The 141,281-nt window shown below is 51.3% G+C and overlaps 4 protein-coding genes across 9 annotated transcripts; 2 read left to right on the top strand and 2 right to left on the bottom strand.

Annotated features, from left to right (window-relative positions):
- Window positions 1–29,550: 29,550 nt before the first annotated feature.
- On the bottom strand, window positions 29,551–45,823 carry CRLF2 (cytokine receptor like factor 2). Its single transcript, XM_060137385.1, has 8 exons — window positions 45,742–45,823; window positions 40,626–40,725; window positions 38,511–38,674; window positions 37,451–37,584; window positions 35,385–35,547; window positions 34,507–34,612; window positions 32,111–32,195; window positions 29,551–29,817 (listed from the first exon to the last, which is right to left on the bottom strand). The coding sequence occupies exons 1-8, from the start codon at window positions 45,821–45,823 to the stop codon at window positions 29,551–29,553; spliced, it is 1,101 nt and encodes a 366-aa protein (XP_059993368.1).
- Window positions 45,824–68,658: 22,835 nt separating this feature from the next.
- On the top strand, window positions 68,659–90,178 carry CSF2RA (colony stimulating factor 2 receptor subunit alpha). Of its 3 annotated transcripts, XM_060137501.1 has the most exons (13): window positions 68,659–68,718; window positions 75,059–75,166; window positions 75,634–75,776; window positions 76,764–76,887; window positions 80,147–80,276; window positions 80,369–80,541; window positions 82,806–82,939; window positions 83,445–83,474; window positions 84,176–84,311; window positions 86,057–86,153; window positions 87,950–88,031; window positions 88,758–88,863; window positions 89,257–90,178. In XM_060137501.1, the coding sequence occupies exons 1-12, from the start codon at window positions 68,682–68,684 to the stop codon at window positions 88,854–88,856; spliced, it is 1,293 nt and encodes a 430-aa protein (XP_059993484.1). In that variant the 5' UTR covers window positions 68,659–68,681; the 3' UTR covers window positions 88,857–88,863; window positions 89,257–90,178. The 3 variants fall into 3 exon arrangements, with proteins under 3 accessions (XP_059993484.1, XP_059993485.1, XP_059993483.1); XM_060137502.1 differs by having other exon boundaries at window positions 88,761–90,178; XM_060137500.1 differs by having other exon boundaries at window positions 88,758–90,178.
- An 18,632-nt stretch (window positions 90,179–108,810) lies between these two features.
- On the top strand, window positions 108,811–133,312 carry IL3RA (interleukin 3 receptor subunit alpha). Of its 4 annotated transcripts, none has more exons than XM_060138577.1 (12): window positions 108,811–109,081; window positions 111,578–111,676; window positions 119,814–119,956; window positions 122,212–122,326; window positions 123,860–123,992; window positions 124,080–124,258; window positions 126,343–126,461; window positions 128,896–128,922; window positions 130,653–130,773; window positions 131,405–131,501; window positions 132,708–132,826; window positions 133,074–133,312. In XM_060138577.1, the coding sequence occupies exons 2-12, from the start codon at window positions 111,613–111,615 to the stop codon at window positions 133,256–133,258; spliced, it is 1,302 nt and encodes a 433-aa protein (XP_059994560.1). In that variant the 5' UTR covers window positions 108,811–109,081; window positions 111,578–111,612; the 3' UTR covers window positions 133,259–133,312. The 4 variants fall into 4 exon arrangements, with proteins under 4 accessions (XP_059994560.1, XP_059994562.1, XP_059994561.1 ...); XM_060138578.1 differs by having other exon boundaries at window positions 108,814–109,081; window positions 132,708–132,789; XM_060138579.1 differs by lacking the exons at window positions 119,814–119,956; window positions 122,212–122,326 and having other exon boundaries at window positions 108,812–109,081.
- Window positions 133,313–135,091: 1,779 nt separating this feature from the next.
- On the bottom strand, window positions 135,092–138,191 carry SLC25A6 (solute carrier family 25 member 6). The gene is made up of 4 exons (XM_060138582.1): window positions 137,973–138,191; window positions 136,866–137,352; window positions 136,066–136,206; window positions 135,092–135,638 (listed from the first exon to the last, which is right to left on the bottom strand). The coding sequence occupies exons 1-4, from the start codon at window positions 138,081–138,083 to the stop codon at window positions 135,481–135,483; spliced, it is 897 nt and encodes a 298-aa protein (XP_059994565.1). The 5' UTR covers window positions 138,084–138,191; the 3' UTR covers window positions 135,092–135,480.
- Window positions 138,192–141,281: the final 3,090 nt, after the last annotated feature.

The following is a 141,281-nucleotide window of genomic DNA, read 5'->3' as shown; positions in this document are numbered from 1 at the left end:
GGACGTCATGGACGTGCATCTGAGATGTGAGGGCTATGCTTTACCAAGTTCTCTGTTTAGGATTTCCCAGTAGTTTGTGTCCAGTGATATCCATCAGGGCACAGTTCTGATCTCGCTCTGTGTGTTGATTTAATAAATCGTGTGACCCTTCCTGTTTCATACAATAAGGAAAGCTTTTATTCCCTCTCACTCTCCATAGAGTTGGGACAACTAAATGAGACTCAATGAAAGTAAGTGAATTACATGGGTGTCCATTGTTTTAGTCTATTGTAATTTATTTTACACAATTCCACACATTTCGTCTGTGGAAACACACACACACGCACACGCGCGCGCGCACACACACACACACACACACAGAGTCTCACAGCTCTTATCAAGACCCCTGATAATGCCTTGGGACTGTGGAGAAGGATGTCGCCTGCCATATTAGTAAACAAAGGATGTTGCAGCCACCAAGCCCTCAGCCACTGCAGCCTCCCCCAGCTGTGCCCCCTGAGGGGACTCAGGATGGAGAAAAACAGGAAACTGGCCCCAGGTAGCTGAGGTGCAGATCAAAGGAGTGATTTCAATGACCCCAGACGCTTGCATCTTCCCATACATAGAAAGCACTAAAATCATTTACTTGAGATGCCTGGTTTTCTTTAATTAACAGTCATGTTTTGATGTTCAGACTACCTGGTGTTTGTTGCAAAAACCCCTAGATATTTTGGCCCCTCCCTTACCTCTTTGGAGCTGTCCTTCAGAGCCTTCTGGGTGGCTGTCTCCAGGACTTGAGTCCTCAGAAGTTCTGCCCAATAAAACAAAATTCTTCCGCGGAGCAACTAAGCCCACGTGCCACAACTACTGAACCTGCGCTCTAGATCCCGCGAGCCACAACTGCTGAGCCCACGAGCCACAGCTACTGAAGCCCACGCGCCTAGAGCCCGTGCTCCACAACAAGAGAAGCCACCGCAATGAGAAACCCGTGCACCGCAACAAAGAGCAGCCCCCGCTGGCCACAACTAGAGAGAAAGCCCGCACGTAGCAACGAAGACCCAACGCGGCTGAAAATAAATAAATAAAATAAGTAAGTTTAAATAAAAGTAAAATTTTTTTTAAAAATTCTTAACTTTTAGGTTGTGCTTTTTTTCAGTCACCAGGACAATTCCTTCCTGGACCCAGCAGCAAAGTGGACCCTTGGCTTCCAGAAACCTCCCACCCAACTCTGTTTACATCTTCCTCCTATCCCTCTGCCTGCACCTGCTCTCTCTTTTGGAATATTCTTACCCAGGAATCCGGCCACTTTCCAACTCACCCCTTTTCCCAGAGGCCCCCCTATTTCACGAGCAAACAGCTTACACACACACCCCGTCCTTCGAACCGTATTTCCATAGCCCTTACACCGGTTTTAACACACCGTATAATTTCCTTATTTGTTATGGAGGGTGCCTATCGCCCCTACAACGGTATCAGTTTCACGAGAAGGAGGGTCTTTGTTCTGTTGACTGCAAGCCGCCGGGCCCACGATGAGGACCCAACGCCCGTGGATGGAACTGAGTGAGTGGGGAAGTGAGTGGATCCTTCCACGCTGCGGGGCACCCTCCTTTGAGCTCTTCGGAGCTGACGACCTCACCCATCTTTGGTGGGGCATGGCCAGCCTCCCGCTATAAACCTGCTTTCCCAGACCGCTTTTGTTTTCGACGAAGGTGATATATTAGCCCAGTCCTACGCTTTGCCTCTTTCAACCTATTCAACTGCATTTGTTCCTAATGGGAGACAGAGAGGTCCCCAGACGACCGGGCCCGCTGCGCGCTTGTTAGCATCTGTTGGCAGATCGAGGCCTGATGAGGTGCTAATCGGATACAGTGCAGGCAAAAGAGGCCTCCGACATTTCTGGGTCACATCTGTGTAATGTACAGCCCTGATCTGTGGGACTTTCATGTGGCGCTCTGGAATGCGTGTCACCCCGCCGGCCCCTGCCCCAACCCTGGACGGACCCTTGGAACGTCTGAGGCTGATTGCCTCAATACGGAACACCTTGGGGCTCTGCCCACACTCCCTGCCCGGGAGGGGAAAGCCGCTGGGCTGTGTGTGTTTGAAGTGCTTCGTCGTCTGCGTTCCTGATTGCCTAGCCCTTTCTCCCACGTTTGCATGGAAAGAGAAGCTACAGAAAGTTTCTGGGAAGCTCGGGTGCCCGTGTGTGCCCACGTCCAGGCCAGGCACCCCACCCATCCCTCGTGGGGAGGGGACCAGAAAACAGTGCTCTTTGCAGGATGGTGGGACCACCTGCTTCTTCCAGATTATCCCGTAAGTGGGAAGGGAAGAAGGGTTGGGCTCAAGATCGGAAGGCCGGGCGCCATGTCCGCGTCCCGTTTGTTCATGCGTGAGCTCCTGTGGGGTTTCCTCTGTGCCCCTGGAAGTTAACGGTCGTGGAAGCCGACGGGCAGGACAGATGGGAACGGCCCCCTTGGAAACCGATTTTACTCCCCCAAGGCTGTCAAACCCTCTGTGCATGAATTATCAGGTTGCTCAAGGGTGAAATGGGTGTAGAAGTATCCAACCTGCTCCTGCAGTAGGTGCGCTCCGGGATGTTCAATTTTAATAAAATTGGGTTTTTTTCAAGTGCACTTCTTTTTGTAAAATGGTGGGGAAATAGTTATAGCATCGATTTTACCATCTTTGCTGTGTTTAAGTGCACAGCTCCGTGGCGTGAAGTACAACCTGTTGTACAACCGTCCGAGTCATCCAGCCCTATAGCTTCCATCTGCTGAGACGCTGTCCCCATTAAACACGCACTTCCCGTCCACCTCCCCAGTCCCTGGCCCCCACCTTCTACTTTCTGTCTTTATGAATCTGACTATTCCAGGGCCCTCCTACGAGTGGAATTATACAGTGTTTCTCCTTCTGTGTCTGCCTCTCTCACTGAGCATCGTGTGTTCGAGGTCCGTCCACATTGTAACCTCTGTCAGAGCTTCACTCCTTTTCACGGCTGAGTCATATTCCACTATATGGGTGGACCCCGTGCTGTTTATCCACCCATCCTTCCATCCATCCATCCACCCATGGACACTTGGGTTGCTTCCCCATTTTAGCTATTGTGAATAACACTGCTATAAACACAGGTGTACGGATATCTGCTTCAAAGTGTCTCTTTCGGATTCTTTCGAATATAAAAAAAGAGGAAGTGGTGAAGCATAGGGTCATTCTGTTTAATTCTTTTGCAGGAATTACCATACTCTTTTCCACAGCACTTTCTGGCCTGACTGTGTTTTATTAGATTTCTTCCTTGGCACCCCTAATATCAAACACTTGGATGAAACAAAGCAGAGACACCAGGGGGTCGGGGCACGACAAACATTACAGGACATTCTCACATTTACAAAACAGAAAACCAGAGGCAGGGACTCCGCCAAATTGGCAAAGAGGATTATGGTCATTGGTTTAAAGATCAAAAGGGGAAGAAAGATAAGTAGAAGAATTCAGTCTGAGAAGAATTCAGGCAGTCCAGTGGTTAAGACTCGGTGTTTTCACTGCCGAAGGACCGGGTTTGATCCCTGGTCGGGGAACTAAGATCCCACAAGCCACGAGGTGTGGCCGGAAAACACAGACACACACACACACACACACACACACACACACAAGAATTCAGTCTGAGAATAAAATTGCATATCCATCCCTTCGTGGTTATCTTTTGAGAAGAAAGGGTTTCAGATGTGGCATTTTTACGTAACTCCATCATTCAGGGACAGATGGAGCTCTGGGGAAGGCAGGGCTATGGGGCTTAGTACCTGAGTGAGACTCTTTTCTCTGAGGCAAAAAGGAGTCAGGGAATTGACCACCCAACTCAAGCCATTCTCCCGTTGTCATGCCAAGAACACTCAGAGCGTGTGCTGGCCTTCACACACAGGGGGCCTGCCCATGAGAGTGAGATGGACCCCAAGGAGAAAGCAACATTCTCTAATAAACGTTTACCATCTCTGGACACCAAGGAGAATCAGTGTTTGCAGAAAAGCTCGGAGAATTTAGCCAGGAACACAGGCGGCAGTGATGTTTGTCAGCTGGTTAGTGGCCTATACTGTTTTCAAGGGGGTCCTTGGCCAAATTCCATGCTGTGTCTGAACTGGTAGAATCAGTCTCTGAGGAACGGCCTGTGGCTGCATCTTCCTGGGGCGGCCACGGCAAACGGCCACAAACTGGGGCTTAAATCCAAAGACATCCACCCTCCCCCATCCTGGAGACAAGACGTCTGAGGTGAAGGTGTCCCAGGGCTGAGCTCCCTTTGGAGGCCCCAGGGGAGGGTCCTTCCCGCCCCTTCCAGCTCCTGGGGGCTCCAGGCGTCCCTGGGCTTGTGGCCGCCTCCCTCCCGTCTCTGCCTCTGTCTTCACGGGGCTTCTCCTCTGTGTCTGTGTCTCTCCTCTTCTGTCTCTTAGAAGGACCCTGTCATTTAGGACTGTTAGAGATAAATACATAAATAATACATAGATGATAGATGAGATAGATAGATAGATAGACAAATGGATGGATGAATGGCTAGATGAATAGATAGATAAATACATAGATGATTGTTACAGATATATACATAAAGAGATACTAGATAGACAAATGGATGGATGGATGGCTAGATGAATAGATAAATAGACAGATGATTGTTACAGATATATACATAACTAGATGATAGATAGATAGATAGGGTAGATAGATAGATAGAAATAGTACGAAAGAGACTCTCTTGTGAATTGGCCAGAGGTTCTCAGCCTCACACTGCTGACATCTGGGGCTGGGTGACCCTCTGATGTGGGGCGTCCTGGGCCCTGTGGGCTGTGGAGAAGCTTCCCTGTTCTCCACCCACCACGTGCCAGGAGCACCCCCTCCACCAGTCATGACAGCTGAAAATGTCTTCAGACTTTGCTAGGTTTCCCCAGGAGGTGAGTATTTCCCCATTCGAGAACCCCTGTTGTAGAGAATTGTCTGTTGTGGGTGTGTGGAAGGCACTCCACCCCTGGTGCCTCCTTGGTGCCGCAAAATGCTTGACTAGTGGGTCACAATTGCAGCTCCGAATACCCTGTAGCATTTAGAGCCCAAGAAAGGGAAGAGCTCGGCTCTTTCTCCCTGCTTCTGGGTCCAAAATTAAATTTTTGCACCGAGAAAACACGACAGGGTGGCTGGCCTCTTAACCACAGTGAGACTCGGTCCATCTTTGCCTCCCGATGTCCATCTGGGAAATAATTCTTCTCTCCCCAACACGATCCACATGCCCAGGGCGAATTTCCCACTTAACAGATCACCGTCTATCAGGATTGGTAGGAAAGTCAAGTCTGACCAAAGCTTCGTGAAAGAAAGCTTCCCTTTCATTAATAGTCTCCAACTTTGGCTTTTTTTAAGGGGGAGAAAAAAGCCAACCACAGAACGTTTCCTTTATTTATTTTCTTCCCCAAACAATAAACTATTTAGCAATGCCATCCCGGGCTTCTCCCCTTGGTGGTCAACTCATGAATTATGAAGCCTGGCTGGCTGCTAAGAGTCTCTGCTGGCCACTCCTTCTCGGGATGCAGAGCGCGGTAACAGTGGCGGTTTGTCTGCCCTGGGGGAGGGCAGGGGGCCCTAAAAGGGCTACTGTGTCTGCAAGGACAGGGACGGAGGACAGGCAGCCAGCCGTGCACGACTGTGCTCTCTTTCTGCGCCACTGCAGCAGGGAGCTGGTGGGGCTCAAGGAAGGCATGGATTTTCTGCAGACTCATGCTGAACGGAATCAGTGCCCCACCAGGACTTTTCACCGGTACAGGACTTGGAGCTCCATGGGCTGCAGCAGGAGGGTCCTGCCTTCCGGAGTGACGCCTGCCCCTAGTTCCCCACCAGAGCCGGCCAATAACTATACAACGAAAATCAGGGACTAGGAATTACAGCCCCACAGGCACCTTGGCCTCCCTCCCACCCAGCCGCACGTTTTGAATCTCTCTGGGTGATTCTCACCTACAGCCTGGATTCAGAGCCTCCTCCAGCTGAGGTGTCAAGGTTTCTCCTTTCTCCCCCATCTCTGTTCCCTTCCCCCTGCTCCCCGCCCCCCCCCAAGGACCTTCCATCCTGCAAAATAGAGCTGAGCCCTGGTCACACTCCACCCCTAGGAGATGGCCATGGAGAAGCACACTGCATGCCTCTCCTGGCCCACAACATGGGATGCCCGCAGCTCCCTGGAGAAAGAGGGGGCACTGCCTTTCTTGGGGGGATCAGCTCACACTCAATGGCTCAGCGATGCCTTTGGTCCTAAGGAACAAGGGACACAGGTTCCAAGAGGCACATGAAATAGCATCATCGTCGTCCTGGGTGAGCCCAGCAGACACGCCGGGTACATGACAAAACATGGCGGGAGGCCGTTCTTCAGGGTGAAGTTAAGATTCTGAGTGTCCATCACTGGCCAGTTTGTAGGCTGTGAACTTTTTTCTTCTCTGCCCCCTCCCACAGTTAAGTGTCCACCCTGACTTCCAAGACTTACAAGTCACATATCACCTTCAGCCACTCCCACACCTACCCAAGCATTTGCTGTTTTCATCTTGACATCATGCATGGCTGACTCTCTACCCATGAGAATCTAAAAGCCCCTTTAGCTGCTTTATAGAGATGATTTACAGTATCCAAGGGAACAGAATGTGAGTGTTTTTATTAGAAAGCTAAATAGAAAGCGAATTCTATTGACCTGAGTTTATTCTTCATGGTGAGGTATTTAGTTCACTGAAAGCTCTAATCTCACCCTGAATGCTTCTTACCCATGAAGGCTGCATTCCTCCAAGAATCTTTCATGACTATATGTTGGACATATTTTAAACTCCACCAGCCACTAAGATCTCATGGAAATTTTTCCTTCCTGGATACGGTTCTTCATGATTAAAAAAAATAAAAAGATCAAAAAAAAGTGTTAATGGGGACAGAGTTTCAGTTTGGGTGACGAAAATGTTCTGAGATGATTGTGGTGACGGTTGCACAGCAGAGTAAAGGTCTGTAATGCCACAGAACCGTGCACTTAACAGTGATTAAGATGGTAAACTTTACGCTACATATATTTCACCACAACAAAAGAAGACTGTTACATTCAAAACTTCATTTGGGGCTTCCCTGGTGGCACAGTGGTTGAGAGTCTGCCTGCCAATGCAGGGGACACAGGTTTGAGCCCTGGTCCAGGAAGATCCCACATGCACCGGAGCAACTAAGCCCGTGCGCCACAACTACTGAAGCCCACGCGCCTAGAGCCCATGCTCCGCAACAAGAGAAGCCACGGCAATGAGAAGCCCGCGCACCACAACCAAGAGTAGCCCCGCTTGCCGCGGTTAGAGAAAGCCCGCGTGCAGCAACGAAGACACAACGCAGCCAAAAATAAATAAATAATTTTTAAAAAAATCATTTGCGGCTTCCCTGGTGGCGCAGTGGTTGAGAGTCCGCCTGCCGATGCAGGGGACACGGGTTCGTGCCCCAGTCCGGGAAGATCCCACATGCCGCGGAGCGGCTGGGCCCATGAGCCGTGGCCGCTGAGCCTGTGCGTCCGGAGCCTGTTGCTCCGCAACGGGAGAGGCCACAACAGTGAGAGGCCCGCGTACCGCAAAAAAAAAAAAAAAAAAATTCATTTGATTCTTTTATTTTTCATTGACTTTCATTGTATATCCTTGGCTATAAAATGAACAAACACTTAAATACGTGTTGCCCTCAGGATGTAATAAAATTCCACTTAAGAATAATATAAACCATCTTTTTTCCTGTGAGAATTTGGCCTTGTGAAGATTTAGGCTGGAGTCGTCAACTCAAGCACTGTTTTGATTGAAAACCTTGACGTCTGCAGCTAACCTTTAGGAATTCAGCCTGTTCTGGTTTGAATCTTCACAAAGCCCTATTATCTAGAGAAAAAAAAAGTCCTGACTTCGGCCCTGGCATCACCGCGACCCAAGCACCCAGCTAGATCCTGCCGCGGCATCACACCTGCTCCGCACATCCCCTCTGTATGTCCTGGCCATGTCTGGGCTGGCTCAGACGCTGCTTCTTCCTATGCCAAGAAAACAGGACATGTTCAGAAATAAGCAGGCTAAAATGGAAACTAGTAGATATTAGAAATGTAATCACATCATTTCCACCAGACCCATCAACTCAAAAATACCAGGAGAAAATCTGCAACATTTTAACTGGAAATAGTTTGGACGTTAAGAAATTATATAATCGTAAGTCCCACCTGCAGAGTCAGCATAGGGACAGCCCCTGCTTGAGCGTCTCACGTGTGGCCTCCTACGGGCTCCGGATCCAGGTAAGGACAGCTGTCAATTTGGGGTTTTGCTTCAGCCTGGAAGAAAAACATCGGGGATGGCCCCTGAGGGTCAGGGATCTGGACAAACACCCTGGTGAAGGTTCTGGACACTCGGTGGCTTTTTTCGCCCCTGAGCTGACCGTGGTCCCAAACAAAGGTGCCCAGTTTGAATCATGCTAACAAAACCGTTTACACCCTAATGCATGCCTAGAGCCAGCTGGACACACTGACCAGTAAAATCAAACCTCTCCTAATTGCAGCGCCCACCTGCCCATCAGAGGTGGTGGTGCCTTTGCCCCAGAAGCTCTCCTGGCCAAGGGCACTTGGAGGGGAAGGGGGAGAGGTCACCAGGGCACAGGTCAGAATTAGAAAGTGTCCATCTGCCCAGGTGCACGTGGCTGCCCTCCATGCTCTGGAGCTGTCTGCAGTATTGGGGACCCTACATGTCCTGGGGCTGTCTGCTGGACAGGGGCCCCTCCATGCCCTGGGTCTGTCTGTAAGATTGGGGGACCCTCCATGCCCTGTATCTATCTGCTGGATAGGGGCCTCTCCATGCCCTGGGTCTGTCTGCAGTACTGGGGACCCTCCATGTCCTGGGGCTGTCGGCAGGATGGGGGGACCCTCCAGGCCCTGGGTCTGTCTGCAGGATGGGGGGATCCTCCATGCTCTGGGGCTGTCTGGGGCTTGGGGAACAAAATAACATGCCTCCACCTCTTATAGCTTCATCTTCCTGAAAACAAGCTGACTCCAATGCTGTACCCGTTGAGACCTGGATAAGCCATCACCCGAGCAAACCCGGGTGGGGGAACAGCAAACGCTCTCCCAACTGTGAAGGGTCCCCAACCCCCGTCCCTTTTTCTTCTCCAGATGCGGCCCTCCTTATCCCACAATGATTTCTAAACTACTTATTTAGACAGAAACAGGAAGGTCCCTGGCTCTCTGCTTCTCTTCAACCCCACTTTTAACCTGACGCTGCGCTGTTCCAAGTGTTCCAGGACATCTTTGGAGCCGATTGCCAAATGCCAGCTACCTGAGAGCCACGGACAAACCACCGGTTTCCCTTCGATGACATTGAGCTGAACCAGGAACGCCCAGTTTAGACATCTTTGCCCCGGTCCGGTGTCCCTGGGCTGTCGACTGCTACAACGGTCCCATCCAAATGGGGTCGATTTCGAGGAAGAGATTGGGTTCGTTTGGGATGACTTGGTTACCTATGGGGTGGGGGGAGGGTCCATCTTTCACACCCGCCGTGGAGTTTGGGGGCGTGAGATGTGTACAGTGGGCTCTCAGCGGAGCTTGCATTTTTCTTAGTTTTTTTTACCCGCATAAGGCTGTTTTGAGAAGCCGCGGACATCTGCTGCCCCCCAGTGGCGGTTTGGGAGTGTGGTCCAAGGATTGGGTCTGAGAAGAAACACCTCCCACCTCCATCTTGCCTGTGGAGTCGACCCTGAAACTCAAGGAAGAACGGGAGGTATTTCCAGAGGGGTCCAGGTGGGTATTCCAGACAAATACAAGGAAACTCCCAGAGTTTCTGCAGTTTTGCATATTCTCCCCGTGTCTTGGTCTCCGGCAGAGGGCTGAGCATCTTTTGTAGACCCTTAGTTTGGAGCTTTCTCTGTCAGAGACGAAAAGGAAGTGATTCATTCATCTCCCCAGCCCAGCTTTCGGGGATAAAGAGCCTTGGCAACAGGAAGTTGAATTTCCCCGACATCCGGAGGAAGAGGTGCTCGTCCGCAGGGACAGAACTGTGTTGACGGCCACCCATGAGTGTCCCTCTTCGTGAGAAGGCAAAGGGGACCTCGTGCCCCTCAGAGGGAATGCTTACAAATACTGGTCCTCAGTGACCCGTCCCCCGTGGGCTCATCACCGTCTTCGGAGATGCAGCCACCTCAGCCCTCATCCTTCATAACGTGGATCAAATCTGTGAGCAGCCCTCACCTGCCCAGACCGTAGGGTGCTAAAGGCACCAGGTCGCATTCATGTCTGGGATACGGCCATGTGGGAAACTGAGGCCACAAGCTGGATTTTTTTCTTTCTTTCTTTCTTTCTTTTTTTTTTTTTTTACATATACATGTATCTAAGTGTTTTCCATGTATTAACTTACTTTTTTAATTTTTATTTTATATTGGAGTAGAGTTGATCTACAATGTTGTGCTAGTTTCAGGTGTACAGCAAAGTGATTCAGTTCTACGTATACATGTATCTATTCTTTTTTCACATTCTTTTCCCATTTAGGTTGTTACAGAATATTGAGCAGAGTTCCCTGTGCTCGACAGTAGGTCCTTGTTGGTTATCCATTTTAAATATAACAGTGTGTACCTTTCAATCCCAAACTCCTAATTTATCCCTCCCCCACCCACCTCCCCCACCACCCCATAACCATAAGTTCAAGTTCTCGAAAGTCCATGAGTCTGTTTCTGTTTTGTTAATAAGTTCATTTGTATCCGTTTTTTTTTAGATTCCACATAGAAGTGATATCATATGATGTTTGTCTATCTCTGTCTGACTTACTTCACTTAGCATGATAATTTCTAGGTCCATCCATGTTGCTGCAAATGACATTATTTCATTCTTTTTCCTGGCTGAGTAATATTCCATTGTATATATGTACCACACCTCCTTTATCTATTCATCTGTCCTTGGACACTTAGGTTGCTTCCATGTCTTGGCTATTGTGAATACTGCTGCCATGAACATAGGGGTATATGCATCCCTCTCACTCTTTAGATTCCACATGTAAGTGATATCATATGATGTTTGTCTTTCTCTGTCTGACTTACTTCACTTAGTATAATCATTTCCAGGTCCTGGAAAAACTGGACTCTCTCTTAGCATCCCTCCCTTTCCAGGAAGGAGGTGGGGAAATGCATTATCCTGTAAAGGTAGCCGGCACCTAGCTCTGCCTCCGCCACAAGAAGCAGGCACTGCCTCCACGACTTCCGGTGAGAGTGGAAAAGGATGGGTACCGAGCCCGTGGGAGCCACTCAGAAACGGTTTCCGTTTTTCACCGGATTTTAAGTTTGACGCCACCACCTGAGCATCCTGCATTTTACGCATCGTTGGATCACCACACCCCAGTTTAAAGTATCCTTCAAACTAAGTCTCTGAAGTCGTATCCACGGTTCCATGGACGTGACCCATGGTTAAAACCTCATACAAATCATTGTCCTGAGTTTATGAATCTTGGCAGGGGTGTTTTGTAAGACCTGCAATGGCCGGGCAGAGGCATGAGAAGACACACAGTTCTTTTCATTTTTGTGTGTGTGCAATTTTTCTTAGGACGCTTCCTTAATCCCACACCATCATATGTATGTGTGCTGCCCTGTGGTGAATGGTCCCAGGGAACCAGAAAACGGTCCCCTCTAGTAGAAGACTTGCCTTTGTTCTGCAACCAGACCCAGGGTGATTTAGGGCCAGATGCGGCCATTGGCCCCCTGTCGCTTCCCAAAGAGCAGGCAGGTGGCTGCAGGAATGTCTCACACGTCCCCAGACTTAAAAGACCCTCACAAATGCCACTGTAGTCCTTCAGGGTTGCCCTGGAATAGGCATCATTTCTCCAAGCCTGGGGAGGATGCCAAGTCCCAGTGCATTCAACCTGTTTACTCTTTAGATGAATTTAATTACCAGTCGGGACCCTGTGCGCGCAGGTCTGGAAACACCACCTGATGAAGCCGAATCTTGAGTCCTTGTGAGAGCTCTTCCAGGCCTCCTTCCAGGAAGAGCCGTTTTTCGTTAAAAGCGAGAACACTATGTTACCTGTCACAGGGATGTCTCACGCACCCTGTATGTCTTCTTTCATAAGCGAAACAGGGGTGATTTCCTTTGTCCCTGTTTCTCCAGAAACGAGGGAATCCTGCCATCTGGCTCTGCTCTTGGAGCTGGACGTTCCTTAAGGCCGGTGAGAGTTCAGCTTGCTTACGAAGGGCTGGGCACAGAATTATGGGTAATGCTGCTGTGATCAGTGGAACTTCCCACACCTCCCGTTTCCCAGAAGCAGAAAAGTGCTTTTCTTTTTTAAGAAAAATTTATTTTAAAGACAGAGGGGACAGCTGGAATCATATCCATAAAACACCAGCAAAAAAATATATTACTCAGCCATAAAAAAGAATGCAATCACGCCATTTGCAGCAACATGGATGGACCTAGAGATTATCATACTAAGTGAAGTAAGTCAGACAGAGAAAGACAAATACCGCATGATATCACTTCTATGTGGAATCTAAAATTATGACACAAACGAACTTATTTACAAAATAAAAACAGACTCACAGACATAGAGAACGAACTTACGGTTACCAAAGGGGAAAAGTTGGTGGGGGGGATACACTGGGAGTTTGGGATTAGCAGATACACACTGCTATATATATATAATAGATAAGGACCTACTGTAGAGCACAGGGAACTCTACTCAATATTCTGTGATAACCTATATGGGAAAGGAATCTGAAAAAGAATAGATATATGTGTATATATAACTGAATCACTTTGCTGTACACCTGAAACTAGAACAACATTGTAAATCAACTGTACTTCAATTAAAAAAAATATCAGTGCATGTCTGTTCTAGGAGGGGCCATAATACTTGTGAATGGGTTTGTTTTGATTTTGCACGGAGTGAAGCAGCAGATATGGTCTTATTCTTGGTAGCAAAGACTGTGTCATCGGAAGGTAATGTTTTTCTATTTGGGGGCCAGTTTACCTGCTGGAGGCTGCTTTAGGAGAGCACATGCATTTGTTCGGAAGGCAGGTCTCATTAGACATAGAATTAAGTGCGTGGGTGAACTCAGGACCCAGTGTAGGATCACAGAGGGGGGTTCTGCAGAGAAATGGCTCACACTCTCCCAAGTGTGGGTCTGCAGACAGAGGGGAAGGCAAGGACCAGTGCCCTTTTTACTATGTGATCAGAGCTCAGCCACCCAAACTGAGCTTGTGAGCATCTGAGGTCGTGCCTCAGGCATCGCTCTGCCACCTCAAGGCCCACGACATCGGCAAGACACATTGGTACCAACAAGGCCTACTTCCGGGGGCTGTGCTAGCCGGGCAGAAGTGACCCGATGACAATTTTGCACCAGACGCTTCACAGCAGCCTTTTGCAGCATTACGGACATAACTGTAGAAATAGAAAGTACAACAGGCTGTATGGAACCTTATGCATTTAGGCAGAAAGAAATAGCAGAATAAACAATATCAAATTTTAGGCATTTAGGCAGAAATAGATGATAGAATAAACTATATCTAATCTTATGCATTTGGGCAGAAATAAATAGAATAAACTGTATGGAAACTTATACATTTAGGCAGAAATAAATAGCAGAATAAACAATATCAAATTTTAGGCATTTAGGCAGAAATAGATGATAGAATAAACTATATCTAATCTTATGCATTTGGGCAGAAATAAATAGAATAAACTGTATGGAAACGTATACATTTAGGCAGAAATAAATAGCAGAATAAATAATATCTAATTTTATGCATTTAGGCAGAAATGGATAGTAGAATAAACTATCTAACCTTATGCATTTAGGTAGAAATAAATAGTAGAATAAACTCTATGTAACCTTATGCATCTAGACAGAAATGGTGTAATAAACGATATATAATCTTGTGTATTTAGGCAAAAATGAATTGTAGAGTTAAAACTATCTAATTCTATGCATTCAGGTAGAAATGAAGAATGGACAAAATATATCTAATCTTATGGGTTTGGGGGTTTTTTTTTTTTTTTTTTTGGTTTTTTTGCCTAAATAAATACCGGGTGAATGGCCCGGTTTCGAAGAGGAGGTCTTTTGTGTAAACGAATGATAATCAGAAAAACGAAGGCTTTACATCACATCTGACACCATCCTTCTCACCCCCAGAAGCAGGCTCCCTAACAAACGAGGCTATTGGCTCTCTATAACCAGGCGTCTCAAACCTCGGCTGCCGTCTTTGGGTGTCCTGTCCACACTTCCCACCTCGGGAATGCTGGGAAATTCAGCATTTGAGATGCTGTGCAGGGCACCAGGGTCTGCGGGGGGGAGGGGAGCGTGTGTGTTCAGATCACAAAACATCGGTTTGCAAATTCCCCTTCATCATTTCTGAAAACGGACAGAAAAATAAAAGGGGGGCGGGGTGGCGCCCTCAACAGCGTATTTTCCATCATGAAGTCACGTGATTCTCATCAAGCAGCTCAGAGGAAGCAACACGTCAGGATGGAACTTGGGGAGATGCTGACCTTCTGGGGAGATAAGCAGGAAGTGAAGGCAGGTACATGCCAGGAAGTGAAGAGCCAGGTGCATTCCTTTCAGAAAAGGGATTTATTCACACTATTTACGACGCCCAGGGAACACAAGGCAGGAGCACAGCAGTCAGGGATATTCGCCCCTGGCCCTGGAAGGAACTTTGAAAGCAAAGCAGTGCCCAGATGCTGCAAGGAGGGGCTGGATTTGCAGCTACAACCAAAAGCCAGCTTCCGGCGAGGAATCCGGCAGAATGGAGAAAATGAGCATTGGCGACGGTTGGGGACAGCAAAAAAAAGATGCTTTGCACATGTGGCGACCCGCCCCTGGGGACAGAGGGCAAAGGAAACAAGGGCTGTGCTCCCAGGCGCCCACAGGATCAGGGCTCACCGTGGAAGGCTGGTACCCAGAGCCACAGCTGGAACCAGGATGGAAACGGTCTCTCCCCTCCAAGGGGAGAGGGCTGCAGGTGGAGAGTGGGACGGGCTCCGGGTCCGGAAGCAAGGAAACGTGCCCCCCAGGAGAATGAATTAGAAAAGGTTAGGATGCACTGGGCATGGCTTCACCCAATGGACCATCACCTGTCCCGCTGGGTCACCAGACCTTGGAATCTAACACAGGTGTGATCTCATGTGCAAATTCTGCACAGATTCGGTGAGCATTTGTGGTAATGCCAAACGTTCCCTTTTCCCCTTCATCCTCAGGGAAAGAGGACGTCCCTCTAGTGTGGAGCTGGTTGGTGACCGTACACCACGCTAGTTCAGTGCTGTGCAGACACATCCCTTCCCGGGGAGGGCAACCGTGTAGATGAGGGTGAGAATGTCCAAGGTGAGCTGTTAGAACCTTCTTTTGAAAGCTGTGGGCTGCAGGTAGAATCGAACAATTGATGTGAATATTCATGTGATGAAAATGCATTGATTAATACATAGTGGGGGTTACTGTGCTGATCGGGAAGGGTCCAGAATTAGCCACTGTGGCATAAAATTATTTTGAGCCGAAGGCATTTGAGCTCCTGAAATTCTTTATCTGTCTGAACGCAGAGCCTCTGCCAACAGCCAGTTGTCATAAACCCACTCTGTGGAAGCAACTGTAATCTTGTTTCCTCGGCGATGAGGTTGGTACCACACCCACACAGACATTGTTACACAAATATTGTATCTCCCATCTGTTCTCCTAAGGGCACATTTATCTTCCCAAAGAGTCCTTTGTTTTTCCATAAGTGCCCCTTCTCTCCCCATTTCCAAGAAGCCATTTGTTCCCCCAGAAACACTCTCTTTTTCTCCTCATTCCCTATTAATAGGGTATAGAAAGTCTGAAGTTCTAACCACCTCCATGAGTCAGATTTCTCTGTGAACTCCTGTGCATATATGCATCATGTAATGTTTTATTCTCTTGCTAATCTGTCTTTTGTCGGTTTAATTTGCAAACGCCAAGGACCAAACGTAAGAGGGTAGAGGAAAAGTTTTTCCTCCCTGACAGTATTAATAGAGGGAAAGATGATACAGAGAGGCTGGATCCAACATTCCCTCACTTTCTCTCCTCTCCCATATTCATCTTGGCTCTTTTTTCCTTCCTTTTTCCCCTCTTCAAATTTCTGCCTCCACAAATACAAAGGAAAGCTAAGCTTTGAGCTTCCTTGAAATCGCTGCTCTTGGGAGCCTGAAGTTGGCCCACAGTGAAGGGCTCCCCTTTGCGTGTATCTAGGAAAGGAGCCCTGGGATGCCGGTGGCAGGCGGCACTGCAGGAAGGGACTCCAGCGGTGAGAATCCAGGTGGCCCTAACAGGTAAGTTGAGAAGCCGTATACAGACCCTTGAACAAGGACCTCTCAGATCCTTAAATCTTAGTGCCAAACTTCTCAGATGCCTTTGGTTATCATTTGGGCTTCTCTGTTGCCCAGCGTGTGGAGGGTGAAGACTCTTCCATGCCAGAGGCTGAGCTACTGTCTCTGTAAACCAGTAGATGACCACAAGGGCCTCTGCTTCAAGTCTATGTGAGTTGAGCTAATGTGAGTCGGGCCTTAAGAGAACAGGCTGGCTTTGGGAATTCTGGTGCAATCATATTTCTGAGTCTGTAAGGTTTGAGGGGGCAGTTCCACTACTGGGGTAAATCCAGCTAAGGAAACCCACCCTTTAGGTCCTGGGCTGCCATCCAGAGGACTTTTTTTTTTTTTTCTGCACCACATGGCGTACAGGATCTTAGTTCCCTGACCAGGGATGGAACCTGTGCCCCCTGCAGTGGAAGCACAGAGTCTTAACCACTGGACCACCAGGGAAGTCCCCTAGAGGACTTTAGTTATAAAGACCTGGCCACCCTGCACAAGGACCTTCTACCCTTCCTGGTTTCCAGGGCAGCCACGTCCAGCAGTTGAGAAGTACCCGCACTGCAGTCAATCAGAACCACCTCTGTCATCTTGAGATCAACGAGAAACCCTGGCGTCCTGTCCTGACCTGCCGATGAAGCAGGTTTTCCCAGGTCTGCAGCCCTGCGATCGGTTTGCAGACCAGGAAATGAGGCTGTTACCTTCATCTCTATTAAGTTCTCGCTTGTCCTCTGCCAGTGGCTTCAGGCTGGCCAGGGGCTGTCCCTGAAGCCTTTAGCTGACCCTCCCTGACCTGGCCACCTACATTCATGACCCACCACAGCATCCAGGTCAAGACCTCCTGGGGCTGAAAACCGGGGACCTTTTGTGTTGGCCGTTGTCTTAAGAACTCCCAGCACCTTTAGAATGTACATTCTCTTCCAGGACACGGAAGAATGTATGACGATTGACCATGAAGGAGGTTAGGACACATGGCCCAAAAATGTGTCACTCTGGTACATTGATTATTTTGAGTGGACATCACTAGAAAACCAGCAGATGCCGGGAGGGTCTTTCTCTGAACGTAGATACTTAATGTTCTTCCAAAAGGAACCCGGTTGTCATCAATCCCCTCCAGGGAGTGTCATCAATCAGGAATATTGACTCTTGTCCCGGGAAAGGAGGTTCCATGTCAGCTCCACATCCAGAGGGACATTGTCACAAATGGTCATACCTGCCATCTGTTCTTTTTTTTAATTAATTTTTATTAGAGTATAGTTGATTTACAACGTTGTCTTAGTTTCTGCTGTACAGCAAAGTGAACCAGTTACATATATACACATATATCCATGCTTTTTTAGATTCTTTCCCCATTTAGGTCACTACAGAGCACTGAGTAGAGTTCCCTGTGCTCTACAGCAGGTTCTTACTAGTTATCTATTTTACATGCCGTAGTGTATATATGTCAATCCCAGTCTCCCAATCTATCCCGCCCCCCCCATCCCCTGGTAACCGTAAGTTTGTTTTCTACATCTGTGAGTCTATTTGTTTTGTAAATAGCTTCATTTGCACCCTTATTTTAGGTTCCACATATAAGCAATATCATATGGTATTTGTCTTTCCCTGTCTGACTTACTTCACTCAGTATGATCATCTCTAGGTCCATCCATGTAGCTGCAAATGGCATGATTTCATTCCTTTTTATGGCTGAGTAATATTCCATTGTATACATGTACCACACCTTCTTTATCCATTCATCTGTCGATGGACACTTAGGTTGCTTCCATGTCCTGGCTGTTGTAAATAGAGCTGCAATGAACATTGTGGTGCATGACTCTTTTTGAATTATGGTTTTTTCTGGGTATATGCCCAGTAGTGGGATTGCTGGGTCATATAATAATTCTATTTTTACTTTTTTAAGGACCCTCCATACTGTTCTCCATAGTGACTGTATCAATTTACATTCCCACCAACAGCGCAAGAGGGTTCCCTTTTCTCCACACCCTCTCCAGCATTTATTGTTTGTAGATTTTTCGATGATAGCCATTCGGACCGTCCGTTCTCCTAAGGGCTGAGCCATCTTTCCTAAGAACGTTTTAGCCTGCCTGAGAGGCCCACACCCCCTCCCTTCCCCTATTAAGATGGTCTGTAACGTCTCAAACGTCTCGGCTTCTCACCTCTCCTCCTGTGAGGCCCTCGTGCGCGTAATGTAATGTTAAACCTTAATAGGTCTGTGTACCTTTCCTCCCGCTACTCCGCCTGTTGTCAGTTTATTTCGCAGGCCCAGCTGTGGCACTTAGGAGGGCAGAGGTAAAGGCTTTCTTCTCTGACAACCCATACACCAAGTCATAAAGTGACTCTCAAGAAGGCTTATAAAAGCTAAAACCCAAAAAAGTGTATTCTCTGAAAACAATAAAATTGCACTAGAGACCAATGACAAAAAGATAGCACAGGAGTTAGAAGGGAAAAACGCAGTAAAATAAATTCAAAGAAAGTATTGGAAAGGAAATTATAAAGATTTTTTAAATACGGGGGGAGGGCTTCCCTGGTGGCGCAGTGGTTAAGAATCTGCCTGGCAGGGCAGGGGACACGGGTTTGAGCCCTGATCCGGGAAGATCCCACATGCCGCAGAGCAACAGAGCCCGTGCGCCACAACTACTGAGCCTGTGCTCTAGAGCCCACGAGCCACAACGACTGAGCTCGTGTGCCACAGCTACTGAAGCCCGCGCATTTAGAGCCCATGGTCCACAACAAGAGTAGCCCCCGCTCGCCACAACTAGAGAAAGCCCGTGAGCAGCAACGAAGACCCAACACAGCCAATAAATAAATAAACAAATAATAAAATAATAAAAATAGGGGGGAAATACAACCAAAGCGAAAACGTGGTTTTACAACAAAACTGACAAAGTTGATAAACCCCCGGTGAGGCCAACAGAGAGAAAGAATGAACAAACAGCAGATTGCAGAAACATAACCAGGAGAGGAAATAGAAACCGTGGTGTCAGCATTAGAACAGAAGAAATAGGGAATTCCCTGGCTGTCCAGTTGTTAGGACTCTGCGCTTCCACTGCACGGAACAAGGGTTCAATCCCTGGTTAGGGAAAAAAGATCCCACAAGCTGCAGGAGTGCCCCCCCCCGAAAAAAAAAGAAAGAAAGAAGAAATAAAATAATTATCTGCAGCTAAATAATTATGACCTAGAAAATTCAAAATAATCTAAAGATGAATGAATGCCTAGAAGAGTTTATCTGGCAAGAGCCCAACACAATATCAATATACAAAAATCACTTGTTTCTACCTAGTAGCAAAAAAAAATTTTTTTTAACATTAAAGGAAAGATGTCATTTAGGAGAGCATAAAATCTAGGAGCTTAGAAAAAATTCCAACCAAAGATGTAAAACTCCTCTGATCGGAAAAATTTCCAAAACGTTACTGCAAATGGAATCGGGTGATATACTTAGGTTACCAACCAGGGCTCTTGGCCTCCTCAATCAACAGAAATTGATCAGAGGACAGACAAAAAATTCAGGCCAGGTTTTATTTGGGCCCCTGATGCAGCAGGGCGAGCACGAGGGCGGTGAGCTGGATCCTTACACGGGGTGAGGGTACGGGTGGGTCCAGGGGTCGGGCAGGAGGAGAGGCTTAGGTGGTCTGCCCACCCCTTAGGTGGTGTTGAGTGCAGGGGGCATCCTCAGGACCCTGCTTTCGCTCCACGCTCTTCAAAAGCGGCAACTGGGTTTTTTGGTCTCTTTGTATCTTTTAGGTCCAGGATTTGTCCCGACTGCGCATGCACGCAGTTATTTTTGGTCCCATAGAGTTTCTTTGTATTTTGTTGCGTCCAGATGCAAGCATCGCCGCCCTGCAGCAAAGAGTCCCAGGTCCCAGCAGAGGGTCCCAGGTCCCAGCCTGTCTCCCTTACAGGTTCAGACGCTCTGTATTTTCAAGAGATTGATTGTCTTCCCATCATCATCTGGAGATCCCACCCAAGTCCAATTAGAATTTCAACAAGTTTTTTTTTTTCCCGTTGTTATTGACAAGCTGTTTATAAAGGTTGTGTGGGAATTCGAAAGGGCTCAGATTCTCCAAACAGAGGGGATGGAGGGGGGCAGACGGAGAGAAAAGAAACACAGTGTATCAGACAGCCAGATGCCACGTTTATTAATAGAGCTGCAAAATCAAGTCAACCGGCCACGGGGCAGGGTCTGGAATGAACCCCGCAGACCCCAAGAGAGTCCAGGACGGGGTCCTGGGTTACAGACCTTATGTGACAGCAGGGGGCGCTGTAGACACGTCAGGACCGGCTGCCTCGGAATAGCTAAAAAGGCGTCCCTCGCTCCCACCTGACTCAGGATCTCCATCCAGGTGGATCATATAAACCTCTGTGTGACTATTAAACCGTAGAGCGCTCAGAAACTCAGATAGGAGGACTGAGGCACCACCTCGGGGAAGGGGGATTTGTTTATACGAAAGTGTGAAAAGGACAAAATAAGCAAGAAAAGACTCCTCAGATCGAGTTCCGCCAGCCAGAGGGCTCCAGGCACCCCAGGGACGTAGGGCGAAAACTCACTTCCTGCTGGGATTTTCCCCAAGGCCCTTCCAGACGTCTCCATTGTGTTTCTAACGTATGTCTTGCTTATGCCGTGAACTGCACCCTCCTAGAATTCTCCAGGTGTGTGCGTGTTTATTATTTTTTTTAATGCTATCCTGTCACTGTAGTATTGACAGAATTACTTTTACTGTATTTGGGGGATTTTTTGGCATGGTGTCAGGACACATGCCCCTTTGTGCCTGTCACAGAAATGTGCTGATTTACAGCATTATCCCGGTTCACCAACCCCCCTCGCCCCAGGCGCCATCAGTCTAGCGACCCTGCCTTGCTGCGCAGGAGAAAACAGGGTTCCACAGGAAGGTCCGTTGGTTTTCACATCTGTGTGGCCGGACCCATTAAGCATAAAGATACCTAAACACGTCTTTTGCTGAATCGTTGGCTTGAGTTTCTCGCCTCTTTTTTGTGTCCTTTCACTCCGTGGGGACTCCGAGTTGGCCTGAAAAATAGTTTAAGCTGACGACATTTGAGATTCAACAGATGCTGGGAAGAAAAAACAACTTTCTAGAGCTTCCCTTCTCTGACCCAAAGGGGCAACTGCTAGGAAATAAGGCTCCATAAATTCCTCATCAAGGTGGATGTACTCCCAGAATTCAGAGCACCAGAAAACCTCCCCTTCCCCCCAAAAAAACTAAAAATTAAAAGCCTCCCCCCAAATCCCTTCTCCAGGGGAGTTTTTGTCCCCAGAAGGAGATGGAAACATCACTCATACCCATACAGACATCATCACAAACTTTCTCATCTCCTGTTTGTGCTCGGAAAACCCACTTCTCTTTCCAAAAAGTTGCTTGTTTTCCCCTCCGTGCTTTTCTGGCCAGCTTCCCTTTCACCTCGAAGCCCCAAAATTCTAACAATCCTTTCCGGTTACTCAGAACACGCCACCCCCAAGTATGCCGCTTTGGCCTGTGGAGGTCCCTAAAAGCCACACAGAGCCAGTCGACTCCAGATAAGTAAGGAGATTTCCACGTATAAAGGAAATGCTCATTTGTAAAGATGTATCTGTCTCCCATACCTGGAAGAAGAGGCCGCTTAAGAACTCTTATCGCTACAGAAGGATCCACTGAATCTACGTAACAAGCCCCGATAAATACCCTCTTTCACCATAGTTTCCTAGTCAGCTCCCCATAATTTGCCTTCTCCCCCCAGAACCCTCAAATCTGTTCTCCTTTGTTTAGCTTAAAAAAAGGTATATATAACCACCCCTTGGAATTACTTGCCTCTGGGTACCCCCAAGTGGAACCGAGACGCTCTGCTAATAAACTTCAGTTTTTCTCCTGATAATCTGTCTGCGGTCCATCTCAGTTATAAGGTCCCACCCAGAGAACCTAAGTTCTGGGTCTTGCAGCCCTGGGAAGGTCAACAGTCACACAGGGGGGACTCACTCGCTGGCCTGTTATAAAATTTAACTATTTGCAAGAATGCCTGCGCTATGATCTGGGGGTTTTAGAACGTGAATATGTGAGCATGTGTGTCTTAAATTGGTTTTGCATCGACGAACTCGGTAAAAAATGTGATTTTGACTGAAGACTGGGAGCCTCTGCATTCATGAAGCTCAACACCTCTTAAATTCATGGGTTTTCGTGGCAGGCAGGCAGAGCCTTCAAATATGCCTCTTAGGGGATTTGTTTAATTGAAGAAAATGTGAAAATATAGTAAGCGGTGATGTTAACAAAACATAGACATTTTTACGATGTCTTTTTCCATAATAACCAGAGGCCCCTTGCTAGTCCTGGCAGATGTCTGGAATTTTTGTTTTTGTTTTTTTCTATGAAAAACCAAATTATTTGCCGTGTATCACAGAACCACCCACACACAGCCTCTGACACTCACAGCTTCATGGGTGATAGGATACAAGAGATTCCGCTTCCAAATGCAGACAGAACGTTTCATTAAAATGAGGACTGATGTGTCCTGTGGGATTTCTGGGCGTGTGTTTTCACGGGTAAGTTCTGAACACACATAAGACAACGATAATCCAAGCGTGGGGTGTGTACTTCGTGAACTTGCTTTCTGGGATTCTGGGCTTAAGCTAAGGAATGGATCCAATGAGGGTGATGGGAATCTTGTTTCTTGCTGTCAGAGAATGGATTCACGCACACGGTGAGGTGGGACTGGGAATGAATGCAGGGGTGTTCTCAGTGGGTGAGTCTCCTGGGGCCGCTGTAACAAAGTACCCCAGACGGGGCGGGGGGGGGCTTCAACCAGGAAGTGCATCCTCCCCCAGCCCTGGGGACCAGACGTCTGAGGTCAAGGTGGCCCAGGACCGCGCTCCCTCCAGAGGCTCCAGGGGAGGGTCCTTCCCACCTCTTCCAGCTTCTGGGGGCTCCAGGCGTCCCTGGGCTTGTGGCCGCGTCCCTCCCGTCTCTGCCTCTGTCTTCCCGGGGCTTCTCCTCTGTGTCCTCCTGTGGTCTTCCGTCCGTGTGTATCTATGTCCTAGTGGAAGATACGGGCCTTCTGCATGGAAAGAGGCAGGTAACCGTTGTGGAGAAAGAATGTCGCCTGCCATTTCAGTAAACAAACGACCTTTCGGCTGCCAAGCCCTCAGCTACTGCAGCTGCCCCCGACGGTGCCCCCGAGGGGACTCAGGATGGAGAAAATCAGGATCCTGGCCCTAGAGAGTTAAGATACCTACCAGAGGAATGATTTCCGTGAGCCCAGACTCCTGCATCTTCCCGTACATAGAAAAGCGCTACACTCATTTACTTGAGATGTCTGGTTTTCTTTAATTAGGACTAATCCTTTGATGTTCGGCCACCTGTGGGGGGTGGTTTGTTTGTTTTTTGTAAAACTCCTATATATCCAGGCTGCTCCCTGACCTCTTTGAAACAGCCCTTCAGAGCCATCTGGAAAGCTGTATCCCAGGCTTGAGTCCTCAGGAATGCCCCGACTGAAACATAACTCTCAACTTTTAGGTTGTGTTTTTTTCTCACGGACAGAGTCATTCGCAACTTCCTCCCACGAGCTTAGGGGTTTGTGTCCCTGAGGCTCATCATGACCACCGGTGGGCTGGCATCGGCTGGCACCTCTGTCTGGGGGAGCTGAGAGTTCTTCGCTGTGACCTCTGGGAGCCCACAGTCCTGAGGTTCCCCACCCCTCTGTGGGGTGCAGCAGGCAGGAGTCTCTCCAGATGGCCAGTGGGTACACAGAGCCCAAAGCGGCCTCCGCGGTGGCCCAGAAGCACCGGGGAAAGTGGACACTGTTCCTTCATCCACGGGGGGGCGCAGACCCCAGCTGAGGGACGTGGATCCCCAGCGCATGACGCAGGGCGGGGCTCTGCCGCAGCGCCAGGAGTGCCCAGCGGCCAGAGACAGGACTGCAGCACGGCCACAGCCGCAGGTGTCCCCATGGAAGGGCAGCCACAGGCAGGACCAGGTGCCACCTTGGACAAGCCCACGGAAGCCAGTGTGGAAACCCGCAGGAGAGCACACTCCTCTCTGCCGGACCAGGAGGCCCCGAAACCCCAGCCAGGGAGCTTTGTCACCTGCCCTGTGCAAAGGCGCAAGAAACGAAGACCCGTGGGATCTCCCCAGATGAACCCCCAAAACTGTACCTACTCAGAACTGCATAGGACACGCTATTTTTTAAAACTGAACCATAGTTGATTTACAATGTGTTAGGTTCAGGGGTACAGCATAGTGATTCAGTGACATTTTGTCCAGATTCTTTTCCATTATACGTGATTACAAGATACTGAGCATATTTCGCTGTGCTATACAGTAGGACCTTGTTTTGTGTCTATTTTAAATAGAGTAGTACCTATCTGTTATTCCCAAACTCCTAATTTATCCCTTCCCCCCTTCCCCCTTTGGTAAGCCTAAATTTGTTTTCTATGTCTGTGGGTGGGTCTATTTCTGTTCTTTAAAAAAATGATACAAAATGACACACTGTTGTATTCCTGCCCTCCTGGGAAAGGCAATGCCTGGGATACATTTGTGCCGTAGAGAAGGAAACGTCTCACAATTTGCTCAGAGTGTGGGCGGAGGTTCCCCGTGCCCTGGAAGTGGAGGATGGAGGTACCATTCTCTGAGACTCCCCCAGAGAAAGCACTTGTTTCTGTGCTCACAGCGCTTCTCACGCCAGGGGGGCGTGTCTTCCTCACGGAGAGCTTCTCCGATTCATTGTGGACAGCAGGCGGTGTCCCAGCATCCTTGGTGACCCTGAGTTCCCCGGTGTTAGCGCAGACCCCTCAGGGTAAGGGACAGCCCCACCAGACTGGCCACACTTCAGCCAAATGTTAGGGACCCACGTGGTAAGTTATGAGGTGTTGGTTCCCCTGGCAACCAGCCCCCATCCTGAAGGCCTCCAGGGGCCCCTGTTGGGTTGAAAAGGACTTATTATGAATAACAAAAGAAGTGCTTCGCCCACCCCCCACCCCCCCATCCCTCAGGACATCCCGAGGGTTTTAGGAGCTCTGTGACTGGAACCAAGGCAGAGAACATATATTTCTTTTCTTTTTCTTCCAGGCGTTTCACACACCTCTCACTCCCTGCCTCTGGCAACCATCAATCTGTTCTCTGTATCTGTGAACTTGTTGGGGTTTTTTTGTTTGTTTTAGGTTACACATGTAAGTGATAACATAGAGTATTTGTCTTTCTCTGTCTGACTTAATTCACTGAGCATCATATGCTCTCCAAGTACATCCATGTTGCTGCAAATGGCATTATTTCCTTCTTTTTGTGGCTAATATTCCATTATTTATACATATATATAGAGAGAGAGAGAGAGAGAGAGAGAGATGATATAGATAGATATAGATGATAAATGATAGATAGATGTTACGTAGGTAGGTAGACAGATAGATGATAGATACAGATGATAAATGATAGGTAGATAGATGATAGGTAGGTAGATAGATGATAGATGATAGATGATAGTATAGATAGATAGATATAGATGATAAAAGATAGGTAGGTAGATAGATGATAGATGATAGTATAGATAGATACAGATGATAAAAGATAGGTAGGTAGATAGATGATATAGATGATAAATAAAAGATAGGTAGACAGATAGATAGATAGCTAGATAGATGGATAGATATCACATTCTCTTTACCCCTTCCTCTGTCAATGGACACTTAGGTTGTTTATGTATCTCGGCTATTGTAAATAGAGCTGCTATAAACATGGAGATGCAGATGTCACTTCGAGATCCTGACTATTTATTCTTTACGTAAAAGCCCAGAAGAGTGGACTTGCTGGATGGACCGTCCAGTATATTACATATTTTATCACCACGTAACATCATTTTCTAGATTCTTTCCGTCATTACTGCCCAAGCCCCGCTTATCCCACCTCGACTGTTAAAGCCACACTGTCATCCAGTGGAAACTGGCATTCTTTCATCCAAATCCAAGGTTGTTTTCGATCAGCAAAATCAAGAGGGGAAAATGTCAACAGGGATAGCAGAACATTCGAAGGTAAGAGAAAAGAAGGTTTTTAAAAAACACCCACCTCGAGTGTACGTATAATATGTTGATCTTGGTACGAGCCTTTCCAGCTCCCAAGCCTCTGCTGGAGCATCTCAGGGCCTTTCTGGAAAAGGGATTCCTGGGTGACTGGACAGATATGACTTCTTGAATGTGGAGACAAGAGAAGTGGGGTTTTCCTCTGGTTTTCCAGTGGTTGCAATGAAATCCCACCTAGACCTTGGTGCTGAGCTGTACCGTCCCCTCTCAGGAGACCAGGCAGCGTCTAGCCTGAAGGGCCTGGCTGTCTGTCCCTCTCAAGGCTCCACTGCTTGCCCAGAGGGAGGAGTGAAGCATATTGGCCTGAATTCTTGCCATATCAGGTAGACAGAGAGGCTTTCCTGGGCCAGTGGGGTCAGGCCAAGGATGAGGGCAGGTAGGTGGGCCACAGGCTGACCTGGTTAGATAGTTCCAGCCTGCATTGTGTCTCCCCCCAGATTCCTATGTTGAAGCCCTAAACCCCAGGACTTCAGAATTGGCTGTATTCAGAGATAAGGTCTTTAAAGAAGTGATGAAGGGAAAATGAGGTCACTAGGGTGGGTCCTGATCCCATAACACTGGTGTCCTTATAAGAGGAGGAGATAAGGGCACTGACACACACAGAGGGATGCCCGCGCCTGGATCTCACATTCTAGCCTCCAGGACTGGGAGAGGCAAATGTCCGTTGTCTAAGCCCCGCCCCCGCCCGGTCTGGGTCGCTTGTCACAGCCGCCCTAGCTGATGAATGCAACATCTGTCCACCTCAGTGATGATTCTGAAGCCAACTTGTTTCCTGCATCACAAATAAAATCCACATGGAGGCAACTCTCAGGAAAATCGAATGCTTACCCCGCTGATGGGACTAGATTCTGGAAACCTCCACGCACTTCCCCAGAAAAGCCTGGTCTGAAGCAGAGGGCCTCGTGCCCACCTGGGACGTATAGGCAGGGGATTCCACATGACCACACATCTCGGCTCTGTGACCCCAGGGGAGGGTCACCTGTAGCCTCAGGTCCCCGGGAGACGGAGGGCTGCTTCCCTGGTCAGTGCCGGCCCCTTGCTCCCGAGAAGGGGGCTTCAGCGTCCAAGCAGCACAGACTAGCCCTCCTCTGTCTTCAAGGATTCAGTCGGCATCTTGCTGTACACCCTCCTCAGAGTGTGGTGCACACACCGGCCATGTCATCTCCCCTCCAACCACTCCTGGGGAGGCTTGTAGAAGCACAGCTGCTCTGACTGCAGAGGCACCTGCTGAATCAGAACCTCTGGGCAGGGGGACACAAGCCTTCCGGGGGGCTCCAGTGTGTGAGACCCCCTCTTTTCACCCCAATGAGTGAGGAGAAGAGAAACACTGCATGATTCCCAACTCGAGGACTCTGGAGCAAAGAAACATGGACCAGGACACGAAAGATTCAATGGTGGAGACACAATTAAAGCCCCAGGGTGGGGCTTCCCTGGTGGTGCAGTGGTTGGGAATCCGCCTGCCAATGCAGGGGACACGGGTTTGAGCCCTGGTCCGGGAAGATCCCACATGCCCTGGAGCAACTAAGCCCGTGCGCCACAACAACTGAGCCTGTGCTCTAGAGCCCGCGGGCCACAACTACTAAGCCCATGTGCCACACCTACTGAAGCCAGTGCGCCTAGAGCCCGTGCTCCGCAACAAAAGAAGCCACCACAATGAGAAGCCCGCACACCGCAATGAAGAGTAGCCCCCGCTCACCGCACCTAGAGAAAGCCTGCGCGCAGCAACAAAGACCCAATGCGGCCAAACATAAATAAATTAATTAATTACTTTAAAAAATAAATAAAAGCCTCTCACAGCCCAGAAACAAGGTCCCAGGTCCAGGCGTGCAGCCCACCATGAAATCTTCCTCGGGGAAAGGTGACTTCTGGGGTTCCTGGGGCTCTCCCACTTCCAACCCTGCACCACAGCTCTGACCCAGGAATGACCTTCCCAAACGGGAACAATCACATAAGGCCCACCTCCCAGCTTCCAGGGAAGAGAGTGGCCTTACTGCAGCTGGAAACCTGGCCCCAAATTGCAACACCTACATCCTACAGAGAGGAGACAATTAGCAATGTTGTCTTGAGAATGGGAACGGGTTGCTGAGCTCAGAAACAGGGTGAGCGTCCTTCTATGTTTGCAAACCGTTAGCGGGCTGCCTGGTTTGGTGTTTGTTCACTAATAAAAGTGTTTTCTTTCCATTTCTATCTTTGTGGAGGAATTTTCTGGGGTGGGGAGAGATTTTGTTAAATTATAAATCCCCAACACCACACACACACACACACACACACACACACACACACACACAGAGAGACTCCAGGTATATCTGATCAAGTTTATTTACTGCACCCTGCAGAGAGAGACAAGATAAACTCAGTGCCAGCCTGAAAAAAAAAACAAAGAAAAAAACAACTAGATCTCAATAATCTAGAAATCTAGACACATCCTGTACGTGAAGCTTGAGGGCATCAAACTAACATTGTCCACTATCTCCACACATATCAGCGAGATGTTTACATCTCACCGTAGTTCTCATGCCAACACTTTTTTTTCTTTTTATTTCAATATAAAAAATAATAATAATAATGCACACTCAGCGGGGAATGTCTCAAATGCTCATGCAGGGTTTTTACATCCAAATATCTCTTAAGAGTGATGTCCTGAGTGTGGACTCAGGAATTAAAACAGTCCGCTTAGTAAAATGCCTCAATGCTTGCAAAGAGGGTTTTTCCCTTTCGGATCAAGAGCTGGGTGGCTGGTTGTTGTTGGTAACGCAGAGTTCCTTTTGTACCTGGGGGTGCCATGCCTCACCTGCTGGGTACAGGTGCCGCATAGCAAAAGATCTGAGGAGCCACTCGGGTGCGAGCAGTAATGGCGAAAGGGCAGGACTGGGTGGGCACGTGAGAAGGAAGGTGGGCTCAGGCCGCGGGCTGTCCTTCCTTAGGATTTAAGTGAACCGTGACAACATGCCAGGTGACAGCAAGGACAAGCCCAACCAACGGTCTGCCGCCTATAGGGAATCCGCCTTCAAGCCCTTGGATATCGACATGGATGGGATGCATTGGTTGGATGGGTGGGATGTTGGGTGACCCCAGACACCAGCATCCTCGGTTCTGGGGAGTTCCCTTCACAGCGCGTTTTAGCCCCTGAGATGCTGTCCTGGGTCCTACAATGTCAACGTAGATTTTGATGTTGGCTTTTGAGTTTGCGCCCCCTCAGAACATCACGTATGAATTGTCACTCATCACAAACGTAACATCCCCGAGAGACACCACCTCGCCGCCCTGGGGGGGCTGGCGAGGGAGCTGGCCGGGCTCCCCGGTGGCCTCTTCCTCCGCTGTCTGCCGGTACACAGGGCTCGTCACCACTGTCTTGGGCATCTCGGCCAGCTGGACCACCACGGCCTCTTCCGGGAGAGACTCCCACTCCCCGTCTTCCATCTTATTCACATGAGCCACGTTCTGCGTGTCCTTGATCCACTCCTGCCAGGATGAAACACTGACTCTGGCTCCGTGTGGCAAACCCCTCCCCTCGGGGCCCGTGCATCCCCGGGACCCTGGCAGCCTCCCTCCGGAGGTGATGCCACCCCCAGCAGAACAAAAAAGCTCTCATGTTTAGTATCTTGGCATAGAGCTTGTGGTTTCAGACCCGCCTTTTTTTTTTTTTTTTTTTTTTTTTGCGGTACGCGGGCTTCTCACTGCTGCGGCCTCTCCCGTTGCGGAGCACAGGCTCTGGACGCGCAGGCTCAGCGGCCATGGCTCACGGGCCCAGCCGCTCCGCGGCATGTGGGATCTTCCCGGACCGGGGCACGAACCCGTGTCCCCTCCATCGGCAGGCGGACTCTCAACCACTGGGCCACCAGGGAAGCCCCAGACCTGCCTTTTGTCATCAGCCTCAAAGCGGCTGGCCTGTGGTCACTCCTCACACATGAGGACCGCCTGAGGGGCTTTTCCGGAACCCAAAACAGGAAACACAGATTCCTCCCCGCGCCCCCACCCCGCAGGTATGTTCTCTGAGATGGGAGTGACTTTTCAGAAGGAGGGTTGTCACTCAGCAGGTCCAGGGGGCCCAGATGCTGAATCCTAACAGGTGCCCTGGGATTTCCTGATGCTGGCTGGGAGCACATCTGGAATAGGGTGCTCCAGGGGACTGTATTCCACCGGGTGACTCCTCTGTTCCCTATAACATCTCCCTTCCCCCGCCCAGCCTCCCCCATCTCCTTCTTCTAGCCCCAAGTATTGAAAAGCTTCAGATTTCCTGTCCTAAACTCTGCTATAACCCCCTCTCTTCTCCCTTGAAAGGAACTGGGACACCCCTAAATATGCCGCTTTGGCACAAGGATTATTTTCAGCTGCAGGCAATGGAGAATGCACCGCTGCAGAGAGCATTCTCTGCTCTCCGTTTATCCTCCCTAGAAGCAGGGCATAAATGTACCTTTTGGCAAGGAAATGTACATTTGTAAATGGTCACCCTGACCCTTCCAACTCCAGAGACAACACTTAGCACCTGGGAGAACTTGAGTCCGCATAAAATCTTACTAAAGAACCCTTATTTCTCATGCATTTCCTAGTCACCTTCTCATATCTTGCCTGCCACCCCCAAGTCCCCAACCCCTTTTCTTTTACTTGGTGTCTCCTCCACACTCTATCACCCTTTGTTTTCACTTGTTTTCATGTGCATACAAAATAAGCCTTTTCTCTTCTTAATCTTTTTTTTTTTTTGGTCCATTTAATTTGCAGGTATCAGGGACAGAACTTAACAGGATAGAGGCATGTTTTTGTGGGTTTTCTTTCCATTTCTTTCCCTCTCCTACATCTATAAGTAGTTTTAAAATTCACCTTTTTGCTCCTCTGGAAGGTTAAATAGTGCATCCCTTCCAAAATAAAGATATGCCCCAGTGCTAACCCTCAGAACCTGGGAATGGGACTTTATTTGGAAATAGGGTCCTTGCAGATGTGATGAAGTGAAGGGTCTGAGACGAGGTCCTCCTGGAGGAGGGTGGCCCTACATCCAATGACAGGGTCCTTCTAAGAGACAGAAGAGGAGAGACACAGACACAGAGGAGAAGCCCCATGAAGACAGAGGCAGAGACGGGAGGGAGGCAGCCACAAGCCCAGGGACGCCTGGAGCCCCCAGGAGCTGGAAGGGGCAGGAAGGACCCTCCCCTGGAGCCTCTGGAGGGAGCGCGGCCTTGGGACACCTTGACCTCACACGTCTGGTCTCCAGGATGGGGGAGGATGAATGGGTGATGTTTTGAACCCCGCCGTTTGTGGCAGCCGCAGGGAACTGGCATAACTCTGATCCCATGGTCCCGTAAAGTCTACGCCTGGGTGTCCACTGCTGGCAATCTCCTGGGGACGAGGTGCTGATTCCCTCCGTCTCATTCCTCCCAACTCCTTAAGCATTTGTCATGTGAATGAAACAACAACCATAAAGTTTGAAAAAGGAAGTGTAGGTTTTGTTGTCAGCTCTGCAGAGGGAACAGATTAAGAACACAACTTCCTGATAAGATCAGAAAGTGATTAGGCTGGAAAATCCCGTCGTGGGGGCCACTGATCTCCGGGGCTGATTTCAAGAGAAGCCACCCTCGGAGGCCCTTGGATCTGCTCTCTCTGACCCAAAGAGAAAAGAACGTGCTGCTGCTTTCAAATGCAAAAGGCTCCCAGGCATTTAAAGAGGCTGCTGGAATAGAAGCGGGGTTTACATGGTGCACAGGGGGGTAGCAGGACGGCACAAAGCAAGCCTGTTTCTCAGGCCCAAGGACATGACGCTTACCTGGAAGTTACCTTGGTGAGACTCAAAGAGCCCCGAGAAGGTGAATCTGGGATCCGGCACGCTGGGCATGAGAACCTTCTTAACCCTGAAATGGACATGGAGAGTCTGGTCGGACAGGCTGGCGCCCCTGAGCAGGGCTGTGCACGTCCAGGCGGACAGACCCCACCCACCGCCCCACCATGAGGGGCCCGGGATGGCTGCAGACTGTGACCCCAGAGGCTGCACACCTTGGCGGAACTGCGTCCCCAATTTCAAAACATGTGCCCCGCTCCTACCCTCGCAGGTACCCTGCTCCCAGCATCCACGAGAAGCCCTCACCAGGAATGTGATATTAGGGGCGTGGAGCCCGTCTCTGCCAAAGAACAATTCTTATTACCCAGGAATCACTATTTCTGTTGACATTGTGGACTGAATTGTGTCCCCACCTCCCCAAATTCATAACTTGAAACCCTAACCCCTCAACCTGACCGTATCTGGAGGTTGTACTTCTTAGGAGGTAATTAAGGTGAAATGAGATCATAGACATGGGGTATGAATGTGAACAGGATACACCACCCCAAAATATGCCACTTGGGGATATTGTGTATCTGGAGGTGAAGGCACTTGAGAAACAGCAGAGGTAGGAGAAGCCCTCTGCCCTCCCCCACCCACCTAAAAGCAGACCACAAATTTCCCTCTTTACAAAAAAAAAAAATTCCATTTGTAAATGTGCCCCCCCCCTTTACCTGGAAATGGACGAGTCACTGAGAGGCGCCAAGATGCTTCCACACAGACAACCGTTATCTGCCTGTAGTTTCCCCCACACATTTCTTAGTCACCCTCCCACTAGTTACCCACATCCAAACTCCCTTTTCATTTGTCTTCCTTTTCCACTTCTCCACAAATTATCACCTTTTGTTAAAATGGTACAGAAGCCCCCGAATTAACTGCCTTGTTAGGTGTTCACTTCCTTTCTACGAATCTCCATGCGCTTAAAAACATTACATCGGTAAAGAAACATGCATTTTCTTACGTTACTCTGTCTTTGGTCAGTTTAATTCGCAGGCCCCCAGATTCAGAACCTAAGAGGTTTTCATCTAATAAGATGCTAACCCTGTGTGACTGGTGTCCTTAAAAGAAGAGGAGATTAGTACACAGATGCACACAGAGGGACGACCGTGTGAGGACACAGGGAGGAGAGGGCCTTCTACACACCCAGGAGAGAAGCCTCAGGAGGAACCAGCCCTGCCCGCACCTGGACCTCAGATTCAAGCCTCCAGTACTGGGAGAAAAACGTCTGTTGTTTGAGCCCCCCCCCCAGTCTGGGGTGCTTTGTTATGGCAACCCCAGGAAAATAATACAGTTGATTTCACCACTCGTCGTGAACAGGGACTTCCTTGAAGTCAGGACAAGTGTTAGTTTTTTCCAAGAAGTGTACCCCTCAGATTCCCTCAGGGATGATTTCAGTTTTGTATTAAAAAGATCAGACATGTCACCTGTCAACACGCTTATCTGATTGCTTCATCTACTCCCTTGCAGAGAACCATATTGCAGGCATCTGTCTGAGCTGGTCAAAGAGAGAAGAGCAGACTGAAGAAAAAATGGGGCGATTTGCAAGAATCAAGAGAAGCTACTCCATGCTGTATCCAGCCATGACGGGACGTCCTTGAAATTGTCTAACTTAGCCTAGCTCAGACCCAGCCTGAGTTGTCCAGAATGGCGGTCCATGTTTCTCTATGCATCACTCCAGTCGTTGCTATGGAAACCTCATCCTAAGAAACAAAGATGGCACCCACGGCCCTGGGCATCAGTGCCTTCAAACATCATCAAGAAGTAAAAGGCCCGGGCGCAAGTACGTTTAAAGAAAGATGGAAATAGCGGTTGTTAAATTATTGCACGGAAGGTTAATGGGGAGAAATATTTAATATCATATTTTTGAAATGCTTTCTATGGTCTCAAAGAATATTGTTTTGCTGTATCTGTAAATGGATTTACAAACCAGACAAGCTTTCTTCTTGTCCAGTTCTTCTCACCTCACTCACCAAATTGTCTCATTTAATAAATCTCAATAAAAATTAAAAGTGTTTTAAGTACCTGTCCTTGTAACATGACAGGAGGACACAGCTCAATGGGGCGTGTGTTTGAAGCAAGGTAACGCTCTCATAGGAATGAGCATTCTTATATCCTACTGTCTCCAAGAGAATATTTGTCAATGAATTCTGCAGATATCTCTGCACCTTTGGCATTATTTCCCTCTCAATTTTCTTGTCATATACCACTGGCAAAGTGTGTATTATAGAGAAAGTGATATTCAGCTAAATAATCATATCAGACAATTCTTTCCCCCCCCCCCCAGTTCAGGGACATATTGGAACCAAAGCCCATGTGTCTGAGGATTCTGTCAGGGTCATCCTTACCTCCGTAGTTTCCATAAAGGCAGAAGGAGAAGGGAGGCTACCAGGAAGGTGACCATGCCAGCAATTAAAATAAAATTTGGGAAAAGGCTGTTTTCCTGGCACAAATCTAAAGCAAAACAGAATGAGGGCTGTAAGTTATCAAGATAATTTCAACATAATCCTAGATCACACTCCAAACCCTGCCACCCACATTGTTGTTTCCTCTATAAATGCCAGGGTCAGCAAATCTTGATTTTGGTGTGAAATATCCTGGAAAGAGAGATGGTGACACTGGACAGGCAAACATCAGGAAGGAGGGAGTGTAGATTTAACTCACTGCCAGGGGTATTTGAGGATATCAGGGCTTTCTTTGGTCTATCCTTATCTATCATCTATCTATCTATCTATCATCTATCTACCTCTCTGTCTATCATCTATCTATCTATCATCTATCATCTATCTATTTACCTACCTACCTATCTACTTATCTATCTACGATATATATCTGTCTACTTACCTATCCATCTATCTAGCTATCTATCACCTATCATCCATCTATGTCTACCTATCTATATATGTCATCTATCTATCATCTATTTATATCTGTCATCTATCTATCATCATCTATCATCTATCCATCTATCACCTATTTATCTATAGATCTCGCTATGCATCTGTACCTATATCCATGGAACCACATTCATAAATGACACATTATTCTTGCTATGAAATAAAAATGAAAATTAGTCCAATAATGATGGAATCTAGAAGAGGAATTGCTTCCACCGTGACCTCTGGAGCAGGACTTGGGGTCATCCGTGTTTTCAGGTGCCCCATTCCACCCTCCCCCCAACGTAGGGTGCCGGACCATGTTGTGCAGCGATGCTGCGTGACATTACCTGTTAGCTTGCCCCTCTGCTGGCGTATCACCTCTGACCAGTCACTTGGGTATGTGTCAGAGCCGTAGCTGGACTCCAGCGTTTTCACTCTGGCCCGAAAGAAATAACACTTCTCATCATCCAAACTGTCGAGCGTGACATTGCAGGTTTTTGCCTCCTTGGACTAGAGGGAAAAACAGACACGATGACCCATGATTGACCCAGACTTTTTCATCTTCTACCAGGGATTCACACAAGATTCCTCCTTGCAGGATTTCCCTCTCTTGTTTCACTTCCTCTCTCTGCCCAGATATTTATCCTCCAAACAGCAGCAAAAACAAATGTGGCAGCACCTCTACACCTCCCTCCAAAAAGGAAAAGAAATTCGTTATGACAAACATGATGACAGACACTTTTGAAGAATTACTAAGTTCTTTCTTTTAAAAAAAAGTAATTTTTAAAAATAGAAGTATAGTTGCTGTACAGTATTATATGTTACGGGTGTACAATATAGTGGTTCACAATTTTTAAGGGTTATACTTCATTTACAGTTATTATAAAATATTGGCTATATTTCCCAAGTAACTTTTTTTATGAATATAAAAGTAATGTATGCTGTGGCTTCCCTGGTGGCACAGTGGTTAAGAATCCGCCTGCCAATGCAGGGGACATGGGTTCGAGCCCTGGTCTGGGAAGATCCCACATGCCACGGAGCAACTAAGCCCGTGCGCCACAGCTACTGAGCCTGCGCTCTAGAGACCGCAAGCCACAACTACTGAGCCTGCGTGCCACAACTACTGAAACCCGTGCGCCTAGAGCCCGTGCTCCGCAACAAGAGAAGCCACCGCAATGAGAAGCCCGTGCACCGCAACAAAGAGTAGCCTCCGCTCGCCGCAACTAGAGAAACCCCGCACGCAGCAACAAAGACCCAACACAGCCCCAAAATTAATTAATTAATTAATTTAAAAAGAAAGAAAAGTAATGCATGCTTACATTTGAGACTTTAGAAAACACACACACACACACACACACACACACACACACACAAAGGCAAAATAAGACACTTAAAACCCGTCTTTATTCTAGCTCCAAAATACAATCACCATTAACAAATTGATATCATTTCTCTCCTTCCGGGGGTACGGTATTCATTGAACACAATATTTAATGTACGCATTGCTTCTTACCACTAAATATTCTTCAAAATACCTTTTGATGGCTCTTAAATATTTTATTATAAATGCACCATAATTTGTTTGACTATTCTCCTGCTGTATGCCACATAGGTGGTCCCTAAGTCCATGTATTTATTGTAGATAATGCTTCGATAGACGTCTTCGTGCATACAGCCTCAGCCACATTTTGAATTATTCCCTGAGGATTGATTTCTGCAAAGGGAATTAATTGATCACAACAAGGACGGAGGTCTTAAAGTTTCCTGGTGTTCAACATCATTAAAAATGATCACATTTTATGATCAGCTATTTAGAAGAACTCCAGTATCCCTCTATTTTTTTAAAAATTTTAATTTATTTATATTATTTATTTTTGGCTGTGTTGGGTCTTCGTTGCTACGCACGGGCTTTCTCTAGTTGCGGTGAGTGGGGGCTACTCTTTGTTGCGGTGGGCGGGCTTCTCATTGCGGTGGCTTCTCTTGTTGCGGAGCATGGGCTCTAGGCACGTGGGCTTCAGTAGATGCAGCATGTGGGCTCAGTAGTTGTGGCTCCCGGGCTTAGTTGCTCCATGGCACGTGGGATCTTCCCTGACCTGGGCTCGTGTCCCTTGCATTGGCAGGCAGATTCTTAACCACTGCACCACCAGGGAAGCCAAGTATCCCTCTATTTTAATGTGTATTTCTTTGATGAGCAGTGATTCTATTCTACTGATTCCAGCCATTTGTCCATCTTCTCCCTTTTTGGTTGAGTGCCCCCTGCTTCTGTCACATACACCGGGCTCCACAATCACATGATCAAGTCCTTAAAATAAATCTCAATATCTTTGTCTCTGTGTCTCTCCATCTTTCTCCACCGTTCGCATCTTGGGGATACTTACGTACACCAGGCCTGAGAAGACGTCCCTGCCCTCACCTGCCACTCGGTGTCAAAGGTGCTCTTGTGCTGGATTTCATACACGAGACCTTTGTACCACAGGTCAGAGCAAGTCACTGTCACTGCTCCCTGATGCCACTGGAAGCTCAGATCACTCAGGGATCTGGGTTTCACTAAGAAGGAGAAATAGCACAATGACTAACACCTCTACCAAGATAAACATTCCACATCTCTGAAATTACAGTGGTAACTGGGCTTGGATTCACTTTCCTCTGACTGTTCCAATCCTTCCTCTAATACCTTATGAGATGTGGGGTTTCCTTGTCTTTAGTACATTGACAATAGAACTTTTAGCCAGCTCTCCAAGGACCCTTAGGTGTCTCGTGGAAAGAGCGCTCTGAAATTGCTTGAAAAACTTTTCTGTATCTGTTATGGGATGAATTGTGTCCCACCAGAAAAAGACACTTTGAAGTCCTGGACCCTAGCACCTCAGAATCTTTGGAAAGAGGGTCATTACAGGTGTAATTGTTTAAGATAAGATGAGGTCATCCTGGAGTAGCGTGAGCCCGAATCCAGTATGACTGGCATCCTTATCAGAAGAGAAGAGACACAGACACAGAGGAGAAGCCACGTGAAGACGGATGCAGAGACGGGAGGAGGCGGCCCCCAGCCCAGGGACGCCCAAGGTTACGAGCAGCTCCCAAGAACTGAGGGAGAGGCTTGGAGCAGACTCTCCCTCAGAACTTCCAGAAGGAACCAACCCCACCCACATCTCGACTGTAGAATTTCTGGTGTCCAGAACTGGAAGATAATGTTTATTTTAAGCAACCCAATTTCTGATCATTTTTTATGGCAGCCCGAGGAGACTTATACAATGTCAATGAGGGATTGTTTTCAGTAGGGGGTCCATAGCTCTCATGGGATTCTGAGATGGACCTGTGACACCCCATCCCTCAAAACGGGGGTGGGGGGGAAGAAACTCTGCCTCACAGAAATCCAGACCAAAACATGAATCTTTGGAGAGAGGGTTTCACTACCTTTGTATGATGTGTCCTAATCCAAAATGGACAGTCAACCCTCAAGGTACTAAAGCACGTACGGTAACAGCTGATCCACAGACTCTTGCTGAGAAGAGGGTGTGTTCCATTCCTGATGGAAATATATAGAACTTCATCTTTCTCTACTTCCAAGAGGCACCCGGCAGTGTAACCTTGTTGAAGGGTGTACTGGGAGCACGGTCTGTAGGCCTCATTGCTGCTTAACCTGTGATTTAAAAAGAGAAAAACTCAGCTATGTAGCATCTTAAAAATAACAACTTAAGGGCCGTTCCTGTGCTCCATGACTCTGTCACTGACTCAGATTGGGTACCACGTCACTCGCTTCAATGACCCCCTCCCCTTACAAAACTACAGCAAGACCTGTCGAAACAGAAAAGTACCCCTCTCTCCAATGTTTACCCCCCTTGAATGGATCTTGTAGGGCTCGAATTGTGGCCCTCCAAATGGCATGCCTACGTATCTATACTAACCCCGGAACCTGGGAACAGGACCTCATTAGGAAATAGGATCTTTGCAGATGTGATGAAGTGAGGGGTCTGAGATGAGGTCCTCCTGGAGGAGGGTGGCCCTACATCCCATGACAGGGTCCTTCTAAGAGACAGAAGACGAGAGACACAGACACAGAGGAGAAGCCCTGGGAAGACAGAGGCAGAGACGGGAGGGACACGGCCACAAGCCCAGGGACGCCTGGAGCCCCCAGAAGCTGGAAGAGGCGGGAAGGACCCTCCCCTGGAGCCTCAGGAGGGAGCGCGGTCCTGGGACACCTTGACCTCAGACATCTGGTCTCCAGGATGGGGGAGGATGAATTTTCCTTGTTTTAAGCTGCCCAGTTTTGGGTACTTTGTTGCGGCCGCCCTAGGAAAGTAATTGACCTGCAGAGTAACCCAGCCCTTGACTCAAAGAGGCATTTTTATTTTCTATTGGAGTAGAGCTGATTAACAGCGTTGTGATAGCTTCAGGGGCACAGCAAAGTGAATCAGCCATGCATATACATGTATCCAGTCTCCCCTCCCATCCAGGCTGCCACATAACATTGAGCAGAGTTCCCTGTATTATACAGTAGGTCCTTGTTGGTTATCCTTTTTTTTTAAATAAAATTTATTTATTTATTTTTGGCTGCATTGGGTCTTTGTTGCTGCGCGTGGGCTTTTCTCTAGTTGCGGTGAGCGGGGGCTACTCTTCATTGCAGTGCGCGGGCTTCTTATTGCAGTGGCTTCTCTTGTTGTGGAGCACGGGCTCTAGGCACGTGGGCTTCAGTAGTTGCGGCTCACAGGCTTAGTTGCTCCGGGGCATGTGGGATCTTCCTGGACCAGGGCTCAAACCCGTGTCCCCTGCATTGGCAGGCGGATTCTTAACCACTGCGCCACCAGGGAAGTCCCTGGTTATCCTTTTTAAATGTAGCAAACTCCCTACCTATCCCTTCCAGGAGACACTTTTAATAGGGATGTCCCAAGATTGGGTGTATCTTTGAGGCTTCCCTGCAATATTAAGAAGAAGCCTATAGGACCAAGTGTGAGACCAGCTTATACTCCATCCTTAAGATCTCAAACCCAAGCAGTGACGAGACGAAGAATTATCTCCTTTATGATTAAAGAAATGGATGCGGGACTTCCCTTGTGGTTAAGAATCTGCCTACCAATGCAGGGGACACGGGTTCGAGCCCTGGTCTGGGAAGATCCCACATGCCCCGGAGCAACTAAGCCCGTGCGCCACAACTACTGAGCCTGCGCTCTCGAGCCCGCGAACCACAACTACTGAAGCCCACATGCCTAGAGCCCGTGCTCCGCAACAAGAGAAGCCACCACAATGAGAAGCCCGCGCACCGCAACAAAGAGTAGCCCCTGCTCGCTGCAACTAGAGAAAGCCTGTGCGCAGCAAGGAAGACCCAACGCAGCCAAAAATAAATTAATTCATTCATTAAAAAAAAGAAAAAAGATATAATCAAATATCTACTTAAAAAAAAAAGAATCTAGGTGGTTTCGAGCATGAGTCAGTCATCACTGCGTTAGAAGGTCTGGGAGCTGTGGGCACACACATGCACGCTTGCACCTTCTGACCCTTCACACGCTCGCGTCCTGGGCCTCCCAGCTGTTGACATCTTAGAAGAGGAACTATTTTAGCCATGGGCATGGTTTTCCCTTCCTCAGGGCACTTACTTTTGGAGGAATGTCAAATTAGTCCCGGGGTATTCACTTGCGTTCCATGTAACCTTCACAGTTTCAAAATTAAAGTTGATGATTTGAAGCTGCAAAGTTTCTCCTGGGTAAAAAGACACACATAGAGTAGACTTCGAGGCGATGCTGGAAAGAGCTTGAAATTTGTAAAATGATGTCAGCACTCATGTTATAAGAAGATATAGTGCTTTTTAAAAAAATCTGATGATATATTTTATTTAACCTATATATCCAGAATATTATCATTTCAACATGATATTTATATCTATCTATCCATCTATCTATCTACCTCTATTATCTATCTCTATTATCTATCTATGTATCTATCTATCATCAGCATCATCTAGCTATTATTTATCTACTATCTATTTATGTATCTATCATCTATATCGTCTATCTACCTATCTATCATCTATCTTGTCATCATCTATCTGTTACCTATGTCATCTATCTGTAATTATCAACAAGATATTTTATATTCTTACTATGTGTCCAGAGTCTGTTATGTGTTTCATACCTATAATACAAGAATGATAGAGTGCTTTAAAGGGACAGAGAAAACCAAGATTCTCACAAACAAACTGCTCATGACTTATGTCAGTAAGAACTGCAGGATCTATGAAGGTCGGTGAGAAAACTCAATCACTTTGAGAGACAACAGTCAGTGCAAGATTACAGCTGACTTTCTTCTCTCGTTGGCAAGAGGTAATGATTATCGGTTAGTGTGAAGAGTAAAAGGTGAGTGCCGACTGTGTGTCCAGTGGCACCATGTTTTGTGGGCACACAGAGAGGAACTGGACACTGTCCCCCATCCACCAAAGTCACTGTCTTACTCAGAACACCACACATGACGAGTCGAGGAAAAGCTCAAGGTCAGGTGAGTCCTTCAATGTTTGCTTCAGACGCTACTTAGGCTCCACACCTGTCAGAATGGCCATCATCAAAAAGACCACAAATAATAAATGTTGGCGAGGGTGTGGAGAAAAGGGAGCCCTGGTACACTGTTGGTAGGGATGCAAATTGGTGCAGCCACTGTGGAAAACACTACGGCAGTTTCTCTAAAAGATAAAAATAGAGCTGTCATGGAATCCAGCGATTCCACTCCTGGGCATTTATCGCAAAAAAACAAAAACTCTAATTTGAAAAGACACATGCACGCCGATGTTCATAGCAGCACTACTTGCAATAGCCAAAACATGGAAGCAACTTAAATGTCCATCAACAGAGGAATGGATAAAGAAGATGTGGTACCTGTGTACAATGGAATACCACTCAGCCATCAAAAAGAATGGAATAATGCCATTGGCAGCAACATGGATGGACCTAGAGATGATCGGACTGAGTGAAGTAAGTCAGAGAAAGACAAATATCACATGATATCACTTACATGTGGGATCTAAAATGTGACACAAACTAGTGAAAGTAACAAAACAGAAGCAGAGTCACAGATACAAAAACAAACTAGCGGTTACAAGTGGGGAGAGGGAAGGGGGCGAGTGTCAAGACAGGGGTAGAGGATTAAGAGGTACAAACTATTACGTATAAAATAAATAAGCTACAAGGATATATTGTATAACACAGGGGATATAGCCAATATTTCATAGTAACTCTACATGGAGTATAATCTTTAAAAAATTGTGAATCCCTATGTTGTATACCTGAAACATATATAATATTATAAATCAACTATATCTCAATTTTAAAACTCATAATATATATTTTTTATAAATTTATTTATTTATTTGTTTTATTTATTTATTTATTTATTGGCTGCGTTGGGTCGTCATAACTGCACGCGGGCTTTCTCTAGTTGTGGCGAGTGGCGGCTACACTTGAAGCCAATACACGGGCTTCTCATTGTGGTGACTTCTCTTGCTGCGGAGCACGGGCTCTAGGGACACAGGCTTCAGTAGTTGTGGCACATGGGCTTAGTTGCTCCGCGGCATGTGGGATCTTCCTGGACCAGGGCTCGAATCCGTGTTCCCTGCACTGGCAGGTGGGTTCTTAACCACTGCGCCACCAGGGCAGTCCCAAAACTCATTTTATATATATATATATATATATATATATTTTTTTTTTTTTTTTTTTTTTTTTTTTTTTTTGCGGTACGCGGGCCTCTCACTGTTGTGGCCTCTCCCGTTGCGGAGCACAGGCTCCGGACGTGCAGGCTCAGCGGCCGTGGCTCACGGGCCCAGCCGCTCCGCGGCCTGTGGGATCTTCCCGGACCGGGGCACGAACCCGTGTCCCCTGCATCGGCAGGCGGACTCTCAACCACTGCGTCACCAGGGAAGCCCTCATAATATACTAAACATAAATAAATAAATAAAATGTGTAAGTTTTTTCTTCATCCCTTTGAAATATAGGTAGAGACTTTTCGAAGTTAGTGAGCTTTAGCCAGATTTGGGACCTAGGCATAACTTTCTCAAGGGAGCCAACTCTTTGAAGAGCAAACATGAACGGTGTGGAGCCCCATTTCTGTGAGGGGCTAAGAGTCTGGCTCCAGGTCGTCAAAGCACCTTCAGTCAGAAAGACAGGAGTTAATTTTTCCCTTGGAGAAAGCCAATGATCTGACCCAGGTGGTCCCTCCACCTGGAAGGTGAGTTTAGGAAGAATTATGGTTACAAATGGTGCTGGGACGTCCTCCCGTTTGAGAACGCCGGTGCAGTGGCTGGTGTCCACCTTGCTCTAGAAGAGGGTTTGTGTCTTGTCAACCTCTTTCTCAAAAGGCATGTGCATCAGAGCGCAGTCTTGTTCAATGCTTGTTCAGTCATGAAATCGTGTCTCTCTTATCTCTACCTTGGTGGAGAAGAATTCTGGGTTGGCGAGAAATGCCAGTTTTGATTCTATTTCTCCGGTACCATCAGAAACACCTCCATCTCTCCAGAAATTACCGCCAACCTGGGCCATCGGTGGTTAACCATCCTGGTGGCACCATTGCCCCTGAGAGATACCATCTCATTCCTGTGATTTCACTGTTCCCACCTGAATGTCGGCTCCCGAATGGAAAGAGCTCAGGGCCAGCAGGACCCATTGTTGCTTAGAAAGTGTGTGCTGATTTTATGGGATATTATGAACTTATTCGGAAATTTTAAGAGATGAAGGTGCAAATGGCAAAGTGTACCAGGACAGCCCTGGTGACAAAGGTTGTCTGCACCAAGGCAAGGGTGGGGGTGGGGGGGTGTCTCTGGGTGTCGATTTCCTCATGCTTCTTTTGACGCTGGTTCACAAGCGTTCACGAGGGTTAGGCGCGTTCGGGGCAAAGGCGCATTAGCAATAGCCCCAACAGAAACACCGTAGCCTTATGTGGAAATATGATCTGAATCCCCAATGGAGTCGTGAAGTCTGAATCTGTTGGTTCAAAATGGATCGACGGGGTGGAAATGGCCCCGGAGGGACCTCCCTGCGCAGCTCCGGGACCTCGGGTGGGATGGGGGGAGGCTTTCCTAAGACTGTGCCCAGTGGGACCGCAGGTGTTCACACACCTGTGATGACCTCGGGCAAAAGAAAAGCAGGCAAACCACAAAGGCCTTTCGTAAAGCAAGTTCTGCATTTTCCAGGAAGTTCCTACAAAGGTTCTGAGTGAGCCGGGCTCCACAGAGGGATGAGAAGCGCCTCGGGTGGGACCCTCTGTGCATCCACGACCTTAACCCCTACTTCTGCCCACGGATGTGCTTCAAGTGGGTCAGAATCTAGAACTGGTCTAAAGGGCTCTTTCTTCACTCAAACGCCATGAGCGCGGTGGTGGCAGGTAGAGGGGGGCTGTCAGAAGGAAGCTATGGGTCTCAAGGAATCTGTGGCCGCAGGGAGCTCCGATCGCAGCCAACTCTCTCCTCCCTCTGCCTTCTGTCGCTGGCAGATGGAGTCCCCGATTCGGCCACGTGAAAACAGAGCACTGGGCATTGCACAGAGCTAGGGAATCATGTGGGTGCCAGCCCTGGGGACACCCCACATCCAGGCTCCCTCACCCTCCTCACTGTGTCCACTGGATACCCAGTCTGCAACCCCAGGGCTGCAGCAAAGAAGGCCCCTAGGGACCCTTCCAAACCAGGTAGGCGAGAGGCCAGCTCGGACGTGGACGGTCAAGCATGGGGTGATGCCTGGGGACAGTTCAGAAGCTACATGTCACGAACGTGCCACCACCTGCTCCCATCCGGGCCTCCCTTGAGCTGGAAAGCAAATCGAAGCTGTCTAGTGCAAGAGGGGACCAGATACCTCCCGTCCGCCCCCTCCTGTTGCTGCCTTTTGACAAAGCTTGTAAGGTGATCATGCAGCCTGGAAACAATTCTCTGGAAAAGCCCCAGGAACCAGGCTCTGAGGACAGAGAGCAAAGGTGACGCTGATCATCGTTCTCAGAAGGCGCGGCCAGCCGTGGGATGGGATTCAAGGGTGACCGCGGACAACGGGTGACTGGGGAGGCTCTTGTCTTTCTCGGGGGCACTGTGGCGGCATGATCTCACCACGGGAAGGGAAATATTAATTCAAACAAAAGCCTTTCACCTCTTTGGAGGCAGACAGAACAGCAAAGCAGCCCAGATTCTCAGTTCTGCAGACAAGAGCTCTTCTATTGATTCTTTTCCATTCAGACCTAATCCTGAGCTCAGTCAAGAGTGGGTCCTGGGGCTTCCCTGGTGGCGCAGTGGTTGAGATTCCGCCTGCCGATGCAGGGGACACGGGTTCGAGCCCTGGTCTGGGAGGATCCCACATGCCGCGGAGCAACTGGGCCCGTGAGCCACAGCTACTGAGCCTGTGCTCCGCAACAAGAGGGGCCGCGATAGTGAGAGGCCCACGCACCGCGATGAAGAGTGGCCCCCGCTTGCCGCAACTAGAGAAAGCCCTCGCACAGAAACGAAGACCCAACATAGCCATAAATAAATTAATTAATTAATTTTAAAAAATAATTTAAAAAAAAAAAGAGTGGGTCCTTTGCAACAGGCAAATGGAGCTTTGCCCGAGACTCAGGAACCTGTGTAAGCCCTTGTCACTTTGACAAAGAACACACTGCAGTTGCAAAAGACACCATAAAAAGAAGAGAGCAGAGATGTTCAAAGAAAGGGCATTTCAGGCAGACAAATGGCTACGTTCGCCAGCGTTGACTTACTCAGCTCCGTTTCTTCTGAAGCCATCAGAAGTCCCAGCAGGAAGAGAGCTGAGGCTGCCCAGGGCAGAAGGATACGCCTCATGCTTGAAGGAGGAGAAAGCAGTGAGCAGAAGGTCAGCGCCTCAGCTCATCGTACAGAGGTCACCCCGTCTTTAAAATGTGGAAAAGAAACTCGGGAAATGACTACAGGAAACAGCCATGCTTTATTTTAAAAGATGACTCTTGTCAAAAAAAAAAAAAAGTGCAGGATCATTTTTTCAGCCCCGCCGAGCACTTTTGCAGCCCTGCCGGATACATCTCACTTGAAACGGTATCAGATATGATCTGCACCCAGGATTCTCACCCTCTGCTGGGTTGTGAGAATCCTGCGTTTGGAGGTCGAGGTCCAAGCGCGGTCCTGCAGCCCTCGTCTTGCTGAGGCTTCCTGGCTGCTCACCCAGAAGCAGGGACGCTTGGTCCCCCTCCCAATGGCCTCAAGCAAGCAGGGGACAGCATGGTATCCATAAAGGACAAAGTTTGGGGACGTGCAGAATCCCAAGGAGAATCGTTTCCCAGATGTTACCAGGGAGATTTGTAGGTGGGCTTTTTCCCACAGAAGCAAGCCTGGATTGATCCCCAGTGGCCAGTTTATGGCCCCCATGTCTGCCTCCAAATGTGCCCCCGGGAGTGGGTGACTCTAATGCAACATAACGCCCACCGTGATAACCGTGCTTGTAAAATCATGTCAAAACTACAAAGCCGCTTCACAGATATGCACTGACAGAATCTGTGGGCAGCGGGAGATGGGCAGAGTAAACACCAATTGCTCCATTGTAGAGTTAAGAACTCAGTTTCCCAGAAGCAGACAGCGGCCGATTGACTTCCAGTGGCGTATTGCAGGGCAGGCTGAGACTCGGGTCTTCCTGGCGCCAGATCAGGGGTGCTTCCACCGTGGGCATCCTTCTGGAGGTCAGAGGTCCAACACTGCTGCCCCTGGGCTGAAATCCAGGTGTGGGCAGGGCTGGCTCCTTCCGGAGGCTCCGGGGAGAATCCGTCTTCTTGCCTTTCCAGCTTCGAGAGGCGCCCACCTTCCTCAGCTCATGTCCCCACGAGACACCAACCTCTGCTTCTCTGACTCTGAACCTTCTGCTTCCTTCTTGCACGTAAGGGCCCTTGTGCCCACCTGGATAACTCAGGACACTCTTTCCGTTTCCAGATTCTTTTTTTTGGCTGTGCCGTGGCGGCTTGCAGGATCTTAGTTCCCTGACCAGGGATTGAACCCACACCCCCTGCAGTGAAAGCACAGAGTCTTAACCACTGGACCACCGGGGAAGTCCCCATCTCCAGATTCTTAATCACATCTGCAAAAGGTCTTTTTTTTTTTTTTTTTGCGGTACGCGGGCCTCTCACTGCTGTGCCCTCTCCCGTTGTGGAGCACAGGCTCCGGACGCGCAGGCTCAGCAGCCATGGCTCACGGGTCCAGCCGCTCCGCGGCATGTGGGATCTTCCCGGACCGGGGCACGAGCCCGTGTCCCCTGCATCGGCAGGCGGACTCTCAACCACTGCGCCACCAGAGAAGCCCTGCAAAAGGTCTTTTGTCCTGTCCGGTGACATATTTGCAGTTGCCAGGAATTAGGACGTGGACATCTTTGGGGACATTAGTCTGTCTACTACCCAGGGATTACGATGTGGACACCTTAGTGTGATAGATGATAGATTGACAGACACAGACATGCATATATACTCATGTACCTTGATGACAGATTGATGATAGATAAGTAGATAGATGATAGTGAGATAGATGGTAGGTAGATGATAGATAGATAGATAGATGATAGATGATAGATAATTGATAGAAAGCCTCTCATGCTAGCTCAGGGCTTCTCAGCCTCAGCACTCCTGACATCGGGGCTGGGTGACGCTCTGATGTGGGGCGTCCTGGGCCCTGTGGGGTGCAGAGCAGCTTCCCTGGTTTCCACCCACCAGGTGCCAGGAGCTCCCCTCCCCCCATCCCCCCACCCCCAGCCAGGACAGCCAAAGGGCTCCAGGCATCCCCCAGCTTCCCTTTGGTGGGGGGGCCCCTTATCCCTTCATCTCCCCCCACTGCTCCCTCCTTCCCGCCATCCAGGGCAGCTAGAGCTTCTAGCTCTTTTCCAGAGCAGACCTTGCCCTGAAGGAACTGTTCATTTCAGAAATTTTACCTACAAAAGGAAATACTCAGGCAGACCACACGGGGAGAAAAGGCCTGGGAGGCCACTCTGAGGTCGGAGAAGAAAGCCAAGCCTCACCGTGGTGCCTCTGCAGTAGGGATAGGGATCCTGTGAGATTAGGATTTTATGGGAACAGAGATGAGTGGTCCCCGAAGATGGGCTCTCACAGCTCCCCGGGTCAATGACGTGAAAGAGTGTTTGCCCTTCGGGAGGACCCAAGAGGCACAAAGAGAGGCTCGGAAGCCGCGGTGCTCTCTCGCACTCCCTGGAAAACTGTGACAGGCTGTCCCCCCATGTTTTACGGCTCTGAGACGCTGGACCGCTCCGAGAAGGGTGACCCGGTGGGAAAAGCATGATGGCCGGGGTTGTGCTACCTCGGTGAACTGCGCGGGAAGGTTTTGCGTTCTCTGGTCCTGCCCTTCACGGGCGCATAAACCTGGGCGGGGGGGGGGGGGAGAAAATGGGCAGGCGAGCCGTCCCCTCCCTTCTGGATTCCAGAATGGAAACAAACTGCACGTGAATCTCGGGGGCCACGGCCATGTCTCGTGGAGATGACACATCAAACCGCATGCCGTCTCCTTCCCACTGTCCGCCCTCTGCGCTCAAAGCCACAAACGGGTACTGTGCCGTGCGCTCTTCTCCGTATCAGAGGTGCAGGGTGAGTCAGCAGCGAGAAAAGCAAAGAGGAGGGAGGTTATAAGACGTGGGTGTGAATGGAGCTGAGAACGTCAGTGTTTCTGTGCTTTCTTCTGTTCTGCCCACTCCCCCTGCGTGTGGGAACGATTTGGGTGACCTGTGGATGTAGCACAAACACCCCAAAGCTCAGAGGCGCCCATGAACAGCAGCTTGTCGTGTCTCCCGATTCACAGACTGGTTGGGACTCAGATGCTCAGAAGCTTCAGTGTCGGCTGGATCCATTGTCAGCGGGAGGATTGATTGAGTGGGAATGTTCTAGAAGCTTCACTCACACACCTGGCCTCTGGACTGAGTAGTAGCTGACAGCCTGACTGGTCCCTTCCCTGACCGGAAGACTTGACTGCATGGAACGTTCCACAAGGTCCGGTCACTTCTGCTATCTTTGATTGGCCAAAGCAAGCCACGGGCCAGCCCAGACTCAAGCAACAACGAACCCCCTTGGGAGGAGCTGGAAAGAATTCATACCCATCCAGATTTCTCCACAGTAGCGATCTCTGTCTGATCAGGTTCCACGTGATTTCCATAAAAGACAGCTCTTTCTTACATGAAGTCAAGATATGATGGGTTCGCAGCAATGATGATGAACCACAGTGTTGGTTCCACCAGCCTTAAATGTCCAGCTTCTGCCACACCGAATCGTGTCAGAATGTGCAGCGTGACACGACCTCTCACCTCTACTCCCGCACCGGTCTGTTCCTGAATCTGCCCGGCGCTGCTGGATGTAATGTCAAAAAGGCACGGGGGTGGGGCAGCTGAAAGCCGTGAGCTGCGCGCTTTGCTCTCAGATTAATCTCAGCGAAAGCGTGTCGGGGTTTACTGTGTATTGAGAACTATTGCATGACAGAAGGGTTTCCCCGCTCAGCAGACAGCAGAGGCCTGGGAGCGATGAACGTAGCACAGCGGCATTTTTACAGCACAGAACCATGTGGGAAGCTCTTTGCTATTTCATTTGTTTGAGAAGAGATTTGAAGATGGGCAGCTGTACTGATCCAGAACCTTGGAAACGGAGGGATTGTCTTCGGAGGGGGCGTGAGTGGAACTCAGGGGGCCTACGCATCTGGATCTGGGAGAAGGATGCCTTGTCCGCATGTGGTTACGTTAACAGCTCTGTCTGAGGACGGGCCCGCAGACACCATCGGTGTAGAGCATGGACCAGTGCACAATGCTTACTTATGTCACAAGCCAAAGAAAACTCACTTCTTAATTGCATGGTGTGTTCTTGGCCAGAGAGTTACAACGTTGAGTACAAGGGCCTGCCTCTGCTGAGTAACGTTCCCTTCATAAACAAGTGAGTCTTGGAAGAGCTGACGTTTTTGTAGCCCATCCCAGCCTCCTGTCTTGCCCTGCTCCATCCCACCTATCCCCAAACCCAGCCTGGCTTTGCACAGAAATACCAGGAAGGGGTGGAGGAAGTGACCAATGACATGGGCAAAAATGGGGGAACCAGAGCAGTTCTCCTGGACTTCTCCTAGAACGAGGAAATACAATTCGGCTAAGGAAAAGGTCTTTATGTGTGATGGGATAAAGTCTCATAAATGAAATTACGAGTTCGACACTAGCTAAGTGGAGGCTTAATTAAATGTAACGTGTTGGCATAGTCGTGCAATGATGATGGGCTTAGTAGGACTCTGTTGGTCTGTGTCTACACATCCCGGGTGCATATGGTGTCCACCCTGTGTTTGACACGCAGAAAGTGTATAATCCTGAAAGCTGACAGAGGGACAAATGGAGGAACATATGGGTGGATGAATGGGTGTCTGGCTGGCTGGCTGGATGGGTGAATGATGAATGGACAGACGGGTGGGTAGAATCATGGAAGAGTCATCCAGTCTGGGTTCTCAAGGTCCCTGAAAGATGTTATTGTGGATTGAATTTCCCCCTAAATACATATTGAAGCTCTAACCCCCAGAACCTATGCCTATGACCTTATTTGGAAACAGGGTCTTTGCAGATGATCAAGTTAAGATGAAGTTTTGAGTAGGCCTTAATCCAATATGACTTGTGTCCTGCTAAAACGGGACCTTGGGCATGCCAACAAACATACAAAGGCAGGAGCATGTAAAGACACAGGGAGAAGATGGCCATCTACAAGCCAAGAAACCCCCGAGGCTCCTAGAATTAGCAGAGAGGACGTTAAAAAGATTCACCCTCACGGCCCTCAAGAGGAACCCACCCTGCTGACACTTTGATTTGGCACTTCCGGCGTCCAGAACTGTCAGACAGTAGGCCCCCCCGCCAATCCCCCCCAACCCGCTTGCCATCTGTGGTGTTTGTTACGGTTGTACCAGGAAACTCATACAGATGTCACCCTAAGTCTGGTAGGGGCAGCAAGCTCGTTATGGACAGAACATTCCGTCTCGTGTCCGAACGGCTGCAATGCACAGAAAGTCCACCTGTTCCCCCGACCCAGCCTGTCCTCTGACCACACAGAAAACCCATCTCTGTGTGAGCCCCGTTCAGATAACTGAGGATGGCCAACGCTACCTTGGTTTCCAGGTTAAACGAGCCTCATTCTCTCAGGAGCTCCTAGACGCTTCGGTAGCCTGAGGTCCTGGCAATGAGCCCTCAGGTTCAAGATGGTGGGTGACCCTCCATAGAGGTCATTCACGTGGCTGAACAGCAATACGGGAAAGGGAATAAATCCATCACAGGGAGGGGGACAGGAGGGGCAGGCACTAGCGGAGCACAGGGTTCTATAGGATTCTGGGCTAAGAGAGAGGATTGACTCTTACAGGGATGGAAACATCCAAGTGGGGGAAGGTGAAACTGTAGGGGAAGGGAGAAAAAAAAAATCTTTTTTCTCTATCCTCTTAGGTTCTTTCCCTAGGCCCCTGCAAATTAAACTGACAGAAGATAGGCGAAGAGGGAAGAAGAAAGCAGAAGTTACACGTGCAGCGTGCATACATGGGGGAGAAACTCAATGATCAGTAACTCAAAGGGATGGTTAGAATTCGGGGTTTATATACCTAACTTAGCAGGTTATGGGGAGGTGGAGAAAGGACACTTAGGGGAAAACAGACGTCTTTTGAAAAGATAAGTGGGTTTTCAGGTGAACTAACAGGAGATCAGAAAATGTGGGATAATGTTTGTGTGCACAGATATGAGTGCTCTTTCCACCTCCTTCCTGGCCATAAACTCCCCTGGAGAAGGGGCTGGGGGTGGATTTTATTACCTTTTCCCTTCTGGGAGCAGATCCTCCCTGAAGGGAAATTTGTGGAGCCCTATTTCTCAGAAACTGCTACTTTTGTTCAGACAGGGAAGCTCCAGGAAGAGGTTTTTTTTTTTCCCTGCATCTGTTGAATTTCAACTGTCTTCAGGTTAAAATCATCTTGATACCAAAGTGGCCTATTTGGGGTGTGGCATATTCAAATCTCCTTCACAGGCCTGGGTCGACGATTCTCCAGGAAGTTTGGGAGCCCCTTTGCCCGGAGGAGCCTGGGTAAGGCATAAGGCGGAAGCAGATGTTAGGAGAAAGATGGACACCCAGCAAGACCGAAGAATCCACACCAGCTCCTGGACCCACCAACCCAGTGTCGTGGCCTGAAGTGGGGTTGACCGGCCAGCACAGCTCGCCTGGGACACCGGAAAAAGGAAATCAGCTGTCCTGCTTCCCCAAAAAGCCTGTATACGCATAATCTTTTAAAATACATATATATATTTATTTTATTTTTATTTTTGGCTGTGTTGAGTCTCTGTTACTGCGCGCGGGCTTTCTCTAGTTGCGGGGAGCGGGGGCTACTCTTCGTTGTGGTGCGCGGGCTTCTCATTGTGGGGGCTTCTCTTGTTGCGGAGCACGGGCTCTAGGCGCGTGAGCTTCAGTAGTTGTGGCTCACGGGCTCACGTGTGGCACACATGGGCTTAGTTGCTCCACAGCATGTGGGATCTTCCCGGACCAGGACTCGAACCCGTGTCCCCTGCACTGGCAGGCGGATTCCCAATCACTGCGCCACCAGGGAAGCCCCTGTATAGGCATAACCTTTAGAGTTCTGGTTAGCCAGGAGAAGAACTAGCAAAGAGAAAGAGGGGCTGCAGGTGTGGAGGGGTGACCGACGAAGTCCAGGACCTTTTCTCTGGGATGCTGTCTAGATTTGGGGTTCTAAGCCTTGCCTAGGATGTGGAGTAATTCTCCAGGGATGGTAACGCATCACCCCCAGTTTGCCAGAGACTGAGTGGTTAACGTCCAGGGCTCTGCAATCTGGGCTCACGGTTTCCTTCTTAGTCCTTTCACCCCTCAGCCACAGGCTTAGAGACCGCACTACATCTCTGCCCTGTGGGCCCAGCTCTGACCCTGAGCACAAGGGTGTCATCGGGGCCGTGCCTGGCCTCGGGAGCCCTTGAAGGCTCTTCCAAGGGCACCAGATACCCCTGTGCTGACGCAGTTGCTCCAAGGACGGGGCAAGGCCAGCACTTAATACCCTGGGCATCACCGACCCCATGGTCCATCTCTGTAGGACCTTTCCTGTGTTCCTAAAGGAATGGATCCTTTATAGGGCGATATTGGATGAACTGAACAATCTGAGAGGACCAGAACCCAGCCTGGGTCCTTGGAAAGGGATCTCCACCTTCTCAGGTGTGGATGCCTCTAAACAGGATAACTTTGTCTGTGAGAAGGACGGAAGCCCTGACACAGGCTACAGCGTGGATGGACCTTGAACACACGATGCTCAGTGAGAGAAGCAGACCCAGAAGGACACAGTGTGTGATTCCGTTGGTAGGAAACGTCCGGAACAGGCAAATCCACAGAGACAAGAAAGGAGATCCATGGTTGTCGGGGGCTGGGGGAGGGGGAGGGGGAGACACTTTTCATGGGGACGGGGTCTCCTCGGGGGAATGAGAAGGCTTGATAGAGGTGATGTTTGCACAACACTGTGAAAGTCCTAAACGCTTCTGAGCTGTTTACCTGAAATGGTTAAAATGGTCAGTTTTATGTTACGTGCATTTTACACGAATGAAAACCTAAGGATATGGTGTTTTGGCTTTTCCTTTGATTTCTCCTTTCCCGGCTTCTTGGTCTAACTCTGTAACGGAGCCAAACTCGGGTCCTGTGTGCAGTAAAGCCAGTCTCCTTCACCCCTGTGGCGAAGGAAAGTGCAGCCTTACTGCAGGGCCCAGCAAGGAGAACAGGGCTGGTGCTCAAAAAACCCGACCTCCCCGAAGGGCTTCGGCAAAGCATTTTTAAAGGCGAAGCACGGTAGGCGTGTCCCAGGATGTGCGATCAGCTCCTGCACAGTTCTCTGATTGCCTGACGGTGAGGGACCAGGACAGGGTCACAGGGGTTCACGTCATCAGTCCTCAGCTGCCAGGAGGTCTGGGGGCTGCGTGCTCATGATCACAGAGATTTAACTTTATTTATTTTTTCCTTATGGATGGCCCGTTCTCTACGACCTTCTACTGTTGCACCCACCCTTTCCCCACCGTGTGGCCCTCTCTGCCATAAACAGAGTTTCCGTTTATATAAGAACGTGTTTCTGTTCTGTTAGTGTGTTTGCCTACTCATAACCCTAATCTTGGTATTCAGGACGGTACTCCTCTACCTCTCCCCATTTTTTTCTTCTTAAAAATGTCTTGGGCTTCCCTGGTGGCGCAGTGGTTGAGAGTCCGCCTGCCGATGCAGGGGACGCGGGTTCGTGCCCCGGTCCGGGAGGATCCCACATGCCGCGGAGCGGCTGGGCCCGTGAGCCATGGCCGCTGAGCCTGTGCGTCCGGAGCCTGTGCTCCGCAACGGGAGAGGCCACAGCAGTGAGAGGCCCGCGTACCACACACACACAAAACACACACAAAAATGTCTTAATCCTTTTTTCTGGGCTTCCCTGGTGGCGCAGTGGTTAAGAATCCGCCTGCCAATGCAGGGGACACGGGTTTGAGCCCTGATCCGGGAAGATCCCAGCAACTAAGCCCCCATGCGCCACAACTACTGAGCCTGTGCTCTAGAGCCCGTGCACCACAACTACTGAAGCCCGCGCGCCACAACTACTGAAGCCCACACACCTAGAGTCCATGCTCTGCAACAAGAGAAGCCACCGCAGTGAGAAGCCCGCGCACCGCAAGGAAGAGTAGCCCCCGCTCGCCGCAGCTAGAGAAAGCCCACGCGCAGCAACGAAGACCCAACGCAGCCAAACATAAATAAATAAATTTAAAAAGAGAAAGTAGATGGTGGGTCCAGGAGCTGGGGGAGGGTGATGGGGAGTGAGTGTTTCATGGGGACAGATTCTCAGTTTGGGAAGATGAACAAGTTCTGGAGACGGACGGTGGGGATGGTCACACAAGGTGAATGTACTTGGTGCCCCTGAACTGTGCCTGTAAAAATGGTTAAGATGGGAAATTTGATGTTGTGTGTTTTTATCACAATTAAAAATAAATTTTTACAAGTATACGTTCTGCCTCTGAAATATAAAAAGAGTTTTCTTTTAGAGGAAGGACCCAACGTTGGAAGGAAGGGCCAGCAGTAGGAAAAGCCGGCAACCCTGAAGTCTCTGACGTTCGTAACACAGCGGAAAAGTGACTTTATAGGTCACGCCTGAGGCACAATTGCCCCTTAGTTGGCACTGAGCTTTGTGTGACATCAAGCCACATTCTGCCACGGTATCGTTCCACTCCCACTTTTCATGGCTCCTGCTTCCCTTTTGTGGCAAATGTCTTTCGGGATTGGCCGCAGGGAGCTGGGCGGGGATGCCTTTGTGGGCGTGTGTGGGATGTGTGGACTACTCTCCATCACAGCCGTGTCTAACTCTGTGGTCAAGAGCCAGCCCAGTGGTGTGTCGTCTATGAATATCCCTACCACCCAGGGTCCTGACTCACTGGCCCATGATGGGAGGGGCCAGGGGTCAATGGTGGCCACGCATGTCTGTGTCAGGGCACACGCGCCAGGAGCATGTGTGAAAATGCAGAGCAGCGAGCCCAAAGCCGGTCTGTGGAAAGATGCAATAGAGCCGTACCCAGCAGCCTGTCCCTCAGCGTTTCAGACCTCATTCCCGGACGCTGGGATATTTGGGAATCGGTCAGCGTTTCGAAATGAGCCCCTGCTTGTGCTCCCTTGCTCTGTTCCAAATTCACGTCTGCTTTCCTGTCGCATGTTCACTGCTTGGACCTGCCCCTGGCAAGCGAGCAGTTTGATGCTCTGAAATGCATGAAAATGACCATTCCTTTTCCCAGGAAATCACATCTTGTCTCCGCTGTTGTTTTGATCCTTATGTGGGTCCTTCCTTCTCCCTGACGTGGCAGCCAACACCCATGATATTCCTCTGTCAGCATTAGGCAGGTTCCTAGTGGCCACAGAGACGTCTTGGCCCTTTGCCTTCTCGCCTACTTTATCAGCATTATAAGTGGGCACGAAAAAAAATAAAACCGTAAGCCCTTCCTCCAAAAGATCAGGAGACGCACTTCGGAATACATTTCAACTTTCGTGTATAGAAGTGATTGAAATTACAGCCGAAGATGCAAGAACTGTAAACTGAGTGCCGGCCTCCTAACACCGAAATTCTTTACCCTGAAAATGCCTATCTTACCCCAAGGAACAGCCCTCCAGGGGATCGCCCCCCGAGGCTGACTTAGTGAAACCCGCTTTTGTAACCTTTGGAAGCACACGGAGAACTTAATCGAGGGGCTCAGAAAGGGCTTTCTGGAATCTTGGGGCGGCCCTACAAACTTTTGCTCTCCTCGTTTGGAAAAGTTGGGAGGCTGTGTTCCTACTACCCGCCCCCCCCCCAACACACACACACAGCCCTCCCCAGCTTGGTCCTGGGACTGTTTGCAGGGCCCGGCAGCTGCAAGCTCCTTCGAGCTCCTTGGAGCCGACGACCCAGGTGCATCTAAGCATGAAACGCCACGGTTATTAACCAGAGTTAAGCGCCTAGAAAGGCTGCAGAAATTACCTTGGGATCAAGTGATCCCTTGATCCCTTAACGGGGGGGGGGGGCGTGCAATGATGCCCCGAGACTGGGGGATAAAACGTGACCTTTGCACGTTGCACAATCTGAGGCAGATTGTGCCTCAGATAGGACGGCAGGTGGAAAATGGGGGCAATCCCACTGAACTTGCTGCTGATGTATTTCTGCCCCCTCACCCAAAACGCCTGCAGCCCTGGTACCCACATCCCTGTGGCTTCGGGTACTTGGGCTGCCAGCTCTCTCGTCCATTTCATTTACATGGAAGCACCCCGGGTGGAAAACGCAATTAAGGTTGTGTACACTGCTTAGCTGTGTTCATCCAAAGAACCCAATATGTGTGTCTGGCAAAGGGAGACGTGGATTTTTCTGGGTTTGCCTCCTCCGGTTACTATTTTTCTTTTTTAGTGAGCAGACAAAGCAGTCCCTGACATTCTCTGTCAATGCTTTGTCCACATCTCAGAAGCGTTTCACTGTCCCCCAGGAAGGACCTTGAAATCCCACAGAGCAGCCCTCTCGGGGAACACAGTAAGCGGTTAATACTCCACCACCGGGGATCATGAAACAACAGAGTGCGTCTCTGCAGCCACGTCTAGGACACGGGAATCTACCCTCCGCTGTGGTTTCACAGAAAGAGAAACTCTGCAAAGAAGCTGGGCAGGAAATACAGAATTCAGGAGATGCCGAAGCTAATTTGGGATAAGCAGAGATTCGCAAACAGTGAGGTGCGTCTGAGTCACGCGGAGAGGAGGTCTGGGGAAGATGCAGGTTCCGAGCAGTGGATCTGGCTGGGACCTGAGGCTCTGCGTTTTTAACCTGCCCCGTGGGATGCTGACACTTCTGGTCCCGGGTCCCCTCGATCCCTGCTCTGCTGGTCCCCTGGAAAAGGGAGGTCCTAAAAGGTTTAGGGGATGGAGGGAAAGAAGGATTGAGGGCAAAGTGAGTGGTGGTCTCTAAATTCCGCTTAGATCTCAGCACCTTGTGGAGAATACAGTTTTATTTTCCACCCACAGTGGGTGTCGGCAGCATCCCTACGCCAGGCTCTAGACCGAGGAGATTTTTCAAGCAGAGACTAACGCTGAGTTGCTGACACACAGCCCTCTCCCTGTAGAAAAGCTCCATCTCTCCCATCCTGGAAGTTGTCAGCAAGCCTCAGGGACTGTGGATAAGGGATGGAAATTTGGGGTGAATGGGGGACCCCTGGGGTGACTGATAGAAATGTGGGGTGAGCCTGAGGGTCTCTAGGGTGAGGGATGGATATCTGAGGTGATCGGGGGGGGTGGTCTCTGGAGTGAGCCCGGGCATCATCAGAAATCGGGTAACCCCCTAAAGCTGCCTGTGCCCAGCAGACGCAGGATCGAAAGTGCAAGAAGGCTGAAAATTTATCTTTGTTCCTTCTCCCAAGACAAGATTCAAAAACAAGAAACACAAGAGGAAGCCAACAACAAACACCTTATCACAGCCCAGTGATAAAAAGAGGCCGCGGGTGTGTGAGCTGGGGGCGGGGCGCAGCCGGAGGGCACAGAGCGAAGGGCCACGCAGACCCCCCGACACAGCCGCGCACCTGCCGAGGCCGTCACCGCGCCTCTCAGAGCTTCGCACTCTTGAGGGGTGCGGGGCGCTCTCTCCATTGTGAACCCCTCCCCCGTCACCCCGCAATCTCTCGCGCATCTGACCTCTGCCCACGGGTTACCTGCTTTTCCAGGAACAGCAGCTCCACACAGCCCAGGGGGCTGGGAGGGAGTTTCCGAAACTGCAGCAACAATGGAGATAAGCCCGGGAGATAAGCATGCTATTCTCCTATTTAAATTAAAAAAACAAAAAACCCAAAACTGTTACCGAGCCTGTTCTGCAGCCCCCCTGCAGGTGAGGTAGTGCCTGGTGTGGAAGAAAAAATGCAAATGAAAGAAGGAGGCCTCCTTGGTTGGGCCCGGTGGCCTCTCCCGGGCTCCAGATTTGGGCGAGAGCTTCCCTCCGGGCCCTCAGGTTGTCACAAACCAGCCCCTTGCGGCGTGGTGTCCGGCTGAGGTTGGAAACCCGAAAACGGAACGGCCAACGATTTCTCTCCTGGGTTGCATCACAGGGCATCCCTGGGAAGAATCGTTTCTGCATTCGAAAGAGAATCTGGGGGCTTCTGAGAAGCCCACCGGTCCAGCATGACCCCTGTGCCCAGTGGTACCTCTCCCACGAGGGAGGAGCACTTCCCAATCCCCCACTGCTTACGCCGAGCCATCCACGGTGGGGCGCCGCCCCTGCTTTGCCAAAGATGGGTTTCTGAGTCCTGTGACAAGGGAGGCCCCCTTCACTGCCCGCCGCTCTTCAGACCCCAGCGCGCCTGGACCGGGTTTGCAGAGAGCGCTACTGACCCCTAGTGACCAAAACTTCCCAATCAAGGCGCAAACCCCAGGACAGGATGCCACCCTGCTCCCTGGCGGGCAGCTTGACAGCATTTACCATTTCTTGGGGCCAAGAGCACCCTAGATATGATGCTCCTCCTGAAGGTGTTGCCCAGAGTGCCTGCCCCCAAACTTCACCCTGAACCCCTGAGCCCTCCGTCCACAGGGACCAGGGTCTACCCATGGCGGGGTGAGTGTCATCAGAAACAGACCGATTCCCAGTAGAAGCCCAGTTCTCAGCGTCCCCTGGAAGACTTTGGGGTTGAATAATTAAGGGGTGACAGGTAAGTATTTCAAAAGATGCAACCCCCTAAAAAAACACCCTATATTTTCACTGATCCCCAAACCAGAGAGACCTTTCCAATGAGGGGAGGGCAGCAACGAGACAGTTGGGCAAGAAAGATTCAGGGGGGTCGCCCTGGGGTCTGAGCTGTCCACCCTTGCATGGAGGGGTGCAGAGGGAACACCGGACGTAAAGGTCAGCAGTGTCCTTCCACTGGAATTCTAAGACGCATCCGTACCTGAATTTGTCTCTTCTTTTAAGGACGCTGGTCCAGTCGGACGAAGGACCCACCCTAGGGATCTCATCGCAACTCATTACATTTGCAAAAACCCTATTTCCCAGTGCTGTCAAAGTCACAGGTACCAGGGAGTCAGATTTCAGCATATCTTTGGGGGGACAATTAAACCCACACCAGGGGACATTGGCCAGAGCAGCTCTGACCACCCACCCAGCCACCGAAGCATCCAGGACTTCCTGCACCTTCTGACTCAGCAACTCCTGAGCTACAAGGAAGGCCTTTGCGCTCAGGTCCTGCTGGGCGGAACTTGGGAGGGTAGGTCTGTGCTGAAAGCTCTTTACTTCACTGGGCTAGGAGCCCGGCTGGCTAGCATCGTGTCCTGGGGTTTGTGCTTTCATTGGGAAGTTTTGGTCACTAGGGGTCAGTAGCGCTCTCTGCAAACCAGGTGCAGGAGAGCTGGGCTCAAAAGTGAAACTGAAGTTTGAATTAGGCATCGTGGTGGTCGAGGGTGGGAGTGGTGAGGGAGGCCGAGCTGAGAGCCTGGGGTGCACAGTCCAACACCCGGGAGGCCCCAGGGCGAGGAGGGACGTCTGGAGCCCCGGAATGTCTCATGAGGGCAGCTCAGAGGTGGCCCAGGACCACTGCGCAGTGTCCGAGCCGTCCCCCAGGAGCGACCCCTCCAAGGGACCCAGAGTAATGGACCAGCAGCAGACTTAAGTCCTGCCTCTCAGGAAGCTGGAGAGAAATGTAGCTCAAAGGCAGGACCTGAAAGTAAGGAGGTCACATTTTCCATCAGGCATCCTGGAGGGTGTGGGTCCCAGTTGGTTTTGTTTCGGGATTTCTGACTGTGTGTCCAGCACGTTCTCCTAACGGGCTGGGCAGGGGACGCTGTCCTCTGGGTCCTGCCCTGGCTTTCTTCGGTCCAAAGTATGCGCTACGTGGTTTTGACTCTGTCTTGCCATGTTGGTCGATGTATTTTCTTGTTCTTTTCATCTCTGGTGAGGGTTTTCAGTTCTTTCTGTAAAATAGGGCAGAAGGCTGGGATGAAGAGTCTTAACGTTTTTAAGAACGGGTCTTGCTTATGTCTACTTATATATATATATATTTTTTCAGATTATTTTCCATTATAGGTTATTGCAAGATATGAATAGTTCCCTGTGCTATACGGTAATTCCTTGTTTTTTTATATTTTATATAAGATATTGAGGAGAGTTCCCTGTGCTATACAGTAGGTCCTGTTGTTTTTCTATTTTATGTACAGTGGTGTGTATCTGTTAATCCCAAACTCCTAATTCATCCCTCCCCTCCCTTTCCCCTTTGGTACCCGTAAGTTTGTTTTCTAGGTCTGGGAGTGTGTTTCTGTTTTGTAGATAAGTTCATTTGTATCGTTTTCTTTAGATTCCGTGTATAAGTGATATCGTATGATATTTCTCTGTGTCTGACTTCACTTAGTATGATCACCTCTAGGTCCATCCATGTCGCTGCCAATGGCATAACTGCATTCTTTTTCATGGCTGAGTAATATTCCCTTGTATATACGTACCGCATCTTCTTTATCCATTTGTCTGTCGATGGACATTGAGGTTGCTTCTGAGGGTGGGTCTTTAATCCAATATAACCGGTGTCATTATAAGAAGAGAAGACGCAGAGGCACTCATAGGAGAAGCCAGGTGATGATGGAGCAGCGATGTGCTCCCAGGACACTGGTCAGCTGATCTTCAAGGTGCAGGAGATGCTATGGGGGCCTGCTGGCTGCTGGCCTGAGGAGCAAGTGGAACGGCAAAGGCCCACCACGCTCCATGGAGTGAGGGCAGAAGGAAAGGATTCTGTGTGCTCTGTGCAATCTGACATGTCCTGTGTCTCGGGTGCGTCTTCCAGGGAGAGGAAGAAGCTTCTCCTTGCTTCAGCACACCTGAGAAGAGACCAAGGCACGGAAGAATCTTGGTCGAGAGGTAAACAGGGGCCAGAGATGCAGGTGAGGCCCCAGGGTTCTTCCAGTGCATTGGTCCTGGCAGAATCCTCCTTTGCCTTGCTGGTCAGGGCGGGGTGGAAGTTTCCAGAACACCTTAATCAGTGTCACCTTTGTATCTGTCATCTAGAAAGCCAAGGAGATGGTGGACACCATGCTCATTCCTTCAGGGAAAACCTCGGGGACTCATCCTACCATTTTATTTCTTCTCTGATCAAGTCTCACCTTCCAGGTAGAACCCTAGTCTACACGAGGAGACACATAAAGTTGTCTGCCAATTCCTGAAGCCAGGTTAGTGATGGGTGCTCTGCTCCTGGGGTGGCCCGATTTACCTCCATAAGGAAAAGCAGTTGCAAAAGTTTAAGGTCCACACACACCCCAATGTTCACTGTAGCATTATTTACAATAGCCAAGACGTGGAAGCAACCCATCGACAGAGGAGTGGATGAAGAAGATGTGGTACCTATACACAACGGAATATTACTCAGCCATGAAAAAGTATGAACTAATGCCATCTGCAGCAACATGGATGGACCTAGAGATGATCATACTGAGTGAAGTCAGTCAGACAGAGAAAGACAAATACCATATGACATCACTTATATGTGAAATCTAAAAAAATGATGCAAATGAATTTATTTACAAAACAGAAATACTCCTAGCCATAGAAAACAAACTTATGGTTACCAAAGGCGAAAGGGGGTGGGGGAGGGATAAATCAGGAGTTTGGGATTAGCAGATACACACTACTATATATAAAATAGATAACCAACAAGGACCTACTGGATAGCACAGGGAACTAGACTCAGCATCTTGGAATAACCTATAATGGAAATGAATCTGAAAAAAAATACATGTGTATAACCGAATGACTTTGCTCTACACCTGAAACTCATACAATATTGGTAGTCAACTATACTTCACTTAAAAAAATAATAAAATAGGGGCTTCCCCGGTAGTCTAGTGGTTAGGACTCCGCACTTCCACTGCAGGGGGCACGGGTTCGATCCCTTGTCAGGGAACTAAGATCTCACATGCCGCGTGTCAAAAATCATCACAATAAAAAAAAACAATCATCACAATAATAAAATAAATAAAACTAAAATAAAAACTAAACAACACAAACCTAGGCATTTAAGAAGAGCAGCCCAGGGCTTCCCTGGTGGCGCAGTGGTTGAGGGTCCGCCTGCCGATGCAGGGGACGCGGGTTCGTGCCCCGGTCCGGGAGGATCCCACATGCCGCGGAGCGGCTGGGCCCGTGAGCCATGGCCGCTGAGCCTGCGCGTCCGGAGCCTAAAAAAAAAAAGAAGAAAAGCAGCCCAGCCCAGCCTTCTTGTGGCCTGAAGACACTCCTTCTGGAAGTTCGGACGAGGTGGAGCTATTTGGAAATGTGTCTCCAAGTACCTGCTTCCATTTCTGGGAACAGAGATGCTACAACTTGCCGGGCTACACCCTCCCCAGAACGTTCACTCACAGAGGTCCTGCTTCTAAGCAGCTCCTGCCCTCACGTCTGTTTTTCTCTGGAAGAGTGGCTGACTCGCTTTTCCCACCCCCCTTCTCTGCCCAGGAGGAGAAGCTTTCCTGGGGAAGCAGGAAAAGCGTGACTCTGGGGGGGCGGGGCAGGTGTCGGCAAACGGATAGACTCACCCAGCACCTGGGGCGGGCTTCTCAGCCTCACCCCACGGGCATCTGCGGCGGGAGGACCCTCTGATGCGGGGCGTCCCGAGCCCTGCGGGCTGTGCAGCAGCTTCCCTGGTCTCCACCCGCCACGTGCCAGGAGCTCCCCTCCCCCCAGTGTGACACCAAAAACGTCCGCAGACATTGTCATATGTCCCCTGGGGGCAAAGTCATCTCTGGTTTGGAACCACTGCCACAGACAGAGAAGTGACAGCCTGATAAATGGATAGTTGCATGATCGATAGAGATGATAGATGAATGATGGCTAGATGATGGCTAGATAGATACACAGATAGGTAGATGATAGATAAAGTCTCTGAGGCTAAGTCAGGGTTCTCAGCCTCAGCACGACTGACATCGGGGCTGGGTGACGCTCTGATGCGGGGCGTCCCGAGCCCTGCGGGCTGTGCAGCAGCTTCCCTGGTCTCCACCCGCCACGCGCCAGGAGCTCCCCCTCCCCAGTGGTGAAAACCAAAACTGTCCGCAGACATTGCCAAGTGTCCCCTGGGGGCACAGTCATGTCTGATTTTGAACCACTGCCACAGACAGGCAGACAGACAGAGAGGTGATAAACGGATGGACAGATAGATGTGTGATCGATATACGTGATAGATGAAGATGGATAGATGATGGAGATTAGGTATGTGTTAAGAGATACACAGAGATAGGTGATAGATAGGTAGTTACACAGAGAGATTGACAAGAGATAGATACATAGATAGGTAGGTAGATAGATAGATGATGGAGGATATAGGTACATGGATAGATGGATAGAGAGATGATAGCTGATAGATAAAGTCTCTAATGCCCGGTCAGGGTGTCTCAGCCTCAGCACTGCTGACATCTGGGGCTGGATGGCTCTCTCACATGGGGCATCCTGGGCCCTGTGGGGTGTGGGGCAGCATCCTGGTCTCCACCCACCACATGCCAGGAGCACCCCCTCTCCCAGCTGTGACAACCGGAAATGTCCCCAGACATCACCAAGTGTCCCCTGGGGGTAGGAAAGCAAAATTCCCACCCCCCCACCATTGAGAACGTCAGCAAACCTGTCTAAAGAGCACATTCCACGGGACGTGGGGCGCGAGGGCAGGTCTGGTGTGAAATAGCGTAAAGCAGAATTTAATCCTGCAAGAAGGCGGGTTTGACGAGGAAAAGGAAGGCGGAAGACGGGTCCTCACCCGTCTGCTGTCACGACTGTGATCTCCGGCTCTGTGTATCAGCAACTGGGCTTTAGACGCGGGAAGCGCTTTGCGAGCTGGGGGCCCCATGAAGCTCCCCAATGTCGGCGGGGGGAAGGGGAGCGTCCACACTGGGTGGTAAGTACACCCCCAGCATCCGTCCCTGTTGAAGGCACACCTCGGGATCCTGTCGCCAGGTGATGCGATGGACACAGGCTCCCCACCAGCGCCTGGCACCTCAGTGTTCTTATGGGGGGAGCGTCGGGCTTCAGTGGGTGTGGGTGTCTCACAGCCAGGGTATGGGCAGAACTGGCTGCAGGCCCGTGAATCATCGCCGTGGCCCCGTTGATTAACCAGTGTCAGGGGAACTGCTGCAGGAAGTGACGTCAGTAAAAACCATCCCAACGTAGACCCTCAGCGCGTCATCATTTCTGTTACAGCTGTGACTCCGGACCGGCTGCCGCAAACGTGCTTTAGGAAAAGCCGCTTTGCGGGGCGGTGTTTTCTTTGATTTTTTTTTTTTTTTTTTTTTTTCCGGTACGCGGGCCTCTCACTGCTGCGGCCTCTCCTGTTGCGGAGCACAGGCTCCGGATGCGCAGGCCCAGCGGCCATGGCTCACGGGCCCAGCCGCTCTGCGGCATGTGGGATCTTCCCGGACCGGGGCACGAACCCGTGTCCCCTGCATCGGCAGGCGGACTCCCAACCACTGCGCCACCAGGGAAGCCCTCCCCGAGTTCTTTTGCAGATGTGAAAACCTCCGTACGAAATGGTGGATGTTAACTCCTTGGAGAGCATGCGCACACAGCCCCAGGCCTCCTGGAGCCTAAGGACTGATGACGTTGACCCCTGTGACACCACCCTGCTGCCTCATCATCCGCGGGTCAGACAACTGTGCACACGCTGATCACATACCCTGCGACACCCCTCCCTCACCTGGCTCGTAAAAGTGCTTTGCCAGAACGCTTCGGGGAGCTCGGGGCTCTTCAGGGCACGAGGCACCTCGTCTCCTTGTGTGACCTTGTTTGGCCTCACTGTGCGTCAGGCACGTGAACTTGCCTTAACAGATGCAATAACCAACAAGGACCTACTGTACAGCACAGGGAACTGTACTCAATATTTTGTAGTAACCGGTAAGGGAAAAGAACCTGAAAAAGAATATGTATATATAATAGCCGAATCACTTCGCTGTACACCCAAAACTAACACAACATTGTAAACCAACTATACTTCAATAAAAAAAAAATCTTTTCAAAACATGCAGATCGGAAAAGAGAAGTAAAACTCTATGTATTTGCAGACGGCTAGTATATATAGACCATCTTAAGGAATCCACTAAAAAACTCCTCGAACCAATAAACAGATTCAGCTTGGCTGCAGGATACGAGATGCACACGTCAACACCCGTGTGCAATGGGCCATCCAAACATGAAGTTAAGAAAACAAGCCCGTGTACGAGAGCATCCAAAAGAACAAAGGACATCCGTGTTTACCGTTGAGTCATTTTACCCATAAATAAATAATAACATCAGTTGAACCAAAGAGTGGAAGATCTATACACTGAAACCTGCGAAGCTTTGCTGAAAGGGACGAGAAGACCCAAATAGATAGAAAGATATCCTGTGTTCCATCAGAAGCCTTCATCTTCTTAAGACACTCTGAAATCGCACACGTGGTCTTCAGATTTCATGCAGTCCCTTCAAAAAGCCCCGTTGCCTTTTTTTGCAGAAATGGACCAGCTGATCCTAAAATTCACACAGAAATGCAAGGGATTCAGAAGACCCAAAATATTCTCGAAAAAAAGAAGGAGTGAGGGCTCATGCTTCCTTGGCACGAGTGATGGCCGCTGAGTCCCCAGCCTTGGTGGCCTGTCCCCGGGCCCTGGGGTGCTTCCAACCCACCCCATCCTGATGCCCGGAGCAGTACTGGACCGGAGGGCTGGAGCTGTTGGGGACAGTTTAACCTTTCCTCCTCCTTTGTGAGTTCCTGGAAGGCTGGAGTGTGCCCATCCAGGTCCACATTCAGCTCTCAGAATGTGACTTATGACAAAGGTTACACTTACCCTCTAATAAAGGGTAAAATGTATTGTGTCAGAATAAAACAAAACAAAACATCCAAGCCCCAAATAGAGAAAGTGAAAAGGAGAACACACAGTGCATTGTGCTAAAGTGACAGTCTAATGGTGAGAAGCCCTGTGAAATTGGTGGTCGCTAGAGAGGACTCTGGCGCCCACGCCCCCGCCCCACCCTGCATGCTCTCCCCAGACTGTCCCAGAAGGACCCTTACAAGACACCCAAGACCAGGCAGCATCTCCTTTACTCTCCTTCCCCTGGTGGGAACTCTGAGCGAATCTGAAAAAGCCAGGGAAAAGCACAGAAGATGAAAAGCAGACCGAGAGAGTGTCATACAGAGTGAACTAAGAAAGAGAAACACAGATATGTGGGGTCTAGAAAGATGATACAGATGAACTTACTGACAAAGCAAAAGTAGAGACACAGACGTAGAGAACAGGTGTATGCATACCAAGGGGGAGAAGTGCGTGGTGGGATGAATTGGGAGATTGGGATGGACATCTATACACTACTATGTATAAAATAGATAACTAATGAGAACCTACTGCATAGCGCAGAGAACTCTACTCGGTGCTCTGTGGTGACCTACATGGGAAGGAAATCCAAAAAAGAGGGGATATATGTATACATACAGCTGATTCACTTTGCTGTACAGTACAAACTAACACAACAGTGTAAAGCAACTATACTCTAATAAAAATTAATTAAAAAAAAAAGATGAACACCAGGGGGTCCCGAGAAACATCACGGTGTCGCTTGTCCAGACCTTTAGTTATTCACCTTCTCTTGTGTGTGTCATGCTTGACCAGACATAGCGGCCTGTACGACGGTAAACAGGTAGTGTGTCGGGGTCCCTGAGACCACCCTCAGGTTCTACGATTCACTAGAAGGACCTACGGAAATCAGCAAGACCGTTATATACACAGCTCCGGTTTCATACGGCAAAGGGATACGGACTGAAATCATCAAAGGCAAAAGATGCAGGGAGCAGGGTCCAGGAGGGACTAGGCTTCTCAGTGTCGGCTCCCTGTGGGCTTGTCTGGACAGGGCTTACTTCCCCCAGCAATGATGCCTGCTGACAGGCATGGGGTATGTGTCAACGGGAAAGTTCAGCCAGCCGTGGCGTCCAGGCTTTTTATTGGGGTCAGTCACGTAGCACGGAGCGTCCACACGGCTGACCTGGGTTACTCAGCCCCTCCCGAGGTCTGGATACGGCGTGACCCACAGTCCCATCATAACTTACATTGGAGCACAGACCACGGGATGTGACCCAAGACTCTAGGCAAACAAGGCAGGATGTTCCAAGGGTTCCTAGGTGACCTGCCAGGAGCTGGTCAAGGGTCAGACCTTTCTTTGCAGCGGGCAGGGGGTGGACCGCCCAGGGCTGCTGAGGTGACCCTTTACTACCCAAGCATGTTCATTCTGCCGCCACTCAAATCCTGTAAGAACCAGCAAGAGGAGTCCTGCCCGGAAGGGAGCTCAGATTTTCAGATCTCTCCCTTGAGGCCGAGCCCTACATCCAGCTCCCTGATGGACGCCTCCCCTTCGGGGCTCATCAGGGAAGCCACTTAAACATGGCGGGACTGGGCCTTCCCCCAGCTCCATCCCCTTTGCCAGTACCTCCTCTTGCCCTAACTCTGATCCGTACCAGCATTCCTGCATTTCTGAAGCCCCGGAGCCCCAGTGAGCTTGGGAGACAACATCTCTCCCTCACACCCAGGATGTAGTCCCCAGGAAACCCCACACCCACTCTTGTCCACCACCTCATGTGACGGACCCTCCTTGGGGACATCCAGTGCTGCGTTTGTGTCCCCAGCCCCCATGACCCTTCTGTTCAGCCTCGCTCCATCATGAGCTGGAAAGCCACTTCCTGCCCACTCTGGCCGGTTTTAAATCCCTGGGATACTCAGGAAAGTTCTGACGAATTGAATTGAACAGAACTGGGTTGGTTGTGAATGTGAGCAAGGGGGTGTTCTCCACCGAAGACATGGAGACCCACCATGGTGTCCACTCTGAGCAGACCTGGTGATCTATCTGGTCCACCTCTTAGGAGGATGACCTTCTCCACGTCAGTGATGAAAATGGGCAGTGACACGAGAGGCCCACCTGGTAGCTGGTCTGGGCAGCCTCCTGAGCCACTGCTTGGACTTTAAGGAGGGTGACCTTCTCTGTATCTATGGTGAAGGGGGGCAACTCCACCACGAAGGTTTCCCAATTCCTTGTAATGAGAAACACCACAGATGGGGGAGGAAATCAAGGAGGAAAAAAAAAAAAAGGAAGATATTGAGCTGAAATGCTCTTGTCGCGCAATCTGGGCACTTGCTTTCGGACGAGGAAGAGACTTAGTTGTCAGACCGGCCAGATGTGGGAGCGTCAGGCAGCAGCATGGAGGAACACAGGTTGGCAGGGGCGAGCGTGGTACGGTGGGCTGGTCCGGTCCCCTTGATCCTGGGGTCCTCCAAAGTGTCAAGTCACTAGGGGACCTTTTCCTGCCTCTGTTGCTGCTCCAGGCAGCTGGCATTCCAGGTGGGCGAGAACTTGAGGGTGGGCAGTAAAAACTGCTGGGTGAAGGGCACCCAGGTGAAGATGGTTATTGGTGATGGGTACGTCTCGTAGCACGTGAAGCTGCACTGTAAGGTCTGAGTGAGTCCCAGGGACCCAGCCAGCTTGCAGTGAGCGTGTGTGGAGTTCTCTGTACAAGCCTGTGCCTGGGACATGGCTTGGATTTAGCCCAAAGGCTCGGGTGGGCCGCCTTCGTGGAGCTGTGTGTCCTGCAGAGCGGGTGGCCTGCCCAGGTTACAGGTGCTGTTGAAGAGGGTGGCGTTGCATTCTGTGTCTGTGTGTTGCCCGATCAGTGATGCGTGGCACCCCAGAAGCACAGCGAGATCAACATGCCAGCTTGTGCCAGGGACCCCCGTGGACCCGCGCCCCTGCAAGGTGTTTCCTGTGTGCCTCGAATTTGAGAGATGTTGTTCTGAGACAAGGTCTCAGCGCCTTCTTTCCAGCTGACATCTGTGTAAAGCTGAAATCTTTAAAAGAGGAAAGAAAACCCAGCCTGGTGAAAACCAGAAGAAGAGGGAAAGTGGGTACAAAAGGCAAAATAGGGCACGATTCCATTTACAGGAAACAAGCAGACGGGCAACTCCACAGAGACAGACAGTGGGTTCACGGTGTCTGGGGGCTGGGGCGTGGGCTGGGGAGTGACAGCTCATGCGGACAGGGTCTCCTTTAGGGGGGTGAGAAGGTTCGGGAACCAGCCAGAGGTGGTGGGATACACAACATTGTGAATGTGCTAAGTGCCGCTGAGCTGTACGTTTTAAAGGGCGAAGTTTATACCATGTGAAGTTTGCCGCGACTTTAGAAACCATCAAGGCAACAAATAAAGTAAAAGAATGAGATTTCACGGGGCTTTGGTCTTCCGGCCACTTCTGCGAGGGTACCAGGAGCTGCCTCGTAGGACGGGGTGAGAATTAACCCAGGCTCCGTCTGCACATGATGCATCATAGCACTGATCTCATGCTCTGCGCGAACCGTCCTCTGGAGGTTTCTCGCCATCCTCGACCCAGAGCGGGGGGCTGCGATGGACCGCTGATCTAAAGCAGCGACCTTTGGGTGGATTTCTGTGTCCCTCTGTGGTGTGTGAGAACTTGGCTGTTTTTTTTAAAGTCAAGTTTACAGAAGTTTCTGGTTTTGCCCCATCACAGTGAGCAAGAAGCCAAGGCAGTTTCGGTTCAGAGGAAGCTGAATGGGGAACTGCGCTGTAGGGTGTCGATCAGTCTAAGATAGTGTGTATCCTTGGGTACCCGCTGCGTGTCCACCCCGCTTCCCAAGGCAGGTACGATGCGAGGCACTAAGGGGGAGAAAAGTGCACCCAGGAAGCTGACGGGACAGAGGGCCAGGTGATGGGCGCAGGTGCTGTAACCGCTGAGGATTAAGGTGCTCCGGGCTGTGGCCCTTCCGCGGCCCATCCCCCGCCCTGTTAAGTGAGGCCCAGCTCCAACCGCAAGGGCAGTGCACAAATTGCGGATGTGAAAATCAAGGCAAGAGTCGCTGCGGGCGTGCACTGACCCAGGAAGGTCCTCTCTCAGAGCCTCTGGGTGCCCCGGCCCCAGCACAGAGGACCGGGGACAAGACCCAGAGGAAAGCTGGGTGGTCCGGGGTCCCGTTCGCAGGTGGAGGAAGCTGGGTGCTTTCCCATCGTGGGAGAAGGGCAGGAGATGTCAGGCGGGTGGGGAATTTGGAACAGGTCGGCTCTGTGGTTTTTATTTCCTCTCTGATAGCAAGTGAGGTCCCAGGGGGCGGGGGGGAGTTGGGGGCAGGAATCTGAGGCTGGGTGCTTGTCTCCAGGTGTGCGGTGGCCCAGGTATGCACACCTGAAAAAGGGAGTGGGTGGGGTCCTCCATTGTTGGGACCCAGCCAGGAGGAGATGGTGAAGGTTCAGGGAATCTATTTCCTTTCTCCCTCCTCCCTCCCTTCCTTCCCTCCTCCCTCCCTCCCTCCCTCCCTTCCTCCCTTCCTTCCTTCCTTCCTTCCTTCCTTCTTTCCTTCCTTCCTTCCCGGCTCCAATAGATGAGCCAGTCCAGCCTTCGACAGAGGAGGTGGGAAAGGAGGCGCGTTCATGGAAACAGCGAATTGAACGCAGGAGGTGCTGGCGGCTTCTTAGCAGAGGCAGCTGGGGTGTGAGGAGAGGGTGTCCGGTGCCCGTGGAGCACCAGCAGGCTCGGGACACTCCTGAACACGTCTGGGGGGGGCGGGTCCAGGTGATAACGGGCCAGGGGGACTGGGCGTGTGAAGGCAGCTGGGGTGAAGGGGTCTTTGCTGGTGGAGATGGCTCACGGAAGTCGGGAGGTCCCCCTTGTACAATGGATGCCAAAGTCACCCAGGGTGACACAGGCCACGGAGGAGCTGGGCCAGTGGTCCGCTGATGGCGGGTCCTGTAGGCCCGAGAGCCTTGGCGGAAGATGGAGGAGCCCCCTTGGTGGGGCTGGAGCCCAGGAGGGAGATAGGAGAATGTGGAGAAGGAGGTCCAAGGGGTCGGCGTGCTGGGCATAGTGGGAAAAAAGCAGAGGCAGGACAGGATTGGATAGAGAAGGAATGAATTAGGGAAATGCCAGGAGGAAGGAAGGAAGGCCGGGAGGGAGGGGGGGAGGGAGGGGGGGAGGGAGGGAGGGAAGAAAACTTGTGGTCCTTTCTTAGGGCAGCCCCCAGTCAACTAAAACACCAAGAGACAGAGGCTGCGTTTAGACCAATAGACTCCATAAATGCAAGGAAATTACAGAAAATATGATCGTGCCCCATAAAATGCAGAGAGAGAGGGCCTCCAGGAAAGGATGAAGCGTTAGAAGGATGGGATTCTGGGAGCGCAGAGAGGTGAGGCGCGCACTGGCAGAACTCAGCGCCAGAGAAGGAAAGGCCACATTCCAAGTCACAGCGACACCAGAAAGTGAATCACCACAACCAAAGACACTGTTGGGGAAACGGTGAGCAGAGTCGTAGGTGCCACCCCAGACCCAGCCGGAAGACCAGGTGTCTTCTGTGGGGTGTGGCTTTATCGGAATAGAGCATGGTGCTTTTGCAGTACTATTTTTTGGTAATGTTAATTGACTTTGTGTAAGGCAGTTGTAGGTTTACAGAAACATTAGGTGGAAAGTAAGGGGATTCCTACGTACCCACTTCCCCTACAGAGAGTTCCCGTGACGGACACCATTCATCAGTGTGGCACATGTCTTACGATTGATGGGGCAAGTTGGACGCAGGATTCTTGACTCAAGTTCATAATTTGCATTAGGGGTCAGTCTTGGTGTTGCACATTTCATGGGTGTGGACAAACGCATGATGACCTCTATCCGTCATTATATATAGTGTCATGCAGAGTAGTTTCATTGCCCTAAAAATCCCCTGTGCTCCACTTCTTCATCCCTCTTCCTCTCTTAACCCCTGGCAACCATTGATGCTTTTATTGTCTGCACAGTTTTGCTTTGTCCAGACTGTCACAGAGCTGGAATCATGCACTACAAGCCCTTTTCAGATTGGTTCTTTTACTCGGTCACATGCACTGAAAGTTCCTCCATGTCTCTCTGTGTACTGACTGTTCCTATTTTTCTGTTTTGTTCCTAATGACGCTTTTTAATTGTTGCAAAACTCGAGTTTTAAAAAATATTTTAAGATCTCAAAAAATGTGTTAATATCATAAAGGAAACCTGAACACGCATTTCTTGTTCCACTCTCCCCAAGTCCAGTCTGATTAGTAAGAGAGAGTCAGAGCAATGAGACACAAAGCAAAGGGGCTGTAATTTTCCCCAAAGCATCTTTTATGTAAAAAAAAAAATTAATAAATTTATTCATTTATCTTTGGCTGCATTGGGGCTTCGTTGCTGCGCACGGGCTTTCTCTAATTGTCGCGAGCGGGGGCTACTCTTCGTTGCGGTGAGCAGATTTCTCATTGCGGGGACTTCTCTTGTTGCGGAGCACGGACTCTAGGCGCGCGGGCTTCAGTAGTTGTGGCTTGCGGGCTGTAGAGCGCAGGCTCAGTAGTTGTGGCTCACAGGCTCAGTGGTTGTGGCTCGTGGGCTCTAGAGCGCAGACTCAGTAGTTGTGGCGCACGGGCTTAGTTGCTCTGCGGCGTGTGGGATCTCTCGGACCAGGGCTCGAACCCGCTTCCCCTGCATTGATGGGCAGATTCTTAACCACTGCGCCACCAGGGAAGCCCCCCAAAGCATCTTATAATCACCGTGATGTGGCAACCATGGATTCATGGGTCACCTGAGCCACGAATTCCAAGTCCTGGTCCCCGTATGGTCGACAGAAAACGTCCCCCAAAACACCCATGTCCTAATCCCTAGAAACTTTGATATGTTACCTTACATGACAGACAGGACTAAGTGAAAAGTATTGAGATGGTGGATTATTCTGGATTATCTGGTTGAGCTCAGTGTCATCACAAGTGTCCTTATAAGAGAGAGGCAGTGCTGTGATGATGAAGAGGCTGGAGTAATGCACTTTGAAGATGGAGGGGGACCATGCACCCAGGAAGGAGGTGGCTTCCGGAAGCTGGAAAAGCCAAGGAAACGCGTTCCCCTGTGGAGTTTTCACAGGGAAGCAGCTCTCTGCCACTTCCTTGATTTTACCCCAAAGGGACCCTGTCAGACTTCTGATCTGCAGCACTGCAAGAGATGAAGGGCGGAGTTTTTAAAATGCCAAGTCTGGGGCTTCCCTGGCGGCGCGGTGGTTAAGAATCCGCCCGCCAATGCAGGGGACGCGGGTTCGAGCCCTGGTCCGGGAAGATCCCACATGCCGCGGAGCAACTAAACGGCCTGTGCGCCACAACTCCTGAAGCCCACGCACCTAGAGCCCGAGTTCCGCCACAAGAGAAGCCACTGCAGTGAGAAGCCCGTGCACCACAACGAAGAGTAGCCCCCGCTCGCTGCAACTAGAGAAAAGCCCGCGTGCAGCAACAAAGACCCAACACAACCAAAAATAATAAATAAATAAAAAATTTATAAAAAAAATAAAAAAGAAAATGCCAAGTTTGTGGGAATTTGTTACAGGAGCACAAGGAAAGTAACACAGTTTTCTTGGGGGGCAGGGAAAGCTCCCCGGTTTCCACGCTCTGTGGGGAACTGTACATCCACGTCAGGCTCAGCCCCTACAAACTCATGACATGTGTCTGATTTTGTGTCTGTCTTTCTGCTCATTTATCAACTTCCCTCATCGGGTGTGAATAACGAAGGGATCAAAGTGTGAAGCAAGCTCGTCAGAGAGAGAGTCTCCTAGCATAAAGATAATATAAATAAGTCACAGAATGTCCTTATGTATCAATATTATTTATAAAATTGTTCATACAAACATGTATTATTTCTATATAATTCACATTATATTTACAATTTTATATGAAGATCTCTATTATAAATGAAGAGATAGATTTTATAATTAATGCATAGGGGAATTATATAATAATGTATATAAATGGCTTATATTTTCTTTACATAGACCATCCCTGCTATTCTGTTCCCAACTGCTTTTAGCTGCTGCAGGGGCTATACCTGCTTTTAGCACAGTCTGCTCTGGAGAAATAATCCACTCAATTTGTAAAATGTGTATCCAGCGCCCTGATACCCATATGCTGGGGATGCATTTCTGGGGATAGAGAAACAGCTATGGCTGGGGGCTTACAGTCTCTTAGGGCAGAGAGAAAGACACTGCCCAGAGGGATTCCCATCCACAGACTCTGATAACCACGTTGGAGACTCAGGGTTTGGGTTTCCCCAAATGCACTGCATGGAGGGACCCTCATCCTCAGGCTCTGGAGGAAGGATGCTGAAGGGTCAGGTGGAGGGTCTCCCAAGGGTCTCCCACTGCATGAAGGAACCCCATCCTTGGGCGCGGTACATGGCCTTTCATTGCCTTTGACTTGGGAGTTATCCCCCAACCTCCCAACCCCTGCCACCATGTTACAGACCAGGCAGGTGGGCAACTTGCCCAAAGTGATTCAGGCGGTAACAGGGAAGACTGGACGTGGTGCTCAGGCTTGAGGACAGGCTCTTGGTTCTGGGGCCATCTCTGAGGCTTACTGAAGCCTGAGGACCCTCTGTAGCCAACAGTGACCCAGGCTGGCCAGGTCACCATGCTGACCATCACCCTGGAGAGAGTCCTGTGTTTTTTCCCTGGACATCCCGCCAGGGAAACACCCCTGGTCTCCATGTCCAGACCCCCATGAAAGCTGATTTTCTCTTCCCCCAGCACTTTCACGTCCCTCGGTCAGCCCCCTGTGTGCCCTGGCGATGGCCGTTCTACTCTCCATGCTGCTGGTACCCTCACTCTTCCTGACCCAGGACCAATGGGATAAACGTATGGATGTGCTTCCCCTCTCCCCGTTGCTCCCATTCCCATGACCCTGGGTTCTGGGGGAAACATCCCAATGCCTGCATCTCATTTCATTTTATCCTCATATGCAACGGTCAACCGGCATCACACCTCCTGTTGTGCTCCCCCTGCTGGTGATGTGAATTCCCCCCCACCCATTCTGCAGACACAGGTGATGGTGGCCGACTCCCTTTACTATGGCAGGATCTGGATAAATAGCCTTTGCTGCTTCCTGTCTTCGTTTATTTCCACAGTGGACATCTCCCCTTGCAGAAAGGGCAGGAAGGAGAGGTGGGAAAGGGGTAGGGGGTGATGAGGGTGTGTGAGAGGGGTAGGGGCACAGTGATTCCCAGCCCTGATCTCTGCTCACAAGATGTGAGATGCATTGGTTAAGGGAGAATGGAGACGGGAGAAGAAGGGTAGTTTCTGACTCCTGAGGCTGTATGTTTCAGATCTTCCAACCGTGGAACAGAACTCCAGTCTAAACATGAAGTTTGACCCAAAGACAACAAAATTAACTTGGGACTGCCAGGAAAACGCTACCTACGGGGAATGTGTGTTGATTCACAAGGAGAAGGGACAGATTAAAAAAAAGGTAAGATGGATTGGATGTGCTCGATCACTGTTCTTTGGAGAGCTCTCGTCAAGCAGGACAAATAAAAAACATACGCGTGACACTGGGACACATCACAGACTCATGGTTCGAAGTGCACCAGGAAAGTGCTGCTGTGTCCAAGATGTGTCCAGAAGACCCCATTCTTCTCTCAGGCATCCCTATTCCAATTAGCCTGGGGGCTCCTGGCTGCCTGCAATGGCAGCCTTTTGCTCAGTTGGTCCACCTGCAAGACTTAATCCTGAGAGAGAAATAACATTAGCTCTGCCTGTTCAATGGAAATAAAGTAAACAGACTGACTTGGATACAATGTAAACGTGACACCTGTGAGAGAACGGTGGGTATGAGATAGGACAAGAAAAGTCAATCCCATGAAAGAGGGTGTGAAGTTCCCATACAGTTTAAAGGGATGAGGGCTCTCATATTAAAAGGTGAGCTCTGGGACTTCCCCTGGTGGCACAGCGGTTAAGAATCCGCCTGCCAATGCAGGGGACATGGGTTCGATCCCTAGTCCAGGAAGATCCCACATACCGCAGAGCAACTAAGCCTGTGCGCCACAACTACTGAGCCTGTGCTCTAGAGCCTGTTCACCACAACTACTGAGCCTGCATGCCACAACTGCTGAAGCCCTCGCTCCTAGGGCCTGTGCTCCACAACAAGAGAAGCCACTGCCATGAGAAGCCCACACACCGCAATGAAGAGTAGCCCCCGCTCGCTGCAACTAGAGAAAGCTTGCACACGGCAACGAAGACCCAACGCGGCCAAACATAAATAAATAAAATAAAATAAAAAGCGAGCTCTATTCTGACCTTTTGAAGGCTGCTAGTTGGCGTCTTGCCAAAGAAGGTACCTGGGGGAGATGTCACAGAGGGAGGTGGATGTCATCACAGGGTCAGGGTAGGAGCAAACAACCAGGATGTAACGAAAGAAGACTGGTTCTTAATTCACTGGCTGGTGACATCTTTTCAGGTCAAAGACAAGGAATGTCAGTGCACCTTTCAGGACTGTTCTCTCCATGGGGGAGTCACGCTCACTGTCGAAGTAAATATCAACCGAAGACGAATTTCAGAAACACTGGTCTACCTGAACCCAGGTAGGGAAAACATGGTGGTGATTCTTCTCCTTCCCACATGAGCATCAGGGTACATTCCCCCACTTTTTTCTGCTATATGGAGATAGAATTGACACATAGGAATTGCATATATTTAAGAGGTATCTTTGGTGGGTTTTTTGTTTTTTGTTTTTTTATCTTTTGGGCCATGCTGCGCGGCTTGTGGGATCTTAGTTCCCAAACCAGGGATTGAACCTGGGCCCTCAGCAGTGAGAGCGCAGAGTCCTAACCATTGGACCCCCAGGGAATTCCCACATTTGGTGTTTTGATGTACGTATACTTTGTGAAATGATTACCACAACTGAGCTATTAACGTATCCATCCTGTCAAGTAGTTATTTTGTTTGTTTTGTGGTGAAAACCCTGGAGATCTACTCTCTTAGTGACTTTCAAGTGAACAATCCAGTATTTTAACTATAGTCACTATGTTGTGCGTTAGATCCCTGGAACTTACTCATCTTACAGCTGGATATTTGTACCTTTTGACGAACATCTCCCCATTTCCCCCACCCTCCCTAGCCCCTGGAACCCCCATTCTATTCTGTGTTTCTATGAGTTTTCGTTAGATTCCACATATAAGTGAATCATATAGTATTTGTCTCTCTCTGTCGGATTTATTTCGCTTAGCATAATACCCCCCAGGTCCATCCATGTTGTTGCAAATGGCAGAATTTCCTCCCTTTCATGGCTGACTAATATTCCTCTGTGTGTGTGTGTGTGTGTGTGTATCACATCTTCTTTATTCATTCATCTGTCCACACAGACACTTAGTTTATTTCCATATCTTGGCTTCTGTGAATAATTCTGCAGTGAACATGGGGGTGCAGATATCTCTTCGAGATCCAGATTTTATTTCCATGGAATATACACTCATAAAAAGGATCGCTGGAGGGCTTCCCTCGTGGCGCAGTGGTTGACAGTCCGCCTGCCGATGCAGGGGACACGGGCTCGTGCCCCGGTCCGGGAAGATCCCACATGCCACGGAGCGGCTGGGCCCGTGAGCCATGGCCGCTGAGCCTGCGCGTCCGGAGCCTGTGCTCCGCAACGGGAGAGGCCACAACAGTGAGAAGCCCGCGTACCAAAAAAAAAAAAAAAAAAAAAAAAAAAACGATTGCTGGATCATATGATAGTTCCATTTTTAATTTTGGGGGGAATCGCCACACTGTTTCCCATAGTGGCTGCACCAATTTACATCCCCACCAACAGGGCACGAGGGTTCCCTTTTCTCCACATCCTTGCCAACACTTGTCATTTCTTGTCTTTTTGATGAGAGCCGTTCTGACAGGTGCGAGGTGATACCTCATTGTGGTTTTAATTTGCATTTCCCTGACAATTAGTGATGTTGAGCATCTTTTTAGGTACCTGTTGGACATTTGGATGTCTTCTTTGGAAAAACGTCTATTCAGATCCTTTGACTGTTTTTAATCAGATTATTTGTTTTTTAAAAATTTGTTTTTTGCTCTTGGGTTGCTTGAACTCTTTTTATATTTTGGATATTAACTCCTTATCAGATACATATGGTTTGCAAATATTTTCTCCCATTCCATAGATTGGCTTTCCGCTGTGTTGATTGTTTCCTCTGCTGTGCAAAAGTGTTTAGTTTGATCCAATTCTAGTTTTCTACTTTTGTTTTTGTTGCCTGTGCTTTTGGTGTTAAATCCAAAAAATCATTGCTGGGACCAATGTCAAGATGTTCTTTCCCTATGCTTTCTTCTAGGAGTTTTACAGTTTCAGGTCTTATATTTAAGTCTTTAATCCATTTTGACTTGATTTCTGTATGTGGTGTGGGATAAGGACCCAATTTCATTCTTCTGCATGTGGATATGCAGTTGTCCCATCATCATTTAGTAAAGACACTAATCCTTTCTCCCTGGTGTGTTCTTGGCAGGTTTATCAAATATCAGTACACCGTTAAGTGTGGGAATTTATTTCTGGGCTCTCTACTCTGTTTCAGTTATCTCTACGTCTACTTTTATGCCATCATAGTACAGTTTTACTTACTGTAGCTTTGTAATATATCTTGGGATCAGGCAACATGAAGTTTCCAGCTTTGTTCTTCTTGCTCAAGATGGTTTTCACTAGTTGGAGTCTTGTGGTTCCATACGAATTTTAGGACTGTTTTTTCTTTTTCTTTAAAGAATGTCATTGGGGTTTTGATAGGGGTCACATTGATCTATAGATCACTTTGGGTAGTATGGACATTTTAACACTATTAATTCTTTCAGTCCATTAACACAGGGTGTCTTTGCATTTATCTGTGTCTTTTTTCATTTCCCTCATCAATGTCTTGCAACATTGAACTTACAAGCCTTTCACCTCCTTGGTTAAGTGTATTCCTAGGTACTTTACTCTTTTTGTTGCTATTGTAAATGAGATTTTTTTTTCATAATTTCTGTTTCAGCTATGTCATTGTTACTGTGTGGAAATGCCACTGGTTTGTGTATGTTGATTTTGTATCCTGCAACTTTACTAAATGTATTAGTTTCAATATTTTTTTTGTTTAGTCTTGGGGTTTTCTACGTATATGATCATATCATCCGCAAACAGAGATCATCTTACTTCTTCCTTTCTGATTTGAATAACTTTATTTCTTTTTCTTGTCTAATTGCTCTGGCTAGGACTTCAGGTACTATGTTAAATAGGAGTGGTGAGAGCGGGCATCCTTGTCTTGTACAGGACCTTAGAGGAAACGCTTTCAGTTTTTCTCCATTGAGTATGACATTAGCTGTGGGATTTTCATATTTGGCCTTCATTGTGCTGAAGTAAATCCTTTTTATACCTATTTTGTTGAGAGTTTTTATCCTGAATGGATGTTGAATTTTGTCAAACACTTTTTCTGCATCTATTGAGATGATTATGTAGTTTATCTCTTTCACTCTGTTAATGTGGTGCATCACGTTGATTGATTTGCATATGTTGAATCATTCTTACATTCAAGGGACAAATTTGACTTTTAACATGCTGTTGGATGTGGTTTGCTAACATTTTGTTGGAGATTTTTACATCTATGCTTATTAGGGATATTGGCCTGTAATTTTCTTTTCTTGTGTCTTTGTCTGGCTTTGGTATCAGAGTGATGAGTGATGCTGACCTCAGAAAATGAGTTTAGAAGTGTTCCCTCTTCTCTTTTTGGGAAGAGTTTGAGAAGAATTGGTATTGATTCTTCTTTGAACCATGAAGCCATCCGGTCCATCCCCCTTTAAACTCCATGTACAAATTATTTTGTTTCTGTCTCTTCCCAGGTGGGGAGGGCACAGCTGCCCAAAACTTCTCCTGTCTTATCTACAATGCGGATTTCATGAACTGCACCTGGGCCAAGGGCCAAGCAGCGCCCAATGACGTTCAATATTTTTTGTATATAAGAGACTCAAAGTAAGTGTTGACCTCATGTAGACAACCCTGAGAAATACAGTAAAGAAAGAAATATGCCCTGATTGTTCTCTGAACACTTTGGAATCTTACAGGAAAAAAATCGAAAGAGAATGTCCTCATTACCTAAAAGACTCGGGAACCCACGTGGGGTGTCACCTCCAAGACCTCTCGGGATTAACTTCGTACAGTTACTTCCTGGTTAACGGTACCAGCCAAGAAGCAGGAATCCAGTTCTTCGATTCGGTTTTGCTGTTAAAAGAAATAGGTGAGAGCAACCACCTGTGATTTAACCACTGCCTAGTAGGTCTGACAGAATTTGCATTGAAATCTGCGTAAGTTTCCTGGAGATGCTGTAACAAATGACCACAAACTGGGAGGCTTAAAACAATGGAAATGTATTCTCTTGCAGTTCTGGAGGTCAGAAATCCAAAATCAAGGCATTGGCAGGTTTGGTTCCTTCTGGACTGTCTGAAAGAACTTCTGCTCCCATGCCTCTTTCCTAGCTTCTGGTGATGGCCAGGAGTCATTGGCTTATGGATGCATCATTTCAATCTCTGTCCACATGTCCACCTTCCTGGTATATCACAAATCTCCCTTCCTTCCTTTTATACAGACACCAGTCCTTGGATTTAGAGCTCATCTTATCCAGAATGACCTCATCTCAAGATCCTTAATTACTCAGTCAAACATGTCCACAAATTAGAGAGACAGCCACCCGAGAAGAGCAGGCATGGTAGCTCCACACCCTTTGCCCATGCCTTGCCCTATGCATCTCTTCTGTCTGGCTGCTCCTGAGTTATGTCCTTTTATTGTAAAATAGTGATCTAGTAAGTAAAATGTTTCCTGAGTTCTGTGAGCTTCTCTTGCAAATGAATCAAACCCACGGAGGAGGTCAGGGGAATCTTTGATCTATAGCAGGTCAGTTGGAAGCACAGGTGATGACCTGCACTTGGGATTGACATTTGAAGTGGGAGGACTGAGCCCTTCACCTGTGGAATCTGACGCCACCTCCAGGTAGATAGGGTCAGAATTGAGTTGAATTGTAGGACACCCAGCTGGTGTCAGAGAATTGCTTGGTGGTGTTGGGGGTCGGAGGGAAGTCCCACACATTAGAACTGGGTGCAGAATCCTAAGTCCAGATCACAACGATAGGCCAGAGGAGTTATATCCCTTACTTTTTTCTGAGCTGGAAAATCCAGTGTAAGTATCCTAGGGATAGAGCATCTCATCTCTAAATTTAAAGACGATCAGATCTACTCGATGTGGAAGTGGAGTCCATGAGATTCACAGTCACAAGAGAAGCTTCACACAGCCAAGCTGTCCAAACAGACCTTCAAAGATTCCAACAACAGAATTGAGTCTCAGCTTTTAGAATGGAACAGATGCCCATCAAAATGCAGTCAGATACAGAACTCCCATCCTGTTGATTGCTGGCATGCACCGTCATGGGGTCACTGTTTGGATATCTGTTCAACGATGAAGGACACTGAAGTTCCTTGACCTTTTCAAACATGCATCAACTCCCCCATTTGGAAACCATGACTTCGCTAGCTCCATGTGGACCCAATTCCTCCAAGCCCCCATCTTTCCCTCCTTCCCTCCCTTTGGGTAACCTGCTACAAGGACAAGTGTACACCCAGTTGAATCTACCCAGATGCCACCTCCTCTTTCTCTCCTTAGAATGTGACAGTCCAAGCCCCTCCACCCATCCTGGACCACTGTGAATTTACTTCTTCTTCTTCTTCTTCTTCTTTTTTGCCAGCTCTTTCTCTTCTTTCTAGCGCTCTGCTCCAGGCTGGTCTCTTGAAGGTACTCCCGTATGCCAAACAATGTCTTCTCTTGAACGCCAGCCCCTCTTTCTACCTGCAGGCTCCCTGATCCCATAGGATAGTCCAGGCCTCTTAAGGCTAAAGTCATTTCAAACCAGCCTCTCTCCTGCCCTCCAAACCCATCACCACCTACCTCCCCAGGTCTTCTTTTTCTAAAAATTTTATTTATTTTTGGCTGCGTTGGGTCTTCGTTGCTGCGCGCGGGCTTTCTCTAGTTGCGAGGGCTACTCTTTGTTATGGCACACGGGCTTCTCATTGTGGTGGCTTCTCTTGTTGTGGAGCACGGGCTCTAGGCGCGCGGGCTTCAGTAGTTGTGGTGCATGGGCTTCAGCAGTTGTGGCTCACAGGCTCTAGAGCACAGGCTCAGTAATTGTGGCTCACTGGCTTAGTTGCTCTGCGGCATGTGGGATCTTCCCAGAACAGGGCTCGAACCCGTGTCCCCTGCATCAGCAGGTGGATTCTTAACCACTGCGCCACCAGGAAAGTCTCCCCAGGTCTTGTTGAACCGCAACTTCCTCCCTTCTGCACATGGCGGCCTGATGATTGATATCTTCCCCAAGAGACAACACTCAGACCCACCCCTGCCTCCCGGTGACCTTGGTGAGGCACCATCAATGTTGCAAAGGCAGAACTGGGTCTCCTCTCTGTGGTCCAGGGGAAGCATTCTGGATTAGAGGTGTCTGCTGGGTTCTCATTACAGAGCAATACAACCCACCCAACAATATCACCGTGCACTGCAACGAATCACACTGCTTCATCCGGTGGGAAAAGCCCAGGACCCGAAAAACATTGTCCATCAGGGAGTTCCAGTACCAGCTGGACATCCAGAGACAGGTGAGTGGACACTGCTCCAAGCAGGGCACCACACCTCGAGAAGCTTGGCAGCCACCCCCATGACCCTCCATGAGAACCTGGGGCACATGAGGTGGGCTCAGAATGGGTGAACATCTGGGAAAATTCAGGGTCTGCTCCAAGCCCACCTGGACCCAGTGTAGACAAGGAGGAACCCTCTCCCTATGTCCACCTGGACCCAGTGCAGACAAGGAGGAACCTATGCTCCAAGCCCACCTGAATTCTTATTAGGATCCATAACCAGCTGAGGTTCTAGAAGGAGCCATGAACAGGGGCACCCTCCCTCCTGTGGGCATGTTCCATCCTTCTATTTGGGGGCCACTGCAGGTTAGGGGGGACAGTAGGAGCTCAACCCTTTGTTGGACCCTGACTGTTTTGGTTTTTCCTGACTGCGTTCAAAGGGGGAGATTGGATGAGACCCATGAAAAACCTTCAAAATGGAGAGAAATAAACATTCTATTTTGGTCTGGATTTTTCTTTTTTCTAGAGTAATACCAGAAGCAGTGGAAATCAACTGGTGAGTTACAACTCTGACCCAAAATATCACCCTTGTAGCTTAAGCGTATGATGTTGGGCAATGGACACATGCCAACTGCAAACTTCGTCCAGCGGTGGCCAAGATGGGGATGGGGTAAAAACCAGAGGATGGAGGTTTCCTAGAGTACCGTCCAGTCAGTGATATAGGGGCACCCCCCCCCAGTAGGCCTCTGGATGGGGTCTCCCTCTTCTATCCATGTTGGTCAAGGAAATATTCCTTGGAGTGTCAAGGGGATGATGTCTTCTTCCAAAATTCCTCTCGAGGTTGATCATCAAAGTAATTTTTGTTGATCTTTTCTAAGTTTCACCACCACTCTGAACACAGGATCCTCCTCTGTCCGATGAGGAAGTCGAACTTGGTCCTCTTAACATCATTTACAGGGACATTATCCATCCATGGGTGGGTTCATACCCACTGTAGCTCTTGAATCATTTCTGCATCTATACTTACGATCCTAGCAACCCCAGGAGTGGTTACTCGGAAAATGGCAGAATCACTCATTGTCATTATTCCCTTAAGCATTCCTCCCAAGTTCTCAGGACGTAAAATACCACACTCATGCCCAGATTGGGAGAGTGTGGCTTTGAATCTTTCACTTCAGTTGGGCAACTGAAAAGACACCCGCATTCTGTTTCTCAACACAGGCAACAACTCTGTCTAACTTTCTGTTTTCTCCAAAGATTGTGGTGTCTGGTGACTCGGGGAATAAATACAGCTTTCCGAGACCGGGGTTCAGAGCCAAACATACTGTGAAGATCAGGACGGCAGATGCCCGGAAAGCCCACTGGGGTGCCTGGAGTCAGCCAACTGAGTTTGGTACATGTCCCGAGATCATCACCAGACAGATCCTGGCATCCTGAATTCATCTCTGAGCCATTCTGGGAGGGGTTCCTGTCCACCGGCCCCTGCAACACTGTTCCCCTGGCAACAGCAAGGGCTCGTGAGAGGGACCCTTTAAGAATAACTAAGAACCCATCCCTCCTGGTCACACCAAACAGCCGTCACGGTCCGCCCCTGATTGGGATACAGCTCACATCCAAACTGGCTCTGTTTCTTTCTAATCGGGGGAGGGCTAACCTGACAGATTTTGGTTTTTTTTTTTTTTTTGCGGTACGCGGGCCTCTCACTGTTGGGGGCCCTCCCGTTGCGGAGCACAGGCTCCGGACACGAAGGCTCAGCGGCCATGTGTCACGGGCCCAGCCGCTCCGCAGCATGTGGGATCTTCCCGGACTGGGGCATGAACCCGCGTCCCCTGCATCGGCAGGCGGACTCCCAACCACTGCGCCACCAGGGAAGCCCTAGCCTGACAGATCTTACCACCTTCCTCCTTCTAACTTTGATCAGCTGGCAGGAATATAATGGTTTGGCCCTAAAGCCAATCTGATAGTTAAGAGTCTACCTTCCCTTCCATCCAGTCTCAAACACCTTCAGTGTTTCAGCAAGCATAGTATGCATACGTGTTTTTTGTGGTTGTTTTTTTCTGATCCAAGATCAATGCCTTTGATACCTGCCGGTGTCGAATTTATGAAATGAAATAAGGATTCAGCGATATTTCATAAGCTGGAAGCGACAGCTGAGTACCGTAAGGAGTTGATTTGCCGTGTTGCATTTGTCAGCGGGTTCTTAGCCGTGACACCAAAAGCGGGACTGATGAAAGAAACAAATTGGTAAAGCGGACTTCATCAAAAATGAAAACGCTTGTGCATCAAAGGACACGCTCAAGACAGTGAAAAGACAACCCGTGAAAGGGGAGGAAATATTTCAAATCATTTGATGAGGGCCAAGCCTCCAGAGCATATAAAGTATTCTGAGACGCCAAGAACAAAAACACTGACAACCCACTTTACAAATGGGTTTAAAATATGCCCCCCCCACCACCAAAAAAATAAGAATAGACAAAAAGAATAGACTTTTCCCGGAACAGAGTTCTAAACAGACTTGGCTGACATCCGTGTGGCTTTTTCTGGTTTCATTTCCCCTCCGGAATATGCACTTTTGACAATTAACGTATCGCTTAAAATAAACAACGACAGCTTTGTGTAATAGGTCACATTTTATCTGTTCCTATTGAAAAATCTCACAATGGCGGCCCCTCCATCAGGTTATGAGGCTCCTGGTAGAACTGGGATTTCTCATTGGATTGTTAAATATTTACAGACAAAATGTGCCTTATTAGAAAAATAATGTGCTGTAAAGAGCACTTATCCTAAATGACACGCGAGATTAAAGCTTAAGAATAGATGGGACGCCATTTTGTTTAAAACCGTATGCCTGGAAATGTGTATTCATCCTTTTATGGTCCGTTTCTAAATTGAATCCTCGGTCTTTGGGTTGCTGTGTCTTAAAATCGCTTTATGCGTTTTGGACGTGATCCCGGGGTCGTGTTGTCTCACGAATATCTTTTTGTGAAAGTTGCAGGACTGGGTCCTTTCCTTAGATGTCCGTCCTGCTCTGGGCATGTTTCCTCCTCCGTGAGCTAGTGAGGACGTAAGCTGGCTGGGTGGCGATCGCTCATGCCCCGGCCCCCGGCGTACTTGGCGTGTTCCCCTCTCTCTCCCCAGGCTCTGCGGAACCAGAATCCAGCCTGGTGCACGTCTACCTGCTGGTGGTCCTGGGGACCTTCGTCTGTGGCCTGACCATCAGCTGCCTTTTCAAAAGGTAACCTCAGGTCGTCCTAGGTGGGCATCCCCGTGGTCAGCGGAGGGGGCCGGTGTTTATTCCAAAGGCAGCCCCAATCGGCTGGCAAAAAAGAGAGGGCAGCCTGCAAACACCCCAGGCAGTCCTAGCAGCCAATTGGCGTGTGGGTTTTCTGGAGGAAAACTTGTCTGGAAAAAGGGAAGGAAGTTGGAGAGATGGAAAAACACACAGGAGAGAAACAGCTCTGAGGCTGCGTCCGTCAGTGGCAGGAGAGCTGGCAACCAACAAGGGTCTTTCCTGCCCCCAGACTCCTGCCGGGCGCCCCTCACAGCCCTGCTGTGCTCAGAGCTCTGCCCGCCCTCAGCCCCTTGGAGCTTCTGGAGTTCGCAGAAGGTCTCTCCTCCTCTGGTTTTCATTTCCCCCAGCACAAGTCATTCAGCCCCGGCTCCCAGACCACTGCAGTCAGCCTGTCCACGGGCACCTCCGCAGTCATCTTTCCTGTTGTGTGACCCAGGCATCACACAGCGTCTGTGGCCACCGGGCAAACGCTTTGCAATGAACACGCAGACTAAACCTGCATGCGTAGGGCATGACGCACTCTGCAAAGCATGGAGAGATTTTGCACCTGAGACCCTCCTGCAGGGTGTGGGGATGCTGTGGGCGTCCACCTGCGGCCCCTGTCCTGATGCCCCTGTCCTGGTTGGGCGTCCTGTGCTAAATGTCTCCCGGGACCAGGCGAGACACTGGTCTGCCCTGTGAAAGCAACTGTGAGGGACACTGGACCTGGGAGCAAAGAGGCGTTTGGGCAGCCCGGCCACTGGCTGTGGTGACAGGGACAGATCTCATGCCTTACACAGAAGACTTATCTTAAAGAAAAGATGTGTGAGTTTCCTGTAGCTGCCGGAACCAGTGACCACAAGCCAGAGGCTTAAAGCCACAGGCATCCATCCTCCCCCATCCTGGAGAGCACACCTCTGAGGTCAAGGTGTCTCAGGGTCACGTTCACTCCAGAGGCTCCAGAGGAGGGTCCTTCCCACCTCTTCCAGCTTCTGGGGGCTCCAGGCGTCCCTGGGCTCGTGGCCGCCTCCCTCCCGTCTCTGCCTCTGTCTTCCTGGGGTCTCTCCTCTGTGTCTGTGTCTCTCCTCTTCTGTGTCTTAGAAGGACCCCGTCATTGGATGTAGGGCCACCCTCATCCAGGGGGACCTCATCTCAGACCCTTCACTTCATCACATCTGCAAAGACCTCGTTTCCACATGAACTCCCGCCCCCAGGTTTCAGGGGTCAGGAGGTGAATATATCTTTGGAGACTACCTTTCAACTCAGTACAAGCTCTCCTGATGATGTCACAGGATTGGAGGTACCATTCGTGTGGTGAGAAAGAAAACGCCCCTGTGAACATGCAGCGGACTGGGGTGCTGCGGGACCATGGAATATGCTGGTTAAGAGATAGCATTGAAAAGGCATGACAAAGGTGGCCCAATCTGGAACCGTGGGCTTCAAGGTTGGACAAGCCTCCTGGTCTTTAAACACAAGAGACCCCAGACTCCTCCAAGCTGCCGGAGACTGGACATGCCCCTCACTCCCATCCCTGTGTCCAAGGGAGTGAGTGAAGGTTCTAGAAAGACCCTCACAGAGTCTTTCATTTTCTCCATGGTCTAAGCCTGGAGTTGGTCCTTCTGTGATTCTTAAAGGAAATTGTTCTGAAGAAATGAGCCTGCATGGCGTGTTTGCACGTGACATGACAACACGTCCCCTTTGGGTGCAAGAAGGAAAGTGGGCGTCTAGGTCTTTTCTTCACACGTTTCTTGTCTCACCAGGTTCCTAGGCATGCACAGGTTATTCCCGCCAATTCCACGGATCAAAGATAAATTGAGCGATAGCCATCAAGTGGACCACCAGGTACCTATGGGGTGGGGGGCAAGCCAGGATGGAGGAGAGGGGACAGCGACCCCAGAACCTCAACTGTGCCCACCCAAAGGGGTCCACAGGGTGTGGCTGCCATCCCGTGTCCTGCTCCCTGGCCTTCTGCAGCGGTCAGGGACCGGGGTTTTACCTGCGAGCTGAGTCTGGGGAAATGGGGTGCGGGGAGAAGGAGAGAAGGAAGACGGGGAGGGAGAAAGAGAGAGGTAGAGACAGAGTGAAAGGGGTCTGACCAGATCTCCGGGAGCGGACAGCTCCCAGAGAGGATGAAAAAGAACAAGGGACAAGGGAGACCCCCCCCTACGCGACACCCCCCTTGGGTGCACCCATCACATCTGCCTCTCCGTGGGGCGGGGGCTATGTCTACCTACTCCGCTGTCTGGCATCATATCCCCCAGCTGTCAGCTTGCTCACCTCCATTCTTGAGCTGGGCAGCTCTCCTCTCAGGAGCACCGACCCACACCCTCTCCAGGTCCCTGGGACCTCCAGGGGCCCGCCCACCCTAGGGGGCCAGCATGAGACACGTCCCGCTACCCCTGAGCTCCGGGTGGCCCTAGCGTATGTGGTACCCTAGGCTCAGATGTCCCTCCCACAAGCTCGTCTGCCAGCTACAAGATCTGACGCAGAGAGCCGTCTCGGATTTCTAGCTAAACCCCCCATGGCCACTGCTCGCGGGGCTCCTGACACCCCTATCCTTCTCCCCAGCAGATCCTCTGGGAGAAATTTGCACATGACGCGGGAAAAGGTGACAAGGAAGAGGTCTTAGCCGTGGAAGAAGTCACAGAAGCCCCAGCAAATGCGTGAACTCCAGGTGTCTGCATCCCCGGCACTTTCTGGAAGTCGTTGGTTTTTTTACAATTTCTTCTAATGTTTTTTCAATGTTTTGCTTAATTGTTGTGAATGTAGCTTTTTAAAATTGTTTTGAGCATTTTTCTACCTTTCTGTTCTGTTTTGTTTTGGTTTTTTACTCTGAAAACTAATGTGATGTTTTGCAAAGATGCTTTGTAGTTGGAGGGATGTTTCGAGGCCCGTGGACCCTGACCACGTAATGCGCCTTCCAGCTGCTCCAGGGAAACACCACCCCTTCCTCACAGGGAGGGGTCGGAGCTGCTGCTGGCCGCTGGGGCTGGGATGAGGGTCTGTGCCGCCGCCCGCTTCCACTGGCAGAAAATTGACATCCTCCTTCTTTCTCTACTGGCTGCAGTTCAGAAAGGAATGACTTTCCAGTGGCTGCTCTAACAGGACCACAATTGCCGAGTCGACACAGCGGACGCCTACGCATTATAGCTTGTAAGCCCTCCTGCCTGCTTCTTACAGGGACGCTTGTGGGTGATGTCACACCCACCTGGTAATCCAGGACCGTGTCCCCATCTCGAGAGCGACACCCGGGACTTAATCACACCTGTAAAGTCCCTTCTGTCAGAAGGCAACATTTTTATAGGGTCCAGGCATTAGGATGTGGACCTCTTTGGGGACATTTTTCTGTCCACCCCACGGAGCCCAAGGAGGGAAGCTTGGTTGAGCGGCTGTGATGGGCGAGCTCAGAGCCGCCCTCACTCCTCCGAATTCGCACCTGGCCCACTGGGCTCTGTGCCCCCTCCCCATACCTGCCCTGTGCATCCCTCCCACCTGACTTGGATCCTAAGTCAAAACCAGCTGAGTTACATGCTTTATCGTAAGCCAGCAAAGTCTTTGTTTTCAACTCCCGTCTTTGCCTGAGTCCCGTGAGCAGTTTTAGCAAATTATCAACCCTGAGGAGGCGGGTCATGGGAAGCCCTGATTTATAGCCAGTCGTTCCGAAGTCCGGGCTGCCCGGGGCTCCCACCTGGGGGTCTGAAGGGAGTGAGGTCTGGAGTCTTGGGGAGCCGGTTGTAGGTGCTGGAAAATGGCCCAGCAGACCGCACACACCCGCATGAAAGGCAGAGCAGCTGAGCATTTTACTGCACGGATGTCACATCTCAAGAGAAATGAGTTATTTATGTCTGTGAGTCTGTTTCTGCTTTGTATATAAATTCATTTATTTTTTAGATTCCGAAGTGATGATTACCAAAGGAGAAAGGAAGTGGGGGAGGGGATAAATCAGGAGTTTGGGATTAAGAGGTACAAACTACTATACATAAAATCGATAAGCGACAACGATTTACTTTGTAACACAGGGAACAATATTCAATATCTTGTAATAACTTGGAGTGGAAAATAATCTGGAAAAAAAATATATATATATATAACTGAATCACTTTGTCATACACCTGAAACCAACACAACATTGTAAATCAACTAGACTGCCATAGTAAATAAAAATTAAAAAAGAAACTAAGGTCATTCTAATGGAAAAAAATGAGTTCTTGGACTGATGCCCCAGGCACTCAGGACCTAATGCCCCTGTATCCTCTGTGGCCCCCGTGGTGACCGGCTGCAGCGTCCCAGCCCATCATCTCCCCGACGCTCAGGCTGCAGGTGCCTGCCCGTCTCTGCCACCCGGGAGGCCCGGCCTGGACCCTCCCAGAGACTGTGTGGTTTGCACAATGGTGCCCCTGTGCTCACACGAGGGGTCAGCGGCTGCAGAGGCAGACTTTCAGGAACTTTCAGGCCACAGCATTGCCCAACAGGATGTGTGAGGCTGGTACAGCTGGGGTGCTGGGATTGGTCCGTCTCCCCGGCATCCTCTCCCCGTGGGAGGGCAAAGGGTGAGCATGTGCTTCCTGGGGACCCCTCTCGGGGCAGCTGTGTAGTTGCCTAAGTTGCGTCCTTAAATAGACAGTTGAGGCTCTCTGGGTCAGCAGAGACTGACCGGGCACAGATTCACGCCCCGGGCTCTGTCCTAGGATCACGGGGTACCAAGGGGCCCTGGAAGGCGGAGACAGAAGAAAAGTCCCGCCCCAACGGAGCGCTCCTCCTGCTGAGGCAGCCGACCATTGGACAGCAGGGAAGGACGTGGACGGCGTGTGAGTGACGTGATCCGGGGTCAGAGGACTCGGAAGCACCTCGTAGTTGAGGGTGAGCTCTCAGCCCCGTGCTGGGGGGAAAGGGTTCTCCCGGGGAAAACTAAAGCTGAGCCAGTGCTGGCTCTCGTGGAGGCCGGAGAGGGGATTCCGGGCAGGGCGAGGGGTCTCCACACTGCCGGGGACCAGGGAGCAGGGGCAGTGATGGCTGGGTGGGGGGAAATGGGACCTTTGGAGGAGAATCTGGGTCTGGATGTACAGGCCGGAGGGCCGGGGCTGGGGGGAAGCATGGACGGTGTCCTGGGGCGGCAGCAGCAAATGACGCAGACCGGGGGACTAAACACCACAGGCATCCGTCCTCCCCCATCCTGGGGACCAGACGTCTGAGGTCAAGGTGTCCCAGGGCCGCGCTCCCTGCAGGGGCTCCAGGGGAGGGTCCTTCCTGCCCCTTCCAGCTTCTGGGGGCTCCAGGTGTCCCTGGGCTTGTGGCCACCTCCCTCCCGTCTCTGCCCCTGTCTGCACGTGGCTTCTCTGTGTCTGGGTCCCTCCTCTTCTGTGTCTTAGAAGGACCCTGTCATTGGATGTAGGGCCACCCTCATCCAGGACGACCTCACCTCAGACCCTTCCCTTCATCACCTCTGCAGAGTCCCTGTTTCCAAATTTAGTCACTTTCTGAGGTTCTGGGGGGTCCAGAGGTGGACTTACCGCTTTGGAAGGAACACAGTTCTGCCCACACGCCCCTCTAAAGAGGCTCCTTCCCGACTGTGTGCACCCCTAACCCCCAGCCCTGCCCCAAAGTGCCCCCAACCTGCACCCACAGCCCTACCTCCATCCACTTTCCCCAAGCGTCCGCAAACGTTCGCTCCTGTGAAAACCAGACATTTCAGGCTCCGCAGGCCACGCGCATCTGTCAACCAGATCCGGTCTCTCTCTTTTTTTTTTTTAACTACCCTTTAAAAATGTAACAGTTTATTCTTAGCTCACAGGCCCTCCAAACACAGGCCGCTTTTGGCCGGTAACCCCAGTGCATGCCCTCTCTGAGGTGAAGGTCAGGTAAATGAGATTTGTAAGGACAGACACAAATTAAAATTAAGGAAAATAATTTTATTTATTTTTAAAATTAATTTTTACTGGAGTAGAGTTGCTTTACATTGTTGTGTGAGTTTCTGCTGTACAGCTAAGCGTATCAGTTATACATATACACCTATCCCCTCCTTCCCATTCAGGTCACCGCAGAGCACTGAGTGGAGTTCCCTGTGCTCTACCAGCAGGTTCTCCTTAGTTACCTATTTTATACATAGTAGTGTGTACAGATGTCCGTCCCAATCGCCCAGTTCATCCCGCCCCCCCACCCCCCCTTGGTAACCATACGTTTGTTCTCTACATCTCGTGACTCTGTGTTTACTTTGCAAATAAGTCCATCTGTACCATTTTTCTAAATTCAACATGTAAGTGATATTATATGATATTTGTTTTTCTTTATTTAGAGAGAAACACACACCACAGACAGAGCGTGGGCCATCTCAGAAGGTGGGAGGCCAAGAAAGATGATTTAAACTCTCTCTTCTGTGACATCAGGGCACGTACGACCTCGCTCCAAGTTGCAAACGTCCCTACTGGCACTAAAGCTGGGAGACGTGCGTTTTCTTTCTCCGGAGAGAGGCAGCTGGTTAACGTAGATGGGGCCCCTATAAGCCAGGGGGTTTAGGACAAACGCTGCGCGGCCCACGGGGCAGTCAAGACCTGTTGCTTCAGGAAAGAGTGATCGTTTATCCCGACCACGAGGCTGGGGTTGGTCGTCCCCTCCGGGCTGTGCGAGAAGGTGGGACTTTTCCGGTCCCTGCCAGGTCTCAGCCTGTGATGGGCGTCCCTTCCTGGTTTTGGGCTCCTTCAGTGATAAAACTGTGTTCTTCCCCTCCAGTCATTGTGGGAAGGTTTCCCGGGTTCGCAGGAGGCTTGGGGTTAATTATGTTTCCCCAACAGTGTGAGGCTGGGAATCTGCTCACTACGGCATCGCGCTCCGTGGATCCCCCAATGTCATAAATGACCTCCACCCCGTTCTGGGGACCCCTCTGCACATCCCCACCGGCACTGAGTGACTGGGCCATACCCGCCCTGCAGGGTCTTTGGGTGTTTGCCGTACCTGCTCAGAGAGCAATGCTTTCTTTGTTTCGCTGAGTGCCAACTCGGAACTCCAGGCAACAGTCCCCAAGTGCGCACAGGGGATATGCCGTCAAGGCTGTGTGACTTTGGGCAGCCTGCTTGCCCTCTCTGGGCCGCATCTGTGAAATGGGATTGAAGACAGTGCTTGCTCCACTGGGTTGTGGGAATTCCCGGGAGGGCCACAAAGTCCCTGAACAGAGCCCTGAGGCTTGGGGAGGGGAGGGGTGGAAGGGGAGGGGCTTGTGCTGAGACTTTTGTCTGTACTGGGTCTGGAGGGGCTAGTATGGGGTGGGGAGGGAAGAGCCCGGAATAAAGCCAGGATTTTCCTGACTTTCTTGGAGCCCTGAGGATGCACTTTCCTGCCTCACCCCAGCACACTGATTCCTCCTCAGGGCTGCACCGGGGACCCCAGTGCTCTGGGGGCTGAGGCCTCCCTGGGATGGAGAAGCTGGGGTGCTGCGGGAAGGCCACCCACAGGAGGAGGGGCCCAGTAGTCTCCGGGACCAGGCATCACCCCCCCACAGGGACACAGGGGTCCAGCCCTACAAGACAAGACCTGCCGGGGCATCTCACATGGGGGGAGGGTGTCCAGGACCAGGGACCCGTGACCACCCACCTGGACTCAGGGAGCAAACCCAGAAGCCCCTTCCCCACCCCGCCAGCTCAAATCCTCAAGTCCAGCCCGGCCACCCAGATCAGACAAACGGACCCTCCTCTGTCACCAGCACAGTCACTGCTCACAAACCACAAAACACCAGATGGTTGTAAACCCCCTAAGGAAGGACCACGGCTGAGTCATTAATAAAGGGCCCCACTTCTTGCTGAAACAGAAAAAGAAATTCATAGATGGGTTGGGGGTGCGGAAGGAGGGCAAGGAAAGCGGGGATGAGGGCAGAGACTGGAGCCCAATCCTCTCCCCATGGCAGCTGCGACTTCTCTGTTTCATATGCGGAAAAAAAGAAATAGAAAAGTGGGTTCTGGGGCTTTGGAAGCCCTGGTTCCGACAGGGAACCGGTTCTGTGTGGCTACACGACATCCCGGCTAAGAACAGTGTTATCAGTATCAACGTATCCATGGTAACAGATGCACCACCCAACGCAGGATATTCCATAATAGGAGGGTAACAGGGGAAACCGGGAGAGGGTGGGAGAGGGGTCCATGGGAACTCCGTGCCTTCCGCTGAGCGTCTCCGGAAAGCGAAACCTGCTGAAAAGATTGGCCATTAGTAACGAGGATGATAATAATATTAAAGGGCCAGGGGGGAGAGGCTAGGGGAACAGCAGGAAAATAAAAGGCGAATATCTGCAAAGCGTATCAGGGTCTCTGGAAGGAAAACCGTGTCTCGGCAGACTCTCTTTTAGGTGATGAAACACGGAAGGAACACAGAATAGTGACAGTTCAGGAAATGTCATTTGCGGACAGACCTCAGTACAAACTGAGTCACCGCCAACTTGCACTATTTCCGGCGGTGTCTCTCTGTCTCTGTCTTTCTCAGTGGAGTCCCCAGCGGGCAGTGGCTGACCTGCAGGACCTGAGGGTCCCGGGGAGGCCCCCCCTCTCATTGAGACACAGGGGACAGACCCCGGCCGTGGGTGAAGCCTGCTGCCTCTGGGGTCCACGCCAGGCACCCCGGTCCATCGTGGGCGGCCAGGTCAGAGGGGGAAACGGGACGTGGACTCGTTGACTCACTCACTGACCCACACGCCATCCTGCAGGCGCAGGGCCTGTCTCTCCCCAGGGTGCCCTCAAGGTGTTCCATCCCTGAGCTCTCAGGGCGATGCAGCCCTCTGGGTCCCTGGGACCAGCCAGCCTGTGGGGTTAGTACTCTGCGTGGTGACACTGTGCACCGGGTCTTTCCCACCCCGCATCACCCTGTGCGGTCCTAAAAGTTCAGGGCAGCTGGGGACCCCATTGCTGAGGGCAGCACAAACATCTACCAGGGCTGGGATCTCCTTCTCTAATCCTGGGAGGGGTGTGGTGAGTGAGGAGGGGGCAGTCACCTCTCTCCTAATTCACCATCTCCTAGCTAACAACTCTAAGGTCTTCTAGAAAATCTGCCGGATGGAGGGATGATTTGGACATCCTTAGTGCAGCCTCGTGCGGTTTAGCAAGTGGACAAACCCGTGTCACAAGCACGATGTGGAACGCTTCCCTCTGGATTCCCTGTCCCTCCCTCAGCCAGGGGACACCTCAGCCCCTGCAGATGAGACGCACCATCTCCCGAGTTTCCTAGAGAGGGAAGCCCACGGTATGAATCCTGTGGTCTGGCTTTCTTTTAGCTCAGCGTGTTCTGAGATTGGTCCATGTCCTTGACTGTACGGGTAACTCGGTGCTTTTCATAGATGAATCTCACTCCAACCCAGCGCACGTCTATATCACAGTTGCTAGGTGCATTTTCCCACTGATGGGCGCTTTGGTCATTCCCAGTTTGGGGTGACAAAAAAATCAAGCCGCTGTATGACATTTGGGTACAAGTCTTTCTGTGGAAGGGATTCTTCCTTTATTTGGGGTAAATACCTGAGAGTGAAATTCCCGAGCCGCGTAGGAACTGTATGTCTGACTTTATAAGGTCTAAGAACTGCCTGCTTTTTGCTGTGTCCTCCCCAAAATTTATATGCTGAAGCTCTGACCCCCCATGGGATGGTGTTAGGAGGTGAGGCTTTTGGGAGGTGATTAATTAGGGTTAGATGAGGTCATGAGGGTGGGGCCCCCATGATGAGATTAGTGTCCTTAAAAGAGAAGAAGACGCACCGGAGCCCCTCTCTCCATCACGTGAGGTCCCAGTGAGAAGGTGGCTGTCCGAAGGAGAGGAAGAAGGTTTTCTCCAGAAACCCAGCCATGCCAGTGCCCTGATCTTAGACATTCAGCCCCAGAACTGTGGGAAATAAGTGTCTGTGGTTTAAACCCCTCGACTAATGGTATTTGCTATGGCAGCTCGAGCAGGTTAATGGCAGACTGTTCTCCAAGGCAGCTGCACTATTTTAGATCCCCACAAACAGCGCTTGAGGGTGCTGGGTCGTCAGCATCCTTAGCAGCTCTCGTTATGATCTTTTTCGTAACCTTCCCGCTGCTTGTTTCTATATATATATGAGCTTTGATAGAATGCCTACCCTTAGATATCAAAACATCCACGTGATTCCAAAAAGCAGCTTTATTTATTTATTTATTGAGGCTGCACCGCATGGCTTGCAGGATCTTAGTTCCCCGAGCAGGGATGGAAACTGCACCCCCTGCAGTGGAAGCACAGAGTCCTAACCACTGCACCGCCAGGGAAGCCCCTGTCAGTAGCTTTTAGCTGAAAAGAAAGAATGATTTCTCAGCTCAGTGATACCGTCTTATGGGCTCTTCCCTCCCTGGGAATTTGGTTACAACTTTGCTGGTTTAATTTATAACAAGAGCCTTTTTGAATCCTATATCATACCTGTAGGCGAAGTTAAATTTTCATAACACCCTAAACATCCCCTACCCCGCAAATTCATCTTACCATACATTCAGTGTGTTCATCAAGTGTGTGTAAAACCTATAGCAGATGGTACCCCGTAACGAACGTCGTTCAAGCTCTCTGATGAAGGTGCAGGTTTGACAAGAGTTCCTGTGACCCCCCAAAGAGGTTTTGTTTTCTTATCTTGTCACTGACGACGAATAGACGTACAGTGAATTATACATGAGGCCTCGCTGGGGTCGTCACGTTAAATGCTGTCCCACAGTCCGGAAACGTTTCCTCAAGGCCCCGGGGGGGGGCACTGGTCTAAAATGTCCAAACATCCAGGAAGAAAACACCCATCTCCTTCATCTGGCTAGTGGCTCTAGGTTCTAAAATCCTCCTCTGGTCTGAAAGTGTCAGGAAATTAGCAACTTTATCTTTGTTTTTTTTTGTCTTTTGCGCTACGCGGGCCTCTCACCGCTGCGGCCTCTCCCGTTGCGGAGCACAGGCTCCGGACGCGCAGGCTCAGCAGCCATGGCTCAGGGGCCCAGCCGCTCCGCGGCATGTGGGATCTTCCCGGACCGGGGCACGAACCCGTGTCCGCTGCATCGGCAGGCGGACTCTCAACCACTGCGCCATCAGGGAAGCCCTGCTCATTCCTTTTTGAAGACGTTCACTTATCTTGTTTTCTTTTGTCATTGAAAGACAAAAGACATTGTAGTACCTAGCAAACTGGTTTGCCTCGCCCAAAGTTGTAAAGATTCCGCTTTTTTTTTTATTCTGAGGGGTTTGTACTGTTAGCTCTTACCTTTAGGGTTTTCATCCACATTTGCTTTCTTCGGAAAGCAAGTCCCCTCAGAGCAGGGGCCCCGTCACAAAAGGCAACGTTGATTCCTATCCGTACGGAGTGCACAAAAGAACTCACTTTTAAATAGCTGAACTTACGAACTTTTCTTCCTAAATGAATAGGGGAAAGGAAAGAAGGGAGAAGAGGCTTCAATGGGAAAAAAAAAAAATGGCTTTCTTGCAAACCCGGGTCCACGGCAGGGAAAGCGCACTGGCCCACCAGGGAATTTCCTACAGATGGGTATCTTTAGGAAAGACAGATGGGTTTCTAGGAGAACAAATGGTGCATAAGAAAGTCTGTGAGAATGTTTGTTTATGCCAGTACAGTGGTACTTTCTTCAAGGCCATAAAACTTCCCTGGAGACAGAATTTATGATGGTTCCAACTCTTTCCTGGGAGTGAAGTGTCCCAGAGGGAATTTGTGGCATGCTTCACTCCCAGAAGCTTTTGCTTTCAGTCTGATAAGAGAAACTCCGAGAAGCCTTATTTTTCCTGCATCTGTTGAATCCCAAATGTCTTCTGCTTAAAATCATTTCATACCCATCCTGGGGTTCCGAGGGGGTTCCCACATTTGCAGACAAGGCTGAGAAGAGAGCCACTTACCATCTTTCCTTTGTTCTGTCTACAGGGCAGCCTCTCTAAGAGAGACCCCGTAAGTACCCCTTCCTTTCTCTGCAGCCTCCCTGCTTGGGTCTTAGATGCTCGAAGTTGAGCCCTCAGCGGGCAGCCAGCACAGCTCAGCCCCAGGTCCCACTGAGCCCCTTTAGGGGTCACCGGGCTTTGTCTCCGATGGTGAAGCTGTGATTTTCCAAATGCCGCTGACTCAGCTCAAGGAGCCGGTTGTCACCCGCCCCGAGGAGAGAGCAACGTCCTTCTTCCCAATGGAGCTACTGACACCTTCTCAGTGCACAGTGTAGCGACCTGAAAGCGTCCCCCTAAAAGTCATGTCCACTCAGAACCACAGAATGGGACTTCATTTGGAAGCAGGGCCTTTGCAGATGTGATGAAGTGAAGGATCTGTCCTCTGTGTAGAAAGAATCAGAATAACCCCAACCTCACTTCCCAAGGGCATGGGGACCCTGCCCGAGATGTGGGCACAGACGGACAGCTGTGAGACCCAGGTGCAAGACGGCAAAGCCCCTTAGGGCCCTGCCATTGCGGGGAGGGAGGGGAATATGGACCGAGGAAGCGGGTCCCAGGTGTCCGCCCGGTGTCAGGACGCTCTCCTGCGATGTGCACACGCTCTGCCTTCTCCCTGTTCCCAGCCTGGCGTTTGTCACCAGAGTCCATCACAAGATCCTCTTTTCTTTTAAAGGTTTTCCAAAGAGAAGGTGATAAAAATGAGTAGCGAATGCCCGATTCTGCCGTGATGGGAGAGCACACCGTCCGCATGCGTGTGAAGCGCGTGTCCTATAAAATCTGGAGTGAATGGAGCTCCACGCAGCACTTCGGTGAGTCTCCCGGGAACACCCGAGGCCACCGATGCCTGGCCAGGGGGGAGGGAAGCAGGGGCCCTTCCTCTGAATCCTGCTGCTTGACCCTCCTTCTTTTTGAGGGGCGGTCAGTTTCTCTTTTATTTCAAATAGTTTCACCTTCATTAAGAGCTTACAAAACAGTCAGGTATATGCATTATCTCATTGAATCTCCATTTTGTGAGGAGGTAACTGTAAGTGCAATTTAAATGTTTGTTCTATAAATTAAAAACTTGCACATTAATAATTGAACTGTTAAAAGATTATGTGTTCCTGGAAACCATTCTCCTATAGAATGGTAACAGTACAGAGGTTGGTTGGTAGGAAGGAATCTTCTGTGTCTTAGAAGGACCCTGTCATTGGATGTAGGGCCACCCTCCTCCAGGAGGACCTCATCACACCCTTCACTGCATCACATCTGCAGAGACTCTCTTTCCAAATAAGGTCCCGTTCTCAGGGTATAGGATGGGGACACATCTTTACGGGGGTCCACTGAGCCAACTGCAGGGCCCCTCCCAGCAGAGGGGCCCCAGGGTGCGTCCCGCAAGCTCTCTGATTAAACACACAACCTGCAGCCTGTCCTGCGGCCCTATGCGCCCTCCCATGTTTCTGGGGTAACCCTATGGGGAGGGCCCCACCCAGCTGCGACCACAGGAACACACGCTGCTGTGGGTCACTCCTGCCTCGGTCTCACTGGGAGGTCTCTGAGGCTCCGGCTGCCCGTCACCCCCCACCCCAGGGATGTCAGCCTCGTGGGGTCAGCCAGGGTGTCCCCACTTCTCTCCCCACATGAGGGGGCTCTGACCTCCAGAGTGCCTCCCTCCTTCAGGGGGCCGGGAGGGGTATCACAAAGTGAGTTGCCTGAAAATCTGACAGCTGCCATCTGTCAGCACGGCTGGCTTGGCTCCTGGGAGGAAATGCCAAGGGTTGGCCCCGTGAGCTCAAGGTTGGCAGACCCACAGGGCACCTCATGCCTGCCCTGTAGGACCAGCAGAAAACCCACAAGGTCGGGATCCACCCAGTCTCTCCCTCCAGGGCTCCCTCGGGATTCATTAGCAGCCAACAGGGCATGAGCTCTAAGTATGCACCTGCTGAATGCCTAAAAGACATACAGGCTGCCCCACCCCTTCCCCAGAGAGGAGCTACCAAATCCATGTCTGAGCCTCCTTCCCCATAGGCAGTGGGTTCATGGCTTGCAGAAGGGGTCCAGGCTACACGAGTCAAGTCAGAGTTCCCCCAGAAAAGCCTCATTTGCAATTAAAACGAAAACAACACACACACACACACACACACACACACACACACACACACACACACACACCCCTTTCTCTCATCCTTGACATTTCACAATAACACATTCATTCCTTTGGTTATGTAGTGCAGTATTGAAAGTTAATATCCATTGAGAAGGAAGGCATTGTGTGGTATTAGCTGTGCCCTCGTGGAAATGTAATTGGTGGGTCCTCTCTTGTGAGCAGCAGGGTGGGAAATATGGGGACAGTGAAAAGGGGTGGGGTGGGGTGGGACAGGATCGCAGAAGAATCGATTCTTCACTGCCAGGATTCCCACGTTCCTCAGGCCCCTGTGTCTGGAAGTTCTCTCCTCCTCTGCTCAGCCCTGCTTCCCCTGCCCCACAGTCTGATACCGGGTTGGTAGCCGACGTGTGCAAACCTGACCACCCGGTCGCTCCTGACCCTCTGCGCCTCTGTCCCATCAGGTTTCCCAGAGAAGAACTTCCTTGTGGTCCTGATCGGGCTGGTGGTGAGGGCAGCGGTTTTGTCCAGCATGGGCCTGAAATTCCTCTGTAAAAGGCAACACCCGCCCCCCCCACCCCCACCCCCCAAAAAACCTCGAGAACAGCATGACGGAGGCCACACACAAAAGGGCCCACGCCTGTCACCCCGTGCACGCAGAATGGCCAGAAACCCAGATTCAAAAAGCAGATTTGAGGTTGCTTAGGGCGGAGGGAGGGGAATGAGGGCAGGGGGCGGCTGCTAAAGGGATGGCCCGTCTGCTGCCTGAGCCCCATACGTGGCCCAATGTCCGCACTGGTTCTCTCCTGATGGCCGGGTCGGGGGGACTTTGACTTTCCCGTGTGCTTGCGGGCTTTACGCTTCCCGCAAAAGGCAGTCATTATTTTGTGCTCCAAAGAATAAACTTTAAAAAGAGATTAGGATTGACATAAATACGCTACCGTGGGTAACAGATAGCCAGTGGGAACCTGCGTTATAGCACAGGGAGCTCAGCTCCGGTGCTCTGTGATGACCTAGGTGGGCGGGATGGGGGAGGGGGATGGAAGGAAGGTCCAAGAGGGAGGGGATACAGGTATACATAGAGCTGAGTCACTTCATTGTACAGCAGAAACTGACACACCATGGTAAGGCAATTATACGCCAATAAAAGATGAATAAATTAGTGTATTGATTAAAAAGAGGAGGCTTTCAAGAAAGAGGCAAAGCCAGGGGTCTCTGCAGAGAGCACACGCGTGTCTGGAAGACGGGTCCTGAGGACGCCGCCGGGCAAAGCGACTGTGAGCTCAGTACCGGTTAGGGGCTGTCCCTGGTGTCACAATTCGGAACCACCTGCTGGGTGACCGTCCAGGCACGGGCGATGGAGGCCGGCTATGGTCACAGCCACCACACGGGGGCAGCGGAGAGCAACCCGCCCATTTCCCGGCCCCGGTTTCTCAGCTTCCCAGGCCCCGAGGGGGGTGGTGTCTGGCCCGAGGGGTCGACTCAGGGCGGTGGCATCAGCCCTGGCTGCAGATGCAGGCTCTGCCCCCTTTGCCGGCTGGCTCGCCACACCTGTGCAGCATGTGTTGAATGCCTGGTGACCACCTGGAGTGCCTGGGGCACGGGCATCCCTAGGAGACCAACCAGCCAAGGGGCTGCGGGCGTGTGGAGGAAGGTGGGGGCATCCCATGTCCGCTGCGGACGTCTGTGGACCATTGCATACACAAGGACCAGAATCACTGATGGAGCGTCTTGGGGTTCTCCTGTAGCATGCAGCCCTGGGGGACATCTGGAGAGACTTGGGGAGTCCAGGGGGGCTTTGGAATGTGTAGGGCCCCCAGGGCCTCCGTCTGGGGGGATGAGAGTGGCTTTGGAACCAGAGGTGATGGCTGCACAACACTGGGAATGTGCTGAATGCCGTCAAACTGTGCGCTTAGCATGAATTCTGCAGCTTGTGAGTTAAACGTCAATAAAGCCGTTTTTAAGAAAGAAAAGAACGAACACATCACGGGCATCTTCATCTCCGCGATGCCTGCAACCCAGGTGGAGGGATGGGTTTTCGCCGCCTCTTGGGGGGCAGACAGACAGACAGCCTCCGACTTAGGACAGACGGCCCCATCCTTGCTGTCACACTACCACGTGCAGACTTCGAAGCTGGCATCTGTGCTCCGCCCTGACCCTCCCCTGTCCGGGTGTGACCTCTCTCCCTTTCAGGGAAAACCGTTTATGATAAGTAAAGAAAACGAAAAATCGCCTGGATGTTTATTCACGGACTTGTATGAATGCAATGGTGTGGGCTGTGCAGAAATTGTAAGGAGACGTAGATTCATTTCTGCGCCTAAGGAAAGATATTCGTGGTGTATTTTTAGTAAAATTAAAAAGTGACAGGACTTCCCTAGTGGCGCAGTGGTTAAGAATCTGCCTGCCAATGAAGGGGACACGGGTTCGAGCCCTGGTCCGGGAAGATCCCACATGTGGCGGAGCCTAGAGCCCATGAGCCACAACTACTGAAGCCCGTGCGCCTAGAGCCCGTGCTCCTCAACAAGAGAAGCCACCGCAGTGAGAAGCCCGCGCACCACAACGAAGAGTAGCCCCCGCTCGCTGCAACTAGAGAAAGCCCACTCGCAGCAACGAAGACCCAACGCAGACAAAAATAAATAAATAAATTTATTAAAAAAAAGAAAGAAAGAATGAGCGAAGGCATTGAGGAAAATAATCACAAACTTCCCCCCAAGGTGGCCAACATGGGGCATCCCCAAAACTCGATATGAACAACAAAGACACCTATCTCCCTGCCCATCTTCCAGCCACGGGGAGAAGAAGGACAAAGGGAGTACAGACAGGACGAGGATGGAACACGCCCAGCTGAGGACAGTTCTCTTCGGTGGCGTGTCTCTACAACCCCACATTAAACATCCAGGCTGGGTTCCGTCCACACCCAGAAGAGACCCATCTCCCAGGCGGGGCTCGCTCAGGCTGTTGGCCAGGGAAGCAAACAGCAGAGTCGCGCCCCAGACACAGAGGGAGACGCCCGCTCCGATTTCCTGGGACGCCCTGAGCCCAACCGAAGACAACACTACGAAGAAACGGGCGTTTCACGAAAGGCTGCGGCCACTGATAAGGAAGATTTCATTTAGAAACTTCCATGTTTGGGGTTGGGCCAGAGCTAAGAAGGCGTCTCTTTCAAAAGATGTGCGGTGCTTCAGAGAAAATAGAAAAGATGAGGTCTAAGTGGAGGAAACACTCGCTATCGCTGTGGCCGAGGAACCCGTGACCCCGAGATACCCTGTGTCATCACCCCAGAGAGCCTCTGGCCACGACGCCACCTGAGACAACCTGGACCTGGAAAGACGGGCTTCTCGTGGGAGCATCAGCTCCGGCTACGGATGGGCTTGGCCCCGGCACACTCTTATGTACACGGATGGGTTTACAATAAAAATCAGAACCTGGCAAGTCAGCCCAAGCCTGGGCTGGCCACCGGCAGGTTCCAGAGCGGACCTGTGCACCGGTGGGACAGGCACCCTATGGGAAGGGTAAGCTTCCCTGGCATGGGGCCAGGGACCTGGGCAGGTTTCAGGAGGCCAGAGGGAGGGGGTAGGGGTGCATGGTAAGAGAAAAAGAGTGTTATTTCTTACAGCAGAGTCCAGGGCGGCTCTAACAACCACAGACTGAGGGCCAAAAACCACAGGCATCCATCCTCCCCCCAGTCCTGGAGACCAGAAGCCTGAGGTCAAGGTGTCCCAGGGCCGCACTCCCTCCGGAGGCTCCAGGGGAAGGTCCTTCCCGCCTCTTCCAGCTCCTGGGGGCTCCAGGCGTCCCTGGGCTTGTGGCCGCGTCCCTCCCATCTCTGCCTCCGTCTTCCCGGGGCTTCTCCTCTGTGTCTGGGTCTCTCGCCTTCTGTGTCTTAGAAGGACCCTGTCATTGGATGTAGGGCCACCCTCCTCCAGGAGGACCTCAGCTCAGATCTTTGACTTTATCCCATCTGCAAAGGCCCTGTTTCCTACCAAGGTCCCGTTCTGAGGCTCTAAGGGATGTGAACTTGGAGAGTTATTAAAAAGTGCAGCAAAGATTACCACCCCCAGCGGACAGGGCGCTGGTGGTCCCTAAGTGCCGGGGCCCCCAGAAGCAGCAGCTGGGAGGACAGGTCTGCAGGTTCCCCGAGAACGCAGAGGGTACAGCTCACCCGCGCCGTGTCCGTGTCCATGTCCGGAGCGCCAGGCCAGGAATCTTACAGCAAGGCATGTCCCCTCCTCCAGGAAGACGCTCGCCACCACGGCGGAAGTGCTTTTGTTGGGAAAGGTCATGAGAGCAGCCCCTCCCCTCCGGAGAATCCCGGAGACCAGCCCGGCCTGACCCCGAGGGCACGGCCCAGCCTTGTGCCGGGAAGTGGCCCTGGAGGGTCTCTGGGGACCTCAGAGCGCACGGGGTACCCTGTGCCTCAGCCTGCAAATTTCTTTATTTTTCTTTCTTTTTTAAGAAAATATTTATTTATTTATTTGGCTGCGTCGGGTCTTAGTTGCGGCACGCGTGTGGGATCTTAGTTCCTTGAACAGGGATCGAACCCGGGCCCCCTGCATGGAGAGCGCGGAGTCTTAGCCACTGGACGGCCAGGGAAGTCCCCTCAGCCTGTGATGTTCACTTCTCGCTCTTGCCCTGGGCTCTCAGACCGGCAGGAGTGCAGGTCCCGACGTGCACCCCACCACGCCCGTCTGCAGCTTTGCAGAGCTCGGCATCGGCCAGCGAGGGAGGTGCAGCGCAGCTCAGGGGGGCGGGGTGGGCCCCCGCCCCAGGTCATGAGCTGCGGTTTGGAGCCTCCTGCCTGAGACACACACCCCGCTCCCCCGCCCCCCGACACTCCCCGCCCTGGCTTCCCCGAAGGTCGTGCAAAATCGAGGGACTTCCGGTTTAGAGGCAGAGCGCGTGGGGGGGGGGTGAGGGGAGGGGGAGGGGGGACTCCCTGGAGACAAGAATTTCTCTCTGCACGTTTTTCTGGACGGAAGACTAGATACAAGTCTCCCCGTGAGAGAGAGGTTCCTGAAACGCTTCAGAGCAGGAGTGGGTGTTGGCGTCTAAACCAGAGTAGATTTGAAGTGGGTCCGGGGCCCCCCAGGGGCTGGGGATGGTGGCCCCAGGAAGGTCAGGTTCTGCCCTCAGGATGGACCCGCTGGACCCAACAGGGTGTGTGAGACGCAGGCCCCAGGGAGACGGGCTGAACCCCGCCGGAAACACGCGTGTGTCTGTAGCGACAGACAGACAGACGGAACGTTTTCCCTTAAATAAATAAACACACATTTAATATTTAATGTATACGAATGTACTTATACACCAAGGTTAATTAATAGACATGAACGCTATGTAACATTGATGCAAACATTAATTAATGTACACCATGTAAGTCATACATTAATGCACCTGTATGATTATAATATACTATATACATGTAGTCTTTTATTTAGTTGTTATTTACTTTAAAAAAAATTAATTTATTTATTTTTGGCTGCGTTGGGTCTTCATTGCTGTGCGTGGGCTTTCTCTAGTTGCGGCGAGTGGGGGCTGCTCTTCTTTGCGGTACGTGGGCGTCTCATTGCGGTGGCTTCTCTTGTCGCAGAGCTCGGGCTCTAGGCGTGTGGGCTTCAGTAGTTGTGGCTCGCGGGCTCTAGTGCGCAGGCTCAGCAGTTGTGGCGCACGGGCTTAGTTGCTCCACGGCATGTGGGATCTTCCTGGACCAGGGCTCGAACCCATGTCCCCTGCATTGGCAGGCGGACTCTCAACCACTGCGCCACCAGGGAAGTCCCTATTATTTACTTTTAAACTTTTTATTTTATATTGGAGTATAGTTGATTACCAGTGTTGTGTTAGTTTCAGGTGTGCAGCAAAGTGATTCAGTTACACATATATATTCTTTTCCAGATTCGTTTCCTATTACAAGATATTGAATAGAGTTCCCTGTGCTACACGGTAGGTCCTTGTTGGTTATCCATCCTATATATAGCACTGTGTAAATATATTCTCTTAAATATGTGAGCCTACTTTGATTTAAGGTGGTCCTGCAACTATTTCATCATAGAATCACAGTGACTAGTATTGTTAGCATTTTACTGTGGTGTTTGAAGGACATGTAGCCAAAAAGCGTCATCTCATGGCCAAACCCTGTCTCATAAACGTTGTTGGGAGGATGGGAAGCCCGGGCGCCTGGATGATAAGGGTGGGAGCCCATCACTTTTATGTCCACGGGCCGGTCGAAGCTCTGTGCCGTGGCCTGCGTTCTGGGTACGCGGGCCCAGCCGGAGGCCGCGTGGGAAGGGGGTTTAGGGGCTGCGTTGCTGAGCGGTGACCGTGGCCACAGGGAGGCAGCCCCCGGGGAACTGATCCACTGCATCCCGCGGGGGGCGTCCCGCCCGTCGGCAGGTCCCTAGGAGTCCCCCGGCGGCCGGGAGCCCCGGGTGGGCTGTCGTCTGCCGTCCACGGGGCCACGGGTTTCCTGGGGCGGAGGCGCTGCCGACCCCGCCCTCCTCGCCGAGCCGGCCATGCCCCCGGGCCGCGTGGCAGGTGCTAGGCGCTGGCTGGACCGGCTGCTATTCTGGTCTCTCCCGGCCCAGCTGCTCCGTGCCCTGGCCTCGCCAACCCCCTTTCCCGGTTCCCCATTTCTGTTCCCCGTAGCTCCTTCCCCATATGGAGGGCTGGATTCCAGGCACACAACGCACACTCCCCACGCCGCCAGCCCCCGGGTGTGTGGGGGCTTTTCTGAAATTAGTCATTGCTTGTCTGACGGCACTAAACCGCTGATGGGGACGGAGCCGGGGGCCCCGGAGTGGGCGGCCGAGGGGTCTGCGGTCCCATGGAGGGAGACGGCTCAGCACGCATGCGCCCCTGGGCCTCTGTCGCCTCCTCTGGGTAGCGCCACCATCCTCTGCCTCACCTGGTCCCACCCCCCATCCGGAGACCCCCCCCCCCAAACACTAAACCTCAAGTCTTCCCCGGGGTTATAGCGACACTGGCGGGGCTGTGGGCGGATTTGGGGGTGTGGCCTTCATGGAACAGACTTGACACCAGTGGCCCCTGTTTGTCCTCTTGTCACCCCACGTACGCACGCCCAGGGCCTCCGGTTGGCAAGGTTCCCGGGGTCTGTGCCGTGCCCGCACGTTTGGGCTGCCTTGGGGCTGAGTATCCCCACGGACAGTCAGGGCTCAGCTTTTTTGGATCTGCTGAGCTAATGAGCACCTGTCCTGTGGCCTGGAGGCCCCGCGGTGCTTTTCTGTTGTGTCTTCCTTTTCTACTGGGGTTTTGGGCTTTTCGGGGAAAACTAAAAGGGCAGGAAGGAGAGGAGGGAGGGAGAGAGGGAGAGAAAGAGAAAGAAAAGAAAGAAGGGTCGTGGGGCATCCGCCCCAGACCCAGGAGTCAGAACCCACATCTGAACGTCACCCCTCAGCATCTGGGGGCGCACTGCCAGGAAAGGGGTCCAGCCTGGGCTCAGCCCCGTGAGTGAAGTCCACTCTGGACTGTCATTCCTCAGCTTTGTCATCTGTGCCCACCCCTGCCCCGCACTGCATCTGCCTAGACACCCCCTGCCCCGGCATCACTGTGCTTCAGTCCCAGACGAAGAGGGACCCTGGGCAGACATGAGGTGTCCACCAAGAGTGGGCACTGCCTAGCGTGCATTTCACAATCGCCTCAGTTCTTAGCAAGATGCTCACCAGCCCTGAACAGGGATGAGGGGATGGGCGTCTGGTCCTTCCCTTGGGGAGACGCGGCTTTTGTCTCTCAGAGGCGCTGGTCAGCCACCAAGACTCGTGCTCTTCGGGAAGTGGGCGGCCGTCACAAAGGACCCCAGGCTGCTCGGCTTAAATCCACAGGCCTGCATCCTCCCCCAGCCCCGGGGACCAGACGTCTGAGCTCAACGTGCCCCAGGGCTGCGCTCCCTCCAGAGGCTCCAGGGGAGGGTCCTTCCCGCCTCTTCCAGCTTCTGGAGGTGCCAGGCGGCTCCCACCTCTGTCCTTATGTGGCTGTGTCCTCCCTGTGTCCCTGTCTCCCGGGGGCCACCTTCTCATAAGGACAGCAGTCCCATGGGACATAGGGACCAGCCTGTTCCAGGTGGAGTCTGTTACCTTAATCCACTACACCTGTGACAGCCCTGTTTCTAAATAAACCGCGCTCTGAGAGTCCAGGTGGATGTGCACTGGGGCTGTGGAGTAGACAGGAAACACTGGAGGAGGCAAGAGGACCTGCCTCAAGGGAGAGGGTGGAGGGACGGACACGTGGGGCTGGAGCTTGGGAGCGGCGACAGGCAGATGACAGGTGTAGGGCGAAGGCAAGGGATGCCCAGGAGGGCCCGGGTGAGGGGAGGTCACCTGGGAGCAGGTTGTTAGGGGCCAGGCTGAGAGCTGCGTGAGTCCCGTGCAGCCAGCGCATCGGGGGCCCGGGGTCACCTCCCTGTCCCCTTGGGCACGAGCGGTCATTCCAATGGGACCTCGAAGGAAGGGGGCCAGGGCCCCGGCCATTCACGCTGATGGGCTTTACCCACGACACGGCTCCGGGAAACTGCCCAAGCCGGGTGAATGGCAGGAAGCCACTAGGATTGTGACAAAGAGGAACCTGCAAACAGAAGTGAGAACGGGAAAAGCAGACTTTGCAAGCAAGGGTGTTCCTTCCAGGAGAGCACAGAGCTGCAGTCCTGTTCCTGACCCCAGACCGTAATTCTGAGCTGAGGGGTGCAGAGGGCTCCTGGACCTGGTCACACCCTCAACGCATTCTCCCCGCCTCCCCGGCTCACTGGGGCTTAGTTTTTAGGGGTGGGGCTGACCCCAGAGGCTATAAAAACACTGATGAGAGAAGAAACAAGGTTCTTTCTCTTTCGGGAGGCTGCCTGCAGCACAGCTGAGAAGCCAGGAGAGCTTGGGGCCCACCCCCAGGCCAGCTAGACCAGCACCAGGAGAGGCTGCCTGCATCCCAGGTAAGACCCCGGGGCCGGGCTTGGGGGCGGGAGGCAGGCAGCGGCCTCGACTGCTGTCCCTGGAGACCCAGTACTGACCGCCAGCCCCGGGGGCGGGGGTGGGACCCCCAGGATTTGAACGTGGCTCGTGGCCGCTGAGATGTGTCATCCGGGGCAACACACAATGGATTCAAAGCCTTTATGCCCAAGGAGGATGCCGAGTGTGTCACGGACCCCGGTTACGGGATCCGACCGCGGTGCCACCCTGTACCAGGCTGGGTGCCCGGGGGTCTTGACCACCTCTGTGTCTTGCGCCGGGTCCTATGCGTTGGCCGAACGGATGAACAGTTCGGAGTGGCTCTCCCCGGACGAGAGGCTTCCCCCTAATCACGGTGCCCCCGACTCCTGCAGGCTCACATTTGCCCCCAGACGCAGGCAGGCGAGCTGCCGGGGTGCAGAGCCCCAAGGCCCCTTCCCTCGCCCCGACCCTGCTGAGCCCGGCCCCATCCCCCGCCTCTGGGGGCTTGACTCCGCCCAGGGACGCCTCTTCCCTTTGCGATCGGGGGGCAGCAGGATACGTCGATGACCCTCATGCAATGTGGGTGTTTAAAGGACGTGAGCTTCTCCGAGCGAGGAGACATGCCTGTGGGTGGGCTCAGTGTCGCGAGGCTGGAGCCGTGTGTACCTGTGGGGCTCAGCTCACCTGAGCAGACGCCAGGAACAGACACCCAGCCCTGCCTCGACGCCCACGGGGGCCCGTCTTCATCAATCAAAGAGGAGCCCGAGGTCGTGCTCATCCGATATTCTTCTCCCTGTGGATCCGCACCTGGGCCTTTTGTGAGCGCGGCGTTTACTGCTCTGGATCGTGAGGCCCGGCTGAGAGGCACCTCCCCTGAAGCTTTGTGCCCGACGCCTGGCCCTCCTCACCCTCATCCCTGTACCACAGATAGATGGTTTGGCGTCTGTCCCGGGACGCCTCCCCGTGATGGGCAGTTCCGGATCTGACCCGTTGCCTTGTCCTGGAAAGGGGTCTCTCGGGCTTCCCTCCACCCAGCTTGGCAAGAAGGACCCTGGGTGTTGGCTTCCGGTGTCAAATCTGTGTGAAAGTTGGCACTTTTGGGGGACCAGGTCAGTCCTGGGGAATCTTGTGGGAGCCCCAGACCTGGATGGGGGAGCAGGTGAGACCCCAGATGGATGGAGTCCGGGTTGGGTCTCACGATGGGGGTGCTGGACAGGCCCTGAAGGAGGTCGGGTACGGCCTGGGCCCCCCCCAATCCCAGCCAAGATGCTCCAGGTGGGATGGCGGGGAGTGGCAGTCAGGTCTTTGGGCGACCCTGACTGGCATGGAGAGCCTGCGGCCCTGCTGAGGGTGTGGCCCCCAAGGCAGCTGAGGGTCCAAGGCTCTGCTTGGGTGGCAGCCCCAGGTCGGCCTCCAGACGCCAAGGGCATTTGCATGAGTGACTCAGGTGGGGGGGGATGGGTGGGGTCCGTCGGGAGACCCTGCCGCTGGGGCCCGGAAGGTGCAGAAGGTGGACCCCCGGGGGAGGGTCCAGGAGAGCCGGCCTGCAGAGGGGGGCTTCATGGGGACCTGGGGAAAAGCTCTGGCAGGAACGATGAGACAGCACGGGATTTAGTGACCGTAACTCGGTCTGTTCAGGAAACTGCGTTGTACTTCATGCTCTTAACTAAACTTCCTTCAACTGTTCTGTGAGCCCAGTGTTTCCTGGTGCTGCGTGGAGGGTGTTCTCTGGGTTCCGGGATGGGGCTGGAGCCAAGGGTGAGCTCAAACCCCAGGGCGGAGCTTTTTAGGGAGGCTGACACACACACACACACACACACACACACACACACACACATGCACGCACACACGCGCACGCACATACGCACACACACACGCACACACACACACAGGCATGCAGACACATATGTGCAGACCTGCATACACGCAGGAATGCATGTACACATGCACACACAGACCTGTGTGGTGTGTGTGCGCAATACACACAGACACACACATGCACGCATGCATGCACACAGACATACATGCACACACAGACACACAAAGACCTGTGTAATGTGTGCACACACACAGAGACACAGAGACACACGTATGCATACACAGCACACACAGAGACACACAAACACATGTCATGTGTGCACACACATGCGTGCATATGCATATAGAGACACGCAGCGCACACAGATACATATACAAGACGCAGAGATACGCACACAGATACACACGTGCACACATGTGCACACACAGTGCACAGACACATAAACACAAGTAATATGTGCAGACACATGCATACACATGCACACAGGCATGCGGTATACACGGATGCATACACACGTGCACACACGCACACGCACACGTGCACACATGCACACACACGTGCTCACGCACGGGAGGCTCTCCTCCCGGAAGCAGCTCCCTGCGCTTGGAGCAAGACAGCCCTGGGGGCTCAGCCTCCTCCCTGCCGCCACCCCATGCGGCCACTGTCTCTTCTCTTCCAGCTGGTGCCCGCCCTCCTGTAGGAGCTGCCTTGGCCATGGCTTTCGTCTGGCTGGCAGTCTTCCTGGTGCCCGTCCCCGGCCTGCTGCCACCGGACCACGGTAGGAAAAGCCGGAGGAAAAGCCGCGTGCGGTCTGTGGGTCCCTGGGGCTGTGTTGCTTTTCAGTGAAACTGTTTACGTTGGGGTCACGGTTGAGTCACTCAGCTGCCATGAGAGATAGTGCAGACACTTCCCAGGTAACCTTCCCCTCAGTCACCCCGGCGGGTTCATCTTGCAAAACTGGTACCTCACAGACAGGATGTTCATCCTGATATGGTCAAGACTCTACGTCCAGAGCTCTGGGTGTAGCTACGGCGCTGGGACCCGGCAGTGTGCTTGGATTTACTGTCACCCTCTCTCTGGGTCGGAAGAACCCCGTGCAAACATTAGGGTGATGGGCTGAACTGGGTCCTCGCCAGATTCATGCGCTGAAGTCCTAACGAACAGAACCTGTCAACCAGAGTTATTTGGAAATAGGGTCTTTACAGACGTCCCTGAGTTAAGATGAGGTCACGTGGGTGGATCCCCGTCCAGAACAATGGGTGTCCTTATGAGGAGGGGAGATTTGGACCCAGGCATGGACACAGGGAGAAGCCAGGTGGCGATAGAGGAGAGATTGGGGTGATGCAGTCACAAGTGCAGGAACGCCTAGGACTGGGGCAGGGCAGCTCCCAGAAGCTGCAGAGGTTCTCCAGCTGGAACGGATTCTCCCTCTGAGTCTGTGGGAAGAACCAATCCTATAGCATCCTGGCCTCCGGGACCGGGAGATAAAAATCCAGGTGTCATGAGAGATGCGTCGTCTGGAGCTTGGACAGGCAGATGAGCAACGAGTAAGATGCTTTGGGGGCAACTCCATCCTGTTTTTCTCACATTTGTAACAGAGATTTATGGGGGGTAGGGTGCAAACCAGGGTCTCCGTGGCGTCCAGGAAGTTCCCACCATCTTCAAGCACGGTGGTGACGGGTAGGAAACAATTCACGACGTGATAGTGAAGTTCGACCGTGACACACGATAAGGAGGTGAAAAGACAGTGATGTCGGTTCTGAAGCTGCCGTGCCCACCTCTGACTGTCAGTGTCCGGCTGACTTCGGGTGACAGGTGTGGCTGGGAGAGAATATCCCAGGTGGGGCAGGGTGCAGAGCCAGTCTGCTGCTGGTGGAGAGCGCCTGCCACCAGGCAGCAGAACCCCCAGGGGAGCCATGCCCTTGGCCCCGGGGTACGGAGAGTCTACGTTTCCTGGGCGCCCAGTAGTGAGGGCGCCCAACTCGGGGTGCAAAGACCTGGATGCTTACAGGAGTACAAGAGATATGGTGCCCTCCAGGCGGGCATGCTGCCTTGGGGAGGGTCTGCAGAGAAGCCCCTCCCATCAGGGCTTCGCTGAGTGACCGGTGGACCCGGGACAGTAACCAAGCCTCCTGTCCAGCTCGCACAACACGCACATGTGGAGCAGCGCTTCAGGCAACGGGAGCAGAGTGCACCCCCTCACCATGGACGCTGGGTGCTTGCATCAGGCGCCGCGCCCTGTGCCGCTGTGATGGCCACAGCATTGCCTAACCATGAGAAGTTCGTTCCTTCCTCAAAGAGTAGTGGAGTTCAGATGGTGTGAGAGTGTGTGTGTGTGTGTGTGTGCGTGTGCGTGTGTGTGTGTGTGTGTGTGTGTGTTAGGGCATAGGTATCATTCTTCTGGGGACTGCTGGCTTACTCAGCTCAGGCTGCCTTAACAAAATACCATAGTCTGGAGGACTTGAGTGACATACATTTATTTATCCCAGTCCTGGAGACCAGACGTCTGAGGTCAAGGTGTCCCAGGGCCACGCTCCCTCCAGAGGCTCCCGGGGAGGGTCCTTCCCGCCTCTACCAGCTTATGGGGGCTCCAGGCGTCCCTGGGCTTGTGGCTGCCTCCCTCCTGTCTTCACAGGGGGTTCTCCCCGGGTGTGCACCTGTACCCAAATTTCCCCTCTTAATAAGGACACCAGTCGGATTGGGTTAGGGCCACAGTATGGCAGCGGGACCTCATCTTAATTATTACATCTGCACTCACCCTATTTCCAGCTAAGGTCCCGTTCTGAGGTTAGGACTCCAGCATGATTTGGGGAGGGCTGGGGAAAGGACACAGTTCACTCCATCCCAGGTGGCTCTGTTCCATGTACAGACCCGGGACCCTTACCTACGGATGGACCTGGGAAGCTCCATCATCTCCTTGGAGGAGCTTGTAGACGGATCACACGGGAGTTTTTACAGGTCTGAGCTAAGAGGACCACACATTGCTTCTGTCCATTTCCTGGACTCCAAGTCAGTCACGTGGCCGCACCTGGTGACCAGAGGGGCCGGGAGATGCAGGAGGTCTGGGAGGGGAGGGGGCTTTCTCCACGCCTGAGGCTCCCACCCCCGCCCCCCGTCTTTGCCCCACTTGTACGGGGCTGAGGCCGCCGCCACCTTTGTGGTGGCTTCAGGCCCATGGGCGTTCTGGGGTCGCTGACCACAGGCAGGAAGTGAGTAGCTTTCTAGGAGCCAAACGCTGAAGGAAGCAGGGAGCGCGTTGTACCGTTCTAACATTTCCCCCCTAAGCGCCCTAAAACTACAACGTTGGTCAAAGTGCATTAGAGAAGCCGTGGGTACAGGACACGGTGGAATAGAAGCGTTGAAACCAGACACCTTGTCTTGTTCGAATCGTACGGAGAAGTGGTTAGTCCTTCCCTACTGAGTCTGAATTAGCGCCAGGATTTTCACAGATTTATCAGGGGAAGGACGTTTTCGTCCCTGTCTAGTTTGCTGAGAGTTTTTCGTCTCAAAGGGGTGTTAAACATGGTCAAAAGGTTTTCCTGCTTCTATGGATACGATCACCAGTTTTCTGTTAAAGGGGCCCATTATAGCGATGGTTAAAATAGCCTTATAATATTCCTGGAGTAAATCCGTTGGGTCAGGAGGTGTTACCACTTTTGTACTTTACCTGATTTTCTGGGCTAGTATTCTGTGAAGGAATTTGGTGTCCAGGAGTATAAGGCGTTTTCGGTTTCAGTTTACTTCTAATGTTTTGATTTTGGTATCAGGATAACGCTGGCCTCATAAAGTGAGTCAGAACATGTTTCCCGCCTTTCCTCTGTTTTCGGAAAGTTTCTGCACATTGTTACTGTTTCTTTTTTAAATTGCTGGTGGGATTCAGCCGCAAGCCCATCTGTGCCTGATGCTTTCTTCCGCGGAAGCTTTTTCATTATATATTCTACTCCTTTAATACTTACAGGGTTACTCAGGTTTGCCACTTATGTCAGTACTGCTAATGTGTGTCTTTCAAGAAGCTGGTTCATGTCATACATTGTTGAAGGTATTGGCATAACTTTTGTTCAAATTACCCCCAATTCTTCTTTCAATGTCTTTCAGGATGTGTATCAGTGTCCCCTCTTTCATTCCTAAAATTGGTCTTTTTTTGTTTTTTTCTTGATCAGTGTAGCAAGAGAGAGGTTTTTCCATTATATTGTCTCTTGTATAGCACCAGCTTTTGGTTTCCTTGACAATCTATATAGTTTTTCCATTTTCTTTTTCACTGATTTTTTTTTGTTCCCTTTATTTTTTTAGGGATTTTGCTTTAGGCTTAATTTCTTTTCAGTTTAATTTGTTCTTCTTTCTCTAACGTCTTCATGTGGAAACTGATTCTTGAATTTAAACTCTATTCCTAACCTAAACATGTAATGTTATAAATTTCCCTGTAAGCATTGCTGTAGCTGCGTCGCACTTTTTTTTTCTTTCATTTTCATTCAGTTCAAAATATTTTCTACATTTCCTGTGATTTCTTCTAAGATGCACATGGTAATTTATCACTTTGTCATTTTGTTTGCAAATATCTGGTGTGTTCCAGATTTTAAAAGAGTGATCTTGAATTTAATCAAGAGAGAATTGTAGTCAGAGAATATATACACAGTGAATGATTTAAACCTTTTTAAAGGGACTGACACTCCCCATGCCAGTACACGGTCTATTTTGATGAATCTTCTGTTTGTAGTTGATAAAAATGTGCATCCTGGGACTTCCTTGGTGGTCCAGTGGTTAGGACTCTGCACTTCCACTGCAGGGGACGCGGGTTCCAGTCCTGGTCAGGGAACTAAAATCCCGCAAGCCGTGCGGCTCGCCCCCCGACAAAAAAAAAACAAAAACAAATGTGCACCCTGCCATCGTTGGTTAGAATGTCCCCACAATGTCAATTAGGTCAAATTGTTGATATTTTGTTCAAGTCCTGTATACCCCTCCCATATTCTGTCTATCTGTTCTATTAGAGAGGGAGGTGGTGCTTATGCCTCATGTATTTTCAAAATGACTGTTGAGAGCACATATATTAGGATGAATTGGCCATTTAATCGCTTGAAATGGTCCCTTCTTACCCCCGGAAATAAAATCCTGGGATAAAATCCTAGGTTTTATACAATTGGAGCTTGCATAAAATATGCTTTCCTATTATTGCCATTTAAACTATATTTAAAGTACCTTTCTTGCAGACAGCGTACTGTGGGGTACTTTTAAAGTCTAGTCTGAAAACCTTTCCTTCTCACTGGAGTGTTTAGACCATTTGCATGCAATGAACTTATTAAGATGATTGACTTTAATTCTACCATTTTGCTACTTGTTTGCTGGGTTTTTTTTTTTCAGTTTTTCTTTTTTTTCTTTTTTTCGCCCCTCCTTTCCTGACTTCTTTCCAGTTACTTTTTTAGTGCTTTTCTTGTTTTTGTGTTTTTCTCTACCGTTGGCTTTTGGGCTAGCCCTCTTTGTTCCACGGCTTGTGTGGTTCCTCTGGGATGATTCATTCAGTACATAGTCTCTTCAAATAATGTTATTCTACTTCACACAGAACATAGGAATCTCACAACAGTATACGTTTACTTCCTGCCTCATCCTTTGTGCCATGTCACACATGTACTTCTACGTCTCTATAAGCCCACAATACACAATACAATATTTTCTTTTAAAGAATTATCTTTTTAAAACCTTAAAAAAATGGGAAAGCTTTCCAGTTTGCCTACATTCCTACTATTTCTGGTATGCTTTTGTTGCATCTCTGCTCACCTTGGTTCCACATTCCTTCGTGAGTGTCCATCTGCTGATTTCTCCTTCAGCCACAAAAGCCTTTTTTGAAAACATTTCTTACAGACCTGCTCTTCTGGCAAAAAAACAAACAAATACAAAAATACAAAAAAAAAAAACCTTTCACTTTTTGTCACTATAAAAAGTCTTTATATTTCACCTTCCATTTATCGCTAAGATATAGATTCTAGGTTGACCAGGATTTGTATTGTTTTCTTGCAGCATGGGGAGAAGTCGTTCTGTTACCTTCTGTCTCCCATTGTTTCTAAAGAGAAATCAGCAGAAATTCTTATCTTTGTTCTCTGATAGGTGCGGCATCTTTTTTCCGTTGGTTTTTAAAGATTTTCTTGATTCCACTTTTTAAAGAGGCATTTGAGGACGATGCGTCTTAGCGTTTGTGTTTGTTGGTACCTGTGTGTCTGTGTATCCTAGGTAGGGTTTTTGAGCTCCCTGGGCCTGTAGGTTTATAATTTTCATTAAGTTAGGAAAATGTTTGGCCACAATTTCTTCAAATATTTTTCTTTGGGGGCTTCAGCGTAGATCATTTCCATTGTCTTCCAGTTCATCCAAGTGAATTTTTTCATCTCAGATGCTATATGTTCTACCTCTAAAAATTCTGTTTGGTTCCTCCTTTATAGCTTCCATTCCTCACTGCATAGTGTTCATGTTTTCCTTCAAGTCCTCTAACACATTTATAGTGGCTGTTTTAATGGACGTCTCTGTTAATTTCATCGTCAGCCACTCAGGGGACGATTTCTATGACCTGACATTTCTTCTGGTCACAGCCAACACATTCCTGCTTCTCTGCGTGTCTAGTCATTTTTTATTGGGTGCTGGATATTGTGAAGGATGAGTTGGTGAGGGTCTTCTTTGGTTGCCTTCTTTAAAGATGGTGAGTTTTGTTTCAGCAGGCCGTTCCTTTATTGGTGGGTCGCCTTGTTTTGAAGTTTTTCAAGGTGAGTCACCTTTAGCTTTTTCTCTCCGACAACAAAGGCCTGACTCTTCTGGGGTCTTTACTGACTTCTCAGTGTTCAGCAAGGAATCTCCACCTTGTCCCATTGGATTGTGAATGTCTCCCACCCCAAAATACACTCTCAGAATTGTTTGTCTTCGTTTTCAGAAAGTCTAAAAATAGTTGCTTTATATATTTGGCCGTTTTCTAGGGGCTTATGGTGAGAGATACATCTGAGACTACTTTACCATGACTGGAAGAGTATTTCCCACCATCTATAGTTTTTCAAAAGCTCTAGGGTTGAGAACACTATGTCCCTTTTCTTTCAGAGTACTGGAGGGTCACGAGTATATTGCAGTAAACACTCTTATGTGTATTTGCATTGATTTTGTTTCATTTTGTCTTTACAGATTTGCTTTTACTTTCTTCTGTTGGCATTAAAGTTCTTTTTTATTTGTGAGCACAACTGTAATTGGGTAGATAATAACCACTCTAAGGGAGCACAGGTAGATTTTATGGAAAACATAGTGACAGAAAACTCCCTTGTTATGTGATTTAAATATATATGGACTTATTTATATAAATATATATAATTTTATATAAGTACATTTCATATTAGATTATAAAGATTATTTTAAAATTTTAATTTTAAAATAATTAAAGTTGTGGGCTTCCCTGGTGGCGCAGTGGTTGAGAGTCCGCCTGCCGATGCAGGGGACGCGGGTTCGTGCCCCGGTCCGGGAGGATCCCTCATGCCGCGGAGCGGCTGGGCCCGTGAGCCATGGCTGCTGAGCCTGCACGTCCGGAGCCTGTGCTCCGCAACGAGAGAGGCCACAACAGTGACAGGCCCATGTACTGCAAAAAAACCCAAACAAAAACAAAATAAAATAAAATAAAATAAAATAATTAAAGTTGTAAATAAAGCTATAAAAATTAAAAACAAACTTAAATGTAATAAAAATACGCTAAAACTCATATTTTCTACTGCATCACTCATAGCTGTTTTAATGATATTTACTGTTGTTTTGGAAGAAGTGAATATAAATTCTGAGGCATAAGAATCCATGAAAAATTACATTTTCACTTGTAAGAAATTTCCCTAGGGAAGTTGCTTTTTAAGGAATAAATTATCCTTATAGGTTGGGAGACCGTAATGCCAGAAACCAGGATATTCATAGGATTTGGTCTTGCTTGTCAAACTAAGGTTGTTGATCCTGATAACTGATCACAGTGCTTGCGGTTTATAATCATTTCTGCGAAATCCTCTAAATGAGGGGTCACAGATAACAGCTGAAGAAATGTCTGATGGACCTTTATAGCTTTGAGTTGTTGGTCCTATGTGATTGCTTCATGAAGCAAGTCACTGATAAAACACGTGGAATCCTTTGGTCTGCAAACTTTGACCTCCGTCCCCATTGACAGCATCATACGAATATATATGTGCTTTGATTGCACTTCAAAATGTATTTAGATGTACGCATTTTGGGTGGTTTTCCAAGAAGATGAGAATTCCTCTGTGTAAGAACATAAATATCATTGTGTAAAGATCAGGTCTCCTACTTTATGAAAATATATATTCCATTATATATACTTGTATATAAGTTTATATATTTTTAATATATCACATTAAAATTTCTTTTTTTTTTTTAAAGATTTTCTGATGTGGACCACTTTTAAAGTCTTTATTGAATTTGTTACAATACTTCTTCTGTTTTATGTTTGGGTTTTTTGGCCCCGAGGCATGTGGCATCTCAGCTCCCCAACCAGGGATCGAACCCGCACCCCCTGCATTGGAAGGCGAAGTCTTAACCACGGGACCGCCAGGGAAGTCCCTACATTAAAATTTCTATTGCAACTTGCAAAGCATTCCGAATTCTCAGTCTGTAGAGCAGACACTGAGCCAACTCTCTCAGCCTGAATTGGTTTTCAGTGAAAACGACCTTCTTTGACATACATGCTTAAGAAAGGTACATTTCCCATCAACGCGGACGGCAGCAGTGATCTGCTTTTCTGACTCTCTCCCCCCATTATTGGGAGGGTGAGCTGGTGAGCTCACTAAGGTACTACAGATTCGGGACCTCTGCTTGCTTCAGGCAACCACTTCTCCGTGTGGAACTCAACTTCCCAAGGGGTAACTGAGTAGGACAAAGTTTAAGCGCTGTGTGCCTCTCTCCAGACCCTTACCCTATAGACATTTCCGATCCAGACCCACCAATTAAGAACCTAAGGATGGAGCCAGAAGGAAAAAGATTGACCTGGGACCTCCATGGAAACGTTTCCGAAATTATGTGTTTCATCAATTCAAAAGCTTTCACTAAGGTAAACCGTCTTCCCTGTACATAGCATCACAGAGACACGGGTTCTACTCCTGGGCTCAGCTGTGGAATGTGGGGTCCTTTACGGGCACTGCGGCTTGGGGCTCCTGCTCTGTAAGACATCCAGAATGGTACCCACCAGAGAGGGTTGGTGTGGAAATGGGCTGAGATACTGCAGGTAGAGAACCAAGCCCAGTTGAAAGTGAGACCTCGGGAAACGCTGTCCCCCTCCACCATCCCCTGCCCCCCACTCAAATCCCCTCCTGTATCAGAGGGTTCGGAGGGCATGAGAACTGTGACACGTCTCATGGGCAGAGGCCGTGGTGAGAATGCCAACCGCTGAGCATGTTTCATGAGAAGGACGCACCTGCCCGCGTCCTTGGGAAGAACCCTGGTTCCCTCAAATGACTCTCAACTGAATACAACCCAATCACACCCTATGTTAGTCCGCTTGGGCTGCTGCTGTAGCAAAGCACCGCACACGGGGCGGCGTAAACAACAGACATGTGTCTCCCCAAGTCCTGGAGGCTGGAATCTGAGATCCCGGTGTGGGCAGGGCTGGTCCCTCCCGAGGCCTCTCTCCTGGGCGTGTAGACGGCCATCTCCTCCCTGTGTCCTCACGTGGTCGTCCCTCTGTGTGTGTCTGTGTCCTGATCTCCTCTTCTCATAAGGACAGCAGTCCTATGGGATCAGGACCCACCCTAATGATCTCATTTTACTTTCATCCCCTCTTTAAGGACCCCCAACGCCAAATACATTTCCATTAAGGGCTTGGATTTCAATATATGAGGGGTTTTTTTTGCGGGGGGGGGGTAGGGCACAATCCAGTTCATGACAAACCCCTATGGGATTTTAATGGAGCTTGGCCAGTTGACCCTAAACTCTATCTGCAAGAACAAATGTTGCAGAAGAACCGAGAAATTTTTTTAAATTAATTAATTTATTTACTTTTGGCTGCGTTGGGTCTTCGTTGCTGTGCGCGGGCTTTCTCTAGTTGAGGCGAGCGGGGGCTACTCTTCGTTGCAGTGCATGGGCTTCTCATTGCGGTGGCTTCTCTTCTTGCGGAGCACGGCCCTAGGCACATGGGCTTCAGTAGTTGTGGCACGTGGGCTCAGTAATTGTGGCGCACGGGCTTAGTTGCTCGCGGCATGTGGGATCTTCCCGGACCAGGGCTCGAACCCGTGTCCCCTGCATCAGCAGGCGGATTCTTAACCTCTGCGCCACCAGGGAAGCCCTCTTTTCCTGTTTTCTGTTTTTTGTTTTCAAATCAAAGCAATACCTGCACAGAGTTTAAAGAGGAAAATAGTCGTACGGGGTTCGTTATAACAAAATAGCAACTTTTCAGTGAGACATCACTTTTTACCTTTTTACACCTGATGCTGTTGTTCTAGACCTCTGCATCTCTCTATAACACAAATTCTTGATTCATTCCGTTTAGCCAAAATGTGTTGATTTTTCTCCTAAGGGACGGGAGGCTTCACTCTCTATTTCCTATGCACAACTCACCTCCCCAGCAGTTGCCATCCCCAGCTCACACTCTCTCCTCTCTCGACAAATATTCAGTTTATTATAACCATATAAACACTCTTCACACCTGAGCCATGTGGTTAATGGGGATTTTTCTTTCCTGTCTTACACAAATGTTTGTTTCTCCTAAATTTAATCATTTCCATTTCCTTAAGGTTTTATCTGTTTGCCCAGTTTGTCCATCACTACTTTACCATCACATTCTTGGCCAAATGGCTAAATATCTTCTCAGAATATCAAGGCATTCTGCCAACTCTGTCTTAGAACCTTCTAGGATATTTTTTTCCTTTTGGTGAGTGATCTCCTCATTTTCATCTCCCTCTCTCTCTCTCTCTCTGCATACCGAGACTCCGGCTTTGGAGGTTGAGGAAAACTAAAGAAAACCTATAGTTTTCTTTCTTTCTTTTTTTTTTTTTTTTTTTTTTTTCCGGTTCGCGGGCTTCTCGCTGTTGTGGCCTCTCCCGTTGCGGAGCACAGGCTCCGGACGCGCAGGCTCAGCGGCCATGGCTCACGGGCCCAGCCGCTCCACAGCATGTGGGATCCTCCCGGACCGGGGCACGAACCCGCGTCCCCTGCATCGGCAGGCGGACTCTCAACCACTGCGCCACCAGGGAAGCCCTCTTTCTTTCTTTTTTAAATCTAAAGTCTCAGTGTTTTATTAGTTCTCCCCTAATTATGATTGGTAATAATAATTAGGGACAGAGCAATAATAGATTGCTCTGTCTCTCTCAGGCACGGAAAAGGACGTATTGCAGTATTCCTGACTTGTCATGCCAAGCTACAAACTACAGCATCAAGGTGACCAAAGGTCAGCCATTCTCCACGTGGATTCAGTATCCTAGTCAAGGTGAGGGGAAGATGCTCTTTCAGGGTGTTCTTTGCTTTCAATCATCCGTTGTGCTCTGAATACCAAAATAATGGCTTTTACCTTGGATGGGTCTCCAGGGACATAGCTTCGTGGGAAAAAGACCATCTCGGAGGGTCTCACGCAATTTCACACACGGCACCTGCCTGAATGAACGGAGCTATAGAAACATAGAGCGGTTTTGTCGTTGTTGTTATTGGTTTTTGTGTTTTTGCTTTTTTGTTTTGTTTTGTCTTTTTAGTTTGAGAACAGAGTTTTATCATTTTCCTCATGCCAAGCAAACAGATTGTCTGATCCCATATACAGTTTGGACAGAGAGAACACCAGTAGCAAGTCTGAACACCTCCTGCGCTCTTTGTCAGGAAGTTGGAATATCACAAAACTGTGCTCTTCTGAGAATGGGAAAATGAGGAAGATAAACTCTGGCTCCAAATTGTTGGAAATACAGTTTATGTTGTTGGATTTTTCTTTTCCCCTTTCATTAAAAAAAAAAAAATGGGGCTTCCCTGGTGGCGCAGTGGTTGAGAGTCCGCCTGCCGATGCAGGGAACGCGGGTTCGTGCCCCGGTCCGGGAGGATCCCACATGCCGCGGAGCGGCTGGGCCCGTGAGCCATGGCCACTGAGCCTGCGCGTCCGGAGCCTGTGCTCCGCAACGGGAGAGGCCACAGCAGTGAGAGGCCCGCGTACCGCCAAAAAAAAAAAAATGTCTTCCGTGACTCTAGCTGATCCAGGTTTCATCCAAAATACGTCACTTCTTAAAAATAGGGTTCTGATGGCAACGGACTTTAGCTGAGGAGTAGCTAGTAAGAGAAAGAAAGAAAGTTCCAGAAGACTGTTGGGCGTTTCTTAGGCTTAGGGTTAGGTGGGCAGGGTTGGGGGCAGGAGGGGTCCGGTAAGGGTATATGGGGTCACGGCAGGGCGGGCCATGGGCGGGGAGCCTTGCAGGGAGGGGAGTTGTTACCACTGCAGAAACGGTAAGCGCTACATGGATGTGTCTATTATTTCTTTTCTTTTTTCTTTTTTTTTTTTTTTGCGGTACACGGGCCTCTCACTGCTGTGGTCTCTCCCGTTGCGGAGCACAGGCTCCGGACGCGCAGGCTCAGCGGCCATGGCTCACGGGCCCAGCCGCTCCACTGCACGTGGGATCTTCCCGGACTGGGGCACGAACCCATGTCCCCTGCATCGGCAGGCGGACTCTCAACCACTGCGCCACCAGGGAAGCCCCTCTATTATTTCTTAGAATCGCGTGAGAATTCACAAGGACCACTAAAAAGAAACTCACTTAAAAAACTTTCTTTTTTAATTTTATTGACGTATAGTTGATTTACAACGTTGTGTTAATTTCTGCTGCCCAGCAAAGTGACTCAGTTATACATAAATATTCTTTTTCATATTCTTTTCCATGATGGTTTATCCCAGGATATTGAATGTAGTTCCCTGGGCTCTACAGTAGGACCTTGGTGTTTATCCGGGACTCAGTTTTGGTTTTTTTTTCCCTCTTCTTTGCAAGCCCAGAAGGGAATCCCAGGGCGGCTGCAGAAAACCTGACCTGCTGGGTTCACGACGTGGATTTCCTGACGTGCAGCTGGGCGGTGGGCCGGGAGGCCCCGAGGGACGTGCAGTACCATCTGTACCTGGAGAACCTGGAGTAGGTGTGACCTTGGGCTCGCCGGGGCTCCCCCGGGCTGGAGCGGGGGCTTCAGGGCCGCTCATGACGCAGCCGCACCCCTCACAGCTCCTATGAGAAGTGGCCGTGCTCCCAGTACAGAGCAGATGAGCAAGGGACAAACGTCCAGTGCCGTTTTCACAACATCTCTGTGTTATCCAAGGATCAGACGCGTTTCCTGGTGAATGGTACCGGCAGTGGTTCCAAAATCCCCTGCTCTGAAACGAGTGATAGACTAGCCAAAATCGGTGAGTAAGAAAATGTGACCCTGCTTCGTGTGCCGTACTTCCGCGGAGATGCTGCTTGCCGTCCTGAAACCGAATACCCGAGGCTGGGCGCTTAGATGACACACTCCTCTCCCAGAGTCCTGGGGGCTGGGAGTCGGAGGTCGGGGCGTGGGCACGTCAGTTCCTGGCGAGACCCTCTTCCTGGCTTGCGGGCGGCTCCGTGTTTGCTGTGTCCTCACACAGTGGAGAGCGAACTCTGGTGCCTCTTCCCCCACTTCTTTTTTATTCTTATTTTTTATTGGGGTAGAGTTGTTTTACAGTGTTGTGTTAGTTTCTGCTGTAACGCGAAGTAGAGTTCCCTGTGCTGTACGGCAGGTTCTCATTAGGTATCTGTGGTACACATCTTAGTGTACATATGTCCGTCCCAATCTCCCAATTCATCCCACACCCCCTTGCTCTGATTATAAGGGTACTGATCCCATCATGGGGGCCTCACCTTCACGACCTCATCTAACCCCGATTGTGTCCCAAAGGTCCTGCCTCTAAACCGTCCCACTGGGCGTCAGGGCTTCTGTACGTGAATCTGGGGAGACACAGACACCTAGCTCACAGCAGCTGCTCTGTGTTCCCTGGACCTAAGGAAGCATTTCCAGAACACACCTAGCAGATGGCGCTGTGCCCCCCATCCACCGAGGACAGCTGCACCGTGAGGCTGGGGGTCTCACACGGGTCGCCCCTCTCCAGGCCCTGTGTTCAAAAATAGCTCAAAAATAGTTATTCTTTTTGTTTGAATCTATCGACGGCAGGTTTTCAGAACACAAAACCCATCTTAGCAAAGCTCTGTCAATACTTTTTACTTTAAATTAGACCCCACTGCCCCCCAAACTAGGACAGCTTCAAGCCCCATGAAACCTGGCCCCTCACCACCCTGGCTGGTCCACGTGTAGCAGGGAAGCATATGAGCGGAGAGGTGGGTGCAAAAGGGGAGAAGATGGGGGCCTCCGGTTCAGAAGCCGGGATGGGGCTCCTGCCTTTGTCTGTGGTGTCCCCCCGGCCCGGAGCCAACCTCACTCTGATGCCACGTCCCTCACACACCACGCGCCCCTGGGCGAGTGCAGCCCTACACGTGTAGCCCCGCCCGCAACTCCGCACTGTGCTCCGGCCCCAGCCCTGCTGTCCACGTGGGGTGTCCACGGCCTGGTTCCCAGCAGGGGTGGCGGGGTGATGCCAGCCCGTGTGGCAGTGGGAGTGGAGATGGCCGGAGGTTTGAGGGCACATCAGTGGGGGGACCCGGGACTGGGGACCACCCCATGGTGAGCCTGGGCAGACACCAGTGGGGTCCTGGCGGGGGGTCAGACCTGTAGACCTAGACGCCGTCCCTCAGGAAACTGATGGAGCCGGAATCAGGGATGCACAACACCCCAGGGAGGGCAAAGGGCGGAGCCCTGGGACAGCCCACAGAGGGGCCCCGAGGGTCCTGGAGGAGCTGGGTCCCACTATGGGGGTGGCAGGTGAGAAGGAAGCAGGGGGTGGGACCCGGTCAGAGTCCAAGGCGGGGGCAGAAGATTCCGGGTGAACTTTTGGGAGTGGGATTGGCGGCCAAAGTCTTGGGGGCAGGACTGGCCCCGGGCAGCTCGGGGAGGGGCCAGCTGCCCTGGAGGTGGGGTCTGAGCAGAGCCGATTGGTCCAGTGGGCAGGAAGGCGGGACCTTGCAGCTGGACCGCGCTTTGCTCCCCCTGCTGGAGAAGCGTAGCCCCAGGGACTGGAATCGCCAAGAGGGAAAAAAACAGCGCTGCTCTGAGGGGTGTCCCTGCACAGATGAGAAGAAAGCTTTGCAAGGGCCTCCGAGTGGGTGAGGGGTCCCCCCGGGCCAGTGTCTGAGCTGGTCCGCAGGCTCCGTGACCCTAATCATCCCAACAGTTTTCTCTCACTTGTCTCTGTCTCTTGATACTTTTTAACCTTGGAATGACATTTTCCTCTCTTCCCCCCCCCACCCCCCCAGCTTGTAGGAGGCCTCTTTTAAAAGTATCTCTGGGCGGGGGTGGGGGGGAGAGAAATTCTTTTTTGATGTGCTTTACTCATAAAAGTGTTTTTTTTCTCCCTAGAGGTATTAGCTGCTCCCAACATCACTAGCAGGTGGTGTAACCAAAGCTACTCGTTCATGCAGTGGCAAGTGAGGAGTCACCTTAATGATGACTTCAAGTATGAACTGCAGATACAGAAGGTAAGCGGTTTCCTGGGTGGGCATCTCTTATATTCTTACATCCCCCTGGACTCCGGGGCTTTGGGGGTAGGTGAAACATTCAAAACAAAAAAAAAAACAGAGGAACTGTAAAATAAATGAGCTTCAGCAAAACTCCAAGTGTTTGGCCGTTTGAGTGACACCGCTGACGTTGGAAAGGAATCAGAATATGGAAGGGAATGCTTGCATACTTTCTTCAGGTTTGGGGTAGAGGAGGGATATTTACCTGTCAACACGCAGAAGATAACCGTACAGAAAAAGAGCAAAAGGTTGAAACAGCCACTTGGTGAAACTCTGTCTGACCGTATGTCACAGAGCCTGCAATTCCCCTGCGAGAAATGAAACCAGTAGCCCCCCCCAAAGATGGGACCTAAGTGTTTGTAGCACCTACGTGTATAATGGTCCCTAAACAGGACACAACCCTAGGGAAGGGATGAACAAAATATAGCCACGCAGTGGAATCCTAGCCACCAAGAACTGGAGGGTCCCTTGTGTATGTTTGAAAGTGTCATAAAAGAAACGATTTACACAGGAAAACTCAGGATGCTCTGTAGGGACAGATCTGAGGGCTGGGGCAGGGGCGCAGGGAGGAGGGCATATGGAGGAGAAGCTGGAGGGAATTTGGGGGTGATGGACACGTTTCCTGTATTGTGCCGGTTTCACGCACACGTTTGCCAAAGTCAGCAGATTATATGCTCTGCTGGTGTGCTTTGCTGTATGCAAATCATACCTGAATAAAGCTACTGTTAAAAAAATATGCTGGAGATCACCGGTATTCTATACTCAGTGACTGTCATAGTTATTGACTATGTTTATTTTTCTGTACGTGTTACATTTATTTATACTTTACACTCAACTTTTTCATAAGCCTAAGACTGCTCAAAAAAATGGAGTCAATAGATTAAAAAAAAAAAGGACCAGCTATTTCTGAGCTAGGTGGTATTTTGTACTTAATTGTCTACTTGTAATTATTTATTGTTTATGTATTTACAGTCAATAACTGCTTGTACTCATTTTTTATTTTATTGAAGTATAGTTGATTTACTCTGTTGTGTTAATTTCTGCTATACAGCGAAGTGATTCAGTTATACCGATATATACATTCTTTTTCATATTCTTTTCCATGATGGTTTGTCACGGGATATTGAATATAGTTCCCTGTGCTACACAGTAGGACCTTGCTGTTTACTCAATTTTTCTATAAACACAAAACTATTCAAAAAAATCTATTAATTAAAAAAAGACCGAGCACTTTGAGTCAATCAGTATTTTATACTCAATTATTTACTTATATTTATTACATTTATTTATTATCTATGTTCAATCACTGCTTATACTCAATTTTTCCACAACCTTAAAACTACTCAAAACATCTATTAATTTAAAAGACCAAATATCTTTGCACTAATCAGCATCTTATACTCAATTATTTACTTATATTTATCTTTTATGTGTATTTACCTGTTTGTGTGTATTTATTATTTATATTCGTGTTCTGATTATTTCATACTCAACTGTTCTATAAACCTAGAACTGCTCAAAAAATTAGTCCATAAATTAAAAGAAAATAAGTAGTTTTGAGCTCATTGGTATTTTTATACTCAGTTATTTACTTATATTTATTCATTATGTCAATGTATTTATATACCTATGATTTATACTCCATTACTGCTTATCTTCAAGTTTTCTGTAAACCCAAAACCACTCAAAAAAAGTCAAGTCTATTGATTAAAAAGACCAAATATTTTTGAGGTAGCTGGTATTTTATACTCTACAATTTACTTACATTCACTATTGCTGTCTACTGACTTATGTACTATATTTATTATTTAGACTCAACTAGCGTATGGTCAATTTTTCTGTTAACCAAAACGGCTCAAAAAAATCAAGTCTATCCATTTTATTTTTTTCATAAAAGACTAGGTACTTAAAAAACTTTTTGTTTTTAATTGAAACATAGTTGATTTACAATGTTGTGTTAGTTTCAGGTCACAGCAAAGTGATTCAGTTACATACACATATTAACTGTATATATTCAGTTTTATATATATATATATATATATATATATATTTCAGATTCTTTTCCATCGTAAGTTATTACAAGATAGTGAGTAGAGTGCCCTGTGCTCTACAGTAGGTCCTTGTTATTTATCTATTATATATATAGAGTAGTGTGTGTCTGTTAATCCCAAACTCCTAATTTATCCCTCCCCCAGGTACTTTTTAGTTCATCGATATGTTATACTCAGTTACCTCTATTTATTATTTTTGTGTACAGAAGTACTCTATTTATTATTTCTACTCAATGACTGATTATTTTATCCTCGACTTTTCTGTAAACCTGAAGAGGCTCTGACAAATGATGGCCCTTCCTGGGGATGGGGTCAGGCACCCACGCTCTGCTTTTCTCTTACAGGGTACGGAGCTCGCCTACAAACAGGAGGTGGGTGTCCCCCGCCCCCACCCCAGTCTGGCATCCCAAGCGCAGGCTCCTTACGTCTATTACTGTCCAGTGACTCTGAGATGAAGCTCCCCTGTCCATAGACCGGATGCCATCACCTGCCTGGTGCTGCCCTAAAGGTCCACCCCCCGGCCCCCAAATCCCTCAGGATTCGGTGGGAGTGTCACCACGCCCTAATTCACTACCTAACTGCCTCCAACCTGCGGAGGCAGCTGCTTCCGTACCGCAACTACCGGCCACAGACCCCATGGCCCCCGTCTCTCCTTTGTCTCTCTCTGTCTCTGTCTCTGCCTCTTCCTCCCGTCTCTGCCTCTGTCTTCTCGGGGCTTCTCCTCTGTGTCTGTGTCTCTCCTCTTCTGTGTCTTAGAAGGACCCTGTCATTGGATGTAGGGCCACCTTCCTCCAGGAGGACCTCATCTCAGACCCTTCACCTCATCACATCTGCAAAGACCCTTTGTCCGTGTAAGATCGCATTCACGGGTACCAGCCGTTAGAATATGGACTTATCTATTGTTTTAGGGGATATGATTCAAATCCATACTAGATATATGTGTGTGTGTATATACAGAGGACCACACAGTGTGGGCAACAGACCTTCATTCTCCCTCGGTCCTGGGGACCAGACGTCTGAGTGAGATAAAAGTGTCCCAGGGCCGCGCTCCCTCCAGAGGCTCCAGGGGAGGGTCCTTCCCGCCTCTTCCAGCTTCTGGGGGCTCCAGGCGTCCCTGGGCTTGTGGCCGCATCCCTCCCGTCTCTGCCTCCGTCTTCCCGGGGCTTCTCCTCTGTGTCTGTGTCTCTCCTCTTCTGTGTCTTAGAAGGACCCTGTCATTGAATGTAGGGCCACCCTCCTCCAGGAGGACCTCATCTCAGACCCTTCACTGCATCACCTCTGCAGAGACCCTGTTTCCAAATAAGGTCCCAGGTTCTGGGGGTACGACTCTTCTTGGGGGGACCCCACTGAATGTTCTACAGGTTCCATTCTGCCTGACACCTGAGATGCCACCACTCTTCTTGACCTCACCGGCGGTGGCCACCACGAATACTGACCTTCTAGTGATTAGAAAGAATATTTTTATTTAGATGCCAAGAACCTGGGCTGAGACGCAAAGGGAGCTTGCGGTTCCCGGCCCCTCTGAGCACCAGGCATCTTCCTGTCTCCCAAGGGGGGCTGGCCGGGCTCTCTCTTGGGTGGCCGTCTTAGTTCCCTGGGGCAGCCGTAGACTGGGTGACTGAGAACCACAGACATTCACCCTCCCCCAGTTCTGGAGACCAGACGTCTGAGGTCAAGATGTCCCAGGGCCGCGCTCCCTCCAAAGGCTCCAGCGGAGGGTCCTTCCTGCCTCTTCCAGCTTCTGGGGGCTCCAGGCATCCCCGGGCTTGTGGCCGTATCCCTTCCATATCCACAAGGTGTCTCCCTGTGTGTATGCACGTGTCTGTCTCCGAGTTTCCCCTCTTTATAAAGACACCAGTCATAGTGGCTAGGGGTCCACTGTACCCTATCCGACCTCCTCTTAACTCATCACATCTGCATCAACCCTATTTCCAAATAAAGTCGTCTTCTGAGACGCTGAGTGTTAGGACCCCAACACGTGAATGTGGGGAGGACCCACTCAACCCCTTGAAGGCCCCATTCTTCTGCCACGGACTGGGAATGGACTTTCCCCTTTACTTTTTTTTTTTTTTTTTTCCCTCTACTTTCTTTTAAACTGCAGATCTATAAAGCCTTCTTGGAGCTGAACAATCCTGGGACCTACACGGTGCAAGTAAGGGCCAGGGATGCCACCTTCTCCCATTACAAACCTTGGGGCCCGTGGAGTGTCCCCCAACACTTCGGTGAGTGGGAGGGTCCCTCCTGTCTCTTCCAGCTTCTGGGGGCTCCCGACGTCCCTGGGCTTGTGACCGCCTCCCTCCCGTCTGTGATGGTGTGTCCAAGCTGTCCCATGGCGCTGCGCCAGGCGAGCGGAGACGGCTATCGCCAACACTCTGAGTTACAAGACAAACCTTTTAATGCAGTTTAAAAAAAGAATCGAAATTGAGGCGAAAAATCCTTGATGTTTAATCCATATATTAAATTCAAGAACTAAGGCAGCGCGCACCCAGGACACAGCGTGGCAGGGAGGGAGGGAGGTGGGGAACAGACCAACCTCGGCCCCGCCCCTCCTGATGGGCGTGGCTGAGCCCCCTCCCCCTCGCCCGCGACCCGAATTGATCCGAGGGGTTGGCGCTACCAGCCCTCAACTCCAAGTGTCGATCGGTGGTCGGGGGGCATCGGGATTCTGGCGACTTGGGAGGGATTCCTGCGGGGCCCGGCCCGGTGCGCAGGTGGCCGCTGTCCCCAGGTGGACGGCGCTCCTGGACGCGCCCCCCGCCCCCCGTGCCGGCCACCTCCTCCCCGAGCCCCCGTGAAGGTGCTGACCCCGGACCTCCCGGGACCTGCCCGACGCGTCCCGCCCCTCTTCCCTAGTGTGTGAGGAGGGCGCGCGCCTCCCCGTCTGGCTGACGTCTTTGCTGATCGCGCTGGGGACGCTGCTGGCTATGGGGCTCGTGCTCCGGTTTTGCAGGTGAGCCCGCGGGCCCCTGATTTGCGCGGTCGTTTTCTGGAGTGCGATCCGCAGGCCACGCAGCCCGCGCTGCCCACTCTCCACCGCCCCCGCCCCGCCCCGTGCGCCCGTGCGTCTGGGCTGCGGGACGCGCCCCCGCCAGTCGCAAGCCACCGCCTCTCGTCGCCCCAGCGGTCTTTTGCCAACCAGAGCCTGGTTTCTGCCACCTGGTCCCTGCCGCCCGCGGAACCCAAGGAGCCGGGTCCCCCGTGCAGCACCCTGCGGGCCCCTCCCTCCCCAGCACCTGTGTGGGGGGTCTGCTGGTCCCCACATGCCCGCGCTGTTCGCTCCCTCACACCTCACCCCGACGCCGCCCCCTCCGTCCCTCTGACCCCCGAGATGCCACCACTCTTCTTGACCTCACCGGCGGTGGCCACCACGAATACTGACCTTCTAGTGATTAGAAAGAATATTTTTCTTTGGATGCCAAGAGCCTGAGCTGAGACGCAAAGGGAGCTTGCGGTTCCCGGCCCCTCTGAGCACCAGGCATCTTCCTGTCTCCCAAGGGGGGGCTGGCCGGGCTCTCTCTTGGGCGACCATCTTGGTTCCCTGGGGCAGCCGTAAAAACGACCCTAGAAAAGGAAGCTCCTCCGGACGGGGCTCCGGGACCCCTCCCCAGCCCGGCAGGCAGCAGGCGCGCGGCAGCGTCAGCCAGGCCGGTTGCGGTCCCTTCCACAGGCCTGCGTGCTGAGCCGAAAGGGTGCGCCCGGCACAGGCCCCGCCCAGGCCGGCGCCCCCGCCCCGCCCCGCCCCGCCCCGCCCCGAGCGCCGGCTCCTGCCTCGTCTGGCTGCTGGCTTCACGCCCGCCCCTCCCAGCCGCTTCAGGCTGAGCCGCCCCGCCCAGGGGCTTGGTTTGGGAGCGGTTGGGACGCCGACCCAGGGAGGGGACCACCGGCTCGGCGCGGAGGCTGTGGGGTGGGAAGGTTGCCATGGTGATAGGATGGGGTCTCGGGAGAGGTGCCAAGGTGGATGCGGTGCAGCTGACTGAGCAGATGCAGCTCTGCTAGGGCTCCGCTTTCTCATTTCCGCACGTCTCCTGCAGGGACCCCTCCCAAAGGAGGCTGCACTCCTGCTACATCGGGGCCTCGCTGGGGCTCTAGTGGACGCCGCGTCTCCCCTCCGCTGGTGGGTGCGGGTTTCAGAACAGGTGTCTCTCTCTCCTCCGAGGTTCTCGGTGATGCAGAAGCTGTTCCCTCCCATCCCTCACATGAAAGACCATATCAATGGCAAACTTCAGAACGGAAGGACGGTACGTGGTCTCCCGCCGGGGACACATCTGGTGCCAGGTACCTGCAGCCCCACCCAGGCAGCAGGGCACTGCTGGCCCTGGAGGGTGGCCTGGGAATGTGATGGGCAGGGGAGGAGCCGGCTCCGGTCCTGTGACACAGGCGGCCACTCCGAGATGCGGGTCCGGGAGCCCCTGGGGAGCCTCCCGCCGACGTGTGTTCTGCGCTGGCCCTGCCCCTGGGGCTTTCCAGGGTGCACTTGCCCCCACTGTGGCTCTGCACTCACCTCGCCTCCCTCACCCCGCAGATGACCTGGGACCCCGACCAAGACAGCCAGGAGGAGTGTCCAGTGGCCGAGGTGCAGGTTCTGGGGGAAACATGAAGCTGGTGCAGAGGCCCGGTTTTCCGCCAGGCAGAGGGCGCACAGCCTGCTCATGGCAGGTCGTGGATGTTTCAAGCGGGGTCAGGGATGGAAAAGCCCGGTGCAGTTGACACGGGGTCACCTCGAGGAAGAAAGAACAAAACATGTGTTGGGCTCATGTCTCATGTCACGGCTTTTTTCCTCATCCGTGACCCCTGGAAGTGGGGGTCACCCCCCAGCGCCGCTGAGCCCCACGTTCCAGCCTCCTGGACTTGGCCGGTGCTCGCACGCCCACATGCCCACTGGGTTTGCTCCTTCCCAAGTCCGTTAAGGGGCCCTGCCTGCCTGGTTTCTCTGTCTTGAACTGTTTTCTTGCTGCATTTCCCCTTTGTAAGCCCCTTAAATCACTTGTGTGACAACGCGGGGCTGGGGCGGGGGTGGTGTCTACATCCCTCCCCTGGCTACGTGTGCGACCCCAGGGAAGGCACACGGGAGACAGGCGTCAAGGCGGCAGGAAAGGGGGTGTCAGGGCAGTGTGGCCTGTGGGCCTCGGGGGCCCGCAGGCGCAGAGGTGTGGCCCTGCGTCCAGACATGGTCGTGGTGGGCAGTGAAGACACCCACCTGTACGCCCACGTGCACTGCCTGGCCCACGGGAACCCCAGTCTCCAAGAGGCAAGGCTTCCCTGGAGGACCTCTAATTTCGTTCCCTTGTTTACATGCTTAACATGTCAAGTTCTGTAGCAAAGAATTCAACCCCAACGGCAGATGCAGACTTGCTAGCTTTGCGGAAGGCACCCCTGCTGCGTCTGCAGGATGGCGCACAGTCTATGGGCCTAAATGCACACGGGTGGAACCGTGTCCCAGGTGTGACCCCGGCAGTCAGCACAGGTCTGGGTAGACAGACAGACGATGTCCCAGTTCTAAGTGACTCCACCCCAAGGGCTGGGGCACAGGCGGGTCAGAAGCCCAGGCTGCTCCTCAGGACTCCTCTGTGGAGGCGGGGCTGGCGGGACCCACGTGGGCGTGTGGCGGCCGTGCCGTCCTGTCCCCCACCCAGCTCCACTCAGGACTCCTCTGTGGAGCCGGGGCTGGCGGGACCCACGTGGGCGTGTGGCGGCCGTGCCGTCCTGTCCCCCACCCAGCTCCAGCAAGGTAACCTTGGGGAAAGCCAGCTCCAGCTCGTCTTCTCTGACCGACCTCACCCTGGGCTGGAGATGGAAGCTCTGCTCTCCAATGAACTCAGCCGGCCTCGGGGCGGTCCTGCTGTGGCCTGCAGCTGGCTTCCCCTCTCCAGCCCCTGCAGCAGACCCGTCTGACCTCTTCAAGGTCACTTGGTGCTGGAAGCTCCACGTGGACCCAGGGGACAGTTCTGTTCTTGGGCGGCTCTGCGTGCGACCGTGAGGCCTCAGACTGGTGATGACCCCACAGGCACAGTCCCGGACCCTGAGAACACCCAGAGCAAGCCCCAGAGTACACCCCATTCCCCCATGATGACGTACCAGGACCCTGGGGCCAGCCTGGGAGAGACGCTCAAAGCAAGTTCTCCGTGCTGGAGACATCAGGCTTCCTGCAGATACGGCTGCAAGCGGGGGAGGATGCTTGCCTGCCTGGGGCTGGGGGTCAGGCACACCTGAGAGGGTGCACGCGCTCACCTTGCAAGGGAGTCCCCTGTGAGCCCAGGGCAGGGGTGCCCACGGGACACACACCTGCTACCACCCTGGGGGGCTTCTCTGTGGTTAGACCCCAGTGACAGGCCTGGAAGGGCGGGCACTGGGGCAAGGGAACTTCAGGTTAGGAAGCCCCAGGGTCCCCGCATCTGCGTGCTCCCCTCAGCACCCGAGGGCGGCCCCTGGGACAGGCCAGGCCACAGATGGGCAGCCAGGGCCCCCCCCTCCCCAGCTTGAGACCCTGCTGTTTCCTGCTCCCACCCCACGAGGCCGCTCGACTCAGAAACAAAACCGGCGTCCGTGTGTCCTAATTTTATTGTTTCGCAGCAGAACGCCTGACATAGAACATAACTAAATATTCGGCTGTGCAAAAGAGAATAGTGCTTAAGTACAAATGGAGACAAGATTTTCTTAAATAAATACTTAAACACGAGTCGGTCCTACAAGCACCTGGAATCTAGGTCTGGCGGGTAGAGGTGCCTCACCGCCTGTGGACCCACGAAGACGTCACGATTACCCTCCCCCCGTAATCAATACATGGACCCAGGGCCGACGGTCACGAGGAGCCCTCTGCGGGGCCGCCCCAGCCCTCCGCGAGGACACTGGAATTTCTCGAAGGTCGATGGTCCGTAACAGGTATTCCTCTATGTGGAGGTGTTGGTCGCTGTGGCGAGTGGGCAGGGCGCCTAGATGACCTTCTTCAGCTCGTCATACAGGACCAGCACGAAGGCACCGCCCATGCCGCGGAGCACGTTGGACCAGGCGCCCTTAAAAAACGCTCTGCCGCCCTCGTCCTTGAAGATCTTTCGCCAGCAGTCCAAGGTGCCCCTGTACATGATGTCGGCTGCGGGGAGAGGGCGGGGGTCACGGAGAGGATCACACAGGCGCGAAGCAGGCCCCGGAGAGACACGGTGCCGACGCGGGGCCCCAGCTGCCACCATCTGGGTGGCTAGGCGTTTCGACCGCAGGAAAAGGAAGCTCTGGACACCCACAGTTTGGGTGGGATCGAACACAAACTAGAGCCCCAGCCTCCCTAGGGCCCAGCACACCCGAGGATCAAGGGCAGAGAGGGGGCAGGCACCCGGCCCAGGCCTCCCCCACGAAGCCCAGCTACTTCCCTCTGGGACCAAATGCTGCACGCCCCCCCCCCCCCGCCTGGCACGGAGCACCTCACGTGCTGGCTGTGCACCTCCGAAGGACCGAACGCCAGGCCACTCAGCGATGCCCCACCCCCAGAGCACAGGCAGCCCGGAGCAGGGCGGAGACGGTACCTCCTTTGCGCCCCGACTGCATCATCATCCTCCGCCGTACGGTGTCGAAGGGGTAGGAGACCACGCCCGCCACGGCCGTCACCGTCTGCGCGATCATCCAGCTCACCACGATGTGCGTGTTCTTAGGGTCGGGGAGCATGCCTGCGGGGTCACCGTGGGCGTGAGGCCCCCGGGATCTCCACGCGGGGAATCCCAGCACCAGGTGACGCTAGACTGGTCACACTGGGGTCAGCACACCAGCCAGAGATGGGGAAGCCGCCTGCAGGCTGGGAGGATGGCCCCAGAGACCAACCCAGTACCCGGCGGCAGGGGCCTCTCCAGAGGGAAGCAGACGGGCCTTGGCAAGTGCAAGGTTTCACACCCGTCCCACTGCAAAGGTGTCAGCAGGCCTGGGCCCGACAACCAGGGCGCCGCACTTCACAGGGCGCGAGCTGTGTCCTCCCCCAAGGCGTACTAAGCCCCAAACCCCAGGACCTCAGAGTGTAACCGTGCTAGGAAATAAAAGCTTCTACAGAGGCAACGAAAGTAAAAAAATCAGCTCATCAGGGTGGGTCCCGAGCACATAGGACTGCTGTCCTTATAAGAAGGAATTGGGACACGGACACACAAAGGGAACAACCCTGTGAGGACACAGGGAGGAAACAGCCGTCTACAAGCCCGAGAGAGGCCTCGGGAGGAACCAGCCCTGCCCACACCTGGATCTCAGATTCCAGCCTCCAGGCCTGGGAGTCCACAGACATGCTATTGAAGCCCCCCGCCCAGCACCTGTCCAGTCAGCCCCGAGAGCAGAGCGCACTCACCTTTGGCGGTGTCATACACGCCGAAGTACGCGGCCCGGTAGATGATGATGCCCTGCACAGAGACGCTGAAGCCCTGGTACAGCCCCCGGATGCCGTCAGACTTGGTAATCTTCACCAGACAGTCTCCCAGGCCTTTGAACTCCCGCTCCGTGCCGGATTTGCCGACGTCAGCCGCCAGCCGGGTTCTGGCGAAATCCAGGGGGTAGACGAAGCAGAGCGAGGTGGCTCCGGCCGCCCCGCCGGAGGCCAGGTTGCCGGCGAAGTACTTCCAGAACTGCGTGTGCTTGTCCACGCCCCCCAGGAAGATCTGCTTATACTTATCCTTAAAGGCGAAGTTGAGGGCTTGCGTGGGGAAGTAGCGGATGACATTGGCCAGGTTGCCCCTCCAGAAGGACAGCACACCCTGCTCCTTGGGGATGCGCACGATGCAGTCCACGATACCCTTGTACTGTTTGTCGGCCGCGATCTGCTTGCTGGCGTGCTGTACCTGGGGGCAGAGACAGGGGTTTTACACGAGGGCCTAAGTCAGACGCCCCCAAGAACCCCTAACGAAAGGTGTCGTCTTCGTAAGATAACATGTGCATGGGGCCTTTAAGCTGGCCAAACGTCCTACCAGAAAAAAAGCATCTTTTGGTCACTACGGGTCCCTACAAGCGTTACAAACAACAAACTAGCAACGATGTTTGCATTAGCGCTACATTTCTAACAATCCCGCAACAAAAACAGCTTATTCTGACTCAGAACAGCAAAAGGGAAATAAAAAGGGGAAAAGAACGGAAGTCCAATGAAGGACACGACGACTGCCCTCGTGACCCGCCCAAGGTCACGGCCCTCGCCCCGCGGGGCCCGTCCACGCGGCTGCTCCATGCGCATGCGTTTCCCGAACTGTGCCGCAAGGCCCAGTGCGCACGCGCCCGCGGCCCCATTTCTGCGCAGGCGATAGCGCCCACGTGACGCGCGCCCGGGCAATCCCCGGAAGCCGGCGGCGCGCGGACAAAGCGGCGCAGCCTCCCGCTTCCGGTGCACGCGGCCTGCCCGGCCCGTTGTCCCCGCGCCCCGGACCCTCGCACCTCGCCCGGCGTCCGCGTGTGCGTAGCCGGCTCCCACCTGTAGCAGCAGCTTGACCCGCTCGATCGGGGCCACGGCCGTCTTGGAGATGGCGGCGGCGATGCCTCCGGCCAGGAAGTCCTTGGCGAATGAGATGGCCTGTTCCGTCATGGTGGCGAGGCGGGCAACGCAGCGGGAAGAGAGTGGAGGGGAGGCCCGGAGAGCCGGAGCGTGGGCACCGCTGGTCTGCGCTGCCGCCGCCGGGACCGAAAAGACGGGGTGGCCAGCGCGCAGCCGCTAAGGCGCCCACGCCCCGCCCCGATCCCCCGCGCGCCGAGCCCATTGGCTGCGCCACGGCACAAGCCCCGCCCCTTCCCGCTCGTCTCGCCCCCACGGGCTGCCGGGAGCAGCTTGCGCCCCGCCCCTCGCCCTCGAGCGCCGCGCCCATTGGTTGAGCCGCCGCCGACGTCCCTCCCCTTCCCGCTCGCCGCGCCCGGGGCATGTAGGGAGCCGGGCCCCGCCCATGTGCCTTGCGGGCTGGGGGGCGCGGCGGCCGCCTTGACCTTATGAAGGTCACGCCGGGCCAGGGGGACGCGATAGACGGCGGTTATGTAAGGGGAAGGCCAGGGGTCGCTGAGTCCGACGCCCGATGTTCATCCTGCCACGGCCCCGGCATCGGACCCTCGGACCCTTGGGGTCGTCCCGGTGATTCCCGAGTCCCGACCGCGACCCCCAGTCTAAGTCCGCTGACCTTTGAGGACCGGCGGCGACCCCGGACTCGTCTTAATGACTCCTGTAGACTCCCGAGTCCCGGCCGCGACCCCAGGGATCACCCCGCGGGAGGAGCGACAGGTCGCGGGGTCAGGGCCGGAGTAGGAGGCCGCTCCGAGCCCCCCAGGCCCGGTTTCTCGAGGGCTTGCCTGTCCCCTGCCCGGTAGGCCCCGGGTCCGCCCGTAGGAGCGCCCCCGGAGGACACCGCCCTGCCGTGGGGTCCCCCGACCCTGACCCCGAGACTCCGGGTGCACTGGGCGCGCCTGGCACTGGGGGGTCCCGGGGGTCCCTCTCCACCCACCCGGCCGCTTTCCCTGGGCCCTGACCTCCCGGGGCCCAGTGGGCCTCAGACTCGGGTCCCCCTGCCATGCCGCGCGCTGCGACGTGGCGGCTCCAAGAGCGACAGGGGCACATGTGCTGCCCGCACACGCTCACTCACACATGCATCCACGTGCCCATGCCTAGACACGTGCCCACACATGCCCACGCACACCTGCACGCACACCTGCATACACACGCAGACAGGCACATATGTCACCCGCAGGAGCACATCTACCCCCCTCCCCCCCAGGAAGTCTGAGACCTAGGTGTTTTGAAATGCTGTGAACTTTTTATTGAATTATAACTAAATGGCACAAGTCGTAAGTGTATTGTTCTGTGAATTTTCATTAAGTGAGTGCAGTGGTGTCTCAGCACCCAGGTCAACAAAGTATCCTTTTCTTGGTGCAAGGATGCGTCCTTTCATTTATTTCGCTCCCTGCCTGTTTCTTCTTTCTTTCTTCCTCTTTTTTCTCTTTGCTCCACCCCCCATATTTTCATGAGGGGCTTTCCTGCATTCCCTCCAGCCGGTGACGCTGGGTGGATGGATGCCAGGGGCGGGCCCACCAGAGCCCAGGGCACCCGGAGCCTGCCATTCGTTTCCCCGGTCCCCGGTGTCCTTGCAGGGCCTTGCTCTGCCCTCTCATGACTTCCGTGGAGAAGCAGGTAAGAGGCGGGACCTGAGGCTGGTGCCGCTGCAGAGGGTGGGGCGGCTCAGGGCATGCACTGGGCGAGGATTGGGGTGTGTGTGTGTGTGGGTGTGGGTGTGGGTGGGGGTGTGTGCTTGATGTTCTGGCGCTTTCTGAGGCTTCACGGGACTGGGGGACAGAACAGAGCTGGGGGGCCCTGCCCGGCTCCCGCTGGCAGCAACCGCAGGGCTCTGGGGTAGAGGACAGGGCGGCCGTGGGTTCTGGGCAGGGACGGGGTGCTGGCGCCGTCTGGGCACTCCCAGGTGAAGAGAGCATCTCTCCTGTCTGCATTTGTACGCAGGCGCCACCTGTCTGGGCGTGCAGGGACCCTGTGATGGTTATCACTGCCCGCTGGGCCGACAGGGGCCAACCAGCCGAAGCTGGTCCTGCAGGCTCCGGCTGTGAGGCCCTGGAAGTAGGCGCTTCTGTTGGAGAGCCTCTCCCGCCCCGGTGGGAGCGGTTAACCTCTGAGCGACCCGCTCCCCTCCCCCAGGCAAGGGACACCCCTCCCTGTGCCCCACCTGCATTCCCAGCGCCCGCCCCCCGCCCCCCTAGCAGGTCAGCACCCCGCTGTTGGGAGGAATGAATGGCTGTGACCTCTTCCCCATTGCTAACTGGGGTTCAGAACGCGTTTCTCTTTAAAAAGCATCTCATGCGGGCCTTAGACGCAGACCCATCTGTCTAACCAGTGCATATGTGCCTCTGTCGGGGTGGGGCTGAGCGGGGGTGACCCATCCCTCGTGCTTCAGGGGGGCTGACCCGGGAGGGCGGCAGGACCACGCACAAGAATACTGTGTACCTGGTAAAGGAGGTAGACTGCGCACCGGGGATTGGAAAGGGAGAAAGGGGGCTGAGAGGTGGGGTTGCGGCGGGGAGAGGAAGGGGTTATGTCCTAGGATCCCCAGGGGCAGGGGTGGGGAGGCCGAGGTATGGCCCCCCCTTCCTTACGCTGCCGCAAAGTCTTACTACGACCTGGACAGTATTAGAAGCTGGGTATCTGAAAAACAGGTGGCCTAACGAAAAGTAAAGGAGGAGGTGCTTAAAGATGATCGGGTTTCCACTGACGGCTCAGAGTGAGTCACAGAAGGGATGAGGGTGGCATTGGGGGGCGTGGCCTTTAAATGAACTGGTCTGGTGAGGGGCTGGGGGCTGCTCAGGGAAGGCGCCTGCCTGGTGGAGGGACCCTGCAGGGGGGACCTGGGGGGGACCACACGCTGCTGTCTCGGGTGTCATCCTTATCGCCCCCTACGCCCACTGCCCGTCCACCCCAGACAAGTGGAGAGGACAGAGGTGTCACCCAGTGATGCATCCAGACAGGCCCCGTCTGCAGTGGGCACTCAGACATCTCCTGAGTGAATGGATGGATGGATGGATGGATGAATGAATCAATGTGACCCGGAAGGCGGGGGTCAGGTCCAGGGCAGTTCCAACCTAGAAATCCCTGTTGATTTAAAGACACAGGCACGTGCGGGCAGCCATGCCCGTGTGCTGTTTTACGCCAGCTTCCCTAAAAGTCCTGCTTTTGCATGTATTTCTAAGAAATGAAGAGACAGGTTGTGTGGAAGTCACACTTTCTTTTCTCACCTTTTAG

The sequence above is a fragment of the Lagenorhynchus albirostris genome, chromosome X (assembly GCF_949774975.1).
Source record: "Lagenorhynchus albirostris chromosome X, mLagAlb1.1, whole genome shotgun sequence".
NCBI lineage: Eukaryota > Metazoa > Chordata > Mammalia > Artiodactyla > Delphinidae > Lagenorhynchus > Lagenorhynchus albirostris.
Note: the sequence above shows the minus strand (reverse complement) of the source record. Positions and strands in the feature narration are given on the sequence as shown.

Excerpts from the sequence above, each read along its gene's own strand:
- CSF2RA (XM_060137501.1), top strand. The coding sequence starts at position 68,682 with ATGTGGGAGCGTCAGGCAGCAGCATGGAGGAACACAG. Across the intron at positions 68,719-75,058 it reads AGCAGCATGGAGGAACACAG|CACTTTCACGTCCCTCGGTC; the intron begins GTTGGCAGGGGC and ends CTCTTCCCCCAG. Across the intron at positions 88,032-88,757 it reads GCCATCAAGTGGACCACCAG|CAGATCCTCTGGGAGAAATT; the intron begins GTACCTATGGGG and ends CCTTCTCCCCAG.
- SLC25A6 (XM_060138582.1), bottom strand. The coding sequence starts at position 138,083 with ATGACGGAACAGGCCATCTCATTCGCCAAGGACTTCCTGGCCGGAGGC. Across the intron at positions 137,353-137,972 it reads GGGTCAAGCTGCTGCTACAG|GTACAGCACGCCAGCAAGCA; the intron begins GTGGGAGCCGGC and ends CTCTGCCCCCAG. Across the intron at positions 136,207-136,865 it reads CGTGTATGACACCGCCAAAG|GCATGCTCCCCGACCCTAAG; the intron begins GTGAGTGCGCTC and ends GTGACCCCGCAG.
- CRLF2 (XM_060137385.1), bottom strand. The coding sequence starts at position 45,823 with ATGAGGCGTATCCTTCTGCCCTGGGCAGCCTCAGCTCTCTTCCTGCTG. Across the intron at positions 34,613-35,384 it reads GCAGAGGGGCAAGCTAACAG|ATTTGTGCCAGGAAAACAGC; the intron begins GTAATGTCACGC and ends GTTTTGCTTTAG. Across the intron at positions 29,818-32,110 it reads CTCACCAAGGTAACTTCCAG|GAGTGGATCAAGGACACGCA; the intron begins GTAAGCGTCATG and ends TCATCCTGGCAG.
- IL3RA (XM_060138577.1), top strand. The coding sequence starts at position 111,613 with ATGGCTTTCGTCTGGCTGGCAGTCTTCCTGGTGCCCGTCCCCGGCCTG. Across the intron at positions 111,677-119,813 it reads CCTGCTGCCACCGGACCACG|ACCCTTACCCTATAGACATT; the intron begins GTAGGAAAAGCC and ends GCCTCTCTCCAG. Across the intron at positions 124,259-126,342 it reads TGATAGACTAGCCAAAATCG|AGGTATTAGCTGCTCCCAAC; the intron begins GTGAGTAAGAAA and ends TTTTCTCCCTAG.